Source organism: Phyllobates terribilis, unplaced genomic scaffold, assembly GCF_046119375.1.
Source record: "Phyllobates terribilis strain yellow unplaced genomic scaffold, ASM4611937v1 Scaffold_1__5_contigs__length_1240528914, whole genome shotgun sequence".
Lineage (NCBI taxonomy): Eukaryota > Metazoa > Chordata > Amphibia > Anura > Dendrobatidae > Phyllobates > Phyllobates terribilis.
In genome coordinates, this window is record NW_027362761.1 from 1,044,806,720 (window position 1) to 1,044,950,898 (window position 144,179).

The 144,179-nt window shown below is 43.6% G+C and overlaps 1 protein-coding gene across 3 annotated transcripts; it reads right to left on the minus strand.

Annotated features, from left to right (window-relative positions):
- Positions 1-23,171: 23,171 nt before the first annotated feature.
- PDLIM3 (PDZ and LIM domain 3) lies at positions 23,172-107,131 on the minus strand. Of its 3 annotated transcripts, none has more exons than XM_073645317.1 (8): positions 106,818-107,131; positions 62,537-62,688; positions 60,867-60,939; positions 49,339-49,406; positions 40,544-40,807; positions 27,845-27,975; positions 26,817-26,925; positions 23,172-25,704 (listed from the first exon to the last, which is right to left on the minus strand). In XM_073645317.1, the coding sequence occupies exons 1-8, from the start codon at positions 106,908-106,910 to the stop codon at positions 25,515-25,517; spliced, it is 1,080 nt and encodes a 359-aa protein (XP_073501418.1). In that variant the 5' UTR covers positions 106,911-107,131; the 3' UTR covers positions 23,172-25,514. The 3 variants fall into 3 exon arrangements, with proteins under 3 accessions (XP_073501418.1, XP_073501417.1, XP_073501419.1); XM_073645316.1 differs by lacking the exon at positions 49,339-49,406 and adding an exon at positions 50,787-50,974 and having other exon boundaries at positions 106,818-107,130; XM_073645318.1 differs by lacking the exons at positions 40,544-40,807; positions 49,339-49,406 and adding an exon at positions 50,787-50,974 and having other exon boundaries at positions 106,818-107,124.
- Positions 107,132-144,179: the final 37,048 nt, after the last annotated feature.

Consider the following 144,179-nt stretch of genomic DNA (forward strand, 5'->3'; position numbering starts at 1 on the left):
GAAACGCATAAACGGAAAAACCCATGGTCCTTAAGGTGTTAAAGCTCCACCCTAGCGTTTTTTTTATTGCATCGCTGAAGTGGTGCTTTAAATGTAATTCTCTGCCCCGTCTCATACTCACCTGCCTCCGCCTTCAGCCTTTTCCAGCATCGTTCCCGTCGGTCTCTGGCAAAAAGTGACCTGACGTCAGCTCCAGTGTTCATGGAGCATGCCGGAAGTCACTTATCAATACAAGTCTATGAGAGTCTCGTTCTGGCTCCCATAGATTTCATTGAGGTCTTGTGATGTAACTTCAGACTTCCAGATAGTCAGAATTTACAGGCTCAAGATGGCGCCGTGGGACCGGAGCAGCGTCGGTAAAAGGTGAAGGCGTCAGAAGGTGAGAACACGGGGGCAGAGGGGCTTACATTTAAAGCGCCACTCCAGCGCTGAAAATAAAAAACCCGCTGTAGTGGTGCTTTAATTGTATTGTACCCAAATTATCAGGCTTTCAAGTTCTGCTACAGTACAATGAAAATACGCAATAGGGTGCAGTACAATGTAAGTGAATGCACCTGCTACCTAAAAATCTGCATGTATCTTAATGTACGTTGCAGATTTTCCAAGTAGCAGCAGGCTATATGTGTATTTTTACATTAGATTTAGGTTCAGGTTACATAATAACTTGTCGCAAGACAATAGATTGTAATATTGCCCATAACATCCCAACTAATGACAGTGGATCATGTTACACCCAACAGTCAGCAGAGATCCAGTCCTTCATGGCCACATTCAATATCATTGGTTGCAACTCTGATAGCAACATAGGGCTCGTTCACGCATCAGTTTTTTGCATACAAGTACAATCTGTATTTTCGTGGATAGCACTCATACCTACAATAGTGAATGGGGCAGTTCACATGCCCATGCTTTTTCACGTACCTAGAGGGCCGCACAAAATCACGGGAACATGCCCAATATTGATCCGATTGTCGGATCAAAGTTGTCAATGCAAGTCTATGGGTCCGTGAGAAAATCGGACAGCACTTGGATGTTATTCGAATGCTGCTTGAGTTTAACAGAATGCTAAATAGGAAAAGATGGAAAAACTTTTTTTTGTTTGCTTGTTTCTCATCCGAGAAAAAATTATGAAACTCGGACCAAACTCTGATGAAAACGTGATCAAAAAACTTGGACCAATATTCTCATATGAGAAAATCACTGATGTCTGAATGAGCCCTAAGAGTTGTGCATCCACAGGTCCCCATGTAGCTCTAACTTTAATTGTGTAAAATTTACAACAAAAAACAAAAAACTGCAACATCTAAACTTAACAAGGTTTAACAATTAAACATACCGTAGCTTTATATTTTGGTGTACTTGTCATTTGAAATGGCGTAGAAGCACTCTGTGAACTTTCCATTTCTTTAATACTTTGGTTTAAAGAATCCTTAATTTCTGAATAGACCTGTAAAAAATACAGCTTTGTAATACAGTACATTTTTGTACTTTGAGACTTACACCAGTGCAATTCAACAAATCAACAAAAATGTGCAATTTTTGTTTTTGCATTTACTTATTTTCCTTCCCTACTTCAAACTTTTTTTCCATCAACCTAACCGATGAGGGCTTGTTTTTTGTTGGGTGAATTATAGTTTTGAATGACACCACTCATTTTACCATATAAAATATACTAAAAAGAGGAGAAAAAAATCCATATAAAGTTAAATGCTGAAAAAAAGGCAATTCTGGCTTTGTTTTTAGGATGTTAATTTTGCAGTAAAATGACCTGGCAACAGGATTCACCAGGTAAGCACAATTAGGGTAAAACCAAACATGACATGTACCATTTAGCTTTAATATTTCTTAAAAATATTCTGAACTTTGTAGAGATAATAAAAAAATGAGTTTGTGTAGTTTTCAGAGACCCATAACTTCTCTATTTTTCCATTAATAGAGCTACGTGAGGACTTGTTTTTTGCGGTTTGAGCTGTAGATTTATAGTACAATTTGTACCAACATTTGTAGAATTGGGGCACAGTGTTTTGATCACTTTTTGCATGTTTTTGTGGGTTATACAATTACCAGAAACAGCAATTTTGACTTTTTGATTTTTTTTCTTTTTGGCATTTCCTGGAAAAGTTAAACAATATACTATTTTTATTAAGAAGACTCTTACAGAGACAGTGGTATCAAACATGTATAAACAAGAGGTGGATACTTTGACTTTTTATCTTACTTTTCTCTTTTTTTTGAACCTGCAATCAGCAGATATGTCCATTTCTGATCCATGTCGCAGATCAAACTCGCACATGGATGCCTCCCGTATGTCATCACATTGCTGTCTGTTTTTTATCATTTAACGGGGAGTAGAAGCTTGGAATTTTTTTCAAATAGAAGAAAAAAGGATGCTATGCTGATAGTAAAAATGGACACATAGACTAAAAATAGATAAGAATCAGATACAGATTCAGCATAGTGATGAAAAACAGTACTTTTTTCTCATATGCAAAAAAAACTTGACATCTGAATGAGGACTAAAAGTGGGAAAACAACTTTTTAAATATTTTACTTTTAGATATACAGAATATGGATACTTGATTGTCCATATCCTGTCCTTATTCTTACTATTCTGATAAGACTGTTCCCATCAGCATTGGAGTCTCCATTTGGAAGCTCCACCAGAGATTCTGTCACTGAAACAAATAGCACAACATGCAGCACTATTAAAGGGAATTTGTCAGCAGGTTTTTGCTACCTCATCTGAGAGCAGCATGATGGAGGCAAAGAGAAGCTGAATCCAATGATGTATCACTTAGATTACTGGGTGCAGCCGTCCTGACACAGAGCTTTTAGATTTAGAATGAAGCAGAGCTAAGAAAGCTAACCCCACCCACACCAGAGTCTCCATGTACAAAGTCCATAGACATTGAGGTGCCTATCATAGGAGGGGGCATGTCAGACCTTATGGGACCAGCTAGTCACAGCAATGATAAGCTCCTGGTGCTAAAAGAATCATTGTAAGCAAACAATACCTCAACACTGAAATCTGTGTTTTAAACCCTACCTCATACTGTCTTCAGCTTATACAGCAAAAACCTGCTGACAGATTCCCTTTAATTTCAGTAGTCTGTTGACTATAATGACGGAAACCCAGCAGACCCCGTTATAGTCAGTGGGGCAGGGTGAGTGCAGTTAGTGTCTTGCATCTAAAATGGACAATGGAAATAGCACCTAACTTACACTTTTTTGATATCTATCAGGTGCAGTTGTCCAGATCACTAAATAAAGTCAAGCAGCAAAGAGATATATTTTATTTGTGGCTTTTTTAAAGATTTGCTACTGCAGTGTTCACTTCACTGGGAAATGAAAACTGACCAGTTCCTTAAAGGGATTTTCCACTTTAAGAAAACTAGAATCAATACACTTTTTGTTACGCTCACGCCCGGACTGACTGGCGTGAGCGTGGTTATTGGTTCCACTGGGCCACAAACCGAGGAGTGCCTGGAGGGGCGTGACTAGGGGCCTCGCCAGATCCGACCACGAACACACGGCGGCTTAATCGACTCCGTGGTTCGAGGAGGGACGCGGGAGGTGGCCCAGGTGCTACTCCAGGTCAGACCCCGGTCACAGCTGTTGACACACACCGGGGAATGCAGGAACGGGCAGGCACGGCTGGTATGCAGACAGGTGGGTACTCGCAGGCACGGCTGGTATGCAGACAGGTGGGTACTGGCAGGCACGACTGGTATGCAGACAGGTGGGTACTGGCAGGCACGACTGGTATGCCGACAGGTGGGTACTGGGAGGCACGGCTGGTATGCAGACAGGTGGGTACTGGCAGGCACGGCTGGTATGCAGACAGGTGGGTACTGGCAGGCACAGCTGGTATGCAGACAGGCGGGTACTGGCAGGCACGGCAGGTATGCAGACAGGCGGGTACTGGCAGGTAGGAAAGCAGGCTGGATAGGGACTAGTACAGACTGGGATACAGGAACAGAGCCGCAGGTGCGGTGGACAAGCAGAGCAGAGCCGCAGGCGCGGAGGACAAGCAGAGCAGAACCACAGGCGCGGAGGACAAGCGGAGCAGAGCAGAACCGCAGGCGCAGAGGACAAGCAGAGCAGAGCAGAAGCACAGGCGCGGAGGACAAGCGGAGCAGAACCGCAGGCACAGAGGACAAGCAGAGCAGAGAACCGCAGGCGCGGAGGACAAAAGGAGCAGAGCAGAACCGCAGGTGCGGAGGACAAGCAGAGCAGAACCGCAGGCACGGAGGACAAGCAAAGCAGAACCGCAGGCGCGGAGGACAAGCAGAGCAGAGCAGAACCACAGGCACGGAGGACATGCAAAGCAGAACTGCAGGCATGGAGGACAAGCAGAGCAGAGAACCGCAGGCGTGGAGGACAAGCGGAGCAGAGCAGAACTGCAGGCGCGGAGGACAAGAGGAGCAGAGCAGAGCAGAACCGTAGGCTCGGAGGACAAGCGAAGCAGAGCAGAGCAGAACCGCAGGCGTGGAGGACAAGCGGAGCAGAGCAGAACCACAGGCGCGGAAGACAAGCGGAGCAGAGCGGAACCGCAGGTGCGGAGGACAAGCAGAGCAGAGCAGAACCGCTGGTGCGGAGGACAAGCGGAGCAGAGCAGAGCGGAACCACAGGTGCAGGCAGACAGGACAGGGCTCTGTTCACATGGAACAGACTGGGAAACACAGGAACATAGCTAGAACACAGGAGGCAGATGCAGAGATAGGGAAACGGGACAAGCAGAACCAGATACACACAAGGTACTTGCAATGAAGTAGCGAGTGGACACAAAACTCACAAACAGAAGTACAGAGACAACGAGTTGGAGTTAGGTGCAGGTTCAGACACTGCAGGAAAGGAAAGGATTGGACATAGCGACAAACAGGTAACGGGCAAGGACACAGTTCAGACAGGAACTGAACCTGGAACAAGATACAGGAACGAGCCTGGGTACTCAGCCCCCAGGGTGGCGGAAACAGACTAGAAGTCACAGATACAGGTAACGGGCCTGGGTACTCGGCCCCCAGGGTGGCGGAAACAAACAAGATACAGGACAGGACCTGGCAACTCAGTTGCACAGAATACACTGAAAGAAAGCGTTGCTCAGGCACCTCCTACTGGGTGGAGGGGGTTTAAGTATCCAGTGACTCACAGCAATAGGCTGGGGATGCATTAGGACTGCGCACACTGTAACTTTAAGAATCAGGAAGTAACAGGGCTGCCGCCCTAAGCAATCAGACAAGAGACATGCACACAGCAAGTAATGGAGCAAAGTGTGCAGCCTGGACTGATAGGTAAGTTGGCGGTCTTGCATGGTGGGAGATGGTAAGCCATGCCAGCACGCCGCCAGGGATGTTACACTTTTGATATGCATAACAAATGGAGCAGGTGCTTACCCTCTCTGAGTTTAGCGCAGGCTCTCCACCACTGCTCTGGGTTCAGAGTTTTGGCTGCAACAGTGACATCACATTGATAGCTCCCATCACCGCTGCAGCCAATCACTGAGCTCAGCTTCTCATGCTGTCTACATCAGCAGAGCCGCTGAGCCCAGTAATTGGCTGCAGCGTTTACATGATCTGTTGACATATCACCGCTGCAGCCAAAATACTGTCGCTTCCGCAAAATTAATGGACATGCTGCGGATTTTTGAGCGCAGCATAAACGCTGCGGAAAAATCCGCAGCATGGGCATTGAAAGTGCGGAATTGCATTGGAAACCAAGGGGGAAGGTTTACCAAGCGTTTCCCAAGCGTTTACGCTGTGGAAATTCCGCAGCGTAAACGCTTGAAAAACGCATCGTGGGCACATAGCCTTAGTCTGTTTCAGTAGGCTCCACAATCATGGGAAAGACTGCTGACTTGACAGATGTCCAGAAGGCACTCATTGACACACTCCACAAGGAGGGTAAGCCACAAAAGGTCATTGCTAAAGAAGCTGGATGTTCTGTATCCAAGCATATTAATAGAAAGTTGAGTGAAAGGAAAAAGTGTGGTGGAAAAAGGTGCACAAGCAACCGAGATAACCACAGTCTTAAAAGGATTGTTAAGAAAAGGCCATTCAAAAATTTGGGGGAGATTCAGAAGGAGTGGACTGCTGCTGGAGTCATTGCTTCAAGAGCCACCACACACAGACGTATCCAGGACATGAGCTACAAGTGTCACATTCCTTGTGTCTAGCCACTCATGACCAATAGACAACGCCAGAAGCGTCTCACCTGGGCCAAGGAGAAAAAGACCTGGACTGTTGCTCAGTGGTCCAAGGTGTTGTTTTCAGATAAAAGTACATTTTGCAATTCATTTGAAAATCAAGGTGCCAGAGTCTGGAGGAAGAGTGGAGAGGCCACAATCCAAGCTGCTGGAGGTCTAGTGTGAAGTTTCCACAATCAGTGATGGTTTGGGGAGCCATGTCATCTGCTGGTGTAGGTCCACTGTGTTTTATCAAGACCAAAGTCAGCGCAGCCGTCTACCAGGAAATTATAGAGCACTTCATGCTTCCCTCTGCCGACAAGCTTTTTGGAGATGGAAATTTCATTCTCCAGCAGGACTTGGCACCTGTCCACACTGCCAAAAGTACCAATACCTGGTTTACAAACAACAGTATCACTGTGCTTGATTGGCCAGCAAACTCGCCTGACCTTAACCCCATAGAGAATCTATGGGGTATTGTCAAGAGGAAGATGAGAGACACCAGACCCAACAATGCAGACGAGCTGAAGGCTGCTATCAAAGCAACCTGGGCTTCCATAACACCTCAGCAGTGCCACAGGCTGATCGCCTCCATGCCACGCCGCACTGATGTAGTAATTGATGCAAAAGGAGCCCCGACCAAGTATTGAGTGCATTTACTGAACATACATTTCAGTGGGCCAACATTTCAGATTTTAAAAACATTTTTCAAGCTGTTGTTATAAAGTATTCTAATTTACTGAGATAATGACTTTTGTGTTTTCATCGGTTGTAAGCCACAATCATCAACATTAACAGAAATAAACACTTGAAATAAATCACTCTGTTTGTAATGAGTCTATATAATATATGAGTTTCACTTTTAATATTGAAGAACTGAAATAAATTAACTTTTTGATGATATTCTAATTTTGTGAGATGCACCTGGCGGACGACAAGTTGTAGTTTTGAATGACTATTTCTTTTACCATATAATGCACTGAAAACCGGGAAAATTCCATGTGTTGTGGCTCACTTCTGCAGCGGGAGGTGAGTGGCACTGATGGCATTGTATCCACAGGTGCCCACCAGGAAACATGTACAGCTTGCAGGTATCATGCATCAGTCCTATTTATTAGAAGCTGGCACCTGATGATGCAATATCCTGATGAGCAGCCCCAGAGCTATCCTTGTCTTTCATCTGATTTTGACTAAAAGCTATAGATAAAACTGAAAGTGAAAATTTCTTTAGATATTTTTTATGTCTCAGTCATGTCTTCCTTCATCCTCTTCCTCACTGTCTTGTGTATTGCTGTAAGACAACTCGCTGCAACAGAAGCCCCCTGCTGTACCCTGTCTGCAATAGGACAAAAGATAGCAAAGCCCCATCTATGTGGCTTCAGCCGTCCTCTAGCCAAAAATGGGAGACTTATGAGCAGTTTAACCTCTTTATTCTCTGTAGGGTTTCTACTGGACTGACTGTTTTAGGATCAGACAATAAATGCTGGACACTAACAGTGAGGACAACTGTACTGCTTGATTAACTTAAACATAGATTTGTCAAATTCTCAATAGTTTACGACATTATAGTTAGAAAAGGGAACAAAATAAGGGAAGGGGCCAAATGTGGCTCACAGTGCAGTTCTGTGCGACCTCCAACCATCTAGTGACAAACATGCTTGCTTGTGTCTGGTGGCTGCTCACAAGTAATTCCTATGCCAGGCAGAAAAGGAGTGGCTGAAAAAAATAATTGGTAAGTATTAAAGGTGCATTATGTGGCCATTACTAAGACCCTCATAAAGTTGCAGAATGCGGGTCTCCTGACCCCTGCATTTGCACCACAGAGGAGTAGAGGACACCGCACATGAGTGTGGTTATCTTTGTTTGAGTTTATGGGTGCAGCATTCTCATCAACTCACATAAGCTATGATGGAGCATGAAGCATGCATGGTGTCTTGTGGAAGGCGAATGAGGGAGAGGGTGACCCCCACTCACCCAACATGTGGGAGTCCAAGAGTTACAACGGGCACCTGTCAGACATCTATGGCACATGACCTCACATGGTAATAAACCTTTATGTTTTAGTGAGACACTTGAGACTGGGTTGATCTGACAATTTGACCTTTGGACCAAAAAAGGTTGAGCACTCCGAGTTTACAAGAAATGAAGGATACGTACCTGGAATACTGATTGTGAACTGCTGGTAAGTTCCTTATCTATGTCAAAAGACATCCCTGGAAAAAAAAGACACCTATTTAATCGTATCCATCTTTTGGACATTATTACTGTTTAGAGAACATACAAAGATAAATGGGGGCAGGAGGCCATAATGGCTGCACTGACGTTCTGTAACAAGTAGGCAATGGCAGCTCCCGTTCTACTCATGAACATCCTGGCCACTATGTTATATCAAAGCTACTTAAGAAAACAGACACTAACGGGCCGAATCTTCATGCCAATCTTGATTCCGAGAATTCGCTCCTTAATAAATTTGTTGCATCTTTCCGCTGCCCTGCACCAGAACAAGAGATGTATTCCAGTGACTGGAGTAAGTTTGTGGTGTAAATTATACTGAATTTGTCATCTGTACTTGGCCATGCCCATCCCACTGAATTCCACCTGCATCTCTAAAACTTTCTGGAGTTGGCGTTAAAACATGAAAAGTCTGAGATGCTAAATTTTGCAATATTTCAATCAGTTTTACTCCAGATTTCTGATGCAAACTGTTTGATGATTCGGCCCTTAAATGGCTTGTGTGGACAATGATATGACTGCTTCTATTACGAGGGCATTGATATGGCTGGTTCAGTATTTGGAAACTATAAGACACTGTTCAAGCCCATAGGGTCGTACTACCGTATGTAGTAAGCCTTGTATGGGACTATAATATAAGCTATAAAAAATGGATGGCAGTATCATTTGGACCCAACATTATGGCTATTAATCTAAAAATCTCATTAGTGTGGCTAAGGCTGGAAAAAATGCATAAAGCAAAAAGGGAGATTATGCAATTAATTATTTAATATACAGTACAGACCAAAAGTTTGGACACACCTTCTCATTTAAAGATTTTTCTGTATTTTCATGACTATGAAAATTGTACATTCACACTGAAGGCATCAAAACTATGAATTAACACATGTGGAATTATATACTTAACAAAAAAGTGTGAAACAACTGAAAATATGTCTTATATTCTAGGTTCTTCAAAGTAGCCACCTTTTGCTTTGATGACTGCTTTGCACACTCTTGGCATTCTCTTGATGAGCTTCAAGAGGTAGTCACCGGAAATGGTTTTCACTTCACAGGTGTGCCCTGTCAGGTTTAATAAGTAGGATTTCTTGCCTTATAAATGGGGTTGGGACCATCAGTTGTGTTGTGCAGAAGTCTGGTGGATACACAGCTGATAGTCCTACTGAATAGACTGTTAGAATTTGTATTATGGCAAGAAAAAAGCAGCTAAATAAAGAAAAACGAGTGGCCATCATTACTTTAAGAAATGAAGGTCAGTCAGTGCGAAAAATTGGGAAAACTTTGAAAGTGTCCCCAAGTGCACTTGCAAAAACCATCAAGCGCTACAAAAAAACTGGCTCACATGAGGACCGCCCCAGGAAAGGAAGACCAAGAGTCACCTCTGCTTCTGAGGATAAGTTTATCCGAGTCACCAGCCTCAAAAATTGCAGGTTAACAGCAGCTCAGATTAGAGACCAGATCAATGTCACACAGAGTTCTAGCAGCAGACACATCTGTTCAACAACTGTTAAGAGGAGACTTTGTGCAGCAGGCCTTCATGGTAAAATAGCTGCTAGGAAACCACTGCTAAGGACAGGCAACAAGCAGAAGAGACTTGTTTGGGCTAAAGAACACAAGGAATGGACATTAGACCAGTGGAAATCTGTGCTTTGGTCTGATGAGTCCAAATTTGAGATCTTTGGTTCCAACCACCGTGTCTTTGTGCGACGCAGAAAAGGTGAACGGATGGACTCTACATGCCTGGTTCCCACCATGAAGCATGGAGGAGGTGTGCTGGTGTGGGGGTGCTTTGCTGGTGATACTGTTGGGGATTTATTCAAACTTGAAGGCATACTGAACCAGCATGGCTACCACAGCATCTTGCAGCGGCATGCTATTCCATCCGGTTTGCGTTTAGTTGGACCATCATTTATTTTTCAATAGGACAATGACCCCAAACACACCTCCAGGCTGTGTAAGGGCTATTTGACCAAGAAGGAGAGTGATTGGGTGCTACGCCAGATGACCTGGCCTCCACAGTCACCAGACCTGAACCCAATCGAGATGGTTTGGGGTGAGCTGGACCGCAGAGTGAAGGCAAAAGGGCCAACAAGTGCTAAGCATCTCTGGGAACTCCTTCAAGATTGTTGCAAGACCACTTCCGGTGACTACCTCTTGCAGCTCATCAAGAGAATGCCAAGAGTGTGCAAAGCAGTCATCAAAGCAAAAGGTGGCTATTTTGAAGAACCTAGAATATAAGACATATTTTCAGTTGTTTCACACTTTTTTGTTAAGTATATAATTCCACATGTGTTAATTCATAGTTTTGATGCCTTCAGTGTGAATGTACAATTTTCAAAGTCATGAAAATACAGAAAAATCTTTAAATGAGGTGTGTCCAAACTTTTGGTCTGTACTGTATATGAAAAAAAAACCTTACTATACCACAAGAACAGTGCCAACCACACCAAATTAGCATGGCTGTTTGTAAGATCAACTTTCAAAAATTATTACACAGGACTAAGGATTAAGGTGACACAAGAAGGGAGGGGAAGGTCTCTATCAACAAACAACTAATAGACAAGATGTAGAATGTTTCAATTTACTAGTCAGGATGAAATTTGTCTTTCATCGGACGGACACAAAATTAGTGAATTTTTGGGCGTACCTTAAATCTACCGTTACCCATCTAATGCAATCAGGCAGTGCCCTTGATCTGACATAGCTCAAAGCAAAGCAATTTTTCCAAAATTCTGGGGTAAATTGCTTTGAAAAGTCGCAAGATTTTTGCAAAACTTGGCGTTGAGCAAACGTTTTGCAGCTTTTGCCATTTTTTGCGAGAGTTTCTCCCAGCTCCAACAAAATAGAAAAGGCTGGTCAATTGCATTGCGGGGAAAGATGCCAAAGCTTGTCTAATTCATGATGAGCTCTATCGTTCCATATACCATGACTCATATTCCAGTCTGGGACTGGAATAACATTTCTGGCATGGTGCCTCCTACACATCCATCCCCTCATGAAGACCTGCGAGAACATTTGTAGTCTAAATGAAACGGAGCCACAGGTTTTAATTTATCCTTTAGCCAGCTTCAATCTTAATACAGGCAAACTTAAAGAAGTTGTCCACTACTTTGACATTGATGTCCTATCAATTGAATGGGAGGCGGATGTGCAGTTACAAGCGGCGGCCACTACAACTTGACGGCCAGGCACCGCAGGTAAGGACTTCCGGCCGACGGCCGATAACAGCTGATCGGCGGGGGTGCCATGTGTGGGAACCCCGACCGATCATATATTGATGCCCTATCCTACAGATAGGGCATCAAGGTCAAAGTAGCGGACAACCTCTTTAAGGCATTAAAAGCTCTAAAATGAATCTAGTGGTTAATCAAGCAGATAAAAGTGGAACTATTGCATTAAAGGGATTGACCAGTCTTAGAAAGAAAGTCTGTAAAATGACTAAAGACTGTCAAATCGTGACAGCGTGAAATGTGATTCTCTTGTATTCTCCGTTCTGGAAGGTGGTTACAAGATGTATACAATTTGTATAATTGCAGTCACATGCTAATTACTCACACTTGTCTTTTGTCAATAGAAGAGATTGGGGAGAAGCCTACTTAGTCTTAGGGCTCTTTCACATGTCTGTATTTCCAGTACGGATGGTGACAGTTTCCACACGTACTGGAGACACTGACACACATAGACCCATTCAAATCTATGCCTTAGGGGCGCACTAAACAATACGCTAGGCATTTAAGGGTTATACAGACACAGTGGTCAGAGTTACAAACACGAAAGTATGGGTACAAAAGATATAAAAATAGAATGGACAAATATTAAAAGTAGTGGACAATCCATTTAATTAAAGCTGCTTTGTTTTTGATACTTCATGGTATTTGGCTTTGACAAAAGTTTATTGACATATTTAGATGGGGATTACATGCGTTTTTGTTGTGTTTCCGCTATGCAAAAAACACTAAAAATGCATGTGGGTTTTTTACCTACGGATTTTCCACATCTAATGTAAATCTATGGGGAAAATCCGCACAGAAAACTCAGTGTCCCCACAGGAGAAATTGACATGCTGCGGATCTGAAACATGGACCGCAGATCAGGATACGCAGCGTATAGAAAAAGCACAGCGGGCAGGAGATCTGGACTCACCGTGGGCACACCGCCTCCCACTATCCCATCACCAGAGAACATGAAGGGGAGAGTGCTCCTCAAATAATAGGACTCATGTAAAATAACAAACCTAGGTGGAGCTCACCCTCCCCTTCCCACATCACCGCTACAACCAAACACTGCTCATGTAAATAGTGGAGGCGGCTGAGCTCAGTGATTGGCTGCAGCGGTGATGTGTGCTATCAACGTGAATCCAACACTAAAGCCAAAACATAGTGGAGCGGCGGAAGTGGGAGGCTGGTGCTGGACTGGGGGAGGGGTGGAGTACTAAGTAATCTTACATGAGCGCTATTGATTGGGGGCCACTTTTTTAAAAGTAGAAAACCCCTTTAAGAATTGAGTGCAGCTTTCATGTTAGTCGTGCCCTCCGTCTCTAACCACCCACACATACATAGCTATATACATGGACGACTATCAGACAGTTGTAGTACAGTCCCTGCAATCATCTGTAGCGACAGCTCCCCTCTGTGACCACACGGCTCCTTCACAGACCAATACCTGCAGCATCAGGCAGCTCCGCCATGTTCGGTCCGCGAGCCACTAACGGCTCCGGCCTCTCTCACCTTCCGCCAATCAGCAGCCGCTGCGTATGAGCAGGTGTGCGCATGCGCGTCACTTGCGGCGCTCTGCGCTGCCGGCACTGCGGGTCCTGCTGCGGCTGTACAGCAATAATGTGGCAGTGACGCCTGTGCGCTGCTGTGCGGTGACTTTATAGTGGAGATGACAATGCATGAGGCTTATTGTACATAGAAATGTGCCCAGTGTAAGTAATGGCTGACTTTACTGCTGTTTACCCTGTAGCAGCTATGCAGATTTATATAAATGACAGCATGGAGGGAGTGTTTTATGGTAATGTGTGTCTGGCTTATTCTGCAGCCAAATGTTGTGCTGATATTGGGGGCTCTGCTGTTAGCTGTATACCACGTCCTATGTAGTAAATCTGCCTCCAGGATTAGTAATGCTGTGTTCCTGCACTGACCACCAGGGGGCAGCACTGTATTGAGTGCAGCTGTGGTCTTATTACTGTATGCCCAGCCCCCGATGTACATAGCCATTACTAGAGCTCGAGGAGATGATCTCAGAGTCGGGGCTCGTTCAGACAGGCGCGTTATACAGACGTGTTCTGCACACTGACCGGCGTTATTCACTAGGACTGTTCAGATGACGCATAAACCAAACGTCTCTGTGAGGAGAATCCCAGCACTGATCTCTGCTGTATAGCGGATGAGATTTGCCTATTCATGATTAAGGGCGCACAAAAATAAAATAAGATAACTGATCGCCTTTGATTTTTACAGATACATTGCCGTTATTAACCCAGGAATCTGTATTTGGTCTTGTAAATGTATAAATGCAGATATCACACTGATGTAAAAGACGGACATATGGACAGCACAGAGAACTTCCTTTTTTTTCTGGATGAACTTCAGACAGTTTTTTTATATACTTGTCTGAACCCGGCATAAGGCTGTGTGCCCACTATGCGTTTTTCAGGCGTTTTTGATGCGCAATTCCCGCAGCATAAACGCTTTTAAAACGCTTGGTAATCCGTGCCCCATGATCCCCAATGAAAATCTGCATGTTCTGTGCACATGCTGCGGAATTTTCCGCAGCTGATTTTCTGTGCGGAAAAATCCTCAGCATGTCCATTATTTGTGCGTTTCTGCATGCGGATTTGAGGTCCCAATGCATCTGAAAAACACAAGTCAAATCCGCATGTAAAAACGCTGCAAAAACGCGTGTAAAATCAGCAAGCATTTTTACTGCCAAGGACATGATGAAACGCTGCGGAAATTTTCTGATTCAATTCTGCATCGTGGGCACATAGCCTAAAACATCGCGTTTCAGAGTTAGGCCGGGAACAATTCTCAGACAAGACACACAACCGAAAATATTAGTGCAACATGCTGACGCCTGACCTGACTATTCTAGAGATGTGATTTTCCACACAAATCACAGCCGCATGAGACTTGTGAAAGAAAATCCAACACATTTGGAAACATTTGCTGCTCTTTTTCACAGTTGAGATAGCATTTCCTTCGGTGCTACTTGCAACCTTCGGCCGCAGCCCCACTATCAGTATTTGGTCAGTATTCGGTCAGGAGTGGGAGCCATAACCAGGAGTGGGTGATAAATGCAGAATTGGTGACTTGTTTCTATTATACCTTTTCTCTGATTGTTCCTCACCTGGTTTTGGTTCCCACTCCTGAGAAAAAATACTGACCGAATACTGACCAAATAATGATAGTGGGGTCGTGGCCTTAGATGTGATGTAATGCAACACTGCGATCTCAGTGTTGTGCAATACATGTCACTGTGTAGTCCTAATCTAAAGATACTTTGCTGCAATAATGCAGACAGTGTCCGACTGCCGCTGCCTGTGGGTCCGACTGCCGCTGCCTGTTGGTCCGACTGCCGCTGCCTGTGGGTCCGACTGCCGCTGCCTGTTGGTCCGACTGCCGCTGCCTGTGGGTCTGACTGGTTGCCTTTAATGCTGTGTTTATATTGTTCTTTCTGAATATATATATATATATATATATATGTAAATATATATACTGTATATATATATATATATATTTAAATAAATATATGATATATATATATATATATATATACTGTATATATATAATGCCCATTGAGCCCACTATGCCTCTTGGCTCCTATCAGGCATGAATTGCAGAATCCATTTATCTTTTATTAGGTGTAGACTACACCTCAGAATACAGAAACCTATAAACACTTTTTCTCAAGTAGTATACACTGCTTTAGAAAAAAGTTACAGTGGGACCCTATGGGTGACATACTAAATGTGCTATTAGATGGGTAAGGGGAGGTGCAGGGTTTGAATCTGCACGGCCGACAATACCAGTTGCTTGGATCAAAGGTATTCAGAAATTGAACCCAGGATCGAAGAGTTGTAATAGCGCTTTTTTAGTCAACGCGTTTTGAAGTCTACCTCTTCTTCATCAGGACAAACCACAGAATGGATCGTCAGCAGCGCAGATTCTAACCCCTCAACGCCTCCTACTCATCTAATTGCATTTTATTAAGGGTCTGCTGCAGCTGGTTTTCAAAAATGATTTTCCTGTTGTGGTCACACAACTGAACCAGGTAAGAAATTCCCGTTTTTTTAAATTTTCTCTCTGTCATTGCAAAAGACCCTATTTGCGCTAATTATTTTTCCAGCAATTTTTGCCTGGTACTAAAACCGCTGACATAGTAGCATTTGGTGGAGCCGTTATCAGAGATATCTATCACAGAGCATTTGCCTACAAGAACAGACTCAGACATGATGAGAGCAGAGTGTAACCCATGCTAAACGTGTGTACAATGTGTCATCAGGGAATCTCCCAGTGACTAACCCCCCGCCCCTATAACCAAGTATCTAGGGCTCTGTGCACACTACTATTGTTGCTTCAACGCTTTCCCAGATTGGTCCTCAGAGAGATACCACTAATGCAATATGGTCTTCTTTGACTTACTGTAGCTCTTTCAAGTACAAGTCCAGCAATACCTGTACATGGCCAGTCCGTTCCTCTTTTACTGAGAAATTAATGTTTGGTGATATGCAAATGAGTCTGAAAATCTGAAGCCTCTGTCACTCCAGCTCTATTGCCGCCAAGCTTCACCTCTTCCTGGTTCCTCCTGCTTGATTCGTGGCTTCTTTGTTTGAAGTCCTACAGCATTTTTTTTTCTTTTATAAACAATTGATTGTTGAATTTATTATTACAGCCATGGATACCACCATCCGGTTCAGCCACACACGTGTTTCGGTGACTGCTCACATGTATATTCCATGGCAGAAAGAAGAGGCGCGACGCGCAGGTTCTTCATTATACATTATGGGAGAAGTGAAACACTCAGCTGTTTCCGAGTCTAACACAAGCTACAATGGGCAGAGCACCATACGTGATCTTGGTCTTTTTCTTTCTGGATTGAGAACAGGAAAAAGGGGGGACTACCATATTTGCCACATAGGTGCCAGTTTTGTTTTCAGGACTCCAAGCTATCAGACATTTATGGCATAGATTTTGATATGACAAAAATACATCAGATGGTAATACCCCTTTAGGCCCTTTTAGGGTAGGTTCAATGGTGCCAGCAGCAAAAGTTTCTGTGGGGAATGCAATGGTGCTGCTCACATCTGGGCCGTGGCAAATGAGGTGGCGGGGTGAAAAAAAGGCACAAAAATGTCAATAACATTATAAATTGCACTGAGGCACAGGAGCTTTCAATATGGCCTCTTTGGTTTCAGACTATTTCAAGATTAAAAAAAAAGTGTAAGCTCAATATCTGTATAAAAATATAACGTTTGCCCACCTGACAATAGGCTTTCACTCTAGCCCCGCTGCTCCTCTAGGGGCTGCTGCTCCTCTAGCACCACTGCTCCTTTAGGGGCTGCTGCTCCTCTAGCACCGCTGCTCCTTTAGGGGCTGCTGCTCCTCTAGCCCCTCTGCTCCTTTAGGGGCTGGTGCTCCTCTAGCACTGCTGCTCCTCTAGGGGCTGCTGCTTCTCTAGCGCTGCTGCTCCTCAAGGGGCTGCTGCTCCTCTAGCGCCGCTGCTCCTCTAGCGCCGCTGCTCTTGTGCTTCCCACCAGATTTTGCTTACTTTGCTGCAGTAATGATGCCCTGAACCTTCATGTTATTGGTACAATCACTAACCTCAGCTGTGATGCCTGCATGTCTGACATCATACAGCTGAGGCCAGTGATTGGCTGCAGTGGTCACGTCAATGCGCATGATGTCATTGCTTCTGGGAAATAGACCAGCGGAAATCACAAGAACTATGCTCTGGGGCTGTGGGAGTTCTGACGATGAGAGAATCTATGGTCATGTGACCCCGGCCTCCTACCTAAACCTTCTGCATTACGCTTGAGCATTACAATTGCCAGTCAGAATACTGATACAGTGGGGTGACGCTTTATATAATTGTGTAAGGGCTGAGAATGTGTAAAATAAAAAATGACTACTACCTAACAAATGCCCCGCTATTCTTGCACTGCTGCTTTTGTGGCCATTCTTTGCTGCAGCGATCACATGCCACACATCCACTACGGCCGATAACTGAAAAACTCTGGCTAGAAAACATGGTGCAAGCTATAGCAAAGGATAACGACTACTGTGAAATATCTCTGACTTAACCCTTTTGATTGCGAAAAGTGGAGCAGTTTTCTGCTGATGTGGCAGTGATTTTAAGGGCGCATTCAGAACTCCGTACAAATCGGCCTGAGATCGGACTGCAAGCATGGACTGGTCACTGGTCTCTCGACCCAAGCGTGACAGCTTCATAGATTCCTGTGATATTTCCATGCTTGGGTCGGGAGACCCGCGGCCAGGTCGTGCATTGGGGTCCGATCTCAGACCAATTTCTACGGATGTCTGAATGCGCCCTTAGAGGATAATACTGACTATTTAAGCTGACTGATAGAAAGCAGTGAAATATTTCTGTGCTGTGCCACTTTGTGGCCAGTCTGGTCTTTAAAACTAATCATGCGGTTTTCATTCTGTTTTCATTGTTTTCATTTCATTTTACCAAAAGTTTAGAACAAAGTCCTAATAATGCTGCGGTGAATGATTTCCTGTTAACACTATGGATTGGATGATAAGACTCATCTTAGTAGTACTAATTGGTAGGAAATCTAATGACCTAGTTCTTTTCTGCCAAGTCTTAGTAATAGGATACAAATTTTTGTGCCAAGTGATTCTTAAGTTAGTTTGCTCATGGTGATTCTGTTTTTCTCATGGTGCCAATTCAGACCAAGGCCTTCTCTGCTTTGCTAATCATAATGCAAAATGACATGTACTAGCAGTGCCTAATGTAAAAGTGAAACTTTGGGGAAAGAATTGTTTCACTGATCTAAATTCAGGAGCTCATCGCTCCCTGCCCCCCGCTCTCCTGCTTTGCTGAGGAAGGAGCGCTCCTGCAGATTGATTGTCTGCAGTCTCCCAGTCTGTTAGCAAAGGCTGCTTTGCCTCTGCAGCATGCGAGAAACGCAGGGGTACTAAAATTGAGTAGTTCCCAGGATCCAACCAGCTTCAGATCACCACAAGCAGGCTGTAAATCAGTGATTTGAGGGCCACATTGAGGTGGTGAGTTCTCCTTCAATGGAAGTCTTCAAACAGAAGCTGGACAGACATCTGTCTGAGGTGGTTTAGTGAATCCTCCATTGAGCAGAGGGTTGGACCAGATGACCGTGGAGGTCCCCTCCAACTCTAACATTCTATGATTCTATGTTTCCAAAATCTCAATTTACCGACACTGTGTTTCGGGGTACTGCCACTCGTCAGTGCAAAGTGTCACTCTCCACAAGGAGAATTGTTACCCCTTGGATACCGTTAAGACGCCTCTCACCCAGCCAAACCATATCTCACACTTTGCACTAAAGAGGGGCAGTACCCCAAAACACAGTGTCTGCAAATTGAGATTTTAGTTTTGGCTATTATCCTAAGTCATGTGACAAGGCTCGTTAAAGGGTCGATACTGACTTTTAGGATTGCTATTTCCTATAGGTGGCACTAGGGTTCTAGTTCTCTTCCTCTCTGAAGAGAAAATTTGCATATTTGCCACAGGAGCATTGCAGCTTAAAAGTCTCCTCACCTTGACATGCTTAACATGTCACTCTCCACAAGGAGAAACGTTACCCCTTGGATACCCGTCAGACGCCTCTCACCCAGCCAAACCATATCTCCCACTTTTGATATTGACTTTTAAGATTGCTACTTCCTATAGGTGGCACTAGAGTTCTAGTTCTCTTTCTCTCTGAAGAGACAATTTGCATGATTCTGTGTTGAATCACTTCATGCTAGAATAAAACTTTTAAATTGATTACAATCCAAGCTAATTCTGGCATATCAAAATTATATGCCATAATTAGATAGTAGTCCACAAAGAGGAGCCTGCACCTATGGGAATGTTAGGTGTCTCCTTTATCTCCAATTAACACTTAGGAGAGAAGGCCTTATGGCTCTCCCCATTATTATTTTACATGCCATAAACTGCAGTGTACAGAGCCACAAGCATAGAGGGCCATCTGTAAAACTCATGCAACTTTCTGAAGTAATAATGAGGGGTCAAGCTACCTCATTCTTCTAAAATTTATGGGGGACACAGATAAGACTGAGTGCCACCCTTCTTTTCTTTGTTATGGAAACTACATGCAAAAAGGCACAAAAGCAAGTAATTCTGTGACCAAATGATTGAGGGCTTCACACAATGGCTTAGAGTCTGCTATTAGCATGTGCTCTTTTCCTTGGTAATCGGCTCTGAGATAACAGGGTGGCGGGTAACTTAGGCAACAAGATATTTTCTGTAAAAAAAATAATAATAATTCCTTCGTTCTTGAACCAAGAGGATTTTTAATAGGAGATACAGTGCCTTGTGAAAGTATTTGGCCCCCTTGAACTTTTCTACCTTTTGCCACATTTCTGGCTTCAAACATAAAGTTATAAAATTCCAATTTTTTTGGGAAGAATCAACAACAAGTGGGACACAATCGTGAAGTGGAACGAAATTTATTGGATATTTTAAATTTCTTAAAAAATTAAAAACTGAAAAGTGGGGCGTGCAATATTATTCGGCCCCCTTGAGTTAATACTTTGTAGCGCCACCTTTTGCTGCGATTACAGCTGCAAGTCGTTTGGGGTATGTCTCTATCAGTTTTGCACATCGAGAGGCTGAAATTCTTGCCCATTCTTCCTTGCAAAACAGCTCAAGCTCAGTGAGGTTGGATAGAGGGCGTTTGTGAACAGCAGTTTTCAGCTCTTTCCACAGATTCTCGATTGGATTCAGGTCTGGACTTTGACTTGGCCATTCTAACACCTGGATACGTTTATTTGTGAACCATTCCATTGTAGATTTTGCTTTTTGTTTGGGATCATTGTCTTGTTGGAAGATAAATCTCCGTCCCAGTCTCAGGTCTTTTGCAGACTCCAACAGGTTTTCTTCCAGAATGGTCCTGTATTTGGATCCGTCCATCTTCCCATCAATTTTAACCATCTTCCCTGTCCCTGCTGAAGAAAAGCAGGCCCAAACCATGATGCTGCCACCATCATGTTTGACAGTGGGGATGGTGTTTTGAGGGTCATGAGCTGTGTTGCTTTTACACCAAACATATCGTTTTGCATTGTGGCCAAAAAGTTCGATTTTGGTTTCATTTGATCAGAGCACCTTATTTCACATGTTTGGTGTGTCTCCCAGGTGGCTTGTGGCAAACTTCAAACAAGACTTTTTATGGATATCTTTGAGAAATGGCTTTCTTCTTGCCACTCTTCCATAACGGCCAGATTTGTGGAGTGTACGACTGATTGTTGTCCTATGGACAGACTCTCCCACCTCCGCTGTAGATCTCTGCAGTTCATCCAGAGTGATCATGGGCCTTTTGGCTGCATCTCTGATCAGTCTTCTCCTTGTTCGAGATGAAAGTTTAGACAGATGGCCAAGTCTTGGTAGATTTGCAGTGGTCTGATACCCCTTCCATTTCAATATGATCGCTTGCACAGTGCTCCTTGAGATGTTTAAAACTTGGGAAATCTTTTTGTATCCAAATCTGGCTTTAAACTTCGCCACAACAGTATCTCGGACCTGCCTGGTGTGTTCCTTGGTCTTCATGATGCTCTCTGCACTTGAAACAGAACCCTGAGACTATCACAGAGCAGGTGCATTTATACCGAGACTTGATTACACACAGGTGGATTCTATTGATCATTACCAGTCATTTAGGACAACATTGGATCATTCAGAGATCCTCACTGAACTTCTGGAGTGAGTTTGCTGCACTGAAAGTAAAGGGGGCGAATAATATTTCATGCCCCAATTTTCAGTTTTTAATTTTTTTAAAAAGTTTAAAATATCCAATAAATTTCGTTCCACTTCACGATTGTGTCCCACTTGTTGTTGATTCTTCCCCCCAAAAATTGAATTTTATATCTTTATGTTTGAAGCCAGAAATGTGAACAAAGGTAGAAAAGTTCAAGGGGGCCAAATACTTTCACAATGCACTGTACATTGCAAAGTTGCTTGTCTTTTCAAGCACTTTGCAATTTTACCCATTTAAGAACTTGAGACAACTACTTTAAATGGTCACTGTCTTTTCAATCAATAGTACATAGTACAAACAAAAGAAGGTAATGCATCATCTTAGAAAAATATGCTTCTTTCTCCACTCATGAGCCACTTCTAGTTTATCATGCCACTTGAACTTCTTATTTGTTGTGGCAAAATTGCAAAACTCAGTCTTGGTCAAAGCAAGACAGGCTGCCATCTTGCTGAGATATTTGATTGCAGCTACTTATTGAAGCCTATTGAAATGGAAGGGGGAAGGAGAAGGAATGAACAAGACTGCAGAGCTGGATTCACAGCTACACTGCTCAGTACTGCTGTATAATGCCTCTATGTTGTTGCTCTATCTGCTCATGTTGAATAGAGGCAGAACAGTAATGCCTTCATCATTGTGTGCAGTGTATGGGAGACATCATAGCTGCTAGTCTCCACTCATTAGCTCAGAGACAATTGAAATTACAGATAAAACCTGCAAAGGGAAAAACTGATGAAAAATGAAGGATAATAGTTAAATATTAGCCAGAAATAGTGTTATTCCTCATGTACACACACAATGGTTTATTGTGAATGTTTAAGAACTATGAGCTGGCAAAGATTTTGGCTACAATTTACACCAGTTTTCTGGCCTGCATTTTAGTAAATTGTCAGTGGTTGACCAGTCACCATAGTGCTAAGCCCAAACCTTTATTTAGAATAATGCCAAAACTGACGCAAAGGGTCAAAAAGTTGGAAAATTCCTCTTGTAGTAAGTTTTGACAATGATAATTTTCCTCTATCACCTGTTGCGATATGTAGTTATTAACAAAATAAGCTTTTTGTATTTTTTTTATACAAGAATACGCAACATGTATTTTTGTGGAGATTTATTTAATGCTCATTTGCATCATGTAACAAAAAGTCACACTTTGTTTCAAATGGCATCACATCAAAAAAACAGTGTAGTGACAGGATAATGTTTAGCTATGTTTTTTCTCTATAATTTGACAACATTTAACAAAAGATCTAAACATAATATAATACATTAGAGGTATTTTCATTTTGTACATTTATGGCATATTTACAGCTAGAAAAGCCACAAACATATAGTAGATGTTGATCCCACCTATCTGACCAGCATCTGTCTAGAGAATGGATCATTGATTTGTGTTGCTGTCAGTGTCGCCGTTGTTAGAATTCCCATTCATTCATATGGGAATTTCGACCATCTCGCCACTAACAACAGAAAACAGTGTGAGGTGCGGAGCCGTCCTCAAGGTGGATTCCCACTTCCCTGATGGGATACGCATCCACTATACACTTATGCCGTATCTTGTGAGTATGCCATAAAAGAACAAGATGGGAATACGCTTTTAACTGCTCACTTCTGCACAAGCTGAGACTTATGTAAAGATGCAAATAAAAATGTAGAATCATAGTGAAAAATCTAGGTTGAATAATAGATAAATACAGTTAATGATGTGAAGTTTTTTTCCAGCTGTAACATTTTTAGATGTTTCCTTACTGTATTTTGTGTTATAACAATTGAAATAAATGTATATTATAATAATAATAATCTTTATTTTTTATATAGCGCTAACATATTCCGCAGCGCTTTACATACATTATCATCGCTGTCTGCATTGGGCTCACAATGTAGATTCCCTATCAGTATGTCTTTGGAGTGTGGGAGGAAACTGGAGAACCTGGAGGAAACCCACGCAAACACAGGGAGAACATTCAAACTCCTTGCAGATGTTGTCCTTGGTGGGATTTGAACCCAGGACCCCAGCGCTGCAAGGCTGCAGTGCTAACCACTGCGCCACCATGCCGCCCTAGACACACTGATGTGTCATCATTGTTTTCGACAAACAAATAACCACTTCTATATTAAACAGTATCAGTTTTCCCTACATTGAGAAATCCAACATTTTGATATGTTGTATCTATTGTCCCATTGACTATGTGTAAAGGAACAGTAAACTTAGAAATCTACTATATAATCAGCTTATCCCATCTGTCTGCCCATCCAGGAAATCCCGCGTCGCTGATTGGTCCGGCCGCAGCCAATCAGCGACGCGGGATTTCTGAACAAGATGGAGGCCGTTAGCGGCTCATCTGCCCCACGGAGGTCAGCGGCGATGCAGCCGGGAGTACCCGCATAGGCAGCGCCGCTCCCCGGTCCTCACTAACACGATTCGCTGATTGGTCACAACCGCCGGCCGCGACCAATCAGCGATATTGGCGCGAAATTTAAAACACCGCTGTCCTGATTGGTCGCGGCCAGCCGGCCGCGACCAATCAGCGACTGGCGCAGCCCGGCCGCGAATTGGCGCCGGATTTGAAACACGCAGGCCAACGTCGGGAGATCAGCGGTGACGCAGCCGGGAGATGACCGGTGCTAGCTGGTCATCTCCCGGCTGCTCGCAGCAGAAGTACCTGTGCAACTGAATGGCAGACCATAGTGTGAAAATAAATAGTGTCATACAAACTCAATGCACTGCCAGTGTCTTAGGTAAACTATTCCTGAACAATTCACCTCCCCCCACTGTATTCTGGTTAATATGGTTTCACATATGTCTTGCATTGGTGACCTCTGTTCATGCTTCTGTGGTGGAAGCAAAGCTGAAAATTGGGATCCTGAAAAACGCACCAAAACTTGCGTTTTTGATGTAGCTTCTTTCCTGCCAAGAGATCAGGTTTCCAGACATAAAAAAACACCAAAAAAACGTAATATGTGAACATAGCCTATATTTTTTAATTTTAAATGTAATCAAAGGAAATTAAAATATTAAGGGAAGGGGCGTTCTAGCATTTTTTTTTGTGTACATTTTCTATGTTTTGTGTTTCTTTAAAATGAAAAACAGGTGAAACAATGTATGTGTGCAGGAAACATTTTCTAGCCCATTGTCAGCGACAACAACCTAAACATTTTGGATTACCAGAGAATCCTTGTGAAATAAATGTTGTACATTCTGATTCTCTATTCCAAATGTCTCTAGTCAAAAAATAGCTGAAACACAAGGAAAAAAACTCCAGGATTTGATCAGACCCAAACACAGACATTGTGATCAGCAGCTCTAGTCCTGCGAGTGCAGCATTTGTGGAATATACAATTAGCACGGGCTGTTGTGATCAGCAGTTCTAGTCCTGCATGTGCAGCATTTGTGGGATATACAATTAGCACGGGCTGTTGTGTTCAGCAGTTCTAGTCCTGCATGTGCAGCATTTGTGGGATATACAATTAGCACAGGCTGTTGTAATCAGCAGTTCTAGTCCTGCATGTGCAGCACTTGTGGGATGTACAATTAGCACGGACTGTTGTGAGGGTTCTGTTAAAATTCAATTAAGCAATAAAGAGAAACAGCCTTTCTATATGTATTCAGATGTTTTTATAAATTTCTCTCTTGATGTTTAGTATTGCCTCTGGTTTATCACACGCAGGTTCCTGCTGCATTGATAGAACTCTGTGTTCTGTATTGTTTGGGCTGCTTCACATCTCACAAGACAAGTATATGACCCCTCAGTTATTTTCATGCTGAATCTGACACCTGTAGGATTATTATGAACTAGTATATATTGTAGCCTGTTATTGTGAAAAACACATTGTGCAAGTGCAATATGTCTAGTTCTTATAAAGGTGAAAGTGCAGTGCGTTTGTGTTCATGAAATTATTTCTCTAAGCTATATGCTATCAAAACATTTATTTTCTTTACAAAAGCCTTTTTTTTTGGCAAATTATTAAGCTATAGAAAATCCTATCCATTACTGACTTCCTAGTGCAGTTTTCATTTTTCCCATAGTTGATAAACCTTTGACTTGTATACCACTTGAAAACCTACAATACGCATCATTAAAGCTGTCTGGGCTTCTAGAAACAAGTTGTGGTTGAAGTTGGCTCTATTTAGGCTTTTGGGTAGACCGTGACTGCGTCATATCCTTCTGGTGGTCTCATGCGTGCTCTTGCATGGGCTTCACAGTACAGCTGACCCTCCACAAAGAAGTATCCTTTCTGTTTCAGGTTCAGATTGCAGTCTGCACAGACAAAGCAGTCGGGGTGTCGGAACTTATCCTTAGCTTTTACCACGGTGCCGCTAAATTTTGAAATAAGAAAAAAATAAATGTTTTAATGTTCATCTTATTCATATATTATTATTTTATAAATAGTTTTTTATTTTACATATACTCAGGATCTTGCAAAACCCATTTCATAACCGACGTTGACAAATGATATTGCATACTATGACATCTCTAAATACAAAGTGAAACATACAGTATACATGATGCTAATGTCCCCAAATATCGCACCTAAGCATTTCAAGTAGACTTTTTTTTGTTTTCTTTCTGTTTTTATGTAAAAAAGTTTTATCTTTGCAATCATGAGAAATAAGTTTGTCTACCTTTAAAATCAGAACCCAAAGGAAAAACCGTATTGCTCCCAGAAAATGTTATTGCAGCTTTATGTGGTCACCTATGCGAGACCATAGGTCAACCATCGGTTCAGATAATGTCTTTCCAAATCAGACAATGTGATTTTCAGGATTTGTTTTATCATTTTGTCTCTCACAGTTGAGGTCTACCTATGTCAATTACAGGCCTCTCTCATCTTTTTAAGTGGGAGAACTTGTACATTTGGTGGCTGACTAAATACCTTTTTTTCCCCCAGTATATAAGCTTCTCCTTTCTCTACTGGTCAGACATATTACCCTATGAAATGTACTTGGCTTTTATTTTTCATACACACACTTTACAGCAGTCAAGTGAGTTGAAGGTGTGAGAATGGTGAATAACGTTCACACTCTTTCCCCATGCTAAAGGATTCTTTACAGTTAAAGTATTCTGACGGTGGAGTGCTCTACCATAGACAGTAATGTCAGGCACTATATTATTTAAAAGGAATCTGTCAGCAGGTCTTGCTTTTTAATCTGAGAGCAACATGATGTAGGGGCAGAGACCTTGATTCCAGAGATGTGTCACTCTCAGATCACATAGCAAAAACCTGGTTACAGATTCCCTGTAAAAGGGTTATATTCTTTTTCACAACAAATTTCATTGTGGACTATAAATAATCTAGGGCTAGATAATATATAACTGGTCAAGGAAGGTTGAAATTGATGAACTTATATCTTTCTTCAACCTATGTATCACTGAACCAGCAGAATATATCTGTGTTCAATGCATATTTTTATACCAATTTTATACTTACACAATCCCGTTCCCACATCTGTCACATAGGGGAACTTTTTGCACAGCTGGTACACCCGTGCTGGGCTTAGAGACTGGAGCCCTTACACTTCTTGTTCCTGTAGGGCGATCTAAAACAACAAGAATTTTTACAATGAATTTCAACTTTTTTTTTAATATTACAGATCTAAAATGCAATTACTGAATGATTTTTTATACCAATTATGTAGCTGAATATTAGTTGTTTTATGTAAAGCTACTTGTCACGGAGTGGCTAGGGACTGTGGACGCCTACCCATCCCTCGAACTAGGGGCGCCCTAGTCTATCCCTGTCCCCCTGGATTACTCCTGAAGGTGGAGATGCTCGGTTCCCTGCCTTGCTATGCTCCTATATTAACCCTTATCTGTTCCCTCCCCCACCTAGGGATGTGTGAGGCCGAAGTATATAGGCTAACACTAACCAGACAAGGGAAGACGGACAGGGATAAATGAAAATTACAATCATACAAAATACACTCACCAAATAACAGAGTGGCCCACAGAGGAGGTATAGGAAGGTGAAGCCAAACAGGAGAAGATGAGGATGCACACATAAACTCCAAGCAGCTATCTCCTGAACAACTCTCCAAATGCATACGCCAAACACGAACTTCACCTCCAACTCCTAACCGGGCAGTAAGAACTATCACTGGCAATTCCCAAGTGCCAGTGGCGAGTAGCAGAGGGGAGTGGCCAACACTGAACAGCTGAGACAATCCAGGTAGGAGAGCTCCAGGAGTTCAACTGAACTGATTAACCCTTTCACTGCTAGCAAGGAAAAACCCTGCACTGTTTAATAATATGGTGAAGCAGTTCTAATCAGTGCAGGAGTTCGTGAAAACCAGACGACGCAATCTTCTGATGCCTCTCTGTCGCTGTAGCCCCGTGACACTACTGATGCGGCTTGATAAAAATAATAAAAGTAACCTCAGAGACGAATGGTGAAGGTGGTCAAATGAGGGTGGGGGCACTTGTTCCTTGTTTACAGCTGCATAATATGTGTGTACTAACCAGAATCATCGTCAACCATATCCTGCAGCATTCTGAAGGAACCAGACTGCCGTGGTCTACTTTCAAGTTCTGCATCATCATGGAGGAGCCTGTAAACATCTGACTGTGGCCCTGAGGCTGGTAATGGATCACTAAAAAAAATTAATTAATAATGAACCCTCACATGAGCAGTGCTGTTTTATAGAACATTGATCCCTAAATATAAGTATTATAAACTCTGTGAAGGATACCATAGAACTACAGGTAAAGCGGTTGTTTACTACTTAAACAGCCCCTTCTTATATATAACAGTGCCCCATGTAAAATAAAAACCCTATTTATTCATCTCCCGGATGGGCACCATTTCAGCGATGCTGGAGCTGTATCTGCTGGCGACATTTATAGGCTGCTCACATGACATAATGTCACGTGAACGCCAGAAAATACAGCGCCGTCATCACTAGAATGGCGCCAGTCTGGGAGGTCAATATATGGTATTTTTATTTTCCATGGGGCACTGTTGCATTTATAAAAGGATTGTCCAAATAGTGGACAAGCCCTTTAAAATGTTTGTACCAAGATGTGAACATATGGGTAGGGGATAACTTCCTGAACGTTCAAAGTCCTACCACTATAACTTCCAGCGATCACGAGAACAGCGATCAATGGAGGTCCCAGTGGTCGGATTCCAATCAGTCAGGAAGTTATCGATAGGGGATGACTTTTCTTCTCACCCAAGTGTCGTTATAATCCTATTTATATGATGCTATCAGCAGCTTTAAATGATTAAGATCTACCACCACTTTTTGAGAACTCATCAAGTGAATCTTATAATATATCTTATTGAGTAGGAAAAAATATAAATAGATTGCAACCCTTTGCGGGCAGGGTCCTCTTTCCCTCTGGTCCAGTTTGTCATTTATTTGATTCAGATTTATTGTATTTAAAGGGGCTGGCCACTGTATTTTAAGAAAAGTGGGACCTGATTTTGTGTCAATTACAAATATATAAGTATTTAAGGTTCTTTCTACTCATTGTGAAGCACCACTTGCTTTTTAGTACAGCTTTCTTCACAGATAGCACTGCTCTCCTGTTCTCAGAATCGCAGATGATGGAGAAGCTTGTGACCAGAACTGTCCATCAGCCTCGTCCAATATGAGAAACTCTGGAAAAGCTGTTATTTAAGAGGAGGCTGATGGACTGGTCTGGTCACAAGCAATGTTCCATCTTAGCTGAACCATCTATAAATAAAGGAGATAAAACAGGCTAATATAGAGGTTAGCAAGCACAATTACAGATATACCCCTGCACAGACTGATATTCTGTAACCATCAATTCCAGAGTGCACAGCTTAGAGCAGTGATGGCGAACCTTTTACAGACTGAGTGTCCAAACTGCAACCCAAAACCCACTTATTTATCGTCAAGTGCCAGCACAGCAAATTAACCTGAATACTGAGGTTTTAGTTTTAAAAAAAACAACTCATACAGAGAGCGAGGGGGGCAGGGCAGAGAGCAGGCGAAGGTAGCATAGAGCAGCCACATAAAGGAGCAGGGGTATGTGACTGCAGAAATAAGGAATGTGCTCACCCACATCTTGGTATATGCCCCCAATCCTTCTATATATGCTGCCTCCCCCCCACCAATCCATGTATATATGCTGCCCCCCCACTAATCCATGTATATATGCTGCCTCCCCCCCACCAATCCATGTATATATGCTGCCCTTCCCCAATCCATGTATATATGCTGCCCTCCCCCAATCCATGTATATATGCTCCCCTCCCCAATCCATGTATATATGCTCCCCTCCCCAATCCATGTATATATGCTCCCCTCCCCAATCCATGTATATATGCTCCCCTCCCCAATCCATGTATATATGCTCCCCTCCCCAATCCATGTATATATGCTCCCCTCCCCAATCCATGTATATATGCTCCCCTCCCCAATCCATGTATATATGCTCCCCTCCCCAATCCTTTGTAAGGTAGCGCTATTCATCACTCTGGGGGGTACTCGCTTCACCGGGTCAATTAAAGCACACATGCAACGTATTCCGGTAATATGTAGTCCAGCAGTTTATTACACATCATAAACCGCACATAACATAGTCCATCTCAGTGGCTCGCAGGAATGTTACACATGTATCCTAGAGCCTTTTCAGTGGCAGCTATGCCCGCTTGGCTTCAAATACAGACCTCAGTAAGGTACAGCAACAATATTCACTTATAGCGCCGATTTACCTTTGCCGAGTCTCAGCTGCTTCTATCAGCTCGGTTCTGCCACAGCTGTGGCTTTAAGGCTTCCCAGATGTAGTCTCCAAGCCACGTGCCTTCCAAGGCTACTGGTATCTCAAACACAAGGATCTAGCCTCTGCCTTCCAGGCAAGTGGAGTCCCACACAGGGACCAAGCCTCCTGCCTTCCAAGGCTACTGGCATCTCAAACACAGGGATCCAGGCTCTGCCTTCCAGGCTTCACCAGGCCTCTCTCCCTCTCTGACTCTGTTTCATAACCACCAGGATTTATATATTCTTCTGTGCTCACAGGACCTGTGATGATGTCACAGTCATGTGATCAGTCACCTGAAGGGGAGGTAAATGGTCAGCCAGAACACACCCCCTGGTCATTTTAGCAATGCAGCAAGCCGCTGCATTACATATCCCCCCCCCCCTGTTCAAACTTGTGGGGTTGAACACATAGTATACACAATCAAATTATAACCCACGGTTCACACAGAAACCATGTACTTGACAATTGCGCTGCTCAGCCCCTGGAACATTAGTCATCAACATTATCCCATTCCTTAGGGACCTACCATCTGTCATTGTCACTAACTTCGTCAAGTCACATTTCCGAGTCGTAACCTTGTCAGACCTCCCCCGCTCCCAGCAGTCAATACAGCAGTGTGACTTACTTGCCCTTGTATCTACAGTCAGGTCTGACTTCGTGCTGTCCCGTATTCTATTGGGTCGTTTGTATAGGCTTCTCAGACCTGAGTTACTGGAGGTCTCACTACCTCTAAACCCACACCCACTATCCTCAGGAAATCTTGGAAGGTCTCTAACTTCTACTGTAGCCGTCCTATTATTTTAAGGGCCCTTTCTCTGCCTGGTCCCACAACTTATAGACGGCTCTCTTCTTCTACTGCTCAGACGATGCTGTCTTTCCATTCTCAGTCTGGCGAGATTCAACTGTTCTACCTCTCGCAGGTAGGTCACTCGGTACTCCATCAGCATGCGTATATATGCAAGATTTTCTTCCGTTCCGACAGCGGAGAATGACACCATGCCGTCTTCATCTGGTATCCAGCCCTGATGATCACGTGGACGGCTTACTTTCATCACACCAGACTTCTTTACCATCAATTACATGGTTCAGTCATTTCTCCCAATGAGCTTTCTTACCAAAGCATGAGGCACCCGGATGACTTCTTCCCGCAGACTTTGAGCTTTTCTCATAAGCTCCAGTTGTCTAATGGCTTGTTCCGTTTTCAACCGGACAAACCGCTTCGTGTGAACACATCGCCAGTGCATGTCACTTAGGATAGCCACCCTCTTTACTGTGACTTCGGTTGTGGACAGGACCACCAGCTGTTTAGCTTCTGAGGTCGAGTACACCGTACAGGCTCCCACAGCCTTCTTAAACTCTTCATGCACTGACTCTCTGGTGCATTCTTCTCTCAAATCTTCGGGTACATCTATGAGACACTTGTACCGAGACGTTTCTGTCTCACCAGTGGTCTCCAAATGATCATCTGGCTCAGGTTTCAGGGACAACTGACTTTCAGCTTCTTCCCCCTGTATACTTCCCCTGAGCAGACTCACAGCTATGAATTCAAGAATTCTCATCTTGACCACTTCCATTTCATACTTATCTTCTTTTAACACTCTCTCAGCTCTCCTCAGGTCCACCTTCTCATGGTATAAAGGATTAAGCGCAACTTGTTTGCCCTTTTCCTTCTCCAAGGAGGCCTCATTCACTGACTGGTACTTTGCCGGGCGACCTTTGAGCTCGACAACTTCTTCCTGTAGCTCAGCTATCGCCTCTCAGCAACCCATCTCTGAAGCTCTTCCTGCTTCAACTGCTCCTTTATCAGCAGAATTCTCTCAGACCTCTCTGTCTCCAATGCGCCCACTCGGCTCTCGACAGCCAGTCTCTCAAGCTTCTCTTGCTTCAAATGGGCTTGTAACGTCTCCTTGAGCTCCTTGATCTCGGCTCTTACATCCACCGAATCATCCAAGCTCGCATTATTCGAAGAGGCATTTGCTTCATACCTCCCTTCTACGATAGACTCCTCCATCCTGCAGATTCTATCCTTAAGGCACGTCTCTGCCCTCTGGAGATCACCACAGAACGTCTGCAGCTCCTTCACCTGAGCTTCCAGACCTGGGATCTCTCTGCGGAGATCATCATTCTCATCACGGGTGTCCTGTAGAGTAGTCTCAATCACTTGGCGCATGTGCTGTGCATCAGTTTTATCATCCTCTAGTTTTTCCTTAACCTTGAGGAGATCCTCATAGTCTCTCTTGATTTGTTGCAGTTCCCTATTGAACATTTCATGCCTCTTTTCTGCCTCATGTCGTGACCAGACACTTCATCTTTTATTGCCTCTTTCAGGGCAGATAGCTCCCGGTCTCGCTGGTACAGAGAGTAGACCAGCCGCTCCTTCTCCTACATTAGAGGCTTTACTTGGTCCTGGAATTGCTGCAGCTCCCTCATGAGTTCACCATACTCCTTCTTGGAGTCACACAGCTCTCGGTTGAACTCTTCGCACAGTCGTTCTAGGTTTTGATCACGTCCAGAAACTTCATCCTGAAGCGCCCCTTTTAAGGCAGACAGCTCCCTATCCCTCTGGTGTAGACCCTCATCCAGCTTTTGCTTCACCTGCATCAGCTCTAACTGTACCAGGGAGAAACGATCTTTCACCTCGCACAGCTCATCTTCAAACTCCGCTTTGTCAAGCTCCAACTGAAAAATCTCCTCTTTATTTTCTGGAACTTTTCCTTCCATTTGTTGATTTCCTCGCTGCTTTCCTCCAGTTCGCTCGCTGCAAGTTCTTCACAACCTGGTTTATTTTCTGCCGTTCAGACTCCAGGCTCAGCTGGTCTGAGGATACGTTCTCCAGGTTTTTCCTTAGTTGCTGCACGTCACTCTGATACTGCTGCCTGATAGGCTCCAGCTCTTGGTCATGATTGGTCACCTCCTCTTTCAGCACCACTTTCAGGACTGTTGGTACCTGATCCTTCTGTATACACAGTAGATCATCTTGCTTGTAACAAATCTGCAGAACTGCATCCAACTCTTCCCTCCTAATCTCTTCTGCTTCTATAGGAGGATCCACACTCGGAATAAGGGCACACAACATTGCATTTTCTTTATTTGCCCTTTCAGCAAAGGCTACAGCAGCAACTTTTTTGTGACCCTTGCGCCGTCGACGACAAGAGGGGGACTTTCTCACCTCGTCTAGCTCCTCCTGACTGAACCCTCTTTCTACTTTGGTAGTGTCGCCATCAGCTATGGCGTCTGTGCCACTCCCCATGGTGTTGTGGACCAACAAGTCACCTCCCACTTTGACGTCAACCCCTTCTACTGGAGCTACCCCGTTATCAATGGTCAAATTGTCATTTTTAGGCGGTACCAACCCACAACCAGTAACCAATTTTGGTTTCCTATACTCCACGCCCTTTTGAGACTTCGCCTCCTTTTGGACACCCACACCTGTAGTGGGATTTTTACAACTAAAAACAGAAATAGTCTTAGGACCCAGTTCACAACATCTCTTACCACCTCCCCGGGCACTCTGAGACTATACCGGCGCCCCAGGAGAACTCAAGGAATGGTCCTCTGCCGCCATTCTGTAACGTGCCAACAGCTCCTGCCGTTCCTGTACCACATCCTGCTGCTGCTGCAACAGGCACTTTAATCGCTCAATAGCTTCAGTCTCATTCTCTGCTCCCTTCACAGCCATTTTCATCTGCTCCTGCACCTCTTCAGAAAACTCTTATTTTACTGTTACATAGTTACATAGTTACATAGTTTATAAGGCCGAAAAAAGACAAGCGTCCATCCAGTTCAGCCTATTTCTTGTGCACTGCAGCTATTCCGCAGCGTTGATCCAGGGGAAGGCAACAAAAAAACATGCGGTATAGGCCAATTTACATCACTGAGGAAAAATTCACTTCCCAACTCCAATCTGGCAGTCAGATTAAATCCCTGGATTAATTAACCATCACTAAGCATAAGATGTAATTTTATTGTTCTCAAGAAAGGAGTCCAGGCCTCTCTTGAACTCATTAAGTGAGTTGGACATCACCACTTGCTCTCCCAGAGAGTTCCAGAGTCTCACGGCTCTGACCGTAAAAAATCCCCTTCTATGCTGGTGCAGGAACCTCCTTTCCTCCAGATACATAGTGTGCCCCCTCGTCTTTGTCACCATCCTTGGTATAAACAGGTCATCTGACGAGCGTTTGCAGCCGGTCATCTAACCACTTCCCAATTCCGTCTGGGGATACTGCTCCATTCATAGCCATCGCGGTACACTGTTCACACTAGACACTTCACAGCGCTCTCCCCGGAAAAATTTTTGTGGCCCCACCAAGCCACAGCAAACCAGGTTTGAGTGCGACGACAATTTTCGCAACCCCGCCGAGTTACAGCTAGATGCTTTAATCTTCGTGACCCCGCCGAGCCACAGCAAACCAGGTTTGAGTGCGACGACAATTTTCGTAACCCCGCCGAGTTACAGCCAGATGCTTTAATCTTCATGACCCTGCCGAGCCACAGCAAGATGCTTGCATCCACAATCGTCGTCCTGTGCTGTTACCCCTAGCAACCAGGCTGCAGTTGCCCACATTCTCCAACCACATGTAAGGTAGCACTATTCATCACTCTGGGGGGTACTCGCTTCACCGGATCAATTAAAGCACACATGCAACGTATTCCGGTAATATGTAGTCCAGCAGTTTATTACACATCATAAACCGCACATAACATAGTCTATCTCAGTGGCTCGCAGGAATGTTACACATGTATCCTAGAGCCTTTTCAGTGGCAGCTGTGCCCGCTTGGCTTCAAATACTGACTTCAGCAAGGTACAGCAACAATATTCACTTATAGCGCCGATTTACCTTTGCCGGGTCTCAGCTGCTTCTATCAGCTCGGTTCTGCCACAGCTGTGGCTTTAAGGCTTCCCAGACATAGTCTCCAAGCCACGTGCCTTCCAAGGCTACTGGTATCTCAAACACAAGGATCCAGCCTCTGCCTTCCAGGCTAGTGGAGTCCCACACAGGGACCAGGCCTCTTGCCTTCCAGGCTCTGCCTTCCAGGCTTCACCAGGCCTCTCTCTCTTTCTCTCTCTCTGACTCTGTTTCAGAACCACCAGGATTTATATATCCTTCTGTGCTCACAGGACCTGTGATGATGTCACAGTCATGTGTTCAGTCACCTAAGGGGGAGGTAAATAGTCAGCCAGAACACACCCCCTGGACATTTTAGCAATGCAGCAAGCCGCTGCATTACACCTTGTATATATGCTGCCCCCAATCCTTGCATATAGGCTGCCCTCAATCCTTGTATATATGCTGCCCCTAATCCATGTATATATGCTGCCTCCAAACCCCCCATCCATATATGTATGTTGCCTCCACACCCCCCATCCATGTATGTATGCTGCCTCCACACCCCCATCCATGTATATATGCAGCCGCAACACCCCCATCCATGTATATATGCTGCCTCCACACCCCCCATCCATGTATATATGCTGCCTCTATACCCCCCGTACATGTATGTATGCTGCCTCCACACCCCCATCCATGTATATATGCTGCCTCCACATCCCCATCCATGTATATATGCTGCCTCCACACCCCCCATCCATGTATATATGCTGCCTCCACACCCCCCATCCATGTATATATGCTGCCTCCACACCCCCATCAATGTATATATGCTGTCTCCACACGCCCCATCCATATATGTATGCTGCCTCCACACCCCCATCCATGTATACATGCTGCCTCCACACCCCCATCCATGTGTATATGCTGCCTCCACACACCCCATCCATGTATATATGCTGCCTCCACACACCCCCATCCATGTTTATATGCTGCCTCTAGACCCCCCGTACATGTATGTATGCTGCCTCCACACCCCCATCCATTCATATATGCTGCCTCCACACCCCCATCCATGTATATATGCTGCCTCCACACCCCCCATCCATGTATATATGCTGCCTCCACACACCCCATCCATGTATATATGCTGCCTCCACACACCCCATCCATGTATATATGCAGCCGCAACACCCCCCGTACATGTATGTATGCTGCCTCCACACCCCCATCCATTCATATATGCTGCCTCCACACCCCCATCCATGTATATATGCTGCCTCCACACCCCCCATCCATGTATATATGCTGCCTCCACACCCCCCATCCATGTATATATGCTGCCTCCACACACCCCATCCATGTATATATGCAGCCGCAACACCCCCCGTACATGTATGTATGCTGCCTCCACACCCCCCATCCATGTATGTATGCTGCCTCCACACCCCCCTTCCATGTATGTATGCTGCCTCCACACCCCCCATCCATGTATATATGCTGCCTCCACACCCCCCATCCATGTATATATGCTACCTCTACACCCCCCATCCATGTATGTATGCTGCCTCCACACCTCCCATCCATGTATGTATGCTGCCTCCACACCCCCCATCCATGTATGTATGCTGCCTCCACACCCCCCATCCATGTATATATGCTGCCTCCACACCCCCCATCCATGTATATATGCTGCCTCCACACCCCCCATCCATGTATACATGCTGTCTCCACACACCCCCGACGCTGCTGCTGTTCCTGTTCATCGCATATAAAAAACAAAAAAACATAATAGACTCACCTTCCTACTTCTCCCGTGCCGCGTCCTCTCCTGTAGCTGGCAGCTGATTTCAGCGTCCTAGCGAAGGGGGCGCTTGATGTCACTGCCATGCGCCCAGTCGCGTGTTTGCTGACGCCAGCTGCTGGCCTCTGATCGGCCACTAGCGTGTATTGCGCCGCACGGGTTTGGCAAGTTCGTGCGCTGCAATACACTTCAGCTAGATGTGTGTCAGAGAACGCACATGTAGCTGAAGTAGGGGCTGGCGTCGGCGGGCTCTGAGTACTCACCCACCGGCCTGGTCCAGGTCCAGGACCGCTAGTGCTGCGGCTTTGGCGCACGTGCCCTTAGGGAGGGCTCTGCGTGCCCACTCTGGCACGCGTGCCATAGGTTCGCCAGCACTGGCTTAGAGCATCTGAGAGCAGAAGAGTTGTGCAGTCTGTAAGGACAACTGTACTAACTGGGACAAGAGGGGAACTTCTAATACTTTTAAAACATTTTGCAATGGCGTTTTATTAGATTGTTTGTCCACTACTATAATACTGATGATCTATCATGGGGACCCTACACCCGGGACCGAGCAGCCACTAAACAGTGTGACGGAGAGGTGGTGTTCTGCTGTGTACACTGTTTAAACTGTGCGCATGTGAGAGATAATAACCAATCAGTTGGGGTGCTGGGTGTCAGATCATCACCAATCTGATACTGGTGATTTATCCTAATGATAGGTCATCAATATCATAATAGTGGATAACATTTAAATGAAAAATATTGGGTCTCCCAACAATCTCTCTCCTCTTCCAAATAATCTTGTGAGCTGATTTTTAACCAGATTAATCTGGATTTAGTCATAGACCTACTTCTAAGATAATTTATGAAGGAGAGGAGAGAGGGGATGGAGATTCAGGCCACCAGACAAACTATCAACATTTTTCATAAAACCGTTTTGTAAAAATGCTTTTCAGACATTTCGTAAAATAATATTTAAGTACCATAAAATGCCTCCGAAAGTGGCTATCAAGCATCATTTCAGTAGTGACTACCATATTGACATTTAGCACATCTGAAATTTAAAGGTAATCTGTCCACCCCCCCCCCCCACCCCCCCCCCGCCTGGGCGATATCAGGCCTCTACTATGGCTTTACAGGGTATAGAAAAGTAAATCTATACTTACAGCACAGACCAAAAGTTTGGACACACCTTCTCATTTAAAGATTTTTCTGTATTTTCATGACTATGAAAATTGCACATTCACACTGAAGGCATCAAAACTATGAACTAACACATATGGAATTATATACTTAACAAAAAAGTGTGAAACAACTGAAAATATGTCTTATATTCTAGGTTCTTCAAAGTAGCCACCTTTTGCTTTGATGACTGCTTTGCACACTCTTGGCCTTCTCTTGATGAGCTTCAAGAGGTAGTCACAGGAAATGGTCTTCCAACAATCTTGAAGGAGTTCCCAGAGATGCTTAGCACTTGTTGGCCCTTTTGCCTTCACTCTGCGGTCCAGATCACCCCAAACCATCTCAATTGGGTTCAGGTCTGGTGACTGTGGAGGCCAGGTCATCTGGCGTAGCACCCCATCACTCTCCTTCTTGGTCAAATAGCCCTTACACAGCCTGGAGGTGTGTTTGGGGTCATTGTCCTGTTGAAAAATAACTGATGGTCCAACTAAACGCAAACCGGATGGAATAGCATGCCGCTGCAAGATGCTGTAGTACCCATGCTGGTTCAGTATGCCTTCAATTTTGAATAAATCCCCAACAGTGTCACCAGCAAAGCACCCCCACACCATCACACCTCCTCCTCCATGCTTCACGGTGGGAACCAGGCATGTAGAGTCCATCCGTTCACCTTTTCTGCGTCGCACAAAGACACGGTGGTTAGAACCAAAGATCTCAAATTTGGACTCATCAGACCAAAGCACAGTTTTCCAGTGGTCTAATGTCCATTCCTTGTGTTCTTTAGCCCAAACAAGTCTCTTCTGCTTGTTGCCTGTCCTTAGCAGTGGTTTCCTAGCAGCTATTTTACCATGAAGGCCAACTGCACAAAGTCTCCTCTTAACAGTTGTTGAAGAGATGTGTCTGCTGCTAGAACTCTGTGTGGCATTGACCTGGTCTCTAATGTGAGCTGCTGTTAACCTGCGATTTCTGAGGCTGGTGACTCGGATAAACTTAACCTCAGAAGCAGAGGTGACTCTTGGTCTTCATTTCCTGGGGCGGTCCTCATGTGAGCCAGTTTCTTCGTAGCGCTTGATTGTTTTTGCAAGTGCACTTGGGGACACTTTCAAAGTTTTCCCAATTTTTCGGACTGACTGACCTTCATTTCTTAAAGTAATGATGGCCACTCGTATTTTTTCTTTACTTAGCTGCTTTTTTTCTTGCCATAATACAAATTCTAACAGTCTATTCAGTAGGACTATCAGCTGTGTATCCACCAGACTTCTGCACAACACAACTGATGGTCCCAACCCCATTTATAAGGCAAGAAATCCCACTTATTAAACCTGACAGGGCACACCTGTGAAGTGAAAACCATTTCCGGTGACTATCTCTTGAAGCTCATCAAGAGAATGCCAAGAGTGTGCAAAGCAGTCATCAAAGCAAAAGGTGGCTACTTTGAAGAACCTAGAATATAAGACATATTTTCAGTTATTTCAGACTTTTTTGTGTATATAATTCCACATGTGTTAATTCATAGTTTTGATGCCTTCAGTGTGAATGTACAATTTTCATAGTCATGAAAATACAGAAAAATCTTTAAATGAGAAGGTGTGTCCAAACTTTTGGTCTGTACTATACCTGTATGGCCCATAGTAGAGGTTTGATTGCAGAGAAAAGTATTTTTATACACTTGGTTTTACACAGGCTTGACATCTGGGGGATGGCAAGAAATCCCCGCCTATGTGCTCATTATTCCCTGAAATCCCCTCCTATATGCTTAATTATCATATTCCCCCCCTCCCCTGCACGTCACAGGGTTCTCTGGAACCAGACCTCTACTATGGGCCATACAGGTATGTATAAATTTACTTTTCTATCACCTGTATGCCCATAGTAGAGGTCTGATATCTCCCAGGGGGTGACAGATTCCCTTGAATTAGGGCTCTTTCCCAAGGAACGAAGTTTACAGCAGATATTCCATACCGATATTCCCTTTTCTAATATTTTCACTGAAGTTAATTCGTCCCCAAGAGCAGATCTTTGTGGCTGGAGAAAGTGGGCAATACAGACCTCATTCTGTTTAGAACTACATTATAGTTTCATCCATAAATGCAGAAAGATTGTGTAAAATTGTGATCATTAACAATATGCTGGGTTTTATGATTTTGCTTTCTATTTACTTATTGAAAGGAAACTTGGACTTTACATTTAGGATCTTTATCAAAATTGTCGTAAAGATATATTAAGAACAAAACTTATGTAAACTAGTATATTGAAATAAAATAGTTCCTTTTGGGTGAAAGTTTATGGCTCATTGAAGCTCTAGTTTGTACAGATGTGTAACACCGAAGTATATGAGCCCATACTTTACCTCTTTATGCTTCTGATTTGACATTTAGATATTTTTTCTATGCCATGTTATTTAGGAAGAAGTGCATATGTTAGCACATCTACAGAATATAAAGACTTCATCTTCCACTCTATATGCTCCATACCCATGGCTCTGCTGTTCAGAGAACCTTATTAGGATAGATTTGAACATACTAGCCTCTGTGTTAATTACTTTTTCCTACTGAAGTTCCTCATGAGAATATAAAGGTTCTATCTTTATTATTACATTTATAACACAGTGTTAAATTGAAAACTAGGTACCTCATCTGAGGTTTCTCCCCCAAGATGGTGGAGACTTGCCCATGTAGACTTTCCATAATATTATCATCAGAATATAGTTGCATCGGTGTATTAAACTGTGCATGGACAATCTTCACACCAGGAAGCTCCATTTCCAGAGGAATGTTAGGTGCAATTCTGGAGGCAGCTTTCAGCTCACCGGGATCTATAGTGCTGACTGTGCTCACTGTGGAGGGGGTACTGCGTCCACTGCCGGGGTCAAAGCCTGAAGGTGTGCTGCTTCCACTGTGTTACACAGCCAGTGACATAGCAGGATTGAAAAAGTTAAAGAAGTGCAGTTATTAGCCAGAGTGTAGTTACAGAATACGTGGCATGCATACATGTTCTCATATATGTTAAAGCGCACCTGTCATCAGGATTTTACTAAGTAAACTACAGGTATTGTCAGGTAGGCGCAATTACACTGATTACAATGATGCCTGGATTGATGAAATCCGTCATCTGGTTCTTGTGTAATCTTTATTTGCAGTTTGGAGATAATTTGATTCTCGTGCTCCAGGGCGGCCTGTAGACGGGGCTTTCGTTGGTGCTCTGGCCTCATCGACATCATTGTGGCTGAAATGGCAGGTCACTGATCCTTCAGTACCTGCCTCGTATATTAAATACTGCACTTGCGCAGTTCATATTGTGGTCTTTTTAAAAAAAATGTTTTAACTCCAGTAAAATGGTTCCAAAGCCTGCGCAGTAGCATCTATCGCTTGCCGATAGATGTTACTGTGCATGCGCCATTTATTTGGAGTGGCAACTGATTGATGCTACTGTGCATGCACCATTTTGTTGGAGCAGCAAGCAATAAATGCTACTGCGCATGCTTGGGCACCGGCGCCATTTTGCTGGAGTTAAAATTTTCTTTTAAAAGACCACAACATGAACTGCTCAATCATAGGAGGCTGGTCACTGAAGGTTCAGTGACCTGTCATTTAAGCCCATAAGGATGAATATGAGAACAGAACACCAAGGAAAGCCTCGCCCACAGTCCCGTCCTGGAGCACGAGCATATCATTATCTCCAAACTGCAATCAAAGATTAAACAAGAACCACAAGACGGATTTCATCAACCCAGGTATCATTTTAATCAGTGTAATGGCGCCGACCTGACACTGCCAGTAGTTTACTTACCAAAATCCTAATGACAGGTTCGCTTTAAATCAGTCAGTGAAATGTTTGAAATAAAGCATGCACATAGTAAGAAAACTAATGCCATGGCCTCATGCACACAACTGGATTATGGACCTGTAGTGTTCTATGTGGTGCTGTGCTTATTCTGTGAAGGTTTCCACACCTCCATATCATCATGTGTTTCCTCATTAAAGTTTTCTTTTTATTCAGTCTGCGTGCTGCCATATGTGAACAAATTGTGACATGGTTTATTGGTGGCCATGTGGCAGTCATTTTTATTTTTTTCATGCAGATAAATAAGGAATTAGAAGTTGGATTCATATGCGTGTACACGTGATCACACATACAGTGGATATAAAAATCATTGCAGCAAAAAGAACAAAGACAACCAGCTCATCCCCATGCAGCAGCAATAACCCTTGGTGCACGGACTGCTCCTTGGCAGAACATCCAACTGCTCAATGTTAAGCCATAAAAATTGTTCCAGCTCCAAATGGTTAAAATAATGCTCTTTATTGATATAATTAAAACTTCATAATCCAATTGGAAAAATAGTAGAAAAAGACAACTGTTTTGGGGTCTAAACAAGCATCTTTAACTCATGGCGTTATCTTAATCCTTTGGAGCTGTAAAAAAAAATTATGTATTAACATATAAAAATCATGCAAAGCAAGAGCTTTAAAAAATTAAAGCGTTAATATTTTATTAATGAATAAAATGCAAAATCAATGATCAAAAGAGAAATCTAAATCAAATCAATATTTGGTGTCGTCAAAAGAGCATCAATTCGTCAGGTAGGTTGTTCCAAATCTCTTGTAGAACTAATGACAGATTTTCTGTCTACTGTGCAAATCCTTTCAAATAATGTAATCCCAGACAGACTCAATGATGTTTAGATCAGGGCTCTATGGGGACCAAATCATCACTTCCAGGACTTCGTTGTCCAGCTGCAGAATACATTTGGGGCCAATCAAATATCTCCCTGATGGTATTACATGATGGATAAGTATCTGCCTGTGTTTGTCAGCAGTGAGGACGCCATTATTCTTGACCAAATCCAACTCCATTTGCTGAAATCCAGCCCCAAACTTGCAAGGACCCTCCACCATGCCTCACTGTTTCCTGCAGACACTCAAAATTGTGCTGCTCTCCTGCTTTTCAGTGAACAAACTGCCTTAATTTCACATAACACTCATAAGTCCAGAGCTCCTGCTGCCATTTTTCTGCACCTGAGTTACTATGTTTAAGTCATTTGACCTAGTTTCCATGTGGAAGGTATGGCATTTGACTGTAACTTTTCTATGAAGATTACTTCTGTCCAGACTTCGTTGAACATTAGATAAGTGAAGCTGGGTCCTGCTGGTTCCTGCCAGTTCTGAGCTGATGGCACTGCTATACATCTTCTGGTTTTGAAAGGAAATGAGCATCATGTATCTTTCATCTGCAGCACTAAGTGTCCTTGACTGACCACTGCTTCTACGATCTTTAATGTTGCCCATTTCTTGGTGTCCTCAATGCTGAGAAATACCGGCAGATACCTATCCATTATGCAATACCATCAGGGAGGCACCTGATTTGGTGCAAATTAGTTTGCAGCAGGAATAACCCCCAGCCAATGTCATTCAGAACGATCTTTAGCATAAAGAAGAACAATGAGCCTTGGAAGTGACAATATGGCTCCAACAAAACCCTGATTTCAACATCATTGAGTCTGTCTGGGATTACATTAGAAGACGAAATGATTTGCACAAGCTACCTCCACAGAAGATCTGTGGTTGGTTTTCCAAGATGCTTGGAACAACCTCCCTGCCGAGTTCCCTTTTAAAACTGTGTGTAAGTGTAGCTAGAAGAATTAACATTTTTACGTTGTTTTTAAAACAAAGTGTGGTCACATCAAATAATGGTTTGATTTGTCTTTTGTTCATTCACTTTGCGTTTTCCTAATTGATAATAAACTATTAACACTTATTTTTTAAAGCATTTTTACTTTGCAGGATTTTTTCCACACCTGTCTAAAACTTTTGCATAGTACTGTATAAAATAGATGTATGACAGCCACTGTGACAGTGACTTTTTTATGCCTAGATCAAAGGTGCATCAATAGGAATAAATAAATGCATTTGTGTCATTCTACATTTACTCATACAGAACACATGAATGCCTAAAAATACAGCACCACATGGAACTTCAAAAGCACAGTTCACACTTCTGCAGCATTTGGTAATGTACATAAGGTCTAAGACTTACGTGCAGTTTTTTAGTATTGTTATTAGTAAGTACTAGAAACTACCATTATTTCTGAGTGATCGGGTAGACATGCAGATCAAAAGCATTGTGAGTGAACTTTACCAGTGGATGTTAAAGCAATAGGGACACTTTGTTACTTGCAAATTCCTATCTGACAACTTCTTCAAAGCTTCGTACAAGTTGTCCAGAGCTTTCCTCAGCAATTATTTACGTGTTTTCTGAGTTTACTGTACATGGAAAGATTTGTCTCCAATCCAATCAGCCTTTGCATCATTTGTAAGATTCAGATGCTAGTTGTTAGGAGCCATATACTACAACCCCTGGCAAAAATTATGGAATCACCGGGCTCGGAGGATGTTCATTCAGTTGTTTAATGTTGTTGAAAAAAAGCAGATCATAGACATGGCACAAAACTAAAGTCATTTCAAATGGCAACTTTATGGCTTCAAGAAACACTAAAATAAATCAAGAAAAAAATGTGGTACTCAGTAAGGGTAATTTTTTTCAGACAAAGCAGAGGGAAAAAATTATCGAATCACTCAATTCTGAGGAAAAAATTATGGAATCATCCTGTAAATTTTTATTTCCAAAACTAACACCTACATCAAATTAGATCTGCTCGTTAGTCTGCATCTAAAAAGGAGTGATCACACCTTGGAGAGCAGTTGCACCAAGTGGACTGACATGAATCAAGGCTCCAACACGAGAGATGTCAATTGAAATAAAGGAGAGGATTATCAAACTCTTAAAAGAAGGTAAATCATTATGCAATGTTGCAAAAGATGTTGGTTATTCACAGTCAGCTGTGTCTAAAATCTGGACCAAATACAAACAACATGGGAAGGTTGTTAAAGGCAAAAATATTGGTAGACCAAGGAAGACATCAAAGCGTCAAGACCGGAAACTTAAAGCAATATGTCTCCAAAACAGGAAATGCACAACAAAACAAATGAGGAACGAATGGGAGGAAACTGGAGTCAATGTCTATGACCGAACTGTAAGAAACCGCCTAAAGGAAATGGGATTTACATACAGAAAAGCTAAACAAAAGCCATCATTAACACCTAAACAGAAAAAAACAAGGTTATGGGCTAAGGAAAAGCACTCGTGGACTGTGGATGACTGGATGAAAGTCATATTCAGTGATGAATCGCGAATCTGCATTGAGCAAGGTGATGATGCTGGAACTTTTGTTTGGTGCCGTTCCAATGAGATTTATAAATAAGACTGCATGAAGAGAACATGCAAATTTCCACAGTCATTGATGATATGTGGCTGCATGTCAGGTAAAGGCACTGGGGAGATGGCTGTCATTACATCTTCAATAAATGCCCAAATTTACATTGATATTTTGGACAGTTTTCTTATTCAATCAATTGAAAGGATGTTTGGGGATGATGACATCATTTTTCAAGATGATAATGCATCCTGCCATAGAGTAAAAACTGTGAAAACATTCCTTGAAAGAAGACACATAAGGTCAATGTCATTTCCTGCAAATAGTCCGGATCTCAATCCAATTGAAAATCTTTGGTGGAAGTTGAAGAAAATGGTCCATGGCAAGGCTCCAACCTGCAAAGCTGATCTGGCAACTGCAATCAGAGAAAGTTGGAGCCAGATTGATGAAGAGTACTGTTTGTCACTCATTAAGTCCATGCCTCAGAGACTGCAAGCTGATATTAAAGCCAGAGGAGGTGCAACAAAATACTAGTGATGTATTGGAGTGTTCTTTTGTGTGTTTGTTTTTCATGATTCCATAATTTTTTCCTCAGAATTGAGTGATTACATATTTTTTTCCCTCTGCTTGGTCTGAAAAAAAAAATTACCCTTACTGAGTACCACATTTTTTATCTTGATTTCTTTTAGTGTTTCTTAAAGCCCTAAAGTTGCCATTTGAAATGACTTTAGTTTTGTGCCATGTCTGTGATCTGCTTTTTTTCAACAACATTAAACAGCCGAATGAACATCCTCCGAGCCCAGTGATTCCATAATTTTTGCCAGCGGTTGTACATGATATTTGGAACAATAGGAATGATCCTTAGGTAAACAGCCACATGAAGTTATGATCACAGGGTTAATCAGTAAAATCCTAGATTTTTTTTACCCTTTTTCTCTAATTTGTTTTTAATATTGGAACACATTTTATGCACACAATATTTTTACAGTGCCTCCATGCAGGGAAAACTGACTGGAGGTACTCCAGGTGCCAATAACAAATACAGGAGTAAGCAATAAGAAACTTAAAATATTCTAATTAACTTGTGTCTATAAGGACCCTTGAAGCCACTTTTTACAATTTATTGTTGTTTTTATGTTGATTTTATAATTGTTTTTCTTGCAACTATATTGATGTAGGAATACATTTGTACGCTTCCTCACACTGAGAGGAAGGTAATTCTCAAAGACACACCATTATATGACTCTGTACAGTTACAGTGCCTTTTTTCAGTGACATTAACAATCTCCAGAAATAGCATTGAAAAACACAGAAATATTTTTTTCTCTTTCTGTCTTCTTCCCCGGAATTTTCTTCATTGGAATAAATGGAATAGTTGGCTCAGTGTAGTAGCCATATCCAGTAACCAATCCATTTTTTTATTTTCTACTAGAATGCAACAATTAGTTCTGATTGCTGCTATCAATGAGCAATGTAAACCTTAAAAGAAGGAATGTAGATGTGAACACTGCCTTAGAGAATTATAATGACATGTTTAACCCTTTCCATATGCTTCATGAAAATGAGACAGCACAGACTCTGGAGTAGCTGTAGGCATTCAGTGTGCTGCTGTACGATACATCTATATCATAAATGCCAAACTCTGACCCATGGGCCAAATCTGGCCCACAGGGTGATTTTATTTGGCCCGCGACATCAGAACCACCACCCCTATGTGGGGCCTATTATTCTGTATGGAGGACTATGTGGGGCCCATTATACTGTATGGAGGACTATGTGGGGCCCATTATTCTGTATGGAGGACTATGTGGGGCCCATTATTCTGTATGGAGGACTATGTGGGGCCCATTATTCTGTATGAAGGACTATGTGGGGCCCATTATTCTGTATGGAGGACTATGTGGGGCCGATTATTCTGTATGAAGGACTATGTGGGACCCATTATTCTGTATGGAGGACTATGTGGGGCCCATTATTCTGTATGGAGGACTATGTGGGGCCGATTATTCTGTATGGAGGACTATGTGGGGCCCATTATTCTGTATGAAGGACTATGTGGGGCCCATTATTATGTATGGAGGACTATGTGGGGCCCATTATTCTGTATGCAGGACTATGTGGGGCCATTATTCTGTATGGAGGACTATGTGGGGCCCATTATTCTGTATGGAGGACTATGTGGGGCCCATTATTCTGTATGGAGGACTATGTGGGGCCCATTATTCTGTATGGAGGACTATGTGGGGCCCATTATTCTGAATGGAGGACTATGTGGGGCCCATTATTCTGTATGGAGGACTATGTGGGGCCCATTATTCTGTATGGAGGACTATGTGGGGCCATTATTCTGTATGGAGGACTATGTGGGGCCCATTATGCCGTATGGAGGACTGTGTCAGGCCATTATTCTGTATGGAGGACTATGTGGGCCCATTATTCTGTATGGAGGACTATGTGGGGCCCATTATTCTGTATGGAGGACTATGTGGGGCCCATTATTCTGTATGGAGGACTGTGTGGGGCCCATTATTCTGTATGGAGGACTATGTGGGGCCCATTATGCTGTATGGAGGACTGTGTCAGGCCATTATTCTGTATGGATGACTATGTGGGCCCATTATTCTGTATGGAGGACTATGTGGGGCCATTATTCTGTATGGAGGACTATGTGAGGCCCATTATTCTGTATGGAGGACTATGTGGGGCCATTATACTGTGTGGAGGACTATGTGGGGCCCATTATTCTGTATGGAGGACTATGTGGGGCCCATTATACTGTATGGAGGACTGTGTCAGGCCCTTATTCGGTATGGAGGACTATGTGGGGCCCATTATTCTGTATGGAGGACTATGTGGGCCCATTATTCGGTATGGAGGACTATGTGGGGCCATTATTCTGTATGGAGGACTATGTGAGGCCCATTATTCTGTATGGAAGACTATGTGGGGCCCATTATAGTGTATAGTGGTTGGCTCTCTGTGTGTTTTGAGTTTGACATACCCGCTCTACATGATAACATATCAGGCTGGAGACATATTACCATGCATTTTTAAAGTACCTCTCTGGTGGTTTTGTTTTTAGTCTTCCTGTCAAAGTGGTATCAGTAATGTAAGTTCCCTGCCCATAGTGAAATACTTACCAGCCGTCGTCGTCTTCTGTTCTTGATTCCACTCCGGTCGGTCTCCAGCAGTTTGTGATCTGCCGGATCACCCCTGTGTTTTCTGGGAGGACTGGAAGTCACTTCTCAATGCTAGTCTATTTGAGCCAGAACGAGGCCATGTCATGGCTTTCATAGACTTACATTGAGAGCTTGTGACCATTACCTCTGATGTCCAGCCAGTCACAAAAGGGCGGATCGAGACTGAAGCAGCACCAGAAAGAGTAAAAAACAGCGGCTGGTAAGTACATTACTAGGGACAGGGAACACGCATAGTGATGCCAAACTGGCTGTGAATTAAAAAAACACCAGAATGGTGCTTTATTTATTTTCATTGTTGTTAAAAGTTACCGTGTTGCCACGTATGTTTTTTTTCCAAAGCCTCAAAACTATATCAGTCTGCATTTGTTGTGGTTCTTTTTGTTTTATCTTTTCAGACCTGACTCTATTTTCAGGATCCGAAAAGTCTTGAAATCCCATGTAAAAACCCACATCCTGATTGAGCTAAAATAACTGATACAAACGCTAGGTTGAGTGTGGTCTCACAGGCTTTTTCTCTACTAGGCTCATTGGGGAAGATTTACTAATCCTAATATTTGGACAGTGCAAATTTGTATCACAATGCCGGATAGTAACTTTGATGTGTTTTAGACACTTTTGTCCGGCTCTATAACACTTACTGGTTGAAGCCATGCCTTCATTTGAATGAGAAGGACAAAGTGTTTTAAATAGTGTGTGCGCTGGGGGATTCATAAGTCTGCAGTCACACAGAGTGACAGCAGACTTATCGATTTGGTCCGGACAACCCCTTTAAGTGCAGCATATACTGTATAGGTATGTTATTTAACAGCTTCTAGCTGTTTGTTATTGATTTCTCATTTATACTGTATTTTTTGTGTTAATTTTAATTTAGTAAATTATATTTCTGAATTGAAAACCTGTGCTTCACCTCTTTATTTGCCAATTTAATCTTGAAGCTTACACAAAGACATTACTAGTCATTTAATACTATTTAGTAGCATGCATACCACACAAATAATTCAAATGATCATAACCTGGTCCTGCCTGGAAGAATGAATGGCTTAGGCCTGATATTATGCTTGTGCTCAAAGTATCCCAAATCCTGTAGGATAAAAATGGTTTGTAAAGTCTAAATGTAAACCATAAAGTATATATTTTTTTTAAATCAGGATTGATCAGTGCATATTTTTTCAGACATTCATCATGGGCAAAATTAGATCTCTGTACTTCTGCTGTAAAGAATAACAATAATTTCCTATGACAAAAATTAAACATACAAATAACACAGTGCTTTGCTAATGATCTGTATTGAAAAGTATGGTAGTTTACAATTAACATAACTGGGACACAAAAACTTTCTATTGGTTTTGCTTTAAAGGAAAGCTATCATCAGAAAAAGACCTATAGTTTAAATCAGGTTTCTGTGTTATATGTATTTTAAAAATCTTGATTGATTACATATCTGTTTTTTGTACACATATGTAGAATATATATTTATATTACAAAAAAGTGATCTTACAATTTTCACACTGGGGCTTTTTTAAATTCATAATTCCTGTCCTTTCAGGAAGAGTTTTTAGCAGGCTCCATATTATCAGAGGCAGGATCACAGTGACAGGTAACACCTATGTACACAGGATCCACCATTTACAATAGGCAATATCATAGCTCCCACTTAGCTTTCAATATTTGTGTAATCTAAATGGAAATTTTTCGCTCGCTCAACAATTTGACCAGCAAAAAGGAGTGGAAAGTCAAGTCCTAAATCAGGTTATCTAGTAGTAGAGCACGGCACTCCTGACAGCAGGTGCATAAGTAGGAGCCCAATCCGTAGTATAATATCTATGAAGAACTTGGTACTCAGTTGATCTAGAAAAAAGATGATTTATTTGCTATCCACAGTGAACATATATAACGTTTCGGTCTCAGTTTAGAACTTCGTCAGCTAACTTCTATATGTGCCATATCTTTAGTGGTATTCCCACTTTCCAGATGCACTGTATCCTGTATAGTTTCAGCATTGAGTCCTATATTCTTCCACGGCAATCTGCATAATTGAAGAAGGTCTAAACTGAGACCAAAACGTTATATACCGTATGTTCACTGTGGATTGCAAATAAATCATCTTTTTTCTACTTTAACTGAGTGCCAAGTTCTTCATAGATACTAAATAAGGTTATCTGTCCGTATGAACACAGTGCACGATGTTCGCTGTTTGTCCCGGTAAGACTTGTCTGACCTCATTTTCTAGTCGTAAGTTACGATCGTGATGATCATCGCTTAAATAATTATCTACTCGTGTAAACGAACCATTACAGAACTGCCAATCTTCCAGTTTTACTTGCATGGCATATTTAATTGACATGTAAGATACATACATAAGATACATAGGTAAGAGTTTAGGATTAACAATGAAAACATTTGCCACAATGGCTAGTTTGTTTTTACTTAAGGTCGTCTTTGTCTTTGCATGCATACTCACATTTGATCGGCATTCGGAATAAGACCTCTCATTTGTCCATGGAAGGCATCTTTAATGTTGCCAGATGAATATAGTCCAATTGGGGTGTTATAGGAAGAACTCACTACCTGCTTTTTGTCACCAATATGTGCACCAGCTATAAATGGCTGTGCTTTTCTGTTATGAGCTGTACCAATAGGCTTGAACTCCTGCGTACATTTGGATTAAACACACCAAACCACAATTCATGCGGATTAAAGCAAACATAAGCAAAAGCAACGCTGATTATATTTAACACATAAACATGGCACGCACATATTGGTTCTGGATTAATTAACTAGCTTTTTTGTGAACCGTCCATGTGAACGATGGATCCCTAAGTAGTTTGTAGATAGCTTACATAGTGGGAGAGTAAATAAAATTTACATCTTTAACTGTAAAGGTTGCTTAACAGAATTTTAGGATTTTCATCAATTGTAGGCAACAAACTACAATTGTATCAGCAATCAAGAGATATTATCAGATCACGTTGTAGCAAAGATAGCAATGTTATGTCCAAAGAATGTTCATTTGCTTCATCAAACCACCGAGGGGGACAAAGTTTCATAAAGTTAAGAACCTCTGTCTTTGATCCAATCCAAACATAACAAAACATATTCAAATTGCAAAACGTTATTAGTTCACAAAAAGTACATCAGAGACATTAGTTATTGTGTTTGTTCTCTATTTTTATGGGAAAGGCCTATATGAAATGTATGAATGTTTTATACCATTTAATAAACCATTTTAGTTCATATGCCAAACTTAAAGGGAATCTGTCAGTCTGTCAGGTCATTTTTGCGGACCCTACTAATAGTATCCTGAAATGGGGATTGGGCAGCTCTTTCAGAGTATGTAACTTATTGATGTACAGTACAGACCAAAAGTTTGGACACAGCTGCTCGTTTAAAGATTTTTCTGCATTTTCATGACTTTGAAAATTGTACATTCACACTGAAGGCATCAAAACTATGAATTAACACATGTGGAATTATATACTTAACAAAAAAGTGTGAAACAACTGAAAATATGTCTTATATTCTAGGTTCTTCAAAGTAGCCACCTTTTGTTTTGATGACTGCTTTGCGCACTCTTGGCATTCTCTTGATGAGCTTCAAGAGGTAGAAATACATGCTGTCACGCTAATGTCAAGAGAATAGATGTCCAGTCCGAGGATTGCTAGTAATATGGTAGTCTGACTGCACCTAATCAGTGATGCCGACGCAGAGGGGTGGGCGGGACTATGGGTGTTGGAAGGGGTTAATATTCATTTTCCATTTACATATGCTTGGCTAGTCGACGTGCATGTAAATACGAAATCAATATTCACCTCTTCCCCGCCTATAATCCCACCCACGCCTCTGCACAAGCATCACGGATTCAGTCAGACTGCCATGTTACTCTCCCGAGGATCGCACCCCAATCCTCAGACTAACCGTCTGCTCTCCTGACGTTAGCATGACAGCATGTATTTCTATGTAGCTGTCACACTCAGGTCAGGAAAGCAGACGGCCAATCCGAGCATTGCGATGCGATCCTCGGACGAGTAATACTGCAGTCTGACTGAATCAGTGACACCAGCAAAGGGTTGGGTGGGATTGTGGGCGGAGGAAGGGGTGAATATTCATTTGGCATTAACATACGTTTGACTAGCCGGTGGGCAAAAATACATTTTCAGGGGCTTACAGCAACACAACAGGGTAATGTACAAAGATAAAAGTTATATATCCTGAAAAAGCTGTCCAAGCCCTATTTCAGGATACTATTAGTAGGGTCCGCAAAAATGACCAGACAGATTCCCTTTAAAAATGAAGGAGTATAACATCTTGGCATGAAATACATTAATTTATGAATTTCATTATAAAAATCACATAAAATGTGCAAGATTCTACATTATTGTGTGACATATGACACATTGGTCTACTAATCTTGTACAGCATTGGGAAGTGTGATTTCACCAATATATTTCACTGTGAGACGGCGTTATCAAGGGGAACAAGAGCTAAGGCCCATTAGTCCTTGTGCACATTGGTGTCATCTCATGGTGATACATGGTGGGAGTGCTAATATAATAATAATATTGTTGTTATTTTAACATTAAAAGTTAGCTTTATTATATCTAATAAAAGTCGAGTTTTATATGATAATATAATTAGATGGTAAAAGATCGTTTTTTTTTAATCCTTTGGTTGATAGTATTTGTTTGTCTCTATACCATATCACTATCTACAGCTCCTTCTCATTAAGTTGAAGATGGATAGAAGGATTATTTGTGCCGCGGGAACCCACAAAAAATAGTGTGCAAAAGTAATCAACTCGGCACATGCATAAAATATATGTTTCTTATTGAGCAGAATGACAAGGCAGAAAGCCCCAAGGCCTCAGTCAGACGTCATTTCTTCATGTATGTTTTCTATGTAAGTTTATCAGAGGCCCAAGAGATAAGGGGCCACCACTGCCCCCCAAGAATTGTACATTATCAGGAGCTATTGGACTGCAAAGGACCCATATATTGTTCTTGCTCAGGGGCCTCTTCTGTCTTTTTTCCACCCCTACAGTTATGTATATGTCGTTTTGTGTGTGCTTGCTGATTATGAAATGTGTTTTTATGTAAAGCTGCCATTTGTAGGGACAGTACTGATTTGCTTTCCTTGAATGCGACTTTTATCTTCTCTGATGCTTTACCTCACAAGCACTACAATGTTTATAATATGTCTATAAGGCCTCATTCACATGTCCGTGTTTAAATACATATGTGAAAAAATGCTACCGGTGTCATCAGTGTGGTCGGTGTGTCCATTTTTACCATCAGCGTGTCATCAGTGATTTGGATCAGTGTGTCATCAGTGTTTTGGATCAGCTTGTCATCAGTGTTTTAGATCAGTGTGTCATCAGTGTTTTAGATCAGTGTGTCATCAGTGTTTTAGATCAGTGTGTCATCAGTGTTTTTGATCAGTGTGTCTTCAGTGTTTTTGATCAGTGTGTCTTCAGTGTTTGGGATCAGCGTGTCATCAGTGTTTTGGATCAGCATGTCATCAGTGTTTTGGATCAGCGTGTCATCAGTGTTTTGGATCAGCGTGTCATCAGTGTTTTGGATCAGCATGTCATCAGTGTTTTGGATCAGCATGTCATCAGTGTTTTGGATCAGCGTGTCATCAGTGTTTTGGATCAGCGTGTCATCAGTGTTTTGGATCAGCATGTCATCAGTGTTTTGGATCAGCGTGTCATCAGTGTTTTGGATCAGCGTGTCATCAGTGTTTTGGATCAGCATGTCATCAGTGTTTTGGATCAGCGTGTCATCAGTGTTTTGGATCAGCGTGTCATCAGTGTTTTGGATCAGCATGTCATCAGTGTTTTGGATCAGCGTGTCATCAGTGTTTTGGATCAGCGTGTCATCAGTGTTTTGGATCAGCGTGTCTTCAGTGTTTTGGATCAGTGTGTTATCAGTGATTTGGATCAGCGCGTCATCAGTGATTTGGATCAGTGTGTCATCAGTGTTTTGGATCAGCATGTCATCAATGTTTTGGATCAGTATTTTTTCAGTGTATAGTCCGTGTGTCCATTTTTACCATCAGTGTTTCTTCAGTGTTTTGGATCAGCGTGTCATCAGTGTTTTGGATCAGTGTGTCAACAGTGATTTGGATCAGCGTGTCATCAGTGATTTGGATCAGCATGTCATCAGTGATTTGGATCAGTGTGTTATCAGTGTTTTGCATCAGTGTGTCATCAGTGTTTTGGATCAGTGTTTTTTCAGTGTATAGTCTGTGTGTCTGTTTTTACCATCAGTGTGTCTTCAGTGTTTTGGATCAGCGTGTCATCAGTGTTTTGGATCAGCATGTCATCAGTGTTTTGGATCAGCGTGTCATCAGTGATTTGGATCAGCGTGTCATCAGTGTTTTGGATCAGCGTGTCTTCAGTGTTTTGGATCAGTGTGTTATCAGTGATTTGGATCAGCGCGTCATCAGTGATTTGGATCAGTGTGTCATCAGTGTTTTGGATCAGCATGTCATCAGTGATTTGGATCAGCGTGTCATCAGTGATTTGGATCAGTGTGTCATCAGTGTTTTGGATCAGCATGTCATCAATGTTTTGGATCAGTATTTTTTCAGTGTATAGTCCGTGTGTCCATTTTTACCATCAGTGTTTCTTCAGTGTTTTGGATCAGCGTGTCATCAGTGTTTTGGATCAGTGTGTCAACAGTGATTTGGATCAGCGTGTCATCAGTGATTTGGATCAGCGTGTCATCAGTGATTTGGATCAGCGTGTCATCAGTGTTTTGGATCAGCGTGTCATCAGTGTTTTTGATCAGTGTGTCATCAGTGTTTTGGATCAGTGTGTCATCAGTGTTTTAGATCAGTGTGTCATCAGTGTTTTGGATCAGCGTGTCATCAGTGTTTTTGATCAGTGTGTCATCAGTGTTTTGGATCAGTGTGTCATCAGTGTTTTGGATCAGCGTGTCATCAGTGATTTGGATCAGTGTGTCATCAGTGTTTTGGATCAGCGTGTCATCAGTGATTTGGATCAGCGTGTCATCAGTGTTTTGGATCAGCGTGTCATCAGTGTTTTGGATCAGCGTGTCATCAGTGTTTTTGATCAGTGTGTCATCAGTGTTTTGGATCAGTGTGTCATCAGTGTTTTGGATCAGTGTGTCATCAGTGTTTTAGATCAGTGTGTCATCAGTGTTTTGGATCAGTGTGTCATCAGTGTTTTTGATCAGTGTGTCATCAGTGTTTTGGATCAGTGTGTCATCAGTGTTTTAGATCAGTGTGTCATCAGTGTTTTGGATCAGTGTGTCATCAGTGTTTTGGATCAGCATGTCATCAATGTTTTGGATCAGTGATTTTCAGTGTGTGGTCCGTGTGTCCATTTTTACCATCAGTGTTTCTTCAGTGTTTTGGATCAGCATGTCATCAGTGTTTTGGATCAGCGTGTCATCAGTGATTTGGATCAGCGTGTCATCAGTGTTTTGGATCAGCGTGTCTTCAGTGTTTTGGATCAGTGTGTTATCAGTGATTTGGATCAGCGCGTCATCAGTGATTTGGATCAGCGTGTCATCAGTGATTTGGATCAGTGTGTCATCAGTGTTTTGGATCAGCATGTCATCAATGTTTTGGATCAGTATTTTTTCAGTGTATAGTCCGTGTGTCCATTTTTACCATCAGTGTTTCTTCAGTGTTTTGGATCAGCGTGTCATCAGTGTTTTGGATCAGTGTGTCAACAGTGATTTGGATCAGCGTGTCATCAGTGATTTGGATCAGCGTGTCATCAGTGATTTGGATCAGCGTGTCATCAGTGATTTGGATCAGTGTGTCATCAGTGTTTTGGATCAGTGTTTTTTCAGTGTATAGTCTGTGTGTCTGTTTTTACCATCAGTGTGTCTTCAGTGTTTTGGATCAGCGTGTCATCAGTGTTTTGGATCAGCATGTCATCAGTGTTTTGGATCAGCGTGTCATCAGTGTTTTGGATCAGCGTGTCATCAGTGATTTGGATCAGTGTGTCATCAGTGTTTTGGATCAGTGTTTTTTTCAGTGTATAGTCTGTGTGTCTGTTTTTACCATCAGTGTGTCTTCAGTGTTTTGGATCAGCGTGTCATCAGTGTTTTGGATCAGCATGTCATCAGTGTTTTGGATCAGCGTGTCATCAGTGTTTTGGATCAGCGTGTCATCAGTGTTTTGGATCAGCATGTCATCAGTGTTTTGGATCAGCGTGTCATCAGTGATTTGGATCAGCGTGTCATCAGTGTTTTGGATCAGCGTGTCTTCAGTGTTTTGGATCAGTGTGTTATCAGTGATTTGGATCAGCGCGTCATCAGTGATTTGGATCAGCGTGTCATCAGTGATTTGGATCAGTGTGTCATCAGTGTTTTGGATCAGCATGTCATCAATGTTTTGGATCAGTATTTTTTCAGTGTATAGTCCGTGTGTCCATTTTTACCATCAGTGTTTCTTCAGTGTTTTGGATCAGCGTGTCATCAGTGTTTTGGATCAGTGTGTCAACAGTGATTTGGATCAGCGTGTCATCAGTGATTTGGATCAGCGTGTCATCAGTGATTTGGATCAGCGTGTCATCAGTGATTTGGATCAGTGTGTCATCAGTGTTTTGCATCAGTGTGTCATCAGTGTTTTGGATCAGTGTTTTTTCAGTGTATAGTCTGTGTGTCTGTTTTTACCATCAGTGTGTCTTCAGTGTTTTGGATCAGCGTGTTATCAGTGTTTTGGATCAGCATGTCATCAGTGTTTTGGATCAGCGTGTCATCAGTGTTTTGGATCAGCGTGTCATCAGTGATTTGGATCAGTGTGTCATCAGTGTTTTGGATCAGTGTTTTTTCAGTGTATAGTCTGTGTGTCTGTTTTTACCATCAGTGTGTCTTCAGTGTTTTGGATCAGTGTGTCATCAGTGTTTTGGATCAGCATGTCTTCAGTGTTTTGGATCAGCGTGTCATCAGTGTTTTGGATCAGCATGTCATCAGTGTTTTGGATCAGCGTGTCATCAGTGTTTTGGATCAGCGTGTCATCAGTGTTTTGGATCAACATGTCATCAGTGTTTTGGATCAGCATGTCATCAGTGTTTTGGATCAGCATGTCATCAGTGTTTTGGATCAGCGTGTCATCAGTGTTTTGGATCAGCATGTCATCAGTGTTTTGGATCAGCGTGTCATCAGTGTTTTGGATCAGCATGTCATCAGTGTTTTGGATCAGCGTGTCATCAGTGTTTTGGATCAGCGTGTCATCAGTGTTTTGGATCAGTGTGTCATCAGTGTTTTGGATCAGTGTGTCATCAGTGTTTTGGATCAGTGTGTCATCAGTGTTTTGGATCAGTGTGTCATCAGTGTTTTGGATCAGCATGTCATCAGTGTTTTGGATCAGCATGTCATCAGTGTTTTGGATCAGCATGTCATCGGTGTTTTGGTTCAGCATGTCATCAGTTTTTTGGATCAGCATGTCATCAGTGTTTTGGTTCAGCATGTCATCAGTGTTTTGGTTCAGCGTGTCATCGGTGTTTTGGATCAGTCTTTTTTTCAGTGTATAGTCTGTGTGTCTGTTTTTACCATCAGTGTGTCTTCAGTGTTTTTCACAGATGGATGTCCGTATTTAAACACGTACGTGAAAAAATATTATCGATGTCATCAGTGTTGTGATGATGTGACAAAGTTTCTCCTATACTTTACAATGTTAAATACAGACAGCATGCTGACACCATCCATGTGCTTTATGTGTTTCACACGGACCCATAGACTTGTATTGGCCCTTTTCATCCATTATACCAGAAAAAAAACGGACATGTCTCTGTGAGTTTTGCACGGATACACGGTCTGTAAAATAACACAGACATTATAATGGGTACGTATTGTATCCGTGAAAAAAATAGAACACAGACGTCTGATGAGGTCAAATATGAAGTCTTACAGCTCAAAGATGTCCCCGAACACTGTGTTCAGGGATACATGTGAGTACCTATATGAGTAAAGGATTGCAATGTGTGTGCACTACCTGGCAGTATTTTTTGAGCTTCATATGGTGTAATTATTTTGGATTTGTATGTGCCATTTAAATAATTTATTGGTGATCTTACTTTGCCACTGGGAATGTAGTTATGATAGCTATTGTCTGCATGAGTAGAGTAATGATGGCTATACTCTTCATGACAGTATGAATTGATTTATTTTAGCACTGCTTAGTGGTATTATTTTAGTTGATTGCAGGCAATTTTAGTAACACAATTTTGCTATTACAACGAATGACTCGAACAGTACTGACACGATACAAAGTTTTGCAAGAGTCATAAGGTTATTTATATTCATCTCGAAAGAATTTGCATGGCAGCTTCTTAGCCTCACTTTAGGACTCACTCACAGGAGCATATATTCCCTAATGAGAGAGAATCCGGTCAATTATGTTAATGACACTGTGATCTGAGTGTCAGCTTAGTGTGATCCGATTCTCTCGGATGAGAGATGTGGAGCACACTGTCAGGAGAAGATGGAGAACAAAATTTCTCCATCCTCGCCATTCTTTGAGTCTGCGGAAATCGGACTGCACTCGGATGTCATCAAAGTTCAATCCGATGATTTCCAAGCGTCCGTAGACTTGAATGGGTGCACGCCATCCAATTTGCACAACACGCTGTGATTTTTTTTTCTCATGCCAAATTAGTATGAGAAAAAATAATCGCTGATCTACACTGCACCATAGTATAACATTGGTCCGAGTGCGATCCGACAAAACATCAGATAGCAGTCGGCCAATGTATATTCTTGTGGGAGCGAGCCCTTAGTGTATTATCATGCAATGTGGCCAGGACAGCAGCAATTGTGTATATATACAGGTGCCTCTCACAAAATTAGAATATCATCAAAAAGTTAATTTATTTCAGTTCTTCAATACAAAAAGTGAAACCCATATATTATATAGAGTCATTACAAACAGAGTGATCTATTTCAAGTGTTTGTTTCTGTTAATGTTGATGATTATGGCTTACAGCCAATGAAAACACAAAAGTCATTATCTCAGTAAATTAGAATAATTAACAAAAATCACCTGCAAAGACTTACTACGCATTTAAAAAGGTCCCTTAGTCTGTTTCAGTAGGCTCCACAATCATGGAGAAGACTGCTGACTTGACAGATGTCCAGAAGGCAGTCATTGACACACTCCACAAGGAGGGTAAGCCACAAAAGGTTATTGCTAAAGAAGCTGGCCGTTCAAAGTGCTGTATCCAAGCATATTAATGGAAAGTTGACTAGAAGGAAAAAGTCTGGTAGAAAAGGGTGCACAAGCAACCGGGATAACTACAGCCTTTAAATGATTGTTAAAAAAAGGCCATTCAAAAATTTGAGGGCTATTCACAAGGAGTGGACTGCTGCTGGAGTCATTGCTTCAAGAGCCACCACACACAGACGTATCCAGGACATGGGCTACAAGTGTCACATTCCTTGTGTCAAGCCACTCATGACCAATAGACAACGCCAGAAGCGTCTCACCTGGGTCAAAGAGAAAAAGACCTGGACTGTGCTCAGTGGTCCAAGGTGGTGTTTTCAGATGAAAGTAAATTTTGCATTTCATTTGGAAATCAAGGTCCCAGAGTCTGGAGGAAGAGTGGAGAGGCCACAATCCAAGCTGCTGGAGGTCTAGTGTGAAGTTTCCACAATCAGTGATGGTTTGGGGAGCCATGTCATCTGCTGGTGTACGTCCACTGTGTTTTATCATGACCAAAGTCAGTGCAGTCGTCTACCAGGACATTTTAGATTACTTCATGCTTCCTCTGCCAACAAGCTTTTTGGAGATGGAAATTTCATTCCCCAGCAGGACTTGGCCCCTGCCCACACTGCCAAAAGCACCAATACCTGGTTTACAAACAACAGTATAACTGTGCTTGATTGGCCAGCAAACTCGGCTGACCTTAACCCCATAGAGAATCTATGGGGTATTGTCAAGAGGAAAATGAGAGACCCCAGACCCAACAATGCAGACGAGCTGAAGGCTGCTATCAACGCAACCTGGGCTTCCATAACCCCTCAGCAGTGCCACAGGCTGATCGCCTCCATGCCACGCCACATTGATGCAGTAATTGATGCAAAAGGAGCCTCGACCAAGTATTGAGTGCATTTACTGAACATACATTTCAGTAGGCCAACATATTGGATTTTAAAAACATTTTTCAAGCTGTTGTTATAAAGTATTCTAATTTACTGAGATAATGACTTTTGTGTTTTCATTGGCTGTAAGCCATAATAATCAACATTAACAGAAATAAACACTTGAAATAGATCACTCTGTTTGTAATGACTCTATATAATATATGAGTTTTACTTTTTGTATTGAAGAACTGAAATAAATTAACTTTCTGATGATATTCTAATCTAGTGAGATGCACCTGTATATACAGCTCTGACTATGGCAGTATCTGCATGGAGTCTCTATGATCCCTCTGTGCTTGTTTGGATTTCCTTCCTAGTAGTAAATTAAAAATGTTTGGTTATAACTACAGTAAGTCAGAGACTATGGACCTTTCTTGTGTGACATCAGTATTTCAGGAGAAAGCAGCAGAATAACTTTTTCTTACCTGTGGTTCAGCTTCAAGGTTAATTTTATATGGATCTTCACAAATGTTCGGAGACCACATCCTTGTTTCCGCTCTGAAGACAAATGTACATTTTTAGAAATTCAATAACTTTAATAAAAGTCTGTAACTTCAACCAGACATGTAAGGATGCTGAGCTATTTCGGAATATTAAAATAAATTGCAATTTCATCCAAATAATAAATAAGTATTGCATAATCTGACCCACATGGTGGTTTATATTGTGCAAGGATGATAACCTTGCTGTAGTTTTTTTTTTACAAAATTGCAGCTATAAATGTTTTTTTTTTCTAATGATCCAGTCACATAATTGCATCTTTTCTTTCCTTCGGAGGCCCAGCAAGGGTAGAATATGGTAAGTTTGTATTGCACTCTTCCCCAAAAATGATCATTCATGAATTTATTTTAGCTCCTCAAATGCAGTATTTATCATGGTGATGCTTTTTAATGCAACCTGTAACATTTATATTTTATCAATAGGATAGGGGATAAAGCTTGCTTGGTGGATCTCAACTGACCTAGAGAAATAGGGTCTCTTGTCACTTTATCTGTAGTCAGGTCTGTTGGGTAACATGCATTTAAAAGGAACCTGTCATGTAAAAAAAAATGCTATTAACGTGCAGTGATGGGGTTAATCTGCAGGTTAATAGCGTTCTGAAACTGCCTGGTGCCTGAGAGCCCCACTGCCAGGAGGAAATGACTTTTATTCCTTCTGGCATCCCTGGGTTTCAATGCATAGTGAGCGGTGGCTCTAACTACACCCCGGCACTGAATGACAGCCGGATTAGCTATAGGCTAGGTGCAGATGACGATATGTTCTCTCATCTGAGAGAATCGAGTTGATTATGCAAATTACACTCTGATCAAACTCTGATCAGAGTTTAATCTGAGTGATCATAGCGTAATCCAATTCTCTCTGATGAGGAGAAGATGGAGAGAAAAAATTCTCCATTCTGTCAGTTTGTGGAAATCTGACTGCACTCAAATGTCATCTGAGTGCAGTCCGGTGTTTTCCATGCACTTATTGACTTGCATGACTGACTCCTATCCGAATATCGGATAAAAGTCAAGCATACTGCGATTTTTTTTTTTTTTCCCCGGACAGTCTCTGTCCTAGGAAAAAATCGGACATGTGCACGACCCCTAGAATAACATTGGCCCAAATGCGATCTGATGTTTTGTCACATCTTACTTGGACTGATATACGGTCATCTGCACGAGCCCTAAGAGCATTATTTTACATGACAGATTCCCTTTAATGGAGTGAAAGCCGCTCCATGTGATTTTACCAATTATAGTTCATGTATTTTGGTAGCAATATCATCACTCAGGGATCACCAAAGCATTTTTCATTACTGGAAATAAATATTAAAGGTGGGACACACCGGTGTTCTTAAAGACAACATTCTTTTCATGAACTTTCTCTAAATGTATTTATAACGGCTGTTATTATTAATATCTCGGGTGCAGCCAGAGAGATTATCATAATGTTTCATATATGTGACACTGCTGATGTAGGGTAAATTTAAGCGCTGCTCTCGAGAAAACTTCACACTGTAATCGGCATGAAGAGCTCTAGCTTCACATTAGTAAGCTGACACCTGGGAGTCCTGCAGGGCTGTTATAATCCATAGCAGGCTGGCAATGTATACCTGTCAATCTTTAGACAGAGCTGATCAGTTGCAGCTTTAATCCTATCCTGTGCTTCAGCGTGTGTCATAGTATCAGTGCTGTATCCATCAATGGCGAGTATCACATCTCCAGGGCACAAATTAGCAAGAGAAGATTTACTTCCTGGTGTTATCTGCAAAAACAAACATATTACTTGAGTACATACACGAAAAATCTGACAGCAGAACCTTTTTTTTTTTTCTGCTTAAAGTTTGCAGTTTAAACTTCCATGGAGTACTACGCACTGCAGGTGTATGAACGACAGCTGTTTTTTTCATTAAAACAATAGGGCATGTTTGCTGCGGATTAAGGTGTGGAGAGTACGTGAGGACATACTCTCGTAGTAAAAATACCTACCTAAAATATTATAAATAAGTAATATTGTATTCATTAATGGGAATTGTTTTCTGAGTTTGCCTAAACTATATTCAAATTACATGAGCAGGAATTATCTTAAAGGGGGTGGTCCGGCACCTCAAATGTATTTTCTAAATATCCTTACACCCTAAACACTTTTGTAATTTGCTTTATTACACAATATCCTACACTTATCCCTATCTAGCTAATCCCAAAATATGTTTTTTTTACTCAACTTTCTGTGACATTTTGTTTGAGCAGAGTCTCCCCCAGGAGGCTGGGGCTGCACTCACTCCCCGCAATGTCCATTGCTCCTCCTGGAACAGGACATCACAGGGGCCAGTGCTACAGTTACCCACTAGTCTCTTGCATCTCCGCCCCCTCTGATGGCGTTCTGGATCCTGGGTGATGGACACTGTGAGAGATGTGAGTGCCGGCACTCTGCTTCCATCTCTATTACCGCTGTAGCTTCAAACTGAAAGAAGACATCGTCAGGGGTTGGAGACAGAAGCAGTGAATTACACCATCGCCATCCTCTGATGATTTAATTGAGTGCATTGGTAGAAGCTGTAGGGTAGTATTGGTGTCACTCATTGCTTCTATCTCTGCCCTCTGATGACATCTTTCAGTTAGAAGCTACAGCGGCAGAGATGGAAGCAGACTGCCAGTGCTGCACTCACATCTCATAGAGTGTCCATCACCCAGGATGTCTTCAGAGGGGTTGGCGATACAAGAAACTAGTGAGTAACTGCAGCACTGCCTCATGTGACATCCTGTTCTAGGAGGGGCAATGGTCGCTGCGGGGAGTGAGTGCAACATGTGACATCACATTTGATACTTCTCTCAAACGAAACATTACGGGAAGTAGAGTAAAAAGCACATTTATGGATTAGCTAGATAGAGAAAAGTGTAGGGTGCTCTATAATAAAGGAAATTACAAAAGTCATTAGGGTGTAAGGATATATAATTAGAAAGGACATTTTAGGTGCCATACCACCACTTTAAGGAAATTCCTTATGTCTGCCCTGCTTTATTATCTGTATGCCCTTTTAATACATAATTTTTCCTAAAGTTACAGGAACCCCCACTCCTCCAGCAGTCAAAAATAGACCCTCCTTATATTTTCTCCAGTAGTCATAGCAGGACCTTCTCCTAGTTCCTTAGCACAGCAGTACAGAAGCATCGTATTTTGGAGACATCCATAACAGAGGTTGTTCATGGGCGTGCTGCTAAATATACCTTAGAGACAGCAAAGCTTCAGAGACTGCTCATAGGGGTTTTTTGTTCCAAAGTCCTTGAAAGGATCATCAAAAATGCTGTCACTGCGCAATCAGCTTCCACCACCTCTGGTAAATTTTGATTTTTGCCATGGAAAACCATAGCCATCAGGCTTTTTTCCTACAAGTTATACAAGGACACGTCAATTCCTCCAGAACTGGAGCTCTCCTACAGATATCAGCAATATTTTTCTGCTACTTGACTAACCTTCTAGTTCGGGATCATTTCATGTACGAGTACTGTTTGTTTTTTTCACAGATAGCACTCATAACTATGACAGACTGTTCACATGTACATTTTTCACTAGGAGTAGGTGGAAAACCTTTTTTTTCTCATCAGTGAAAAAAAATGATAAAACTCTGATGACACTCTGATGAATGTCACTGGTGAAACTTAGTCTGTTTTTCTCATACCTCAAAAAAATTGATATCTGAATGAGGCCTTTAGGTCTTCAGCAACATATTTATATGCAAACTCTATTATATCCTTCCCAAATGGCACTGAGGCTGCTTGTTAATTTATGGATCTATTCTCAGTCTCAAATTTCATGCTTTTCCTTTGAAAGGATTGTATCATCCATCACTGCAACCTTGAGGATGAGAGGCACAAGTTTTATTTGATAACTTGATGACAGGCTGATCAGGGCAAGGTCAGAAGGACTACTCCACATTCATCTTAAAGAAACCATTCAGCATCAACGTACATTGCAGACTCTGAAGCTTGCTCTTCAATCAAGATGGAGAATAGATTTCTTTTCATAACCTAATTAATAGTTAAAATATTGAGTTTAATGTGATTGATTCATACTGGCAAGATAGCAAATAAAAGCTATTTTTCAAGACAAAACAGCACATTTGTTATGCATATGTTGAGCTCAGAAGACTGGAGATAATTTCTGTCTAGGTTGAACATCTTATGTAAAAAAATCTCTAAGGCTTAGTGCGGACGAGCTTATTTTTTGTCATCCAAGAAAATCTGATCAATTATGCTAATCACACTCTGATCAAAGTCTGATCAGAGTTTGATCTATTTCTCTTGGATGACGAGAAGATGGAGAGAAAAATGTTTCCATCTTCTGCATGGTGTCAGTCCATGGAAATCGGACTGCACACGGATGCACTTTTGCTAGTTGGGTTGTAGTGAAATAGTGAAAGTAGTGAAGACGGAGGACGAGTAATGAGAGAAGAGAAAGGAAACTGCGAAGTAAATGTTACGCATTATGAATGAAACATTTGAGAATATACAGCTCTGACAAAAATTTTCATTTTCTCTGATTTTTGTCTTTATAGGTATATTTTTGAAAAAATGTACATTGTTGTTTTATTCACACCCTGCTGTATTAGATATTTCTCCATAGTCATACCACTAGTCTGCCCCTCACCATCTGTTATGTATACAGAGCCTCTCCAGCCACAGTTGACATTGAATTTACTCATGAGGGTAGCTCTTTTCTCTTGCCAGAGTCCCAAATACTTTCTATTAGGTTATCTTATATCTGTTTTGGACACGCGTGGGTTTGGGAGGACCTTATGCTCTTTTTCATCCCTCTGCATATTTATTACTGTGGCTAGAATACAACCCATACTTCAGGGGGTGGGTGGTACACGTTGAGTATGGATATATATCTTTATCCGTGCCCCCCCCCTTTTTATCTCTATTTAGGCTACTTTGGATCCAACACCTGATGGTATATTGTTATGTCATTTTAGGATGGGTGGTCATTAAGGGATTTATCTCTTAGGAGGGACTGAGGACTGAAGATTATATATGTATTTAGTTCACCTCTGCCCTGCTTATGTGCGGTCCCCAAGTTATGTGTGACTGCCTCTAACATAGAGCTGCTTCTCTGCGGTCCCTAAGTAGCGTATGACCGCCTAGAACATAGCGCTGCCTCTCATCGCACAAGTGCATTCCACTGCTATATTATGCGTTCCAGTGACCGGCGGCAGCACTACGTCACCGGAAATGACGACCAGGCTGCTGAGGATTTGATTTACGGCTGAAGCTTGCGCTCCAGATGCCGGAAGTAGGTCAGACACGACCGGAAATGACGCAGCCATGAATTCTAAGGGCAGCTGGCATAAATAGCAGCTCCATGGTGGGAGCTATTATGGCGCTCTTGGTCAAATTTGACCACCTAGGAGGATAACGACTGGATGGGCAGTTATGCTGGAGCATTCCCAGTCATGAAAGTCTCCCCTGATGAATCTGGATGAGAGGAAGAAACGCGTAGGGAGCAACGCACCTCTATCTCTCTTCAATGTGACCAGTTAGTGGGACTTATGAGATTGATGCCACAGTGGCACTGAGTGAGCCATACTGATTTGCAGGACTTGGTAAGACTGTTTCAGTTTTTTCTACAGTAGGAGTCCTTTGCAGTCTTTGAGAGGTTTGATCTGACTTATGACAGACAGAGTTTGTCTTATTGCACTATGTGTTTTCTGTGGTGATTTGTGCATTTAGATGTTTGTCCTGTATGTTTGTTATCTAAAGGATAGGATAGGCACAGTAGCACCTTTTATTATACTTATGTCAGACTCTAAATTATCAGTGTTCCTAAGTGCAATTTGCGTACACCTGGTCACCATTTGCCTAGTTTCTTAGGTAGGTGTATAACTCTATTATTTTGAACCTACTTTACTGCAATATCTTCTGGGTATGCATTGAATCTGTATGGGTAAAGACTTTGGCTATCGTTATACTCATTTTAGTGGTTGATATATATACTTAGTAAAATTTTCTGCTGTAGATTTTTATATCAGTACATGCACTTGTCTCTGGATTTGGGGTCATGAGGACCTTGTGTGCTTAATTTGTGATTTGAGTAGATACTCACTTTGATCTATTTTATTGCTTATCAAATAAAAGTTAAATTTTAATATTACCACATCTTACTTTTACATTTCTAATGATAGTGGCTATAATATCCCCCATTGCTTACTTATTCTATAAACTACTGACAATATGTCTCTGAAATTCAAAGCTAGAAATTTTGTATTTATTTGCAGCAACTGAGAAATCATCAAAATAATAAAAAAGAAACAGTGCTTTCAGACCTCAAATAATGCAAAGAAAACAAGTTCTTATTCATTTAGAAACAACAATACTCGTGTTTTAACTCAGGAAGAGTTCAGAAATCAATATTTGGTGGAATAACCATGATTTTTAATCACAGCCTTCATGTGTCTTGGCATGCTTTCCACCAGTCTTTCACACTGCTTTTGGGTGACCTTATGCCACTCCTGGCACACAAGTTTAAGCAGTTCTTCTTTGTTTGATGGCTTGTGACTATCCATCTTCCTCTTGATTACATTCCAGAGGTTTTCAATGGGGTTCAGGTCTGGAGATTGGGCTGGTCATGACAGGGTCTTGATGTGGTGCTCCTTCATCCACATATTGATTGACCTAGCTGTGTGGCATGGGGCATTGCCCTGCTGGAAAAAACAGTCCTCAGAGTTGGGGAACATTGCCTGAGCAGAAGGAAGCAAGTGTTTTTCAAGGATAACCTTGTATGCGGCTTGATTCATACGTCCTTTGCAAAGATTAACCTGCCCAATTCCAGCCTTGCTAAAGCATCCCCAGATCATCAACAATGCTCCACCAAATTACGCAGTGGGTGCAAGACACTGTGACTTGTATGCCTCTCCAGGCCTCCGTCTAACCATTAGACGACCAGGTGTTGGGCAAAGCTGAAAATTAGACTCATCAGAGAAGATTACCTTATTCCAATCCTCTATGGTCCAATCCTTATGGTCTTTGGTAAGCTTCAGCCTGGCTCTCCTTTGCTTCTCATTAATGAAAGGCTTTTTTCTAGCTTTACATGACTTGAGGCCTGCCTCTAGGAGCCTGTTATGAACGGTTCTTGCTGTGCACTTCACCCCAGCTGCCATATGCCATTCCTTTTGTAGGTCACTTGATGTCATTCTGCGGTTGCTGAGTGACATTCGAATAAGATGACGGTCATCCCGGTCAGTGGAGAGTCGCTTTCGCCCTCTATCGGTCTGTAGCTTTGTTGTCCCCAATGTGTGCTGCTTGACCTTGTTGTAATGGACTGCCGTCTTCGAAATTTTAAGGATGGAGGCAATATGATGCTCACTGTATCCCTCTGCTGGTAAAGCCAGAATTGAGCCCTTTTCCTCACTCAAGACATTTCTTTTCAACTCCTTTGGCATGGTTAAAAGTTATTTTTTTAATTCAAGTTACTTTTGGGCTATTCCTAGCACTTGTTTTGCCATCCAGCTTGTCCTATTGCAAGAGGATTGTGAAGACCACAGCAGTGTTTTTTATACTTTCCCTCGTTACATAAGATTTGGTTCAGGTGATCACCTAATCAGAAGCACATTAAGTAAAATGAGGTGGACTGTGGTTGGAATTCAACTGACGCTGGAATGGAATGGCTGTCAGACATGTAGAGATGGGGATTTTTAGAAAACTGTGCAGTGGGCTCTTAATTTTTGCCAGAGCTGTATGTACCCACTATCTACTGTATATAACCATCTCCAAGTTAATGTTCAGTAAAAAAAATATTTTGAATTGGTGGTCTCCCTCTTCGAACTGTGAAACATCTGGTCCTAGCCAACCAGCAACATCAGTTGCATGTTGCCTGCATGGATGTAGCGCCCTCACAGCACAAGTTCACACCCAGGACCCACACTTTCATGTAATGTGCCAGGGAGGGGAGACGAGTACTTCACCCACGGCTACTGCCCCGCGCCATGTTATAATTGTGCAGTCTAAATTTACTCTGTTTAAGAATTAAACCTTATTGATAAATCTACCCCATTGTTAATTTATGAAGTATATGCCTCAAATAATTCATGACATTATTCAGTATAAAGACTGAGGAAAAGCAATAGAGTACTAGGATTTTTTTTGTTCAGATTTTTGTTCCTTTACTAGATCTGGAAACATTTATAGCATTAAAAGCCTTTTTTTTATTGGAAGATGAAAATGAAAAATTGCAGTATCTCCAGTAAAATTTTGTTTTATCCCAAAACATTTGTTAATTTCTCTCGAACACGCTGATACCTCATATGTGGTCAAAAACTACTGTCTAGGCCAGGGCTGTGGAGTCAGAGTCTGTGTCCATTTTGGTGGAATCGGAGTCGGTATAAAATGGACCAACTACATCTCCTAAAATATATAATAAATTGGGTACAGTAATTCAATGCAGTTTGTGGGGAATATTTTTTCATAAGAATTTGGGAAAGTTATGAAATGTCCTATAAATGTCTGTCCTATTCCTGATCTAAGGGTCTAGACTTTTAGTTGAGATGAATCTGTGCTACAGTACATTTATCACTTAAACATGAGCCATGTATGAGGGAGTCGGAGTCGTGGAGTCAGAGTTGGAGTCGGTGTCATGGAAATTGAGGAGTAAGCGTTGGAGTCGGAGGTTTGGCTTACCGACTCCACAGCCCTGGTCTAGGCAACAGCAGGGCTCGGAAAGGAAGGGCTGTTTTTTGGAGTGCAAAATTGGCTGAAATAGAGTGTAGACTCCATGTTGCATTTGCGGAGTTTCTGAGGTTCCAGAAGAACAGAATCCCATCACAAGTGACACGGTTTCTCAAACTGCACCTCTTAGTTAATTCATCTATGGCAGTGGTGAAGAGGCTATTGGCATATTTAAATTTCCAGAGTTGCATGCATGGCGTATGTGCCTCCTTTCTCCTGCTTGGCACTCACCACAAGGAAAAAACTTCCCACTTAAACCTCTTCACAGAATTTTATAACACATGGGCCCTGAAAATGATTTTTTTTCTACTAAAATATTGCTTTAGCCTTAAACAAAACATCAGTGAATTCATCTATGGCACATCTATTATGGCCCCACAGTTGTTTTCCAGAATAAAACATGGAGTGACAATTTGCCTGCTTAGTGCTCAATACCTTATGCTCAGTTTGTTTTTCTGAAGACATCTACCCTGTAACTTAAGTGGGTCCTTCCCTCTACAACATCACCATACATGTGGATGCTAACTGCGGTTTAAGCACACATTGGAGTATAGTGATATCAGATTTATATAATTATTTTTTTATATACTTTGTTACTTTTGCACACTAAATATTTTTTTTTTTTTACAAAAACATGTTTTTTTTCATCACCATATACTGAGAACTACAACTTTTTTCTCTATTTTTCGGCTGACACGGCTGTATGAGGGCTTGTTACTAGTAGGATGAGTTGAAGTTTTTATAGATATTATTTTGGGGTACTTTATATATTTTCTATTTAGATTTTCTTGATCTTTTTTCTTTACTTAGTCCCACTATGGGACTTTTTACACTTTGCCATTACTTGGCTACGGGTTGCCATCACTTTGTCATCACAACCATTATGACCTTGTGATCGTTGGGTGCTGATGGGGTTAAAGAAGGAGCTGCCACATCTCTTAACTATTTAGATGCCGATGTTGCTATTGTCAGTGGCATCTAAAGAGTTAAACATCAGACACCTACATTTTTGCCCATCTGGGGGAGCTATTTACTTATTCCCCAGTACCATAAAATAGCAGAACTGAGGAATAAGGCCCCTTAATGACGCCTGTAAAAAGGCAGTCGTTAAGCGTTTAAGAGCTAACGTTTTTCGTCACGTTCTCAGGCGTTCATCTACATTGTTGTTAGACAACTTTTTAACTGCATTCTCTGAAACACACGTATTTCATCAACAATAATATGCCATTTATTAATTTTAATACCATAATAATTGTTTACCTTCACTCACTTCTACAATTGTATTTGGGAGCCACTCCTTAAAGTGGAAAATATTATTATGATGATGTTTAAGCATATATGATTATTATATGATTTGTGTTAAGTGCTGGGATGATTGAATTTGATCACATTTCAGTACATGTCTGTTTTTTTAGGTACTTAAATAGTAATTGCAGTTTATTTATTTTTTCAGAAATGTGCTGAACAAGCAAAGATGTATATTTTATTAGAGAAAATGACTTTATTTTCCTCCATTTATCAGTCACTCCTTTCCCAGCACTGATTTATTCACTCTCAGAAACTGCTCAAATCTATCTATAGACCTGACTTTAGTGAGGGATCAAATTACACCAGCTGCCTATAGAAGTCAACGGAGAAGTGAGGAAGAAAAGCTGGAGGGAGAACAGATTAGGCCTTATTCAGATGTCAGTGTTTTTTTTATATATTCAAAAAATCGATCGATCATGGATAGTCATAGCAGAAAGAGGGAGCGCCCTCTCTGCTTCGATCGGGACAACGCGAATGCGATCGCATTGTGAAGATAATCTACATGGTAACCCCAGGGTCAACCAGGGACGGTGGCCTGTAAGCTCCTGCTCAGAACAGGAGCTGACACACCTCCTCCCTGTGTGCGTTTCATTGATCTAATAACCTGCAATGCAAAAGCATTGCAGAGTATTAGCTCAGCAATCAGACAATGGAAATTTAATGTTCCATCCAGGGACAGGGTAAAAAAGTAAAAAATAGTTTTAAAAAATTGTAAAAATATAAAAATATATAAAATAAAGAACAAAAAAAATGTAAAAATATACCAATAAATACATATATTAATGTAAAAGCAATGTCTATGAGAATTCTGAAGAGCTGTACACATGATCAGTATATTTCCTACCAGGATATTATGTGCGTTTAAATACGAACCATGTCAATTCTTTGTGTGTTTTTGCCTGTGTTTTTTATATTGAATGCAATACCAAAAACGCATGGATAAAATGCACAAAAAACGCGTGGAATTTCCAGAGCGTTTTTGCTGCCTGTAGGAGCAGAAATGCTGCAGAAATTTCTGCACAAAATACTCACCGTGCGCTCATACCCTCAATGTAACTAAAAATGGTATCACTGAAAAGGCATCTTGTATGACAAAAAACAAGCTGCCGTACAGCTCCATTAGCGGAAAAATAAAAAAAGCTATAGCTCTCAGAATACAGCGATGCAAAAACAATTTTTTTTTATAAAATATAAAATAGTTTTTATTGTGTAAAAGCAGCAAAACCTAAAAAAAATTATATAAATGTGGTATCACTGTAATCGTACTGACCCAAAGAATAAAGCGGTCTTATGACTTTTGCCAACCGGTGAATGGCATAAAAAAAAAAAAATCTTGAATTTCTGTTTTTTGTTCATAATGCCTCTCAAAAATTGGAATAGAAAGCAATTAAAAATATTGTCCCCAAAAATGGTACAATAAAACCTTCAACTCAAAAATCAAGCCCCCACATGACTCTTTGCATTGCCATATCTTGAGAGCTATGATTTTTCTATATTTTTGCGGACAAACTTTTTTTTTTTTTTTTTAAAGCGTCTTTTAGTGTGTGACAGCAGCCAATCATAAAAAACCTATATAAGGCTGAGTTCACACGATGCGTTTTTAATGCGTTTCTGCGGCGTTTTTGCAGCTGTGCGGAAACGCATTAAAAACGCATGGTAGAAGGGCAGCAATGTTCCCCAATTGAAATCCGCATATGCTGTGCCCATGATGCGGATTTTTCCGCAGCGTAAACGATGCGCTCAAAAATCCGCAGCATGTCAATTAATTTTGCGTAAACGCGGCGTTTTCGCCGCCATTGCATTAGAACGCGCCAATTCCGCAAGACTGCATTTGTACTTGCGTTATTGGCGCGTTCTAATGTGCGGATGGTACCCGAGTGTGGAGAAGATGAGACTCTCCTCCACACCCAAGTACCATTTAAAAAGCTGTAAAACAAGAATAAAATAAAGATATATTCACCTTCTGACGGCCCCCGGTCTCCTTCCCTCTGCTCGCGTGCAAGACTGAAATGTAGCGCCCCGAGGGTTCGGCCGCTACAGGGGTATTGCACCTCAGACCAGAGGTGTGATATTCTACTCCCAGGTAAGGATGGAGTATGGACCAGGGCTCAGTTGGCTGCATACAGCACACACACCCCATTTCCGAAGGACAGCTCAACGGTGCTCCCACTGGACAGAAGTGCAGGCACGACCGACCATGTCCCTGCTGGAGTGGGGAGGGAGGGGTGGAACACCCAGTGCTGTAGGGGCATATAGGGGGCGGTTCCTGAGTGTAGGAAGGAGCCCATTGGTTGCTGGTCACCTGGGCTCATGGCTAGAGGGAGGTATAAAAGGTGGGCACCATCTTAGATCTAGGTTCGTTCTGTGGAGAGGAGAAGACAGGGAGCAGCAGCTCAGGCTGAGTGCTGCTCCAGAGGCAGGCCTAGGGAAGAGGCCGGGGCCTGAGAGGAGAAGGAGAAGTGGGACTGGAGAAGAGGCCGAGGAGGAGGTGAAGGGGAGCTGAGATTCTGGCTCATCTCAGCTCCAAGAGAAAGGAACAGAAACAGAAAGGAACTGCAAAGAAGGAGAGACAGAGAAACAGAAGGGCTCAGGAACAAGAAGGTGGAAGGGACCCTAAGAACCCACGAGAATCCAGGGTGCAGGGTCAGGCAGATTAAGGGTACCGGATCCCAAGTTGGTGGAGGAGAAACAACCCTCAGCCAAAGACCGGTCGTCGTGATCATATATTGGTGCGACACCTCATCAAACCTGCTAGGAAGGCACCATATAGGACAGCGGAGGACGGGGCCCACGTTTAACCGCACAGGTCCGCGGCAGCTGGACAAAAGTGGGTCACTGGTGAGGCAGGCCAGAGAAAGGATAAAAGGGGGTCCTGTGCCATGCTCCTGAACTGCCTGGGAGTTGACCGAGCCCCTCACCTGGTGGACGCAGCACGGCTCGGGCGGTCACTGCTGGCCGAAGTGACCTGGAACAAACGAACTGTGAGTAAAGACCCTGGACTGTAACTTGTTGTCTGTGTGCTCCTTCGTGCCTCCAGCACTATCAGCACCGGGACCCGCACTACCATCACTCCCAACATCCACTACACTGCCCTGGGGCTGCACTCTTCCCGTGGGGAGTCACATCACCTCAGCTGCACCCATCATCAGCCCCAGCGGACTGCCTTGCAGCGGCGGTTCCTAATAACCGCAATCCACGGGTGGCGTAGTCGGACATTATTTGGAGCGCATAGCAGACTACCATTGGCCTGACCACCCTGAGCCGCGGGACCGGGCCGCCACTACTACTGCCCCCATCGTTCCCCTGTCGCCCTTATCCGCGTGCCCCACGGCCCAGGGGGCGAGTCAGCTTTGGCGTAGTCGGCAGGATACTTACCAACCCGCCACAAGCGGGTATTGCGTGCCTGAAGAAAATTGCACATGTACCTTAAAAAGAAGTTTCCCGCCATCCGGAGTCGTTTCCCGCCATCCGGAGCCGATTTCCGCCATCAGACGCCATCTTGGACCGTTTCCCGCCATCTTCATCCGTCTTTCCCGCCCTGGCAGAGCGGACGCCATTATGTGCGCACCAAAAGACAGCAGGAAGCCACCTCCCATCGTGGGCCAGGTCCCAGAATGGCGCCAAAGAAGGAGCCCGCCCCCACCAGCCATGAATGCAGCAGTGGAGATGTCCATCAACATGGGGGGGCTGCCCCTGAAAGTGATTGTCAGCAGAATGCCCCAGGACCACCCCCTCTGGGGGCGGAGAGAGAAGAAAACTGTGGGGCAGGGCGCAGTCTGGATCAGTCTGGCCAGGCCGCACCCGGAGATGGAGGGAGAAACCAGTTCCGGTACCCTGGCAAAGGGCCTGCTGCAAGCTACACCACCATGCAGCCTCACCGAGCTGTTAGCCCATCTCCCCAAGGAGGACCCCGAATATACACGGGCGGCGTTGGAAGAGCTGGACCGGAGGATGGTCCGGGCGCAGCAGGACGTGATCGCCGGATGGAAGAAGGAAGTGGCCCGGCGGGCTGTGATCCTGCAGCCGAAGGCGCCATCGACGAGCAGCGCACCAGCCACCGAGGGCAGTGAAGGCCGAGCGGAGGCCGAGGACGACGCGGCGGAGGAGGCCGCGACAGCAGAGGCAGGTAACGGAGACGCCCCCTGCACTGAATCCTGAGGCCGCCGACCTGCCCCTGCACCCCATCACGGAGCCCAACGCATCGGGACCCGCCGTCGACACCGTGCCCCCGCCGCCATCAACCGGCCCCCAGGCCGTCTACGCTGCCGGTGAGCCCCGCCCCACGCCGTGCCCTCTGACCCCGGGCGTGCTCAGCCAACCACCATCGCAGGCCCGGCCGCAAGGCCCTGCGCCCCCGGGCACCGCTGCCCCGACGGAACCCCCTGCACCTGCTGTACCGCCCTTGGGAGCAACTAGGAAACGACCAGCACGGGCCTGGTCGCAAGGTCACGTGCCCCCGGGCGCCGCCAACCCACCTGCGCCCCCTGCTGCTGCAGTACCACCACTGGGCGCAGATCTCTTCGCCCAATACACCACTCCGGATGGGCTGCCTTTCATCTGGCCCCCCGAGTTTGTCAACCCCCGCTTCCGGAGGAGCCCGTATGCGGAGGTCGAAGTACCCTCTGAGCCCCTCATACCTGCTCCGGCGCCTCTGGAAATCCCCCAGCTGCCATTGGAAGATGCCCAGTTTGAATGGGACCCCACAGGGGAGGACCTGATGGGGTTCACGAAAGAAACGCGAGCGGGCGCAGCTGAGCGGCGGGAGGCCTGCCGCCAACAGCTGGAGATGTTTGAGAAGGAGCAGCGAGAGCGGCGGGTGAAGCAAGAGAAGCTGCAGGTCCAGAGTGCGGAGCAGAAAATGAAGGCGCGACGAGATCCCCGAACTGCCCGCAGACCCCGAGTCACCGGGACTGTGGTGAAGTTCCAGATGGAGCGCGGCTGGGGCTTCATCCGAGACCCCGAGACCATCAGTGACGTGTTTGTGACAAGGAGAGATGTGGAGAGTCACCTACCGGAAGGCCATCGTGGGCGGGATCTATTCCCAGGCGACGTGGTGTCTTACACCCGACACCAGGGCGTGAAGGGGTGGTACGCCCTACACGTCCGCCGAGTAGTAGAGGAGGAGGAACAGCACTACTCGGACGCTGAGTACCAGGAGGGCCCGGACGGGCCTGAAGATCCGTATGAGGAGGAAGAAGGAGCGTCACGAAGACACCGTTACCAGTGAACGGTCAAGTGGCATTATAAATAGTTACCCGTAAGGGTGCAAAGGAACTGTGTGGGACTGTTTCAAATTGCGTGTGGTCCCCGTTGGGACTGATATAGGACTGTGTGAACGTTATGCCCTATCCCCTAAGTAACCTGGCTGAGGACTGAGAGCAGCCATCCCTCTTCCCTTTAACAGGCTGAGGACTGTGAGCAGCCATTCCCCTATCCCCACCGGCCGAGGACTGGGAACGGCCAATCCCATGTATATAGTTGCGCTTCTTAAAGCGCCCCCTACTGGTTTTATACAAGAACCGCAACGTCTACCTCAAAGTTAAAATGGACTGTTGCACCTTTAAAAAGAAAGAACACCTGGTCGCAAGTTGCACCGCCGCCAGGATCCAAGAATGTGCTTTACTTAAAAAAAATGTTTTATGTGAAAAGGTTTTATATGCTGCTAAATAGTCATGTGAAAGTTTTCTATAATGTTTTATACAAAAGAGTTCCGGAAGTATTGGAAAAGTTTTCTATAATGTCTAGTGAAAAGAAAAGTGTGTCCCATAAAGGGAGTTGAACCGTAATGTCTGTTTCTAATGTAAAAAGTTATTGAAAAAGTCTTTGCATGTCCTGTAATCAACTGTTTTTGCTCTTTTCCAGCCCGAGGACGTGCTGTGCTTTACCAGGGGGGAATGTAGCGCCCCGAGGGTTCGGCCGCTACAGGGGTATTGCACCTCAGACCAGAGGTGTGATATTCCACTCCCAGGTAAGGATGGAGTATGGACCATGCTCAGTTGGCTGCATACAGCACACACACCCCATTTCCGAGGGACAGCTCAACGGTGCTCCCACTGGACAGAAGTGCAGGCACGACCGACCATGTCCCTGCTGGAGTGGGGAGGGAGGGGTGGAACACCCAGTGCTGTAGGGGCATATAGGGGGCGGTTCCTGAGTGTAGGAAGGAGCCCATTGGTTGCTGGTCACCTGGGCTCATGGCTAGAGGGAGGTATAAAAGGTGGGCACCATCTTAGATCTAGGTTCGTTCTGTGGAGAGGAGAAGACAGGGAGCAGCAGCTCAGGCTGAGTGCTGCTCCAGAGGCAGGCCTAGGGAAGAGGCCGGGGCCTGAGAGGAGAAGAAGTGGGACTGGAGAAGAGGCCAAAGAGGAGGTGAAGGGGAGCTGAGATTCTGGCTCATCTCAGCTCCAAGAGAAAGGAACAGAAACAGAAAGGACCTGCAAAGAAGGAGAGACAGAGAAACAGAAGGGCTCAGGAACAAGAAGGTGGAAGGGACCCTAAGAACCCACGAGAATCCAGGGTGCAGGGTCAGGCAGATTAAGGGTACCGGATCCCAAGTTGGTGGAGGAGAAACAACCCTCAGCCAAAGACCGGTCGTCGTGATCATATATTGGTGCGACACCTCATCAAACCTGCTAGGAAGGCACCATATAGGACAGCGGAGGACGGGGCCCACGTTTAACCGCACAGGTCCGCGGCAGCTGGACAAAAGTGGGTCACTGGTGAGGCAGGCCAGAGAAAGGATAAAAGGGGGTCCTGTGCCATGCTCCTGAACTGCCTGGGAGTTGACCGAGCCCCTCACCTGGTGGACGCAGCACGGCTCGGGCGGTCACTGCTGGCCGAAGTGACCTGGAACAAACGAACTGTGAGTAAAGACCCTGGACTGTAACTTGTTGTCTGTGTGCTCCTTCGCGCCTCCAGCACTATCAGCACCGGGACCCGCACTACCATCACTCCCAACATCCACTACACTGCCCTGGGGCTGCACTCTTCCCGTGGGGAGTCACATCACCTCAGCTGCACCCATCATCAGCCCCAGCGGACTGCCTTGCAGCGGCGGTTCCTAATAACCGCAATCCACGGGTGGCGTAGTCGGACATTATTTGGAACGCATAGCAGACTACCATTGGCCTGACCACCCTGAGCCGCGGGACCGGGCCGCCACTACTACTGCCCCCATCGTTCCCCTGTCGCCCTTATCCGCGTGCCCCACGGCCCAGGGGGCGAGTCAGAAGGACCTTCGGTGACGTCACAGTCATGTGACCGCAGGCCCTTCAGCGCAGTGTCTCGTGATATCCCGGCAGCCAGGAACAAGCCAGGAACGTACGCGGCAGCACACACCGGGGCATCAGAGGGTAAGTATAGCTTTATTTTTTTATTTTTAAACATTCTTATACGGTCACACTATATAAATCCATGCTGTTTGCATGGATTTATATAGTGTGACCTAGTTGTCAAGCACTTTCCAAATGATGCTAAAATCGCCTGGAAAGCGCTTGTCAATCCGCATGCCGAAACGCATGTGAATCCGCATGTATTCCGCAGAAAAAACGCATGTACAATCCGCATGCGTTTTTTCTGCCAGGGAGATGCAGAAATGCTGCAGAAATGTTCTGCTTCATTTCTGCATCGTGTGCACATACCCTAAATCTGGCACCGCTGTAATAGCACCGACCCAACAAATAAAGTCGTCTAAAGACTTATAAACGTCAAAAAGAATAAATAAACCCAATTCTTAACCTGCTGTTGATTTGTTTATTCTGCTTCCCAAAAGATCGCAGTAAGGCTCGGCTCACAATTATCCTGCTCTCTACTCTGAGCTCTTACACCAGGGTTTCTGTGTAAATCTCTGAAATACGCAATTCCGACAGAACTCCAGACTATAGATTCCCTATAATGAGGCAGATGGAGACACTGTGGGCGCCTTCTGGCTTATGATCCGGCGGTGTCTGTCTTTTAAAGCGTTCATAAAAGCGTGGTCAGCCACAGTTTTGTGCACATCTGAAAAGAAGGACACCGCTGAACAGAGTCTCTTATAGTGAATGGATCCCTCTGGGATTTCATCTTAATCACATCACTCAGAGATTTAGATGGAAACCCCAATGTAAGTGCTCAGGGTACAGCACAGAATAATTGTTATCCAAAATGTTATGTAAAATGTTGAGAATAAAAATTTCAACTCAATCCACAAAAAAACAAGTCCCCACTTGTGTTCATCATCCATTAATGGAAATATAGGAGGCTTCCACATTACTGGTAGCACAAATGCTCCTGAAAAACAAAATGGCTTCCCCCAAAATAAATCCAGCAAATTTTGTGCTCCCAAATCCAAATGCACCCCCTCCTTTCTGAGCCCCACAGTGTGCTTATACCACATTTTAGTTTTCACATATTTGGCATTACTTTAGTGAGGAGAGCCCACTTAATTTACAGGTGCCTGTCTCCAGAAACATGAGCTGGGCACAATGTACTGGGCACTACAACGGCAGATTAGCAATTTTCACTCAGCAATATCCACTGCTGCTTGTTTCTGGAAAACACCCATGGAGTCCAAATCGTTACTACAACTGTAGATAAATTCCCAGAGGGGTGCAATTTCCAAAATTGAGTCACTTGAGGGGTGGATTCTGCTCTTCTGGCACTTAGGGTCTCTGTTAATGGAATCTGCAAACTATTCTAGGAAAATCTGTGCTCCAAGAGTCAAATAGCGCTCCATCCTTCCCAAGTCTCTCCTTGTGGCTAAGCAGTATTGTACAGACACATTTGTGGTACTGCTACATTCACGAGAAATTGTGTGACAAATTTTGATGCCATTTTTACCCATCTCCGCATGTAAAAATGTAAAATCTGGGGCTAAAAAAATTTTTTTGAGGTAAAAATAATTAATCAAAGTAATTTTTTTTTCTTCAATACCCAATGGTATAAAGTTCTGTGACACACCTGTGGTGTCCATATGATCACTGCACCCTTGGATTAATTCATTGAGGTGTAGTTTGTAAAATGGGGTCATTTATGGGAAGGTTCCAATGTTCTGTCACCTCAGGAACTCTGCCAATCTGACATGGCACCCTCAAACTATAACAGCAAAATCTGCTCTGTAATATTCTCTTCTGAACCTTGTACTGTGCCTCAAAAGTAGTTTTCGACCACATATGAGTTATTGGCGTACATAGGAGAATTTGCGTAATAAATTGTAAGAGTCGTTTTCTATTAGCCCTTTTGAAAATTAAAAACTTGGGGCCAGAGCAACATTTTAGTGGAAACAGTGGTAATTTTCATTTACTCAGCACAATGTTATACAATTCTGTGAATCGCCTGAGGGTTAAAAATACTCACTACTCCCCTATTTGAATTCCTCGAGAGGTGTAGCTTCCAAAATGAAGTTTCTGCTGTTTTGGCATATCAGGGGCACTTCAAATGTGACATGGCGTCCGCAACCTATTCCAGCCAAATTTACGCTCCAAAAGTCAAATGCTGCTCGTTCCCTTCTGAGCTGTGCTGTGTGCCCAAACAATAGTATCGATGTATCGGTGGAGAAATTGCACTATAAATTGTATGGTACATTTTATCCTGTTACTCTTGTGAAAATGAAAAATTTGGGGCTAAAGGAACATTTTTGTGGGAAAGATGTATTTTTTTTATTTTCATGTCTCAACATTATGAAATTTTGTGAAGCACGTGCAGGTTCAAAGTGCTTAACACACCTCTAGATAAATTTACTGAGAGGTGTAGTTTCCACAATGGGGTCACTTGTGGGGGGTTTCCACTGTTTAGGCACATCAGGGGCTCAGCAAACGCAACATGGCATCCCCTATATTCCAGCCAATTTTGCGCTCCAAAAGTCAAATGGTGCTCCTTCCTTTCCAAGCCCCGACTTGTGTCCAAACAGTAGTTTTCCACCAAAAATGGGGTATCGGCGTACTCATGAGAAATTGCACAACTAATTTTGGAGTCCATTTTCTCCTGTTACCCTTGTGAAAATGAAAAATTTGGGACTATAGAAACATTTTTGTGGTGAAAATTAAAATTTTCATTTTTTCCTTCCAGATTGCTTTAATTCCTGTGGAACACCTAAAGGGTTAAAAAACCTCTTCAATGTGGTTTTGAGCACTTTGAGGGATGTCGTTTTTAAAATTGTGTCATTTTGGGTATTTTCTTTCACATAGGCCCCTCAAAGTCACTTCAAACGTGATGTGGTCTGTAAAAAATGGTTTTGTAAATTTTGTTGAAAAAAATGAGAAATTGCTGATAAACTTTCTAACTTACTAACAAAAAAACAATGTTTTAAAAAAATGATGCTGATGTAAAGTAGACATGTGGTAAATGTTATTTATTAACTATTTTTTTGTGATATAACTCTCTGGTTTAAGGGCATAAAAATTAAAATTTGAAAATTGCAGAATTTTCTACATTTTTGATATTTTCACAAATATACACAAATATCGACTTAAATTTGCCACTAATATAACGTACCATGTGTCATGAAAGAACAATCCCAGAATCACTGGGATATGTTGAAGCGTTCCAGAGTTATCACCTCATAAAGTGACACTGGTCAGAATTGGAAAATTTGGCCTGGTCAGTGAAGTGAAAACAGGCTCGGTGGTGAAGGGGTTAAAACATAATCTTCTGTCTCTAGCACCTCCATAATAGTGTCTCTCTGCTCAGTGTGCAGTGTCCGGTCCTTCAGTGCTGCCCATAAGACCACTGTAAACTACATTTCATACAACATCCTACTTCTCCAGGACCCTTGCTCTCCCTCAGTGCACACTAGAGATGAGCGGTGTTCGACTAGAACTGTTCGCCAATCTCAAATTCGAGCTGTTTTGGGCGGTGTTCGAGTTGTTCGACGAACCCGAACGATTTGCAAAAAATTCGGCTGTTCGAGGTTATGTTCGATAACTGTTCGTGCACCAAAAGCGTGTCCTGCATGTCTGGCGCTATTTAGAGCACCAATCATGCAGGGATTGTCTGCCACTCACTGTAATGCCACAGCCATGGTGGTTGTGGCATTACAGTGATTGCCCAAATCGATGGGAACAGTGCCAACAGTGAAACATGAAAAGCCGGCAATTCAGCAGCGGCATACACCGGTACCCGACAATTTAGAACCGAAAGAATAGAGCTTCACACATAGATTAGATATATATAAACATGTCAGTCACACATATAAGAAGCACAGTGACAGTGTTGCTTACTGTACTTGTCATTTAGCGTAAAGGATTTATCAAAAAAAATAATAGTGTTTTCATGCACTGTCTCTTTAAAAAAGCCGGCCGGCAATTCAGCAGCGGTACCCGACAATTTATAACAGAAAGAATAGAGCTTCACACATAGATTAGATAGATAGAAACATGTCAGCCACATATAAAAGAAGTACAGTGACAGTGTTGCTTACTGTACTTGTCATTTAGTGTAAAGGATTTATTTAAAAAAATATTAGTGTTTTCATGCACCGTCTCTTTAAGAAAGCCGGCCGGCAATTCAGCATCTGTACCCGACAATTTATAACAGACAGAATAGAGCTTCACACATAGATTAGATAGATAGAAACATGTCAGTCACATATATATGAAGTACAGTGATAGTGTTGGTTACTGTACTTGTCATTTAGTATTAAAATAAAGGATTTATTATTAAAAAAATTGGCGTGGGGTTCCCCTTAATTTTAGGCTCTAGCGGAGGTTAAGCAGACAGCTGGGGCAGATGTTTGAAGCCTGGGAAGGGGGTAATACCCACGGAGCTTCCCAGGCTACTAATATCAGCCCCCAGCTGAATACATAGCCTTTACTAGCTATTAAAATGGGGGACCCCCCAAAAAAAATGACGTGGGGTCCCCCCTAATTTAATAGCTAGCAAAGGCTAGGCAGACAGCTGGGGGCTGATATTAATAGCCCAGGAAGGGAGCCATGAATATTGGCCCCCTCCCAGGCTAGAAACACCAGCCGTCAGCCGCCCCAGAAATGGCGCATTCATAGGATGCGCCAATTCTGGCACTTAGCCTCGCTCTTCCACGCTGCCCTGGTGCGGTGGCAGGGGGTAATAGGGTTGGGGTTGATGTCAGCTTATAATGCCAGCTGACATCAAGCCCAGGTTAGTAATGGAGAGGCGTCTATAAGACACCCCCATTACTAACCCCATAGTCAAAGTTAAAAAAAACACAAACACCCAGAATAAAGTCCTTTAATTGAAATAAAGACACAATCCTTTATTGTTCTAAATTAAACCATACTTACCATCACGCCCATTCCAGCTGAAGCCAACGATCTCCTGCAATAAAAGAAAAATAATAAAGCAACCTCATCCTTACCTTTCCATGGTTCCCACGACAGCTTCAGCTCTGCTACATCGAGATGACAGGCTGGACCGCAGCAGAACGCTGCCATCCAGCCTCTCATCCCGCAGACACTGAGAAGCGCAGGCTTGCTTGCGCTGCTCAGCGTCTCTCTGTGACGACATCCAGATGAGCCGAGTTCATGTCCAATGAACTCGGCTCACCTCATGCACGTCACTGACAGCGTGGGAAAATTCTCACGCTGAAGCGGTGAGTGCAGGAGAATTCTCCCACGCTGTCAGTGACGTGCATAAGGTGAGCTCATGTCCAATGAACTCAGCTCACCTCCTGCACGTCACTGACAGCGTGGGAGAATTCTCCTGCACTCAGCGCTTCAGCGTGAGAATTCTCCCACGCTGAAGCGCTGAGTGCAGGAGAATTTTCCCACGCTGTCAGTGACGTGCATAAGGTGAGCTCATGTCCAATGAACTCAGCTCACCTCCTGCACGTCACTGACAGCGTGGGAGAATTCTCCTGCACTCAGCGCTTCAGTGTGAGAATTCTCCCACGCTGAAGCGCTGAGTGCAGGAGAATTTTCCCACGCTGTCAGTGACGTGCATGAGGTGAGCCGAGTTCATTGGACATTAACTCGGCTCATCTGGATGCCCTCACAGAGAGACACTGTGGAGCGCAAGCAAGCCTGCGCTTCTCAGTGTCTGCGGGATGACAGGCTGGATGGCAGCGTTCTGCTGCGGTCCAGCCTGTCATCTCGATGTAGCAGAGCTGAAGCTGTCATGGGAACCATGGAAAGGTAAGGATGATGTTGCTTTATTATTTTTCTTTTATTTCAGGAGATCGTTGGCTTCAACTGGAATGGGCGTGATGGTAAGTATGGTTTAATTTAGAACAATAAAGAATTGTGTGTTTATTTCAATTAAAGGACTTTATTCTGGGTGTTGTGTTTTTTTTAAATACTTTACTAGAAATTCATGGTGGTCATGTCTAATATTGGCGTGACCCCATGAATTTCGGGCTTAGGGCCAGCTGATAATGCCAAGCTGGCCCTAACCCCTTTATTACCCAGTGAGCCACCGCATCAGGGCCCTGGATGAGTTGGGTACAGCGCCAGAAGATGGCGCTTCTATGAACGCGCCATTTTCCGGGGTGGCTGCGGACTGCAATTTGCAGCGGGGGTGGCCCAGAAAGCTTGGGCCTCCCTGCGCTGCGGATTCCAGCCCCCAGCTGCCTAGTTGTACCTGGCTGGACACAAAAACAGGGCGAAGCCCCACGTCAATTTTCTTTAAATTATTTCATGAAATAATTAAGAAAAAAAGGGCTTCCCTATATTGTTGTGTCCGGCCAGGTACAAATAGGCAGCTGGTGGTTGGGGGCAGCCCGTTCCTGCCTGCTGTACCTGGCTGGACACAAATATAGTGCGAAGCCCCACGTCAATTTTTTTTAAATTATTTCAGGAAATTCATGAAATAATTAAAAAAAAATTGATGTGGGGCTTCGCCCTATATTTGTGTCCAGCCAGGTACAGCAGGCAGGAACCGGCTGCCCCCATCCACCAGCTGCCTATTTGTACCTGGCCGGACACAACAATATAGGGAAGCCCTTTTTTTCTTAATTATTTCATGAATTTCATGAAATAATTAAAAAAAATTGAAGTGGGGCTTCGCACTATATTTGTGTCCAGCCAGGTACAGCAGGCAGGAACGGGCTGCCCCCATCCACCAGCTGCCTATTTGTACCTGGCCGGACACAACAATATAGGGAAGCCCTTTTTTTCTTAATTATTTCATGAATTTCATGAAATAATTAAAAAAAATTGAAGTGGGGCTTCGCACTATATTTGTGTCCAGCCAGGTACAGCAGGCAGGAACGGGCTGCCCCCAACCACCAGCTGCCTATTTGTACCTGGTCGGACACAACAATATAGGGAAGGCCTTTTTATCTTAATTATTTCATGAATTTCATGAAATAATTAAAAAAAAAGTACGTGGGGCTTCGCCCTATTTTTGTGTCCAGCCAGGTACAACTAGGCAGCTGGGGGCTGGAATCTGCAGCGCAGGGAGGCCCAAGCTTTCTGGGCCCCCCCCGCTACAAATTGCAGTCCGCAGCCACCCCGGAAAATGGCGCGTTCATAGAAGCGCCATCTTCTGGCGCTGTACCCAACTCATCCAGGGCCCTGGTGCGGTGGCTCACTGGGTAATAAAGGGGTTAGGGCCAGCTTGGTATTATCAGCTGGCCCCAAGCCCAAAATTCATGGGGTCACGCCAGTATTAGACATGACCGGCATGAATTTCTAGTAAAGTATTTAAAAAAAACACAACACCCAGAATAAAGTCCTTTAATTGAAATAAAGACACAATTCTTTATTGTTCTAAATTAAACCATACTTACCATCACACCCATTCCAGCTGAAGCCAACGATCTCCTGCAATAAAAGAAAAATAATAAACCAACCTCATCCTTACCTTTCCATGGTTCCCACGACAGCTTCAGCTCTGCTACATCGAGATGACTGGCTGGACCGCAGCAGAACGCCGCCATCCATCCTGTCATCCCGCAGACACTGAGAAGCGCAGGCATGCTTGCGCTCCTCACTGTCTTGCTGTGACGGCATCCAGATGAGCCGAGGTCATGTCCAATGAACTCGGCTCACCTCATGCACGTCACTGACAGCGTGGGAAAATTCTCACGCTGAAGTGCTGAGTGCAGGAGAATTCTCCCACGCTGTCAGTGATGTGCATGAGGTGAGCTCATGTCCAATGAACTCAGCTCACCTCCTGCACGTCACTGACAGCGTGGGAAAATTCTCCTGCAATCAGCGCTTCAGCGTGAGAATTTTCCCACGCTGTCAGTGACGTGCATGAGGTGAGCCGAGTTCATTGGACATGAACTCGGCTCATCTGGATGTCGTCACAGAGAGACGCTGAGCAGCGCAAGCAAGCCTGCGCTTCTCAGTGTCTGCGGGATGACAGGCTGGATGGCGGCGTTCTGCTGCGGTCCAGCCTGTCATCTCGATGTAGCAGAGCTGAAGCTGTCCTGGGAACCATGGAAAGGTAAGGATGAGGTTGCTTTATTATTTTTCTTTTATTGCAGGAGATCGTTGGCTTCAGCTGGAATGGGCGTGATGGTAAGTATGGTTTAATTTAGAACAATAAAGGATTGTGTCTTTATTTCAATTAAAGGACTTTATTCTGGGTGTTTGTGTTTTTTTTAACTTTGACTATGGGGTTAGTAATGGGGGTGTCTTATAGACGCCTCTCCATTACTAACCTGGGCTTGATGTCAGCTGGCATTATAAGCTGACATCAACCCCAACCCTATTACCCCCTGCCACCGCACCAGGGCAGCGTGGAAGAGCGAGGCTAAGTGCCAGAATTGGCGCATCCTATGAATGCGCCATTTCTGGGGCGGCTGACGGCTGGTGTTTCTAGCCTGGGAGGGGGCCAATATTCATGGCTCCCTTCCTGGGCTATTAATATCAGCCCCCAGCTGTCTGCCTAGCCTTTGCTAGCTATTACATTAGGGGGGACCCCACGTCATTTTTTTTGGGGGGTCCCCCATTTTAATAGCTAGTAAAGGCTATGTATTCAGCTGGGGGCTGATATTAGTAGCCTGGGAAGCTCCGTGGGTATTACCCCCTTCCCAGGCTTCAAACATCTGCCCCAGCCGTCTGCTTAACCTCCGCTAGAGCCTAAAATTAAGGGGAACCCCACGCCAATTTTTTTAATAATAAATCCTTTATTTTAATACTAAATGACAAGTACAGTAACCAACACTATCACTGTACTTCATATATATGTGACTGACATGTTTCTATCTATCTAATCTATGTGTGAAGCTCTATTCTTTCTGTTCTAAATTGTCGGGTACAGATGCTGAATTGCCGGCCGGCTTTTTTAAAGAGACAGTGCATGAAAACACTATTATTTTTTTAAATAAATCCTTTACACTAAATGACAAGTACAGTAAGCAACACTGTCACTGTGCTTCTTATATGTGTGACTGACATGTTTCTATCTATCTAATCTATGTGTGATGCTCTATTCCTTCTTGTCTAAGTTGTCGGGTACCGGTGTATGCCGCTGCTGAATTTGCCGGCCGGCTTTTTTAAAGAGAGTGTCTTCTGAGCAGTTTGTCAGCTTTTGGACACCTTTGCAGGTGTTTTCTATGTGTTTCTATGTGTTTTTGTTTGCCTGCCATTGGTTTTAACGGTGTTCGACGGTGTTCTAAGGTGTTCGACGAACAGTTCGACGAACAGTTCCTCGAACATCCCGGTGTTCGACGAACCGAACCGAACCCGAACACTACGGGGGTGGCTCAACACTAGTGCACACATAACATTAGCCCCTCTTCCAACTTCTCTGAGATCTGCTAATGGCCCCCAAAGTAGAGCTGACAGGAAGATACATGGCCTAGATTCATCATTGCTGTTTCTCTAGTATTATGGAGTAATTTGCTCCTCTTTAGTATTTGCACCTTATTCTCTATAAGTTTTGCCCCACTTTTTAAGAAGGCTTTGTTTTCTTTTTCCTCAATAACTTTGCTTATCCAGATCTATTCGACTAATTCATGAAAAAAAGCAAGATTTCGGAGTTTTCAACATGGCGCATGTTTGCGACTATTTTAAAGGATTTGTAAAAGCAGAGAAAGACACTGTGAATATGGATATTAGTGGCTGAAATGAACTACAGGTGTAGTTAAGACAGAATGAATTGGACAGACAAGTCAGCATTTTCAGCATGGTGTTAAAGGGTTTATCTGGAAGTTTGCTTCTTTTTTTGTATGGGGCTAAGAACTTCCTGGCAGTTAGAGACCAACTGCTTGTTGTCGACAGAGCAGCTTCTTCTCTTCCACTCTGCTCATTCAATAGGTCATTGCTGCTAACATCATACTGATTGACAGCCTGTTCCCCGCTGCCTAAATGTGGGGAGATGGATGTCAATCAGCATGTTGTTGGCAATGAAGCTCTATTGACAGAGAAGAGCGGAAGAGAAAGATCTGCTCTGTTGACAGCGGAAGCAGGAGAGTAGCCGCCTGAGATTGTCACCCGGCAGAACAGGCAGGTAGTTAGTAACTACCTGCTGGTAAATTCTTAGCCCTATACGAAAAAAAAAACAAAGTCCCGGACAATCCATTTAAAGATAGTAGGTGGTATAGTAAAGGTAATGAAGTATATTACTACAAAGATTCATTACTTTACAATCACTGATCAGTGATAAAAAAAAGTTAATTAATTAATGCACAGAAACAGGTAGGGAATTACTTTGGGGACTTACCAATGGACGGAGCTCTTAATAAGCATGACCTAGTGCTACTTGGACAATATGGGAATGAGACAGATAGTCTGATCTTTGTAAGGGGATATATGATTGCGTTATCCCAAATTAACTGAAGACCCTGTCTTGAATTTGTAAGCACATTTTATTATATTTATGTCTCAAATAAGGTGGAATATTTTGTTTTGGTTGTCCTGTCATGAATGTTAGTAAGACTTGTATACGAGTTACATCATAGGGTGCTATGGATATAACATTCTCATTCAGCTGACAAGGGCATCCCGCTTCGGCTGGATCAGTCTACTTGATCTGCTCTGAGGCAAGCCCTGTCTGTGAAATGCTATCTGCAGACGGAAAGGTGTAAACAGATCCAGATTTCTGAGCTTAAAACGAAGCATCATCATGAGCTATTTACAGCGTAACTACTGATTGGAGGAGCCTCCTCTGAGCTTTTTTAGGCCTATTTTACTCTAGAATTGGTGGAAAACAAGCAAAACCTTGTATTCTACTTATTCTTAACATGTTCAAGGTAAAGAGAGATGAGCAGTCAGCCGGTGATCTCCATCTTTCCAATTTTTTATAGCAACATGAAATCAAGGTAGGTTCACACAGCTGTTGAGCATTTTTGTTTCCCAGCATGTATCCAAATATATCCCATTGGAAAACTGATTGTGGATTTCGCTTCTGGTTTTCTATTGCAACAATTGTCGATCAGTGTATGAATAGTGGAGGATTCACCATCTTGACCTTCACTAATTCACAGAACGAAAGGAACCAGCCCCTTCACTGTATTACATGTCATAACAACATCCAATTGATTGTGGCTCTACTGCCCCCTATTCAAGTTAATTGGGCTGTGTATACTTGAGTTGTGGTACTGAGCATTGTTGCCCTTCAATCTACTAACTGATGGAGGTCTTAGCAATGAGACTTCCACTAATCATACATTGACAACCTGTCATAACAATAAGCTATAAGTATAATTTCCTGGATTGACACTTTAAGGGAGTTGTCCACTTCTTGGACAATCCCTTCTTAAATGTTGTAGTCCACGAGTAAAATAAAGATAAAAGAACTTGTATCCGTCTCCCGCATCTGTGCCCTTCTAGCAATGTTGCCTCTGTTCTGCCAGTGCTCGCATGACATTGTTCTGCCACTTGTGCCCTGCAGCCAATCAGCGGCTGCTGAAGGGCTTGAGTGTTCACACTTCTCTCTACCGAGACTTGGGTGTCTAGGGGCTAATCATCTGCTGCAGCCCATTAGCAGCAGATGATTAGCTGCAGTGCTCATAGTTACATAGTTTATAAGGCTGAAAAAAGACAAGCGTCCATCCAGTTCAGCCTATTTCTTGTGCACTGCAGCTATTCCGCAGCGTTGATCCAGGGGAAGGCAAAAAAAACCCATGCGGTATAGGCCAATTTACATCACTGAGGAAAAATTCACTTCCCGACTCCAATCTGGCAGTCAGATTAAATCCCTGGATTAATTAATTATCACTAAGTATAAGATGTAATTTTATTGTTCTCAAGAAAGGCATCCAGGCCTCTCTTGAACTCATTAAGTGAGTTGGACATCACCACTTCCTCTCCCAGAAAGTTCCAGAGTCTCACGGCTCTGACCGTAAAGAATCCCCTTCTATGCTGGTGCAGGAACCTCCTTTCCTCCAGACGCATAGTGTGCCCCCTCGTCTTTGTCACCATCCTTGGTATAAACAGGTCATGGGAGAGATCTCTGTACTGCCCCCTGATGTATTTATACATGTTTATGAGGTCTCCCCTAAGCCTTCTCTTTTCCAACGTAAATAGGCCTAATTTTGACAACCTCTCTGGGTATTCTAGTCCCTCCATTCCCTTTATTACCTTAGTCGCCCTCCTTTGTACCTTCTCTAGCTCCAATATGTCTTTCCTGAGCACCGGAGCCCAGAACTGTGCACAATATTCTAAGTGCGGCCTTACCAGGGCTTTATACAGAGGAAGAACAATGTTCTCATCATATGCCCCTATTCCTCTTCTGATGCATGCCATGACTCTATTTGCCTTCGCAGCTGCTGCCTGACACTGGGCACTCCAATTTAATTTGCTGTTAACCAAGACGCCCAGGTCCTTCTCCATGTCAGATTTCCCCAACGGTTTCCCATTTAATATGTATGGGTGACTAAAGTTTTTCTTTCCCATGTGCATGACCTTACATTTATCGGCATTGAACCCCATTTGCCATTTTTTGGCCCAACTCCCCAATTTATCTAAATCCTCCTGTAGCTGTGCCCTATCCTCATCTGTATTAACTACTTTGCTCACATGAGATAACAATGCCATGCGACTGCTGAGAGATCATCATTTTTGTTCATTTTATTTTGGGCTGTGCAGCATTTAAGAAAGGGTTTTCCAAGTAGTGGACAACCTCTTTCAGGCTGTCCTATAATTTAAAGAAGCACTCCTATCAATGTTTATCCTCTTAAAATATTGCAATCATCATATTATATACTGTATTTAACCCCTTTCCAACCCTTGCCGTATTAGTACGCACATTTGCGTACCCCCCGTTCAGTGAGGGCTGCTGCGCTGAGCCCTCACTGAACCGAGCACATGTCAGCTGATTCTTACAGCTGACATGTGCCCGCAACAGCCGCGGGTGGAATCGCGATCCACCCGCGGCTGTTAACATGTTAAATGCCGCTGTCAATCTACGACAGCGGCATTTAACGCGCGCTTCCGGGTTGCGTGTCATAAGCCCCGCCCATCGGCGACCCCGTCACGTGATCGCGGGTCACCAATGGGTGGGCATGACAACCCAGGATCTGCAGCAGACGCCTGTGGTTGTCATGATCTCGTTGCTATGAGCGCCACCTAGTGGTTGGCGCTCACAGCACAGGACCATTTCTGCTATATGCAGGGGATCTGCTGATCCCCTGTATGTAGCAGAGACAATCAGACAACTGCTGCTTCTAGTCTCCTATGGAGACTATTGAAGCATGCAGTAAGTGAAAAAAAAATGTTTTTAAAAATATAAAAAAAATATAAAAATTTAAATCACCCCCCTTTCGCCCCATTCAAAATAAAATATAAAAAAAAAAAACCCACATACACATATTTGGTATCGCCGCGTTCAGAATCGCCCCATCTATCAATATAAAAAAAGAATTAATCCGATCGGTAAACGGTGTAACGAGAAAAAAATTCTAAACGCCAGAATTACGTTTTTTGGTCGCCGCAAAATTGCAATAAAATGCAATAACGGGCGATCTACCCCAAAATGTTATCAATAAAAATGTCAGCCCGGCGCGCAAAAAATAAGCTCTCACCCAGCCCCAGATCACGAAAAATGGAGACGCTACAGGTCTCGGAAAATGGCGCTATTTTTTTTTAGTTTTTTTTACCACATTATGGAATTTTTTTTCACCACTTAAATATAAAATAACCTATACATGTTTGGTGTCTACAAACTTGTAATGACCTGGAGAATAAGAATGGCAGGTCAGTTTTAGCATTCAGTGAACGTGGTAAAAAAAATAAATAAAAAACAACTGTGGCATTGCACTTTTTTTACAATTTTACCGCACTTGGAATTTTTTTCCCGTTTTCCCATACACGATATGGTAAAACTAGTAATGGCGTTGAAAAGTACAACTTGTCCCGCAAAAAATAAGCCCTCACACGGCCATATTGTCCAAAAAATAAAGACGCTATGGCTCTGGGAACAAGGGGAGCAAAAAATGAAAAAGCAAAAACGACAAAACCCAAGGTTGCGAAGGGGTTAAAAGGTGTAAATCGATGGGGGCAGTATACTGTGCAATGTAGTGGACCACCTCTTTAAGCTATGTGGGATATGTGTAAACAAGTGAGTACAAACTTTTTCATATAACTGTAGCACTGTGTACTTACAATTGCTCATTTTGCCTTTCTACCCAACTAATTCTTCTCTTTTCCATTAGGTCTATGACATCACATGATTAAAAATAACTCAATTCTTGTAAGCTCTATACAGAAACAGGAAGTCTCTTTTCTCTGCATGAATCATCACTGCAAAAGTCACTGGAAGGGGGAGGTGCGGAGCAGCTGGGTCAGGAGTTGAAGAAGGAGATGACTCATGTGGGAAAAAGAGACTTCCTGTGTCAACATGGAGCTTAGAAGGATTCAGCTAGTCTGGAGGAGAAAAGAGAAGAGTTAGCTGGGTAGAAAGACAAAATGATCAATTGTAAGTACACAGTGCTATGTAACATGACTGCAATATATTATAGATAGCATGATACTGCGAGTCGGAGGATATGCTTGAAGCTACTTTTAGGAGGGCGGGAGCAGCATGGCACTATTCTGGGGAAAGGGGAGAGGTCTGGATGTGGTTCGCAAACCTCTCTCAGAGATGATTGTTGCTTTCCAGGTACAAAAGGTTGGGGAACATGGGACTAGAAGATCTGGTTGCCATCCATGTTTCAATTCATCCAAATGATGTTGTTTGTGCTTGAGGTCAGGCTCTGTGCAGGCCACCTCCTCTACACCTGGGGAGCACAGTTCACACCCCGGGGGCCACATGTTGCCAGTGATGGGGTTCTGTGTGGCCCACAACTATCTGGTGACATACATGCTTGTCTTTTAGTGGCTGCACCCATGTATTTTCCATGTTGGAGAGAAGGAGAGTTGCATGTAGTAGGGAAGCAGGGCAAGGTAAATAGTAATAGCGTATGGACCTCTTTGGGTTCCCTATATATTTGCAGACTGGGTGTCTCCTGACTCCTATGTGACACTCTTGTGAAGACCAGATGTAGTGAAAAGTCAGCAATGCGTCTGTGCAGCTATTTTGAATGTAGTTTTACAGAAGTAGTAGAGAAACACAGCTTCTTCAGCAATTCACGTGAACAAAAATAGATGCAAGTTCTCTTCCTTTCTATAGTGTGAATGGAGAAAGGGTTGAGACATCGGTCATACATTTCTGACCTATATTTTCACTATACCATAAATGTCTTATAAATGGTAATATCTTTTTATATTGGGACTGGTTCAATCTGAGATTGTGGCCCTCATTCAGGCTGTGCCTCCCTGCTCTACATGTTGTGAAAGTTGTTTTTATTATTATTCTTTTGTTTATTTCTTTTTTCTTTTTCTGTAAAGGTTTTTTAGGAGTCAGTTTTCCATATAACTTTAAAAATGATGGTATAAAAGTACAATTCAAACACCAATAAAAAATGCATATTAAAAGTTTTTTGTTGTTGGATGCACGCAGGGAATAAATCAACTATATTCGAGTTTCCTAAGAACAGAACTGTGTCCTGTAAATCTTAATAGGAGCACTCCTTTGAGTGTCCATAAAGTTTTCCTTCCTGGCATTTATGAACCATGTAATTACCAAAGATGGCTCGGAGCATCACATTTCTAGGATGTAATAAACTTAAATCTGAACTTTACTATAACTTTTTCTAACACACCTATCTTGGTTTAGATCCTAATGTATCCTGCTAATAAAATGTCATCATTCAACATCGTTATAGGCTTAAAGTAAAGAGTATTTTTTTATACAAACTAAACAGTATTATTGATGTGAAATAAGCCAATTATTTTAGTATTTTGATGAAAATACTGATCTGAATGCCGTGTGCCGTCACACCTTAATTTGAAAGAAAAATTAAATATATTATATGAGAACCTGCCTTCTGGTACGTGCAGTGGAAATGTTATGAAGCAGCTCATACCATTAGTGTATTCATATCTTTTTTGCTTTCTGAGTTATATGTTTGGAGTATTTCCTCCAATGCAACGCTGTGATATATTCTACTCTATACGTTTACATAGCAAACAGGCTTCCATTGTAGAAAACTTTTTCTTACCCAATGACAAATCTTATGCCAAAATAACATTCTTCACAGTCTCTGTTGGGGCTCTTTATGTAGATTCATTTTAGACGTAAACATCTAAACATTATGGAAGCATATAAAAAACCCAAACAACTCGAAGAACAGCACGTATATAATTACGCTGGTAGGTGGAAAAGAAAAAAAGGAGTCACACATCAATTCAGGTACAACATGGGTCTGTGTTACAAATATGTCATTGTTTATGAAAAGTAACATTCATATAATCATTTAGAATTAAAGCAAGATAAAAAGAGTCTTCCCAAATCATAAGTAACATATGGACATAAAATATCAATCCTCAAGTCAATGGAAGAAGACAGCCATGTAGGCAAAATCCTATATGTTTATTTTAAACAGGACCTTTCACCAAATTTTTCATGTTGTATTGGGCCACACAATGTAATAGTCACTGCAGAGCAGAACAAAACATTTTTTTGTTTTGTCTTTTATCTTGTTTCGCTGTAGCAGAGATATTAGCAATCAAAGTATTTGGCAACTAATCTGTTAGCTTTTGTTAAGTCCAAGTGGGTTTTATCAGACAGTTTTAACTGGGGGCGTGTACTTCTTCTCCCTGTATGATGCTAAGCAATCATAAGCAGGCAGCAACACACTAAAGAAGAACACGCCCCTCCAATAGCTTATGGAAGATGTCTCAGTGTGTGAAATGTAATGATATAGACCTGATCTCCTGTCTACCATCCTGCATAATTACAAAGTGCTGAGAGTAGTGCACAGATGACTATCTTCTTTCAGATAAGGCTCTAGCAGTCAGTGTGGGGGCAGGGGCCGCATAGCCTAGTTTATCTATCTCCCATTACAAACTTTTCTAGCATATCTCTTCCTCTCATAGCAATGTCACCTCTGCTGTACCTCCCCTCCCCCTTGTCTGTGCAGAGATAAGGGTTCAAAGGTGCCAGTATCCCACTTATTTCTGTTGTGTTCACAGCAACTTGTAATTGCTTTGCAATGAGCGCAGAGCAGGCTACTCCTGTGTAAGACATATAATGACAGTCTGTTCGGCTCATATAATAACCTTATCTGAAAGGGGCTACTCATTTGTACTCTACTTCCAGCACTATCTAATCATGCAGAAAGTTAGAGCAGGAGATCTATCATTACATCTCACACACTGAGACTCCTGCACTAAAGCCCCCGTCTCACATAGCGAGATCGCTAGCAAGATCGCTGCTGTGTCACGGTTTTGGTGACGCAACAGCGACCTCACCAGCGATGTCGCTATGTGTGACACTTTGCAGCGATCAGGCCCCTGCTGTGAGGTCGCTGATCGCTGCAAAGTGTCCTGGACCATTTTTTGGTCGTTGCCCTCCCACTGGTCAGCACACATCGCTGTGTGTGACCAGCGGGAGCAGCGATCAGGCTGGTAACCATGGTAAATATCGGGTTACTAGGGGCACACGCGCACCTAGTAACCCGTTGTTTACCATGGTTACCACTCTGCTACAGTGAGCGGGAGGTTACCGCTCACTTTAGCAGGCTGGTAACCATGATAAACATCGGGTTACTAGGGGCACACGCGCACCTAGTAACCCGTTGTTTATCAAGGTTACGAGCCTGCTAAAGTGAGCGGTAACCTCCCGCTCACTGTAGCAGAGTGGTAACCATGGTAAACATCGGGTTACTAGGTGCGCGTGTGCCCCTAGTAACCCGATGTTTATCATGGTTACCAGCCTGCTAAAGTGAGCGGTAACCTCCCGCTCACCGTAGCAGAGTGGTAACCATGGTAAACAACAGGTTACTAGGTGCGCGTGTGCCCCTAGTAACCCGATGTTTACCATGGTTACCAGCCTGCTCCTGCTTCAGCAGCAGGCTGGTAACCAGGAGCAGGACATCGTGGAAAGATTCTTTCCACGATGTCGCTGCTCCCCTGATCGTTGGTGAGCCTGCCTATTTGACAGCTCACCAGCGACCACATAGCGACGCAGCAACGATCCCTGACAGGTCATATCGTTGTCGGGATCGTTGCAGCGTCGCTAAGTGTGACGGGGCCTTAAGCTATTGAGGAGGTTCGTTCCTGTTCTCCGGTGTGTTAGTTGTGTTGCTGCCTGCTTATGATTGTTCAGCATTATACAGGGAGAATACACTCCCCCCCCCACTGTGAAAGCTATCTGATAACACCCACTTGGATGTAATGAAAGTTAACTAACTAGGTGCCAAAAACTTTGATTGCTAATATCTCCGCAATGGAGAGGCAAAAATAAAAAAACAAAAATGTTTTATCCCACTCTGCAGTCACTATTACATCATGTGTCTAGATTAACATGAAAAATTTGGCGAAAGGTCCTTTTTAAAGTAAGACTCCAGTGTTTTTTTTTATTTTAGCACTGGAGTGGTATCACTAATGTCTGTTCCCTATGTGTAGTAGAATACTTATTCAGCATCATCTTCTGCTGTTCCCGGCACTACTCCAGTTCACGTGACTGGGGATGTGACTAGCCATATTGTTCCTGTGTTCGCAGGGTAGACCTGAACTCACTTCTCAATGTAAAGCCCCTGTCTCACATAGCGAGATCGCTAGCGAGATCGCTGCTGTGTCACGGTTTTGGTGCCGCAACAGCTACCTCACCAGCGATGTCGCTATGTGTGACACTTTGCAGCGATCAGGCCCCTGCTGTGAGGTCGCTGATCGCTGCAAAGTGTCCTGGACCATTTTTTGGTCGTTGCCCTCCCGCTGGTCAGCACACATCGCTGTGTGTGACCAGCGGGAGCAGCGATCAGGCTGGTAACTATGGTAAACATCGGGTTACTAGGGGCACACGCGCACCTAGTAACCCGTTGTTTATCATGGTTACGAGCCTGCTAAAGTGAGCGGTAACCTCCCGCTCACCGTAGCAGAGTGGTAACCATGATAAACAACGGGTTACTAGGTGCGCGTGTGCCCCTAGTAACCCGATGTTTACCATAGTTACCAGCCTGCTCCTGCTTCAGCAGGCTGGTAACCGGAGCAGGACATCGTGGAAAGATTCTTTCCACGATGTCGCTGCTCCACTGATCGTTGGTGAGCCTGCCTATTTGACAGCTCACCAGCGACCACATAGCGACGCAGCAACGATCCCTGACAGGTAGTATCGTTGTCTGGATCGTTGCAGCGTCGCTTAGTGTGACGGGGCCTTAAGGCTATGAGACTCAGAACAAGGCCAGACCGAGGCTTTCATAGACTTACATTGAAAGCTACTGTTCATTAGCTATGACTTCCAGCCAGTCACAGCTACGGTCACCATATGGCACAGTGACCGCAGCGGTGCCAGCACTAGTAGAAGACAGTGACGGGTAAGTATTTTACTACACATAGAGAACAATTATTAATGATACCACTCTGGTACTGAAATAAAAAAAATACATGGGAGTGGTGCTTTAATGGAAAATGATCATTCGTGTTTAGTCCTTCAATATCCATAACTGTTTCATGACTCTTGGAGCAAGAGTGCGTACAAGCTATATGTTCTATTAGTTGCCATAATACATAGAAGAAAAACGGAGAGAAAAATACTCAGTGTAATTGAATGTGTGAATATTAAAAGTTATTATCAATGAACCAATAAAGTACAACTCCTAAAATGTACTCACTTGTTTACATATATCCCACATATCTTAAAGAGGTGGTCCACTACATTGTATACTGCCCCCATCAATTTACACCTTTTAAATAAGTCTTTGTAAATACCTTCTGCTTCCATATGTCCCTGTGAGAGGTGCTATCGCTAACCGCTCAGTCGTAACTAGTGTTGAGCGATACCTTCCGATATCGGGAAATATTGGATCGGATTGGATTGGACCGATACCCAAAAAATATCGGATATCGCCGATTCCGATACCGGAAACCAATGCAAGTCAATGGGACACAAATATCGGAATGAAATTAAAAAACCCTTTCTTTCCTTGTAGGTTAATTCTACATGAAGGAAAACAACTAAGAATAATGTAGAATGTATTACATGAAAAGCCGGCAATTCAGCAGCAGCATACACCGGTACCGACAATTTAGAACAGAAAGAATAGAGCATCACACATAGATTAGATCAGGGGTGGGCAATTAATTTTCCCGAGGGGCCACATGAGAGACTGTGACTGTTGGGGAGGGCCGAACCAATAGGCTGAAATTAATTCTGCTCAATATTAATATTAACATATTAATTTTAATTATTATTATTAATGATTACATAAATATGAATTGTGTAACTTAATATTGAGCAGAATTAAGTGTGCTGACATCCCCCTATATACAGCTTGAGCCCCCACACAGCCTCTCTATATACAGCATGAGCCCTACACAGCCCCCCATGTCCATTATGAGTCCCACACAGCCCCACAAGGCCAGCATGAGCCCCACACAGCCCCCCCATGTTCAGCATGAGCCCCACACAGCCCCGCCCATGTTCAGCATGAGCCCCACACAGCCAACCCGTGTCCTGCATGATCCCCACACAGCCCCACTGTGTCCAGCATGAGCCCCACACAGCCCCCCCATGTCCAGCATGAGCCCCACACAGCCCCCCCGTGGCCAGCATGAGCCCCACACATCCCTCCCGTGTCCAGCATGAGCCCCACACAGCCCCCTCATGTCCAGCATGAGCCTCACACAGCCCCCTCATGTCCAGTATGAGAGCCCAAGAGCCTCCCCAGTGTCCAGCATGACAGCCCTCCCCAGTGTCCAGCATGACAGCCCTCCCTAGTTTCCAGTATGACAGCCCTCCTTAGTGTCCAGCATTAAAGCCTCCCAGTGCCCAGCATTAAAGCCCCCCAGTTTCCAGTATGAGAGCACCCCTGTGTCCAGCATGACAGCCCTCCTTATTGTCCAGCATGAGAGCCCCCCAGTGTCTCCAGCATGACAGCCCTCCCCAGTGTCCAGCCTGACAGCCCTCCCCAGTGTCCAGCATGACAGCCCCCCCTGTGTCCAGCATGACAGCCCCCCCTGTGTCCAGCATGAGAGCCCCTCTGTGTCCAGCATGAGAGAGCCCCTCTGTGTCCAGCATGAGAGCCCCCCCCTGTGTCCAGCATGAGAGCCTCCCTGTGTCCAGCATGAGAGCCCCCCTGTGTTCAGCCTGAGAGTACCCCCCCTGTGTCCAGCATTAAAGCCCCCCCTTCGTCCAGCATGAGAGTGCCCCCCCTGTGTCCATCATTAAAGCCCCCCCTATGTCCAGCATATACTTACCTCACTCCCTGTTCCCCTGGCGCTCCTGTCTGAGAAGCACCGACTCTCCGCAGTGCACAGGCTGACGCCATCGCGTCAGCTGTTTCTAATGCTGATTGATGGAAGAGCGAGGTAGTGGCCCCTCCTCCACCAATGCATTCACAGCGGATTGAGACCGCGGATTGAGACAGCGGTGACGGCGTGTGGGCGGGCAGTGACGGCGGGCAGTGACGGCATGTGTGTGAGCTGGGAAGGGCATAGTGCGGCCCGTGGGCCACTGTTATCAGCCCCTTGGCAGTCTTGGTCCACGGGCCAGACTGGAACAGCCAGAGGGCCGAATGTGGCCCGCGGGCCGCACTTTGCCCAAGTCTGGATTAGATAGATAGAAACATGTCAGTCACATATATAAGAAGTACAGTGATAGTGTTGATTACTGTACTTGTCATTTAGTGTTAAAATAAAGGATTTATTAAAAAAAAAATTGGCGTGGGGTTCCCCGTAATTTTAGTCTCTAGCGGAGGTTAAGCAGACGGCTGGGGCAGATGTTTGAAGCCTGGGAAGGGGGTAATACCCGCGGAGCTTCCCAGGCTACTAATATCAGCCCCCAGCTGAATACCTAGCCTTTACTAGCTATTAAAATGGGGGACCCCCCAAAAGATGACGTGGGGTCCCCCCTATTTTAATAGCTAGCAAAGGGTAGGCAGACAGCTGGGGGCTGATATTGATAGCCCAGGAAGGGTGCCATGAATATTGGCCCCCTCCCAGGCTAGAAACACCAGCTGTCAGCCGCCCCAGAAATGGCGCATCCATAGGATGCGCCAATTCTGGCACTTAGCCTCGCTCTTCCCACTGCCCTGTAGCGGTGGCAGTGGGGTAATAGGGCTGGGGTTGATGTCAGCGTATAATGCCAGCTGACATCAAGCCCAGGTTAGTAATGGAGAGGCGTCTATAAGACACCTCCATTACTAACCCCATAGTCAAAGTTAAAAAAAAACACAACATCCAGAATAAAGTCCTTTAATTGAAATAAACACACAATTCTTTATTGTTCTAAATTAAACCATACTTACTATCACGTCCATTCCAGCTGAAGCCAATGTCTTCTGCAATAAAAGTAAAATAATAAAGCAACCTCATCTTTACCTTTCCATGGTTCCCAGAATGGCTCCAGCTCTGCTACATTCACATGACAGGCTGGATCGCAGCCAAAAGCTGCCATCCAGCTTGCCATGCCGCAGACACTGAGAAGCGCAGGCATGCTTGCGCTCCTCAGTGTCTGGCTGTGACGGCATCCAGATGAGCCGAGTTCATGTCCAATTAACACAGCTCACCTCATGCACGTCACTGACAGCGTGGGAAAATTCTCCTGCGCTTGCCGTGAGCGCAGGAGAATTCTCTCACAGCAAGCGCAGGAGAATTTTCCCACGCTGTCAGTGACGTGCATGAGGTGAGCTGAGTCCATTGGACATGATCTCGGCTCATCTGGATGCCGTCACAGCCAGACACTGAGGAGCGCAAGCATACCTGCGCTTCTCAGTGTCTGCGGCATGGCCAGCTGGATGGCAGTTTTCGGCTGCGATCCAGCCTGTCATGTGAATGTAGCAGAGCTGGAGCCGTCCTGGGAACTATGGAAAGGTAAGGATGAGGTTGCTTTATTATTTAACTTTTATTGCAGAAGACATTGGCTTCAGCTGGAATGGGCGTGATGGTAAGTATGGTTTAATTTAGAACATTAAAAAATTGTGTGTTTATTTCAATTAAAGGACTTTATTCTGGGTGTTGTGTTTTTTTTAAATGCTTTACTAGAAATTCATGGCGGTCATGTCTAATATTGGCGTAACCCCATGAATTTCTGGCTTAGGGCCAGCTGATAATACCAAGCTGGCCCTAACCCCTTTATTACCCAGTGAGCCACCGCACCAGGGCCCTGGATGAGTTGGGTACAGCGCCAGAAGTACAGCGCCAGAAGATGGCGCTTCTATGAACGCGCCATTTTCTGGGGTGGCTGCGGACTGCAATTTGCAGCGGGGGGGGGCCCAGAAAGCTTGGGCCTCCCTGCGCTGCGGATTCCAGCCCCCAGCTGCCTAGTTGTACCTGGCTGGACACAAAAATAGGGCGAAGCCCCACGTATTTTTTTTTTAATTATTTCATGAAATTCATGAAATAATTTAAAAAAAATTGACGTGGGGCTTCGCCCTATTTTTGTGTCCAGCCAGGTACAGCAGGCAGGAATGGGCTGCCCCCAACCACCAGCTGCCTATTTGTACCTGGCCGGACACAACAATATAGGGAAGCCCTTTTTTTTAAATTATTTCATGAAATAATTTAAAAAAAAAATACGTGGGGCTTCGCCCTATTTTTGTGTCCAGCCAGGTACAACTAGGCAGCTGGGGGCTGGAATCCGCAGCGCAGGGAGGCCCAAGCTTTCTGGCCCCCCCCGCTGCAAATTGCAGTCCACAGTCACCCCAGAAAATGGCACGCTCATAGAAGCGCCATCTTCTGGCGCTGTACCCAATTCATCCAGGGCCCTGGTGCGGTGGCTCACTGGGTAATAAAGGGGTTAGGGCCAGCTTGGTATTATCAGCTGGCCCTAAGCCAGAAATTCATGGGGTCACGCCAATATTAGACATGACCACCATGAATTTCTAGTAAAGTATTTTAAAAAAAACACAACATCCAGAATAAAGTCCTTTAATTGAAATAAACACACAATTTTTTAATGTTCTAAATTAAACCATACTTACCATCATGCCCATTCCAGCTGAAGCCAATGTCTTCTGCAATAAAAGTAAAATAATAAAGCAACCTCATCCTCACCTTTCCATGGTTCCCAGGACGGCTCCAGCTCTGCTACATTCACATGACAGGCTGGATCGCAGCCGAAAGCTACCATCCAGCTTGCCATACCGCAGACACTGAGAAGCGAAGGCATGCTTGCGCTCCTCAGTGTCTGGCTGTGACGGCATCCAGATGAGCCGAGATCATGTCCAATGAACTCAGCTCACCTCATGCACGTCACTGACCGCGTGGGAAAATTCTCCTGCGCTTGCGCTTGCCGTGAGCGCAGGAGAATTCTCTCACGCTCACCGCATGCGCAGGAGAATTCTCCCACGCTGTCAGTGACGTGCATGAGGTGAGCTGAGTTCATTGGACATGATCTCGGCTCATCTGGATGCCGTCACAGCCAGACACTGAGGAGCGCAAGCATGCCTGCGCTTCTCAGTGTCTGCGGCATGGCAAGCTGGATGGCAGCTTTCGGCTGCGATCCTGCCTGTCATGTGAATGTAGCAGAGCTGGAGCTGTCCTGGGAACCATGGAAAGGTAAGGATGAGGTTGCTTTATTATTTTACTTTTATTGCAGAAGACATTGGCTTCAGCTGGAATGGGCATGATGGTAAGTATGGTTTAATTTAGAACATTAAAAAATTGTGTGTTTATTTCAATTAAAGGACTTTATTCTGGGTGTTGTGTTTTTTTTTTTTAACTTTGACTATGGGGTTAGTAATGGGGGTGTCTTATAGACGCCTCTCCATTACTAACCTGGGCTTGATGTCAGCTGGCATTATAAGCTGACATCAACCCCAGCCCTATTACCCCACTGCCACCGCTACAGGGCAGTGGGAAGAGCGAGGCTAAGTGCCAGAATTGGCGCATCCTATTGATGCGCCATTTCCGGGGCGGCTGACGGCTGGTGTTTCTAGCCTGGGAGGGGGCCAATATTCATGGCACCCTTCCTGGGCTATTAATATCAGCCCCAAGCTGTGTGCCTACCCTTTGCTAGCTATTAAAATAGGGGGGACCCCACGTCATTTTTTTGGGGGATCCCCCATTTTAATAGCTAGTAAAGGCTAGGTATTCAGCTGGGGGCTGAAATTAGTAGACTGCGAACCTCTGTGGGTATTACCCCCTTCCCAGGCTTCAAACATCTGCCCCAGCCGTCTGCTTAACCTCCGCTAGAGACTAAAATTACGGGGAACCGCACGCCAATTTTTTTTTTAATAAATCCTTTATTTTAACACTAAATGACAAGTACAGTAATCAACACTATCACTGTGCTTATTATATATGTGACTGACATGTTTCTATGTATCTAATCTATGTGTGATGCTCTATTCTTTCTGTTCTAAATTGTCGGGTACTGATGCTGAATTGCCGCCAGCTTTTTTAAAGAGAGTGTCTTCTGAGCAGTTTGTCAGCTTTTGGACACCTTTGAAGGTGTTTTCTATGTGTTTTTATTTGCCTGCCATTGGTTTTAACTGTGTTCGACGGTGTTCGACAGTGTTCTAAAGTGTTCGACGAACAGTTCCACGAACATCCCGGTGTTCGACGAACCGAACCCGAACACTACGGGGGAGGCTCAACACTAGTCATGTCCAATGAACTCGGCTCACCTCATGCACGTCACTGACAGCGTGGGAAAATTCTCCTGCGCTTGCCGTGAGCGCAGGAGAATTCTCTCACGCTGGGATGGCATTCTGATGACAGGCTGGATCGCAGCTGTGCGCTGCCATCCAGCTTGTCATCCTTCAGAGACACTGCAGAGCGCAGGCATTATGGGAACTTCCGATTCCGGTATTCGATATTCTAAAAGTATCGGAACTCAGTATCGGAACTCCGATACCGCGAATATCGGTCGATACCCGATATTTCAGTATCGGAATGCTCAACACTAGTCGTAACATGTGACCCCGGCTGCAGCCGCCGCTGAGATCCGCTGATGTCACGTCAACTTCCGGACTTTCTTGGTTCACGCAGGTGTGACCCAGTGGCACGCATCCCACATGATTAACTGGGCTGTGGGCGGCGTTTCACCATACGTCACAGCCCAGTATCCAGCGCGTGCTTGTGTCTAATGAAAGAAGAGGAGAGAGGGAAAGCGTGCGCTTTATACTGGGTTAAACGCCGCCCACAGCCCAGTTAATCGGGGGTGCGTGCCATTGGGTCACGCCTGGGTGAATCCAGCAAATCCAGAAGTTGACGTGACATCAGCGGATGTCAGCTGTGGCGGCAGCCGGGTTTTCGTGATGCGGACTGAGCGGTCAGTGATAGCGCCGCTCACAGGCTCATATGGAAGCTGAAGGTATTTACAACCATACTTAGTTAAAAAGGTGTAAATTGATGGGGACATTACACAGTGTAGTGGATCACCTCTTTAAAGGAGTTTTCCAGTTAAAGCAAGTTATCACCTATTCATTGGATAGGTGATAACTTGCTGATCAGTGGGTGTCCCAGTCTGGACCTATACCACACCATTCATCAGATTGGTCATTTTTATCCCTGACAGCAAACTTTTATCCCCATTACAAAATGGCGTGGCAGGTCATATGCCCACCCACTCCATTTTTTCCTCATGGTTCAACCAAGAAAAACAAAGCACAGCACTCTGCAGCCCCATAAGGATTACATGGAGCGGAGGATGAGCATGTACGCTGCTGCTCACTCCAAACAGTGATAAAAGTTCCCACTTCTGCTGATCGGCGTGGGTCCCAGTGATCAGACTCCTATTGATCAAAAGTTATCGCCTTTCCTGTGAATAGGTGACAACCTGTTTTCACCTGAGAACTGCTTTAAAGTAGTGTCTATGCACAAACTCTGCAAGTGCTACATACAACTTCTCTCCACTGTTGTTTTGATGGGGGTGATGGGATCGTGGAATTTAGACCCTCACTAATCTAATATTTATCACCTATTCATTGTTGAGTGAGAAATGTTGATGGTTGGATTAAGACTTGAAAGTATATATAGATTTATCTAAATGATACAATCTGAGAAACAAGTGGATTCAGCAAAAAGACAAACCACCATTGCTCCTAATGTCATCAAGTACGATCAGTCATAACCATTATTGTTAGGAACAGATTTTTCAATGACTATTTTATACTGCATGATTGACAATGTATTGTTCTGATTGGCAATAAGCCCTTTCTAATACATTGTTATGCTGGAATCCCCTTTGTAAAAACTGCATGCATAACAATTGACTCTTCTCCTGTGAACATCAGGCTGCATGTGAACAGAGCTTGACCCCTGCAGTAAGCTGAAGCACAGCCTGCTACTACCTTAGCATAAAGAACGACTTACTGTAGACATGTTGTGTAGAATAAAAATGGGAGGAGAGAATATGCCAAGGAGTGAGGAGAGGAAAACTATTCTTGGGAATGAGAGTGGAGCAAAAATAGGGACTGAGAAGAGAGGTCTGCGAAGATGCATATTTCCTATTCCCATCATATTCTGCAAGTCAATAGGGCAAACGAACCACAGGCAACCACTACTGCGGTGGTTGCCTGTGGTTCATTTCGCCTATTGACTTGCAAAATATGGTGTATAGTGTTTTGATGTAGTTTAGGACTGCACAACAATTTTATGATGCAGTCAAATAATGAAAAATTGATTAATATATTTCTATCTTCTACATGCAAACTGTGCCCTTATAAGCTTGAGTTTTGGGTGTTTGGTAATTTTGTGTGGATATTATGCATTTTTATTGAATGCATTAAAAACTTGGGATATTCCCAAGATAGTAAGTTACCCCTTATCCATAGAATAGGAATAATTTACTAATGAGTGTCGATAAGACCGTTTGGACCACCAGTAAACTTAAGAACGTGGCTCTGAAACCTGGGAAGCCCCACCTTGAATGGAGAGGAGGGGTGCAAGCTCGACATCCACTATATTCATTGTCAATGAGTCTGCTGGAGAAAGCTAAGAACAGCGCTCCACTATTTCTGGCAGTTCCCTAGACAAAGGAGCAGAAGTTGATCATCTGCACCCCTGCGCCATTCAAGACAGTGCTCTGCGTAGCCACTTCTTCCCGAGGTCCAGAGTCTCCATTCTCAGGATCATGGGGTGTCCCTGTAGCATAACGGTTTGATATCTTGGGGATAACCCTTTAAGTTGGCATACTATTCTCTTTGAGTAATTACTATATAATTAGCAGTGTATTATTGATATATTAAACAAGACGTAGCTACTTATTTTCCAACAAAAGTCCTAAACACAATCTAAATTTAAGTTTGATCTTGTCACGATTTGATGTAGATCATTCCCATTTTCTTGTGTTACCTATTCTACACCAAAGACTATTCATTTTGCCCTTACAGACTAAAGCATAACTCTTACACTGATGTAAAATTTATAACAGGGCCTCTCAAATGTCACATGCTATTTTAGGATAGACCTCCTAAGCCATCAGGACCAAGATGTGACTGCAACCCTTTCATTTACCAAAGATCTACATCCTAGTTCTCCGTCCACAAACACTGACAATAGCAAAGAAATAATATACGGTATATTTTGGAATTTTACTTACCCTAGAGATAACTAGAGGCTGATTAAAATCTACGCCCCCAGTCAATCTAAATCCCCAAGGAGCAGGTCCAGGTAGGACCAAATTTTGTGGCATTTTTCTCTCCCTGTTAGAAGATTTACTGATGTAAAGAAAGAAAAAACAATGAAAGAAAAAAGTCTCAGATCCAGAGTCCAAAAGATTATAGCCTCCTTCAAGCTGCAGCTGGAAGAACAGCTCAACTCCCTGATTCCTAATGATCTTCTCTTTATGCTTTTACTCAGACAGACGTCACAGCCTCGAATGGAGACCGAGGGAGAAGAGAGTATGAGTGGAGGAGAATGAACAGAGGGAGGGAAAAGAAAGACAGCGAGGGATGTGTTCGGGAGCTGACATTCCTAAACCTTAAGATACTTCAGCTATTACAGCTGCAGTATATTAACTCTTAAATTAGCCAGACAACATGTATTCATTCAGGTTCAGGGCTGTTGCATAATGTGAACAATCAAATGATATGTAGATAGTTGCCAGAACCTGGATAATTATATATAATTTAATACTTTGGATTATCCAATGTTTCATTTTAAGTACCTACACTTATTAAAGATTTTTTTGCAATATCATTCTTCAGGAGCGCACCGCTCCCCAGCCTCCTGGCTTCCTGCTTGCTGGGTGTGGGGGGGACAGTGTGCTCCTGATTTATTGTCAGTTTGGACCAGAACCATTGTCTGGCTGCTGGCCTGAACTGTATACTTTTCAATAATGCAAGCAGAGACAGCTTTTCCTCTGCAGCATTGGAGGAGAACAGAGGCATTTAAGCTGGGTGGATTCAGTGATCCTGTTAGCCTCAGTGCAGGGATTACAAGCTTTGCAAGAAAGAGCTTGTGAGTGCTGCACTAGGAGACCAACCACCCCTGTAGTGACAAGCAGTAAACAATAAATTTAAAAATCCCTTTGTTCTTGAGGATGGAGAAGATTTTAATGACAAATAAATTGCAAAGTTGCTTTTTTCCAAGCACGTTGTAATTTTAACTATTTAGCGTGTTGAAAATGAACCCTTTTAGGGTATGTGCACACGATGCAGAAATGCTCAGGATTTTTTCCTGAGCGTTTCTGCATCTTCCTGCCAGGGACATGCGGAAATGAAGCGGTCTTCACTTTCATTTCCGCATGCGGGTTGACAAGCGCTTCCCAAGCGATTTTAGCATCACTTGGAAAGTGCTTGTCAACTTCACACTATATAAATCCATGCAACCGGCATGGATTTATATAGTGTGTGAATGTCAAAAATAAAAAAATAAATATATACTACCCTCCGATGGCCCCCGGTGTCCTGCTTCCCTCCGTCCCGGCTGCCGGCAGTGTAAGACTGAAGGACCTGCCGACGTCAGCGTCACGTGACCCGTCACATGACTCTGACGTCAGCGTAGGTCCTGCATTCAGCCGCGAAGTGCCCGGGAAGCCTGGAGGACGCAGCGCGGGACGCCGGAAGGTAAGTATATATATATATTTTTTATTTTATTCTTTTTCTTTTAATGGTACCTGGGTCTGGATGAGAGTCCTCTCATCCAGACCCGGGTACCATCCGCACATTAGAACGCATGGAATGCGCATCTACATATACAGTGATGCGGATTCCATGCGTTCTAATGCAAGTCAATGGCGGCGAAAACGCCGCGTTTCCGCAAAATTAATGGACATTCTGCGTATTTTTGATCGCAGCGTTTACGCTGCGGAAAAATCCGCATCATGGGCACAGCACATGCGGATTTCCATTGGGGAACATTGCTGCCCTTCTACCATGCGTTTTTAATGCATTTCCGCGGCGTTTCCGCAGCTGCAAAAACGCAGCGGAAACGCATTGAAAACGCATCGTGTGCACACAGCCTTAGGCATGTCCATTAATTTTGCGGAAACGCTGCTTTTTCGCCGCCATTGACTTGCATTAGAACGCATGGAATCCGCATCACTGTATATGTAGATGCGCATTCCATGCCTTCTAATGTGCGGATGGTACCCGGGTCTGGATGAGAGGACTCTCATCCAGACCCAGGTACCATTAAAAAAAAAAAGAATAAAATAAAATATATATATATACTTACCTTCCGGCGTCCCGTGCTGCGTCCTCCAGGCTTCCCGGGCACTTCGCGGTTGAATGCAGGACCTACGCTGACGTCAGAGTCATGTGACGGGTCACGTGACGCTGACGTCGGCAGGTCCTTCAGTCTTACACTGCCGGCAGCTGGGACGGAGGGAAGCAGGACACCGGGGGCCATCGGAGGGTAGTATATATTTATTTTTTTATTTTTTGACATTCACACACTATATAAATCCATGCCGGTTGCATGGATTTATATAGTGTGAAGTTGACAAGCACTTTCCAAGTGATGCTAAAATCGCTTGGGAAGCGCTTGTCAACCCGCATGCGGAAATGCATGTGAAGAACGCTTCACATCCGCATGTCCCTGGCAGGAAAACACATGTACAATCCGCATGCGTTTTTTCCTGCCAGGGAGATGCAGAAACGCTCAGGAAAAAATCCTGAGCATTTCTGTATCGTGTGCACATACCCTAAGACCCAGATTAATGTACATTTCCCCAATAAGTCATTTTCAGTCGATATTACTTTTTACTCAGTTTACACAGCTGTATAATTTTGTATCATACTAGGACATGTTGCTCTTTCCGATGCTATTTACAGAAACACTTTTTTATATTTTATATATTACAAGAAGCAGTGGCAGCATAGGTAAATCTGCATGGTTTTGGTGGTCGTACCTGTTTTTAATCACAGAAAATACATTGTACATTTCCATGTTTAATATTTGCAGTCTTGATTAAAATAGTTTCTTTTCACAACCAACCATTAGAGAAGACCTTGTGGCTGTCCTTGTCTGGTGTAATCCTATACAGTCAGAGTTTAGAACCGTTTGTTAAGGTGTCTATACACCTTCAATATCTGTCATCTCGTAGCTATGGTTTGCAAATCTCCCTTAGGCTGTGTGCCCACGATGCATTTTTTAAGCATTTCCACAGCGGCAATTTCGCTGCAGAAATGCTTAAAAAATGCTTGGTAGAAGGCCTGCCATGTTCCCCAATGATAATCCGCATGTGCTGTGCACATGCTGTGGAAATTTCCGCTGCGGAAAAATACGCAGCACTACCAATTATTTTGCGGAAGCGCAGCGTCTTCGCCGCCATTGACTTGCATTGAAACTCATGGAATCCGCATCACTGCATCTGTACATCCGGAATCCATGAGTTTAAAATAAAAAATATACATTATACTTACCTTCTGATGGTCCGCGGTGTCCTTGTCTCGGTTTGCCGGCAGCTCGCGGTGGACTCAAGGACCTGCCATGACGTCATTTAGTCATGTGATGGGTCACGCGACTGCTGACGTCGGCAGGTCCTTTAGTCTACCGCGAGCTGCCGGCAAGCAAGGACGCATCGGATAAAGACACCGGGGGCCATCAGACGGTAAGTATGATATTTATTTTTTACCATTCTTTACGGTCACACTTTATAAATCCATGCCGGTTGCATGGATTTATATACTGTGACCAAGTTGACAAGCACTTTCAAAGTGATGCTAAAATCGCTTGGAAAGCACTTGACAACCCGCATGCGGAAATGCATGTGAAGAACGCTTCACATCCGCATGTCCCTGGCAGGAAAAACGCGTGTACAATCCGCATGTACAATCCGCATGTACAATCCGCATGTACAATCCGCATGTGTTTTTTCTGCCAGGGAGATGCAGAAATGCTCAGGAAAAAAATCCGGAGCATTTCTGCATCGTGGGCACATAGCCTTAGGCCCCCTACACACGTCAGTAACACTTACACAAGTGGACTCATTCAAATCTATGAGTCTGCGCACATGTCAGTGTATATCCATGGACCATGTGGCCGTGGGCAAAACACGTAGACATGTGCGTTTTTTGCCAGCAGCATGGTCCGCAATAACTCCGGCACACGTGAGTTTTAGGTTTGATGTCAGCTGTTTTATCTCAACTGACATGAAGCCCAGGGCTTAGTAATAGAGAGGCGTCTATCAGACACCCTCATTACTAACCCCGAAAGTCAAAATTAATAAAGACACACAGAGAAAAGTCCTTTAATTGTACAAATCACTCCCTGACAATTATCCTCTTTTACCCATTTATTAACCTAAAAATAAAAAATCTAAGTAATCCTCACCTGTCCACCGTTAATGATGAGGTCCCACAACGATCCCCAACTCTGCTATATGCAGATGGTGTGGTGAGCGGTGACATCAGTAATGTGACCGTTCACCACGCCAGCCGGAACACAATGAGCTTAGCGTGAGAACGCGGCTGCAGTGACGAGCGGTGATGTAATTAAGGTTACCGCAGGTCACAGGCAGCGGTTCTCACAGTAACCTCTGTGTGAGCCGACCTGTGAACTGCTTTAACGTTACTAAAGTCACTGCTCGCAGCGTGGGACCTCATCATTATGGATTAACGGCGGATGGGTGAGGATTACTCATAAAATCTGCTATTTTTTCTCTGTGGGTGCAGAGATTTTTAACAGTCACAGAAAGAGTAAATGTGAAGTGTTTGTATACCATACTAATTCTATAAGGAAGCTTTATCCATTGAGAATTCCTCTGGCAATCACATTCTTGGACTACTTTATCTATCTTCATTGGGTTACTAAATACCAAAATTTGACCAGTAATGACTGATAAAAATAAGACATCATTAATAATTTGATCAATTTACTTTCAGTTTCCAAAATGTTCCAATTTGGAAAAATCAAGCCCTATTGTGCCACAGTTTTGAAAAGTATTTTAAATACACTATATATACAGTATGGTAAAATCATAAAAGAATTACTTAAATGGGATTGTCTTGTGACAGACATACGGTTGAGCTTGAAAGTTTATGAAACCTTCAGAAGTTTTCATATTAGTACACACTATTGACCTAAAACTATATCAGATTTTAACTCAAGTTCTAAAAGTAGATATAGAGAACCAAATCAAACAAATGAGTGAACAATATTAGACTTTTCCATTTTTTTATTGAGGAAAATGATCCAACATCACATGTGTTTGAGTAGTAAAAGTATATGTACCTTTCCTTTTAAAATCTGGTGTGACCCCCATTCAATTGTTGATTAGTCATGCCCATCGGCTTAGAGGAATTTTAGCCCATTGCTCTCTACAAAACAGCTTTAAATCTGTAATGGAGGTGGGTTTTCTTCTATGAATGACATCCAGGCCTTCCACAACAATTCTATTGAATTGAGGTCAGGACTTTGACTTGGCCATTTCAAAACTTTTTACTTTATTCTTGTTTAACCATTTTTGTTGAACAACTTGTGGGCTTGGATTCGTAGTTTTGCTGCATGACTCATGTTCTCTTTGGATTAAGCTCATAGACAAATGTCCTGACATTTCCTCTAAGAATTTGCTGGTATAATTCAGAATTCATTTTTCCATCCTGGCCCAATTGCAGCAAAAGAGGCCCAAGCCATAATACTACTACCACCTAGTTTCACAGATGGTATGAGGCTTTTATGCTGTAATGTAGTGTTTTTCTTCCTTAAAACATAGCGCATCTCATTAAAACCAGAAAGCTCTGATTTCGTCTTGTCCAACAAAAAAAACCTGTTCTGATTGTTCTGATAGCCTTTTGGCTAGTCCAAGTGATCTTTAGAAAACTGAGGACAGGCAGTAATTTTATTTTTGGAGAGCAGTGGCTTTCTCCTTGCAATCCAGCCAAGCACACCAATGTTTCAGCATTATCCTGATGGTGAACTCCTGAATATAAATATTAGCTAATGTGAGAGAAGCCTTTAGTTGCTAAAAGATTACCTTGGGTTCTTTTGTAACCCCGTGTACTATTATACGCTGTGCTCTAGGCAGGGCCGTATATGCCATTCATGCTGCCCTAGGCACTTTATGTAGTCACGCCCCCTACTGATCAGTCAGACTAAGGGTATGTGTACACAGCATTTGTACACAAAGATCCGTTTTGTAACCCGCCTGAAAATGTGCTAAATATATGCTAAAAAGAATTAATTTTTTTTAACCACTTCAATTTTGCTAAGACATGAAGTGGCTAAAAAAAGTGACTGGTCAATTTAAACAAATAAATTAGTTAATTAATAAAAACTGATGGCTAAAAGATGTTGGAAAAGACAACCAAAAAGAAGCAAAAAAAAAAAAGTTACTTCTGGACAAAATGACGTCCTGAAGCATCTTCTGTCTTAAAAACTCCACAGATTCGCAGAAGTCTAAAAAGTCGTGTGCACATGCTCTGACAGTGCTCATACCCTTCAGATAGTAAAGACCCCCATACACATTAGACTAAATTTGGCCAAACCCGCTGATACCAACAGGTTCTGTTGACATTCCAATGTGTATGGGTGGCTCTGACTGATGATTGTCACGGGAGAAAAGAATCTAGCATGTCCGATTTCTGACTGCAGATCCTTTTGTTGTCCGATAAGCTGCTGCCACAGAGGTCTAACAATGGCTCTCATAGAGAACACGAGAACGCTCAGCAGAGTGAGCTATCCTGTATATAGGAGAGCCGGGCGAGATAGCTGCCAGCCCGACGATCAGACAACCCAGGACGTACTAATACCTACTTACGCCCTGGGACTTAAGAGCCAGGTACGTATTAGTATGCCCTGTTGATTTCGCTCGCACACAGGCTGTGCGGGCGCGATCGCCGCCGGGTGTCAGCTGATTGTCACAACTGACACCCGGTGCTATGTGCAGGGAGCGGTCCCGCACATTAACCCCCACAATGCTGCAATCGAAGTCAATCACAGCATTGCGGGGGCAAGGGGAGGTGATCGCGATAGTCACCTCTCCTGCCTGCGTCCAACACTGTCTGCCGCGGCTTCCCGGATGTTGCCATGACGACCCGATGTCATCATGACAAAATCCAGGTCACCAGACAGCAGAAAGATACTTTGGTCATGCACAGTGCATGACCAAATATCTTCTGCATCTGCAGCGCTGACAGCCTGTATAGCACAGGGATGGTGTTCCATTCCTATGCTATACAGGCGATCCACTGGGACAAAGTGTAAAAGTAAAAAAAGTGTTAGAAAATGAAAAAAAAACAAAAAACATTTTTTTATAAAAATATTTAAAAAAAAATCCACCAAAAATAAAAATATAATGTACCCATCAATAAATGTTATGAAAAAAAACAAAACAATAAAAGTACACATATTTTGTATCGCCGCATCCGGAACGACCTGACCTATAAAACTGTCCCACTAGTTAACCCCTTTAGTGAACACGGTAAAAAAATAAAAAACTAAGCAAAAAACAATTTTTTATCATCATACTGCCAAACAAAAAATGGAATAACACGTGATCAAAAAGTCAAATATAAATAAAAATGGTACCGCTGAAAACGTCATCTTGTCCCGCAAAAAATAAGCTGCCATACAGCTCCATCAGCCGAAAAATAAAAAAGTTATAGCTCTCAGAATAAAGCGATGCAAAAAAATATTTTTTTCTATAAAATAGCTTTAATTGTGTTAAGCGCCAAATGGTAGAAAAACAATATAAATGTGGTACCACTGTAAACGTACTGACCCGAAGAATGAAGCTGCCTTATCAATTTTACCACACGCGGAACGGCATAAAAAAAAAAAAACAATTCCTGAATTGTTGGTTTTTGTTTATTCTGCCTCCCAAAAATCGGAATAGAAAGTGATCAAAAAATGTCACGTGCCTGAAAATGGTACCAATAAAAACGTCAACTCATCTTGTAAAAAACAAGCTGTCACATGACTCTGTCGGCCAAAATATGGAAAAATTATAGCTCTCAAAATATGGCAATGCAAAAAATAGATTTTGCAAAAAAATGCGTCTTTTAGTGTGAGACAGCTGTCCATCATAAAAACCCGATATGATCTGGTATCGCTGTCATCGCACCGACCCGAAGAATAAAGTCGTCTAATCACTTATACCGCACAAGGAAGGGCGTAAAAAATAAACTCTAGGGTTAGGGTTGTGCTAGGGTTAGGGTTGTGCTAGGGTTAGGGTTGGGCTAGGGTTAGGGTTGGGCTAGGGTTGGGTTTGGGGTTGGGGTTAGGGTTGGGCTTGGGGTTAGAGTTGGGCTACGGTTGGGGTTAGGGTTAGGGTTGGGCTAGGATTAGTGTTGGGGTTGTATTAGGGTTGGGGTTAGGGTTGGGATTTTTTTGAAAAGTAAAAAAAAAAAGATGACGATATGGCGACTAGTATTGAGCACAAGTGCTCGCTACTTGAGTTTGCATCGGGTGCTCGGGTATGCACTGAGAATCGCGGGTGCTCGAGTGAAATGCTCGAGTCTCTGCCCCATATGCTTCGCGGCCAAAAAAACCTTGCGGGGATTGCCTGCCATGCACGAGCGAACCCCGCATGGTCTTTTTGGGTGTCTAATAACCGTGAAACATGTGGGCGGGGACTCGAGCATGTCACTCGAGCACGCGCGATACATGGTGCATACCTGAGTACCTGATGCAAACTCAAGTAGCGAGCACTTGCGCTCAAGACTAATGACAACTTATTCAATATGATGACCTAATATTATCAAATTCTGTCGTACCTCTGTGTTCAAAATGTTCACTATGCCCCTTGATAAAATCCTTGAGGGGTGTAGTTTCCAAAATGGGGTCACTTGTGGGGGGGTTCCACTGTTTAGGCACATCAGGGGCTCTCCAAATGCGACATGGAATCTGCTTTCAATTCCAGCCAATTTTGCGTTCAAAAAGTCACACAATGCTCCTTCCCTTCTGAACTCTGCCGTGCGCCCAAACACTGTATTTTCCCCACATATGGGGTATTGGCGTACTCAGGAGAAATTGCACAAAATTTTTTGCGATCCATTTTCTCCTCTTACCCTTGTGAAAATAAAAAAGTTGGGGCTAAAACATTATTTTTGTGGAAAAAGTTTGATTTTTTTATTTTCACGGCTCCATGTTATAAACTTCTGTAAAGCACTTGGGGGTTCAGGGTGCTCACCACACATCTAAATAAGTTCCCTGAGGGGTCTAGTTTCCAAAATGGTCTCACTTGTGGGGGGTTTCCACTGTTTAGGCACATCAGGGGCTCTCCAAATGCAACATGGCTTCCTCTAATTATTCAAGCAAATTTTACATTCAAAAAGTCAAATGACGCTCCTTCCCTTCCGAGCCCTGCCGTGCGCCCAAACAGTGGTTTTCCCCCACTTATGGGGTATTGGCCTGCTCAGAAGGAATTGCACAATAAATTGCATGGTGCAATTTCTCCTGTTACCCTCATGAAAATGCAAAATTGGAGGCTGAAAAACATTTTTGATGCAAAAATGTGAAAATTTTATTTTTATGGCTCAATGTTCTAAACTTCTGTGAAGCACCTGGGGGTTCAAGGTGCTCACCACACATCTAGATAAATTCCCTGAAGGGTCTAGTTTTCAAAATGGTGTCACTTGTGGGGGATTTCCACTGTTTAGGCACATCAGGGGCTCCCCAAATTCAACACGGCGCCTGCTAATTATTCAAGCTTATTTTACATTCAAAAAGTCAAATGGCGCTCCTTCCCTTCCAAACCCTGCCGTGCGCCTAAACATTGTTTTTTTCCCCACATATGGGGTATCTGCGTGCTTAGGGGAAATTTCACAACAAATTTTGGGGTCCATTTTTTTGCGAAAATTAAAAAAAATTGGCCCTAAAGTAACATTTTTTGTGAAAAAAGTTAAATGTTAATTTTTTTCTTCCACATTCCAAAGATTCCTGTGAAGCACCTGAACGGTTAATAAAGTTCTTGAATATGGTTTTGAGCACCTTGAGGGGTGCAGTTTTTAGAATGGTGTCACTTTTGGGTATTTTCTGTCATAAAGACCCCTCAAAGTGACTTCAAATGTGATGTGGTCCCTAAAAAAATGGTTTTGTAAATTTTGTTGGAAAAATGAGAAATCGCTGGTCAACTTGTAACCCTTATAGCTCCCTAATTAAAAAAATAAATTTGGTTCCAAAATTGTGCTGATGTAAAGTAGACATGTGGGAAATGTTATTTATTAACTATTTTGTGTGACATATCTCTCTGATTTAAGGGCATAAAAGTTAAAATTTTGAAAATTGCAAAATTTTCAAAATTTTCGCCAAATTTCCGTTTTATTCACAAATAGACGCAAGTGATATCGAAGAAATTTTACCACAATCATGAAGTATAATATGTCTCGAAAAAACAGTCTCAGAATCAGTGGGATCCGTTGAAGCGTTCCAGAGTAATTACCTCATAAATTGACAGTGGTAAGAATTGTAAAAATTTGCCTGGTCATTAACGTGCAAACCACCTTGGGGGGTAAAGGGGTTAATTTCTTGTTCAGCTGGCAAACGTTCAGACAGCTGTATTTTTACTTTATTTTTGTTCAGCACACTGATTTTATGTTGTACTATCAAGTCTCATAAAGTAAAGATTACAACATTTACATGACTACATCACCTGAACCACCCTCAGTGCAGTAATACATCACCAGAACCACCATCAGTGCAGTAATACATTACCAGAACCACCGTCAGTGCAGTAATGCATCACCAGAACCACAGTCAGTGCAGTAATACATTACCAGAACCACCGTCAGTACAGTAATACATCACCAGAACCACCATCAGTGCAGTAATACAGCACCAGAATCACCATCCGTGCAGTAATACATCACCAGAACCTCCGTCAGTACAGTAATACATCACCGGAACCTCCATTAGTGCATGAATAGATTGCCAAGTTTAGTACAGCAATCAATTGTAGTTTCAGGTCAGCCCCAACTACAATTTTAAGCAGATCTCTCAAGTTTGAAAGTTATTCCCTATCTGCAGGATAAGGAATTATTTTCCAATCGCTGGTGGTCCAACCGCCATGGTTCCCACCGATCCTGAGAGCCCGGGTTCTGAAGAGCCTCAGTTGAAAGGTGCAGAGGCATCCACGCTACTTCTAATGGGAACACGATAGTGTGGATGATCGACCTCTGCTTAAGTTTTCGGAAACTCTGGGGGTCCAACTACATGCAGATAGGGGATAACTTTCCAGCTTGAAACAATCCCTTTAAGGAGCAATAAAAGGGTTGTCCGGTTTAAAACTACAAATCTGCAAGTCATTGCTTGCTGTGAAGATTTTCCAGTGTCAGCACCGGGAACAGTGGTCATGTGACAGCAAGTATGTGATATGCATACTCCCGGCCACAATCCGATTGTGGCTGGAAGTATGCAAATCTCTTTATGCAGTCACATGACTGCCGTTCCCAACCCTGACACAGGAGAATCCTCACAGCAAGCAGTGCCTGATGTGAGGATTCACAAGTCTGCAGTCACAGAGAGTGACTGCAGATTCGTAGTTTTAGACCAGACAATCCCTATAACACTGTAGCCGATAATGGGAAACTGATTATCGATCTATCTAAACAGGCTGTCAATCACCAGGTGCACAAGCAAAACTTTCATTCGTTGGGCGAAATTAATTTTAAGTTTAATGAAAGGGAGTCTGTCACTCCAAAGGGACAATTAGACTGCATAAAGATTCATGTAGGGGACTTAGTCACTACTAAAATATAATATAATATAATATGCAAATGCACCAACTAAGCCTTGGTGCACTGTTATGACCTAACATGTGAAAAATTCAAGGGAACCTGTTACCAGGTTTTCCCCATATAAAGTACGGCCAGCACCTATAAACCATCAGATACAGCATACTAGAATGCTGTGTATATGTCCTCAATCCCTTATGCAAGGCACATACGGAGTAGTCTGGTCCGATGGGCATCTCTGGTCTTGATCCAACTCCACCACCTCATCGTCCTCCTTCCCTGCTTCATGTGGAGGACGCATCCAACGTCATCATCACTGTGTCCCCCATCGTGCTACTGCACAGGCGCACTTCTTTCTACCCATGCCGAGGGCAGAGCAAAGTACTGTAGTGCACATGAGCCAGGAAAGGCAAAAGACCACTGATGACACGTAGGTAAAGCTGGCGCATGTGTACAGCCGAACTTTGCTCTGCCCTCGGCAGGGCAGAGAAAAGTGCGCCTGTGCAGGAGCGTAATGGGGGTCACCGTGATGATGACATAGGACGCGTCATCCACACGAAGCAAAGAGGGAGGGCAGCGCTCATAAGAAGAGAGGAGGCGTTGGATTAAGACAAGAAACAGCCGTCTGTGGGTATGATAAAATATATTTTTTGTGCCTTGATAGGGGACATACACTCCCTGACAGAAGTTATGTCGCTTATCCATGTTATGTAAATAAAAGCTTATAACCTGATGTTAAATTCATCCATTGGTTTTATAAATTACTCTTTTGAAAGCTGAAACCCTATAAAATTGGGTTTAGTTTAAGAGAATAAATTGGCATCAATGCTGAAATATTGATAATTTAATTAACACAGAATGGTCAGATTTTGGAAAGACAAAAGTTTTGTCGCCTGGTCATATAATGCACCCAATCCTAGTTTACATCCTCACCAGTGCTCAGTAAAGAATCGGTTAATTAGTGGGTGTGTATAAAAAGAAACCCAGCACCCCAGACCTTCACTTGAACTGCAACTTGAGCTCTGACAACATGCCAAAAATCCACCCTGCGACCAAAGCCTTGATTATCAAGAGGCTGAAGACCAGATCCACTGCAGAGGTGGCTGGCACCTTTAATGTGTCTCAGTGTCAAGTACAAAGAATTTAAAAAAGATTTGAAGAGACTGGAGATGTGTTTGACAAGCCCAGGTCCGGCAGACCCTGCAAGACAACTGCTCAGGAGGAACGTTTGTTGGTTAGAAAATCTAAAGCAAGCCCCTCTTTGTAGTATCAGCGTCTCTACCCCCTGACAGGCAGAGACGCCGTCCCACTTACCGCCGCGCTCCCTGCCCGGCGTCCTCTGGAGCTCCTACCTCTGTTGCTGCCGGCACGCACAGCTTCCCGGGCACTGTGCTTAGGGCGCGCACTCCCTCCTTCTTAAAGGGGCCTTCCGTGCCGTCCTAAGGAGTCCCCGGCCAATGGCCTGAGGACCTCCCATATAAAGGGCACCTCCTCCAAAATGGAGGTGCCCGTGCAAGGTTGTAGCTTTGTGTGTTATACTCTGCTTCAGCCCTCAGGTCCCGCTGCTAGCCTGACTACCAGTCCAGCCCGCCAGTCAGACTACAAGTCCAGCCCGCCAGCCTGACTACAAGTCCAGTCCGCCAGCCTGACTACAAGTCAAGTCCGCCAGCTTGTCTACTCTCCAGCCCGACAGTCCGTCTACAGTCCAGTCCACCAGTCTGTCTATGGGCTGTGTCCGCCTGCTTACCTGGAAGCACCTGCCGTGCCTGCCAGCCCACTCACCTGAAAGCACCTGCCTGTTACCTGCCGTGCCTGCCAGCTCGCTTACCTAGAAGCACCTGCCTGTTACCTGCCGTGCCTACCAGCCAGCCTATCTGGAGGCTCCTGTCTGTTACCTGCCGTGTCTACCAGCCCGCCTACCTGGAGGCTCCTGCTTGTTACCTGCCGTGCCTGCCAGTCCGTCTGCCCGGATCACCCGTCAGCCTGCCTGCCGTGCTCATCTGCTGTACCGGTCAGTCCCTGCCTTCTGACCCGTGGGAGTAACCTGCTCTCATACAAGGTCGGTCCCCAGAGTAGCACCTGGTCCCTCTGCTCGGTCCTTCCCTGGTCACGGAGTCGATTGAGTCGCCGTACGACCTTTGTTGGTCCGAGTTGATACCTAGTTACGCCCCTGTGGTCCCTCCTTGCACCGCAGCGCAGAAGTCCCACCACCCTGATCCGTAACACTCTTCCACTGTAGCAAAGCTCCAACAGGCCTGGTCACCTCAAGTCCCTGTGTCAACTAGAACAGTTTGTAGGATTCTGTCTCAAAATGGCCTCCATGGTCGAATCAGTGCCCAGAAACCTGAACTAAACAAAAGGCAAATAAAAAACCGTGTGGCATTTGCAAAGTCCCACAGCCTACTAAACAGATGGACCCTGGAAAAGTGGCAGAAGGTGGATTTCTCAGATGAATCTTCAGTAGAATTACACCACAGCCGCCGCAAATACTGCAGGAGACCTACTGCAGCCTGTATGGATCCAAAATACACCCAGAAAACAGTTAAATTTGGTGGTGGAAAGATCATGATCTGGGGTTACATTCAGTATGGGTGTGTTTGAAACATTTGCAAGGTGGAAGGCAATATCAATAGCCTAAAATATCAAGAAGTATTAGCTACCTCTTACATTCCAAATCATAAAAGGGGTCAAATTCTGCAGCAGGATGGTGCTCCATCTCATACTTACATCTCTACAACAAAGTTCCTCCAGGCAAAAAAGATCAAGGTGCTCAAGGACTGGCCAGTCCAGTCACCAGACATGAACATCATTCAGCATGTTTGGGGTAGGATGAAAGAGGAAGCTTGGAAGACAAAACCAAAGAATCTAGATGAACTCTGGGAGGCATGTAAGACTGCATTCTTTGCTATTCCTGATGACTTCATTAATAAATTGTATGAATCATTGTTGAACCGCATGGATGCAGTCCTTCAAGCTCATGGAAGTCACACAAAATATTAAATATGACTAATAGCACCACAACTTCATTCACCAATGTTATGCAACATATATTTGTATTTAAAGATAATTATTTGTTTGAATATCACATTACTTTCAGTGGGCAACAAAACTTTTGTCTTGCCAAAATCTGACCATTCTGTGTTCATTAAATGATCAATATTTCAGCATTGATGCCAATTTATTTTCTTAGCCTAAACCAAATTTGGGAGGGTTTCAGCTTTCAAAAGAGTAATTTATAAAACCAATGGATGAATTTAACGTCAGGTTATAAGTAGTGTTGAGCGATACCTTCCGATATCAGGAAATATTGTATCGGATTGGATCGGACCGATACTCAAAAAGTATCGGATATCGCCGATTCCGATACCGGAAACCAATGCAAGTCAATGGGACACTAATATCGAAATGAAAATAAACCCTTTCTTTCCTTGTAGGTTAATTCTACATGAAGCAAAACAACTAAGAATAATGTAGAATGTATTATGCGAAAAGCCGGCAATTCATCAGCGCATACACCGGTACCCGACAATTTACAACAGAAAGAATAGAGCTTCACACATAGATTAGATAGATAGAAACATGTCAGTCACATATATAAGAAGTACAGTGACAGTGTTGCTTACTGTACTTGTCATTTAGTGTAAAGGATTTATTAAAAAAAATAATAGTGTTTTCATGCACCGTCTCTTTAAAAAAGCCGGCCGGCAATTCAGCAGCGGTACCCGACAATTTAGAATAGAAGGAATAGAGAATCATACTTAGATTAGATAGATAGAAACATGTCAGTCACATATATATGAAGTACAGTGACAGTGTTGGTTACTGTACTTGTCATTTAGTGTAAAGGATTTATTTAAAAAAATAATAGTGTTTTCATGCACCGTCTCTTTAAAAAAGCCGGCCGGCAATTCAGCATCTGTACCCGACAATTTAGAATAGAAGGAATAGAGAATCATACATAGATTAGATAGATAGAAACATGTCAGTCACATATATATGAAGTACAGTGACAGTATTGATTACTGTACTTGTCATTTAATGTTAAAATAAAGGATTTATTTAAAAAAAAATTGGCGTGGGGTTCCCCTTAATTTTAGTCTCTAGCGGAGGTTAAGCAGACAGCTGGGGCAGATGTTTGAAGCCTGGGAAGGGGGTAATACCCACGGAGCTTCCCAGGCTACTAATATCAGCCCCCAGCTGAATACATAGCCTTTACTAGCTATTAAAATGGGGGACCCCCCAAAAAAAATGACGTGGGGTCCCCCCTAATTTAATAGCTAGCAAAGGCTAGGCAGACAGCTGGGGGCTGATATTAATAGCCCAGGAAGGGTGCCATGAATATTGGCCCCCTCCCAGGCTAGAAACACCAGCCGTCAGCCGCCCCAGAAATGGCGCATCCATAGGATGCGCCAATTCTGGCACTTAGCCTCGCTCTTCCCACTGCCCTGTAGCGGTGGCAGTGGGGTAATAGGGCTGGGGTTGATGTCAGCTTATAATGCCAGCTGACATCAAGCCCAGGTTAGTAATGGAGAGGCGTCTATAAGACACCCCCATTACTAACCCCATAGTCAAAGTTAAAAAAAAAACACAAACACCCAGAATAAAGTCCTTTAATTGAAATAAACACACAATTCTTTATTGTTCTAAATTAAACCATACTTACCATCACGCCCATTCCAGCTGAAGCCAACGATCTCCTGCAATAAAAGAAAAATAATAAAGCAACCTCATCCTTACCTTTCGATGGTTCCCAGGACAGCTCCAGCTCTGCTACATCGAGATGACAGGCTGGACCGCAGCAGAACGCTGCCATCCAGCCTGTCATCCCGCGGACACTGAGAAGCGCAGGCATGCTTGCGCTCCTCAGTGTCTCTCTGTGACGGCATCCAGATGAGCCGACAATGAACTCGGCTCACCTCATGCACGTCACTGACAGCGTGGGAGAATTCTCCTGCACTCAGCGCTTCAGCGTGAGAATTTTCCCACGCTGTCAGTGACGTGCATGAGGTGAGGTCATGTCCAATGAACTCAGCTCACCTCATGCTGAAGCGCTGAGTGCAGGAGAATTCTCCCACGCTGTCAGTGACGTGCATGAGGTGAGCCGAGTTCATTGGACATGACCTCACCTCATGCACGTCACTGACAGCGTGGGAAAATTCTCCTGCACTCAGCGCTTCAGCGTGAGAATTTTCCCACGCTGTCAGTGACGTGCATGAGGTGAGCCGAGTTCATTGGACATGACCTCGGCTCATCTGGATGCCGTCACAGAGAGACACTGAGGAGCGCAAGCATGCCTGCGCTTCTCAGTGTCTGCGGGATGACAGGCTGGATGGCAGCGTTCTGCTGCGGTCCAGCCTATCATCTCGATGTAGCAGAGCTGAAGCTGTCGTGGGAACCATGGAAAGGTAAGGATGATGTTGGTTTATTATTTTTCTTTTATTGCAGGAGATCGTTGGCTTCAGCTGGAATGGGCGTGATGGTAAGTATGGTTTAATTTAGAACAATAAAGAATTGTGTCTTTATTTCAATTAAAGGACTTTATTCTGGGTGTTGTGTTTTTTTAAAATACTTTATTAGAAATTCATGGTGGTCATGTCTAATATTGGCGTGACCCCATGAATTTCGGGCTTAGGGCCAGCTGATAATGCCAAGCTGGCCTTAACCCCTTTATTACCCAGTGAGCCACCGCACCAGGGCCCTGGATGAGTTGGGTACAGCGCCAGAAGATGGCGCTTCTATGAACGCGCCATTTTCCGGGGCGGCTGCGGACTGCAATTTGCAGCGGGTGGGGCCCAGAAAGCTTGGGTCTCCCTGCGCTGCAGATTCCAGCCCCCAGCTGCCTAGTTATACCTGGCTGGACACAAAAATAGGGCGAAGCTCCACGTATTTTTTTTTTTAATTATTTCATGAAATTCATGAAATAATTTTTTAAAAAAAGGGCTTCCCTATATTGTTGTGTCTGGCCAGGTACAAATAGGCAGCTGGTGGTTGGGGGCAGCCCGTTCCTGCCTGCTGTACCTGGCTGGACACAAATATTGGGCGAAGCCCCACATCAATTTTTTTTAAATTATTTCATGAATTTCCTGAAATAATTAAAAAAAAATTGACGTGGGGCTTCGCACTATATTTGGGTCCAGCCAGGTACAGCAGGCAGGAACGGGCTGCCCCCAACCACCAGCTGCCTATTTGTACCTGGCCGGACACAACAATATAGGGAAGCCCTTTTTTTCTTTATTATTTCATGAATTTCATGAAATAATTAAAAAAAAAAGTATGTGGGGCTTCTCCCTATTTTTGTGTCCAGCCAGGTACAACTAGGCAGCTGGGGGATGGAATCTGCAGCACAGGGAGGCCCAAGCTTTCTGCCCCCCCCCCCCCCCCCGCTGCAAATTGCAGTCCGCAGCCACCCCGGAAAATGGCGCGTTCATAGAAGCTGGATGCTGTACCTGGCTGGCATACAAAAATATAGCAAAGCCCACGTCAAAATTTTTGGGAAAAATTAATTAAAAAATAAATAATAATTTAGGGACTGCATCTTTATTAACTCCTCAAATGTCATTTAGTGTTAAAATAAAGGATTTATTTAAAAAAAAAATTGGCGTGGGATCCCCCATAATTTTAGTCTCTAGCGGAGGTTAAGCCGACAGCTGGGGCAGATGTTTGAAGCCTGGGAAGGGGGTAATACCCACGGAGCTTCCCAGACTACTAATATCAGCCCCCAGCTGAATACCTAGCCTTTACTAGCTATTAAAATGGGGGACCCCCCCAAAAAAATGACGTGGGGTCCCCCTTATTTTAATAGCTAGCAAAGGCTAGGCAGACAGCTGGGGGCTGATATTAATAGCCCAGGAAGGGTGCCATGAATATTGGCCCCCTCCCAGGCTAGAAACACCAGCCGTCAGCCGCCCCAGAAATGGCGCATCCATAGGATGCGCCAACTCTGGCACTTAGCCTCGCTCTTCCACGCTGCCCTGGTGCGGTGGCAGGGGGTAATAGGGCTGGGGTTCATGTCAGCGCCAGCTGCCATGAAGCCCAGGTTAGTAATGATGGGCGTCTATAAGACACCCCCATGACTAACCTACAAAGTGTTAAAAAGAAAAAACACACTACACCCAGAAAAAAATAATTTATTTGAAATAAAAGACACCATTTTATTTAATTCTTAGTTTACTAAAAAAAAATAGTTACCTGTCCACGTTCCTGCGCTGATCTCCCATGCACAGCTGTCACATCTGGAGATGGTGACAGCTGTGCATGGCTACTGTAAGCTCACGCTGCCGGGAACACGTCCGCTCCCGGCAGCGGGAGCCACTGACTGAGGTCACCGGAGTGCATTCAAGCAGCGCAGCTCCGGAGACCTCCTTTACGGCACTGCTGTACCGTGGGAATTTCTCACGATACAGCAGGGCCGTAAAGGAGCTGACCGGAGCAGCGCTGCCTGAACTCCGGTGAACCCGCTTATGCAATGACGGGGCTGCTTTACGGCCCCGTCATTCTAGCGGCGGCAGCGGTTCAGAGCGGTCACATTCTATGTGGCTGCTCTGAACTGGAGATCATCGTGGGACACTCGTGGACTACTACGGAGGGGTAAGGATAAGGTTGTGGTTTATTATTTTATATTTTATTACAGGAGATCGATGGCTTCGGGGAATTAGGTGTCTAGGTGAGTATAGGTGTAGTTTTTTATTTTTTACTTTATTTTAGGTGGCGATCGGCGGGGACAGGTAATGTATAAACTAATTTATTGTAGGCAACCACTGTCCACCAATGACATGTATTTAAAATTTATTGGGGACACAGTAGGGCAATTTAAATAGCAGGATCAGGCTGATGGGAACTACTGCCCCATCGAGCTGATCCTGCTGGCACGAGTGGACGGGGGACAGACATAGGCCGATGGGAGTAGTAGTGTCACATCGGCCTATGTCTGCCTGCACGCACACACCCGCACACATCGCACAGACACAGCGCACACCCGCACACACTCGCAGACATCACACAGACACCGCGCACACCCGCACACATCGCACAGACATCGCGCACACCCGCACACATCGCACAGACATCGCGCACACCCGCACACATCGCACAGACACCCACACACACCAATCATGACGGGCTGATGGTCTGGGAGGTGAGGCTGACCTGTGTGGCCGTGGGAAAGTTCATGTGAGTTCATGCAATGCAGTCAAACATGAACTCACATGAACCTTCTGAGGGCACCGCGGCTACTTCAAATGAACAGCTGATCGGCATCACCTGATACCTCAGCTGTTCATTTGAAATAACCGGCGGGAAAGCGCAGCACAGAACGGGAAAGCCGGTGGTGAAGTCTTTTCACTGCCGGCTTCCCCGCCCGGGTCCTTCGCTCCCCGCTCCTTGGTGCTGTGCTCCTCGCCCGGTCCTAACTTACGATCGGGATGGGAGGTGGCGAGGGGAGCGGAGGATCGAGGTGGGAGGCTGCGGGGAAGCAGTATGGGGCTGTGTGATTGTTTAAAAGCCGGCGGCTTTTTACAGCCCGCCGGCTTTTAAACAATCAGGAGAATTCTCCCACGCTGGGATGGCATTCTGATGACAGGCTGGATCTCAGCTGAGCGCTGCCACCCAGCTTGTCATCCTTCAGAGACACTGCAGAGCGCAGGCATTATGGGAACTTCCGATTCCGGTATTCGATATTGTAAAAGTATCGGAATTAAGTATCGGAATTCCGATACCGCGAATATCGGCCGATACCCGATATTTCAGTATCTCAATGCTCAACACTAGTTATAAGCTTTTATTTACATAACATGGATAAGCGACTTCTGTCAGGGAGTGTACAGACAGCATAGCAGTATGCTGTATCAGAGGGCTTATAGGTGGTGGCCATACTTTATATGGGGAAAACCTGGTGAAAGGTTCCCTTTAAAGCCTGTCTCTTGTCGTGATCCATTGGATAAGAACGAGCACAGTCTAACATCGGTTCACCAGTCTGCGCTTGTGCACCCACTGGAGGAGCACAGCAGCACGCTCCTAGTGTCCGTGCTGGTGTGCACACTATGTAGCTGCTTTCTGACGACTGCAACTGCTACTCGGTGCACCTGGAAGTAGTGAGTGAGCGGCTTCAGTGAGGAGGAGGACAAGGCGTTAAAGTGAGTAGGCAACACATCACAACACCCTTCCTCCTCATTGAGTCTGCAGCAACCAAGCATGAGAACGCGCCTGCAGTCTCATTGTGTGCGTGTTCACACTGACACTCGGAGCGCTAGTTATTTTAGACATCACTTACTCTCACCAAAGGACCTCTGTCAATTATAACAAGGGAATGGGTTTAATATGCAAATAGCAGGTTGTAACGGTGCACCAAGGCCACACCAAGGGTGCACAGATGCACCCTCATTTGCATTTAAAAAAATATTAAGCTAAGTTAAAACTGTATATGCCTGGTCTATGTCCCCTATATAAATGTGTATGCAGAAATGGCATTTTGGGGGTGAAAAACTCCATTTATATAACATCGTTTTCAGCAACACATTCTCCTGTGCACACATGTGCTGCTGAGATTATGCTTTCCTATGTGCACAGGACAATCAGGTTAACGATCGTTCTGAGCACATGAAAGTGAGGACACTGTCACGCAAGGTGAGGGAAAGACTAAGTGCACAACAACGGGAAGAGGGGGAGGAAGCCCAAACACTAGGGAAAGGGGGAGTGGAGACCTCTAGGCTAATCTGACAACACCCTGTCTCCCATAATGTCCCTAAATATGTTCCGCACCTGTTGCCGAGCAGGAAACCTAATCCATTACTGCCCCTAGCGATAGGCTCTAGATAGGGAGGGGACGGGGTGATCGCTAGTCAGCCCCCACTGCAACTAAAGACAAACAGGTAAACAGACAAGGGAAACACTTAGCTTGAGAAGACACCAGAGAGATCATGCCAACTATCCTCCAAGGTAACTCAAAGAAGACACTAGCCGAATACTAGTACTTCAAGCCTGGACAGAGGAAAATAGAGCAATCACCGGCAACTCTCTGGAGAGACTGAAGGTATTTAAACATCCAGCAAGGGTGTGTCAATAAGCAGCAGAAGGTGGAGGTCACTGCTAGGTCCTAGAGTGAGAAAGATAGCACTACACTACAGAGATGAAAAGGTCAAGAAGGTACCTGCAGAGCCAAGTGCAATGACCTTCTACAGTTGGATCCAGAATGACTGATAGTCACACCTGACACACCCGTGACAGCCACATCCTGTAAACAGGTTATTAAGCAGCTGTTGATTGGCTTCATATAGCAGCTCAGTGGTCGATTAAAGGCTGCAACTGACCATTGTAAATGCACCTTAAATCTAAGTACCTGACTCTATGATGACTTCTCACAGCCACAGCTCAGCTCTGCTGGCTTCCTTCGTCTCCGGTCTTCTGCAGCCCATCTCGAAATTATGCCCTTGCTTTCCCCCTTCTCATGTTCTCCATACCGTGCTCCCCCCCTTCTCATGTTCTCCATACCATGCTCCCCCCTTCTCATGTTCTCCATACCATGCTCCCCCCTTCTCATGTTCTCCATACCATGCTCCCCCCTTCTCATGTTCTCCATACCATGCTCCCCCCTTCTCATGTTCTCCATACCATGCTCCCTCTTTCTCATGTTCTCCATACCGTGCTTCCGCCTTCTCATGTTCTCCATACCGTGCTTCCCCCTTCTCATGTTCTCCATACCGTGCTTCCCCCTTTTCTCATGTTCTCCATACCATGCTTCCCCATCTTCTCATGTTCTCCATACCATGCTTCCCCCCCTCCTCGTGTTCTCCATACCATGCTCCCCCCTCCTCATATTCTCCATACCGTACTTCCCCCTTCTCATGTTCTCCATACCGTGCTTCCACCTTCTCATGTTCTCCATACCGTGCTTCCACCTTCTCATGTTCTCCATACCATGCTCTCCCCTCCTCATGTTCTCCATACCGTGCTTCCCCCATTATCATGTTCTCCATACCGTGCTCCCCCCTCCTCATGTTCTCCATACCGTGTTTCCTCCATTCTCATGTTATCCATACCATGCCCCCTTCTCGTGTTCTCCATACTGTGCTTCCCCCCTTCTCATGCTCAACATACCGTGCTCCCCCTTCTCATGTTCTCCATACTGTGCTTCACACCCCTTTCATGTTCTCCATACTGTGCTTCACACCCCCTTCATGTTCTCCATACTGTGCTTTACACCCCCCTTCATGTTCTCCATACTGTGCTTCACACCCCCTTCATGTTCTCCATACTGTGCTTCACACCCCTCCTTCATGTTCTCCATACTGTGCTTCACACACCCCCTTCATGTTCTCCATACTGTGCTTCATACCCCCTTCATATTCTTCATACTGTGCTTCACACCCCACCTTCATGTTCTCCATACTGTGCTTCACACCTCCAATCATGTTTTCTATACTGTGCTTTACACCCCCCCATCTTCAGTTCTGAGAGTGCTTGCCTGCTCCAGGCTCCAGCTTGTTCTCCTCCGTGGCACTCTGCACTAATGTCGGCAGTGTGATGAGGCCTCCTCATCGCGCTACTGTGATGTCGTCAGCGTACGCACGCTCCCACAGCACGTTGGGTCAGGGAGCTGATTGGAACTCCCTTGACCCCGGATGTGCTGGCGTGCAGGAGGATAATTGTATTCGCGTCTTAATGACGCAAATACAAATTAATGCGGCGTGCCTCCTCCCTCCTCCAGAAAGATGCCGGTTTCCCTAAAGAGCCTGGAGGAGTGAGGGAGATTTAAATATATATATATATATATACACTGCTCAAAAAAGTAAAGGGAACACTTAAACAACACAATGTAACTCCAAGTCAATAACACTTCTGTGAAATCTACCTGTCCAGTTATGAAGCGACACTGATTGTGAATCAATTTCTCCTGCTGTTGTGCAAATGGAACAGACAACTGGTAGAAATGATAGGCAATTAGCAAGATACCCCCTATAAAGGAGTGGTTCTGCAGGTGGTAATCACAGACAATTTCTCTGTTCTCATCCTTTTTGGCTGTTGTTTTGGTCACTTTTTCATTTTGCCATTGCTCTCACCCCTAGAGGTACAGTAGCATGAGGCGGTGTCTACAGTACAACCCACAGAAGTTGCTCAGGTAGTGCAGTTCATCCAGGATGGCACATCAGTGCGAGCTGTGGCAAGAAGGGTAGCTGTGTCTGTCAGCACAGTGTCCAGAGCATGGAGCAGATACCAGGAGATGTGGAGGGAGCCATAGGAGGGCAAAAACCCAGCAGCAGGATCGTTACCTCCTCCTTTGTGCATGGAAGAACAGGAGGAGCACTGTCAGAGCCCTGCAAATTGACATCCAGCGTACCACAAATGTGCATGTGTCTGCACAAACGGTTAGAAACCGACTCCATGAGGGTGGTACGAGGGCCCGACATCCACAGATGGAGGTTGTGCTCACAGCCCAACACCCTGCAGAACGCTTGGCATTTGCCACAGAACACCAGGATTGGCAAACTCGCCACTGGCGCCCTGTGCTCTTCACAGATGAAAGCAGGTTCACACTGAGCACATATGACAGACGTGACAGAGTCTGGAGACGCCGTGGAGAGCGGTCTGCTGCCTGCAACATCCTTCACCATGACCGGTTTGGTAGTGGGTCAGTAATGGTATGGGGTGGCATTTCTTTCTCCATGTGCTTGCCAGAGGTAGCCTGACTGCCATTAGGTACCGAGATGAGATCCTCAGACCCCTTGTGAGACCATATGCTGGTGCGGTTGGTCCTGGGTTTCTCCTAATGTAGGACATTGCCAGATCTCATGTGGCTGGAGTGTGTCAGCAGTTCCTGCAAGATGAAGGCATTGAAGCTATGGACTGGCCCGTCCGTTCCCCAGACCTGAATCTGATTGAGCACATCTGGGACATCATGTCTCCCTCCATCCACCAACGTCACGGTGCACCACAGACTGTCCAGGAGTTGGCGGATGCTTTAGTACAGGTCTGGGACGAGATCCCACAGGAGACCATCCGCAACCTCATCAGGAGCATGCCCAGGCATTGTAGGGAGGTCAAACAGGCACGTGGAGGCCACACACAATACTGAGCCTCATTTTGACTTGTTTTAAGGACATTACATCAAAGTTGGATCAGCCTGTAGTGTGTTTTTCCACTTTAATGTTGGGGGTGACTCCAAATCCAGGCCTCCATTGGTTAATAAATTTGATTTCCACTGATGATTTTTGTGTGATTTTGTTGTCAGCACATTTAACTTTGTACAGAACAAAGTATTCAATGAGAATATTTCATTCATTCAGATCTAGGATGTGTTATTTGAGTGTTCCCTTTATTTTTTTGAGCAGTGTATATATATACAATACAGAGCAAAAGTTTGGACACACCTTCTCATTTAAAGATTTTTCTGTATTTTCGTGACTATGAAAATTGTACATTCACACTGAAGGCATCAAAACTATGAATTAACACATGTGGAATTATATACTTAACAAAAAAATGTGAAACAACTGAAAATATGTCTTATATTCTAGGTTCTTCAAAGTAGCCACCTTTTGCTTTGATGACTGCTTTGCACACTCTTGGCATTCTCTTGATGAGCTTCAAGAGGTAGTCACCGGAAATGGTTTTCACTTCACAGGTGTGCCCTGTCAGGTTTAATAAGTGGGATTTCTTGCCTTAAAAATGGGGTTGAGACCATCAGTTGTGTTGTGCAGAAGTCTGGTGGATACACAGCTGATAGTCCTACTGAATAGACTGTTAGAATTTGTATTATGGCAAGAAAAAAGCAGCTAAGTAAAGAAAAATGAGTGGCCATCATTACTTTAAGAAATGAAGGTCAGTCAGTCCAAAAAATTGGGAAAACTTTGAAAGTGTCCCCAAGTGCAGTTGCAAAAACCATCAAGCGCTACAAAGAAACTGGCTCACATGAGGACCGCCCCAGTAAAGGAAGACCAAGAGTCACCTCTGCTTCTGAGGATAAGTTTATCCGAGTCACCAGCCTCAGAAATCGCAGGTTAACAGCAGCTCAGATTAGAGACCAGGTCAATGCCACACAGAGTTCTAGCAGCAGACACATCTCTTCAACAACTGTTAAGAGGAGACTTTGTGCAGCAGGCCTTCGTGGTAAAATAGCTGCTAGGAAACCACTGCTAAGGACAGGCAACAAGCAGAAGAGACTTGTTTGGGCTAAAAAACACAAGGAATGGACATTAGACCAGTGGAAATCTGTGCTTTGGTCTGATGAGTCCAAATTTGAGATCTTTGGTTCCAACCACCGTGTCTTTGTGCGACGCAGAAAAGGTGAACGGATGGACTCTACATGCCTGGTTCCCACCGTGAAGCATGGAGGAGGAGGTGTGATGGTGTGGGGGTGCTTTGCTGGTGACACTGTTGGAGATTTATTTAAAATTGAAGGCATACTGAACCAGCATGGCTACCACAGCATCTTGCAGCGGCATGCTATTCCATCCGGTTTGCGTTTAGTTGGACCATCATTTATTTTTCAACAGGACAATGACCCCAAACACAACTCCAGGCTGTGTAAGGGCTATTTGACCGAGGAGAGTGATGGGGTGCTACGCCAGATGAACTGGCCTCCACAGTCACCAGACCTGAAGCCAATCGAGATGGTTTGGGATGAGCTGGACCGCAGAGTGAAGGCAAAAGGGCCAACAAGTGCTAAGCATCTCTGGGAACTCCTTCAAGATTGTTGGAAGACCATTTTCGGTGACTACCTCTTGAAGCTCATCAAGAGAATGCCAAGAGTGTGCAAAGCAGTCATCAAAGCTAAAGGTGGCTACTTTGAAGAACCTAGAATATAAGACATATTTCCAGTTGTTTCACACTTTTTTGTTAAGTATATAATTCCACATGTGTTAATTCATAGTTTTGAAGCCTTCAGTGTGAATGTACAATTTTCATAGTCAAGAAAATACAGAAAAATCTTTAAATGAGAAGGTGTGTCCAAACTTTTGGTCTGTACTGTATATATATATATATATAGATATATATATATATATATATACAGCACAGACCAAAAGTTTGGACACACCTTCTCATTTAAAGATTTTTCTGTATTTTCATGACTATGAAAATTGTATTCACACTGAAGGCATCAAAACTATGAATTAACACATGTGGAATTATATACTTAACAAAAAAGTGTGAAACAACTGAAAATGTCTTGTATTCTAGGTTCTTCAAAGTAGCCACCTTATGCTTTGATGACTGCTTTGCACACTCTTGGCATTCTCTTGATGAGCTTCAAGAGGTAGTCACCGGAAAGGTCTTCCAACAATCTTGAAGGAGTTCCCAGAGATGCTTAGCACTTGTGGCCCTTTTGCCTTCACTCTGCCGTCCAGTTCACCCCAAACCATCTCAATTGGGTTCAGGTCTGGTGACTGTGGAGGCCAGGTCATCTGGCGTAGCACCCCATCACTCTCCCTCTTGGTCAGATAGCCCTTACACAGCCTGGAGGTGTGTTTGGGGTCATTGTCCTGTTGAAAAATAAATGATGGTCCAACTAAACGCAAACCGGATGGAATAGCATGCCGCTGCAAGATGCTGTGGTAGCCATGCTGGTTTAGTATGCCTTCAGTTTTGAATAAATCCCCAGCAAAGCACCATCACACCTCCTCCTCCATGCTTCACGGTGGGAACCAGGCATGTAGAGTCCATCCGTTCACCTTTTCTGCATCGCACAAAGACACGGTGGTTGGAACCAAAGATCTCAAATTTGGACTCATCAGACCAAAGCACAGATTTCCACTGGTCTAATGTCCATTCCTTGTGTTCTTTAGCCCAAACAAGTCTCTTCTGCTTGTTGCCTGTCCTTAGCAGTGGTTTCCTAGCAGCTATTTTACCATGAAGGCCTGCTGCACAAAGTCTCCTCTTAACAGTTGTTGAAGAGATGTGTCTGCTGCTAGAACTCTGTGTGGCATTGACCTGGTCTCTAATCTGAGCTGCTGTTAACCTGCGATTTCTGAGGCTGGTGACTCGGATACACTTATTCTCAGAAGCAGAGGTGACTCTTGGTCTTCCTTTCCTGGGGCGGTCCTCATGTGAGACAGTTTCTTTGTAGTGCTTGATGGTTTTTGCAACTGCACTTGGGGACACTTTCAAAGTTTGCCCAATTTTTCGCACTGACTGACCTTCATTTCTTAAAGTAATGATGGCCACTCGTTTTTCTTTACTTAGCTGCTTTTTTCTTGCCATAATACAAATTCTAACAGTCTATTCAGTAGGACTATCAGCTGTGTATCCACCAGACTTCTGCACAACACAACTGATGGTCCCAACCCCATTTATAAGGCAAGAAATCCCACTTATTAAACCTGACAGGGCACACCTGTGAAGTGAAAACCATTTCCGGTGACTACCTCTTGAAGCTCATCAAGAGAATGCCAAGAGTGTGCAAAGCAGTCATCAAAGCAAAAGGTGGCTACTTTGAAGAACCTAGAATATAAGACATATTTTCAGTTGTTTCACACTTTTTTGTTAAGTATATAATTCCACATGTGGTAATTCATAGTTTTGATGCCTTCAGTGTGAATGTACAATTTTCATAGTCATGAAAATACAGAAAAATCTTTAAATGAGAAGGTGTGTCCAAACTTTTGGTCTGTACTGTATATATATATATATATTTAAAAAAAAATCTCGACCCAAGCACAGTCCCTGCAACCCACCTCCCTAGGCACCAGGCCAACGGTGCCTAGTGGCAAATACGGTCCTGGCTCTAGGGGTGATCTTTGTTAGTCGACCACTCCTGTCTAATAGATGAAACCCACGTCAGTTAGACAATTTTAGTATGCCATAAATGTCTTTGAAATCCTTCAGTAGTGCCGGTGTCCAACATAAACAAAAACCTAAAGAGATGAACTGGGATATAAGTTGGTGTGCATGCAGCGTGTAGGTTCATGTTCTCACTGGCCACAGACAAAACCCAAGATAAAAACATAATAAGCAAATACCCTGCAGTAAATAAATAGCAATAGTGCATGAAAATAATATAGGTTACTTAGTTAACATAATGTTGATCAAAAAAACGTAAAAGCCATCCCACTACGTCACGATGACCCTATTCGGAACGGTAATAACCTCTAGTATTGAAACCTTACCATTTGTCAAGTGACATACATGTGGATAAGGGCTGACACCCGGCTGATGGACACCCACTATATGAACGTAATGTCCAACTCAAAGAAAAAGAAAGCCACATAAATGTCTGTCTTGAGATAAGCATTTATAATTTTCAAATCTTTCAGTACTGCTGGTGTCCAACATATACTTATCTGTGGCAGCCAATCACTTTACACCTTTACTGGATGCAGCCTGGCCCATTAATGGTGACCTTGTAAATTAGGGGCTTGCACCTCTTTGATGCACTGGTAGAGTGCCGGGCAGCCCGCCTAATCGAATAGTAGGGGTGAGTAATAGGCTGTTAGCTGGGCACTATGCTACTTGTGTGTGACTTTTGCCCTATTGCAGGCATCATCTGTGTGCAATTCTAATACTAGGCAATCACCCCCTCCATGGATTGGTAGGCTGAGAGTGTTACTTTTCATCGGTATTTTGCACCTGCGTTACCTATTTTAGTAAGGTGGTCTGCTGCATCATGTTTGTGAATTTTCCCTTGTGACCTTGGCTGGTAAATACCACTGCCTTTTTGCTATATCTATAATATAACTTTTTGGTGAATTTTTAAAGTTCCTTTTATTGCTTTGGCCATACTTTATATTTCACTGTGGTGTTGACCTTACAGTTTGGATTCCATTGCTGCAGCAGTATGAACAAACACCTGTTAGGTTCTTAGGAATTTTCCTCTGCCATGTGGTGTTAGCAGTACCCTCACTTGGCATTAGCAGTACCATCATATGGTATTAGCAGTACCATCACATGGTATTAGCAGTACCCATTACATGGTATTAGCAGTGCCATCACATGTTATTAGCAGTACCATCACATGATATTAGCAGTACCCATCACATGGTATTAGCAGTACCCATCACATGGTATTAGCAGTACCCATCACATGATATTAGCAGTACCCATCACATGGTATTAGCAGTACCCATCACATGGTATTAGCAGTACCCTTCACATGGTATTAGCAGTACCCTCACTTGGTATTAACAGTACCATCATATGGTATTAGCAGTACCATCACATGATATTAGCAGTACCCATCACATGGTATTAGCAGTACCCATCACATGGTATTAGCAGTACCCTTCACATGGTATTAGCAGTACCCTCACTTGGTATTAACAGTACCATCATATGGTATTAGCAGTACCATCATATGGTATTAGCAGTACCATCACATGGTATTAGCAGTACCATCACATGGTATTAGCAGTACCCATTACATGGTATTAGCAGTACCCATCACATGATATTAGCAGCACCCATCACATGATATTAGCAGTACCCATCACATGATATTAGCAGTACCCATCACATGGTATTAGCAGTACCCATAACATGGTATTAGCACTACCCATCACATGGTATTAGCACTACCATCACTTGGTATTAGCAGTACTATCACTTGGTATTAGCAGTACCATCACTTGGTATTAGCAGTACCATCACTTGGTATTAGCAGTACCATCACTTGGTATTAGCAGTACCATCACATGGTATTAGCAGTACCCATCACATGGTATTAGCAGTACCATCACATGGTTTTAACAGCACCATCACAAGATATTAGCTGTACCATCACATGATATTAGCAGTACCATCACATGGTATTAACAGTACCATCACAATGTATTAGCAGTACCATCACATGGTATTAGCAGTACCATCACATGGTATAATCATTTAAATTTACTGGAAACCCTGTAGGCTTGGGGGGTACAAGAAGGTCAATTTTAAATGATTAAATGTGTATTTGCTATATCTATAATATAACTTTTTGGTGAATTTTTAAAGTTCCTTTTATTGCTTTGGCCATACTTTATATTTCACTGTGGTGTTGACCTTACAGTTTGGATTCCATTGCTGCAGCAGTATGAACAAACACCTGTTAGGTTCTTAGGAATTTTCCTCTGCCATGTGGTGTTAGCAGTACCCTCACTTGGCATTAGCAGTACCATCATATGGTATTAGCAGTACCATCACATGGTATTAGCAGTACCCATCACATGATATTAGCAGTACCCATCACATGGTATTAGCAGTACCCATTACATGGTATTAGCAGTGCCATCACATGTTATTAGCAGTACCATCACATGATATTAGCAGTACCCATCACATGGTATTAGCAGTACCCATCACATGGTATTAGCAGTACCCATCACATGATATTAGCAGTACCCATCACATGGTATTAGCAGTACCCATCACATGGTATTAGCAGTACCCTTCACATGGTATTAGCAGTACCCTCACTTGGTATTAACAGTACCATCATATGGTATTAGCAGTACCATCACATGATATTAGCAGTACCCATCACATGGTATTAGCAGTACCCATCACATGGTATTAGCAGTACCCTTCACATGGTATTAGCAGTACCCTCACTTGGTATTAACAGTACCATCATATGGTATTAGCAGTACCATCATATGGTATTAGCAGTACCATCACATGGTATTAGCAGTACCATCACATGGTATTAGCAGTACCCATTACATGGTATTAGCAGTACCCATCACATGATATTAGCAGCACCCATCACATGATATTAGCAGTACCCATCACATGATATTAGCAGTACCCATCACATGGTATTAGCAGTACCCATAACATGGTATTAGCACTACCCATCACATGGTATTAGCACTACCATCACTTGGTATTAGCAGTACTATCACTTGGTATTAGCAGTACCATCACTTGGTATTAGCAGTACCATCACTTGGTATTAGCAGTACCATCACTTGGTATTAGCAGTACCATCACATGGTATTAGCAGTACCCATCACATGGTATTAGCAGTACCATCACATGGTTTTAACAGCACCATCACAAGATATTAGCTGTACCATCACATGATATTAGCAGTACCATCACATGGTATTAACAGTACCATCACAATGTATTAGCAGTACCATCACATGGTATTAGCAGTACCATCACATGGTATAATCATTTAAATTTACTGGAAACCCTGTAGGCTTGGGGGGTACAAGAAGGTCAATTTTAAATGATTAAATGTGTATTATCTTCAATGGCAGACATATCATTGGAGCAGTAAGTAGTAAAGGGTCGGCACGCTAGGAGTTGTGGTGGGCGTGGAGAAATTGTAAAGTCTTGATAGTAGGTTCCGGCACGCGCATGTAGATTAAATTTCCTTTAATGAACATCCACATACAAAATGTTTCAGCCTTCCCAGGCTTTTGGCAATTGTGGACTAAACAATTGATACAATAATCTAATATATAAAGCTGAATGTGTGTATGTATGTATGTATGTGTGTATGTCCGGGATTGGCATCTGCACCGTCGCAGCTACAGCCACAAAATTTTGCACAGTCACACGTCTGGACCCCGAGAGCGTCATAGGCTATGTTGTGAGGCGAAATTTTAACCCCGCGCGTTCCAATTCACCAAACAATTTTGCCCCTATCTACATAATGGGGAAAAAGTAAAAGGAAAAGTGTTGGAGGCAAATTGACAGCTGCCACATGTGAACAAGGGAGAATTAAAGAATGAGAGCGATGGCGCCAAAGAGTATATACCGTACAGTTGCTAAGGTGGGACCCCGACATGGGATACTCATACTCACCACACACGGGGATATGAACACACACACGAAATGCGCCACAACTACCACGTGCTTGAACACATATACCACCCTCAGCACACACAAAACGCATCTCACAAAGATTTATCAGGCTACCAATAGCAACCAATCACAGCTCAGCTTCTATTTTGCTACAGTTAATTAATCTGAGCTGTGATTGGTTAATATAGGCAACAAAGGAGATTCTCAGTATAACAAAGCTTGTGTAAGGTAATAAGATGTCAGTTAGGGTGTGTTGGTGGAAAGGCTGATGTCAGTCACATTACTTCTATGTGAGAGGATATAGAAACTGCCAGTTACAGACTATTTTTACCACAATAATGCCTCATAAGAAAAGGAATTTCATGGCACGAATGTCAGCTGATGCGAAAAGAAAAGCTGCATTACGGGCCAATGAAAAATGTGAAGACCGAGAAACAAGGCTGACACACATGAGAACAGCAGCTGCTTCCTCAAGAGCCAATGAACTTTCTGAGCAGAGGGAAGCGAGGCTTGCAGACAAGAGAACAAGAGCTGCTTCCTCAAGGGCCAATGAACTTTCTGAGGAGAGGGAAGCAAGGCTTGCAGACATGAAAACAAGAGCTGCTTCCTCAAGAGCCAATGAACTTTCTGAGGACAGGGAAGCGAGGCTTGCAGACATGAAAACAAGAGCTGCTTCATCAAGAGCCAATGAACTTTCTGAGGAGAGGGAAGCGAGGCTTGCAGACATGAAAACAATAGCTGCTTCCTCAAGAGTCAATGAACTTTCTGAGGAGAGGGAAGCGAGGCTTGCAGACATGAAAACTAGAGCTGCTTCCTCAAGGGCCAATGAACTTTGAGGAGAGGGAAGCGAGGCTTGCAGACAAGAGAACAAGAACTGCTTCCTCAAGAGCCAATGAACTTTCTATCTATTTGTTTTGTGGTTTTTGTGTGTAGAATAAATTTTTGTTAACACATTCTATTTTGCTAACAGCAGTTATTAACCCGGGCAAAGCCAGGTAGTACAGCTAGTTATATATAAAACAGACTGGAAATGACTTCCAAAATTGCAGACTATACAAATTAATTACAGGCATTATTAACAACATATTATGGAAATACAAAATTGTGAAATGCATACAATCATATTATTTATCTCATAGCTTATTTATTACATAGCCGTAAATATGCATAGCCCATTTTATGTAATATCAATAAATCATGAAAGTTAATCACCCAGTCCAACATATTGAGGGATATTATATTGCTTGTTCTTTTCTAGGTTGTACAGTAGTGTTCAAAATAATAGCAGTGTGTTCAAAAACATGAGGTAAGCACAACATTTTTATACTAGTTTTTATTTCCATGCATGGGGAACATTGCGCACTGTTTTATAATTCAAAACATGAAGAGAAATTCATATAATTTTTAACTACTTTACAGAAAATAACAAAAAATGTATATTGGGCTGTTCAAAAAAATAGCAGTGTCTGCATTTGACTTTACAAACTCACAATATGTACTCTTTTTTTGAGGATTTAGAGCATTCCTGTGACTCACTAACCTAATATTTAGTTAGGCAAAAAACACTGAACTAAGAAGCACAAGACACAGACCATACTATCACCCGTAGATTGGCCTGGTCTAACCTATATCGAGTGCTTTAATATATGGACCAATGGGGAATGGCAGACCATTCGGTAACAAACATAAAGTAAACGAGAACCACCGAATGATAGGTCCAATAAGGCAAAAGACACATAAATAGCTTTTATTATCGTAAAGGCAACACGTGGCACTACATGCAAAAGGAAAAACCGCATTACAGTGTCCAAACACAAACATAAATCATATAGTAGAAGTTACATCATGAGCTGCATTGAAACATACAGATAGTAGTACAACAGGTATACATGTCAGACTGAATGCTGAAGCTCTATTTAACATATGGTGAATATCACCTAAAAGTCCAGGAACGAAAACAGATATCAGGCCAACTCATAAATATAAAGGTACTATGTGCACCATCATTGTGACCATACCCATATCAAATGCATCTGGACAGTCAATGCTAAATAAACAGGTGACAGCGTATAGTCAATCAGAATGTAAATAATATACCTGTGTCTACAGCAGCTTATGTGAATGGCACCATGCGGCAAACCCCGACGCGCGTTTCGGACAACAAGTCCTTCGTCAGGGGGTACCGTCCAACTGAACCACCGCGTATATAAAGATAAATGTGACCAATGGAATCCGGGGCATACATAATTAGTGTGACCTCAAGTCGCAGTCACGTGGGAACACGTGCACCCAGCTGTATGCTGGTAAATGTAAGCAGGAGGCGTTTGTAATGCGCGCATGCGCCGTCCGGAGGAACCCGAAGCCGCGGGCGCCGCGTCATGCATCAGCTGACGTCGGGTCAAAAGACCCGAGTCACCTGACACATAGAGACGCACGCATCACAGCTCCCCGGAACACGGACAGGGCATGCGCGCAACGCCAACCAGGTCCCCATAGTAACCGGATTCACACAGTAACCGACACGCTTCAAATGGAAACTATCGTGTTGTATACTCAGCAATTAAAGAATAAAGGGGGAACATGAGACCATTTAAATCGCAATCATGGGGTATAGAGAATCCACAAAGAAAACGGAAATAAATAAGAATAAGAGAATGGAAAATACATAGGTAAGTCAAACAGCTTAAAAAGAAAAGTGTATGAAGATGGAATAAAGAGGGGAAAATATGAAGGGCATATGAACTAAAAATATCGTAGTGCAAATAAATGCACATAAGTGAACGTGGAGAATATATCAGTGAAATGACATCCCTATATAAACATACGAATGAACGTGAGACTAGAAAACATGAATGAATAGATTAGCAAATATGAGTGTAGCAATGATTAGGGAATGGAAATATATATAAGTGTATTAAAGAGTGGTAAAAAGATAGTAAAAAGAAAAATAGAATAAGAGGTGAAACAAGCATGGGACGAAAGTGACAATGCAATATAAGTGAAAGTGAAACTAAATACCAAAACGTGTGAATGTGTACTAATGCAAAGTAGTGACGATGTGGAAGAAGAGAAAATGGAGGGGGGGAGGGGGGAAAAAGGGGGGGGGGGAGAAAGGGGGAATGTGGATGGACAGAAAAAGAGTGAGAGTGGAGATGGACAAGGAAAGGGTGAGGGGGGAAGGAAACCAAATGTAAAGAGAGAAAGAACAAAATAAAAAGATAAATCACCAAAATGCCTAATCTGATCCTGCAGCGAAGTAACATGCTATTGCAGGATAAAAGCATCTAAAAAACCATCAATACCATCTGTCATAGTATACGATTAGTATAAATGATCAACAGTATACACATCAGTATTAGATGTATCGATATGGAATAGACAAGGAACCACACAGCACAGTAGAATAATACGTGATAAATGCAACATGAAGAAAAAAGATACATCGTAAGAATAAATATATAATAATATCAATATATAAATACAATAGATAAATCCATACCATAAATATAATAAATAAATACATATCATATGCTCAGATCATAAAAATTAAGACATGTTATACACATATACACAATGGTGGTATGTCATATTTTACAAAAATCATGCATATACCGGATGACATAAATGAATTAATGTAATGCAAAATAGAAACAAAAAAGGAAGAAAAAGACCAAGAAACAAAAGGAAGGGGAAGAAAGAAGAAAGAAGGGAAGGGGAAAGGAGGGGAAGGAAAGAAAGGGGGGTAAGAGGGAAGGGGGAAGAAGGGGAAGGGAGAGGAAAACGGGGAAAGAAAAGGGGAGGGGAGGGGACAAAATGACAGAAAGAGGAAAAGACAGGAAACAAAAAATAATAAGAGGAGGGGAAAAAAAGGGGAAAAAATAAATAAATAAAAAATATATATAAAGAAATAAATAAATAAATAGATAAAAATAAAACACTGTGGCAATATCCAGTTTTCAGTCCATAATCCACCATGATATGCGAGGCCCCAGTCTGGCGATGACAGCAGAGATCACATCAGTAGTACGCTAAATAAGGAGAATATAAAAAGAAAGTTAAAACCTCATAAAAACCATACACTAAAAACATAAACACTACATTGGTTCAAGGACTATGTGGATCACAGGAATGGGACATAGCTGATGTTTTCGTTTAACCCGTGTGGACACACTGTTTTGAGTGTCCAGATCCAGCGTGTTTCAAGCTGGGCCAGCAACTTACTAGTTTTTCCCCCTCTAATATTTGATGGAATCAAATCGATGCCAATGACTTTGAGCAATGAAGCATCACATTCATGGAACTGCTTGAAATGTCTTGGTAATGTCTTCAAGAGGGACAGATCATTAATTTCCTTTGCTGCAGCAATGCCAAGAACATGTTCGCGTACCCTTACCTTTAATTGGCGGGTTGTTAGCCCCACATAGATCAGTGAGCATGGGCATGTAGCATAATATATCACAGCCGTGGAAGAACATGTAATATGATGTTTAATGTTATATTCAGTAAGTCCATCTGAGCTGTGAAATCTATCAGATCTCCCCACGTTGGGACAGGCTACACACTTCCCACAGGGACGACAGCCGTTATGTACTTTAGCTCTAGATAGAAATGATGTGGATACATTTATATAATGACTTTTCACTAAGTCATCACGTAAATTGCGTGATCTGCGGAAAGTGATGTTTGGTTTTGGACTTAGGTATTTAGATAAAATTGGATCTGATAGTAGAATGGGCCATGATTTATCCAAAAAATAACGCATCAGATTGATCTGTCCATGATGCTGAGTGATAAATCTGACAGTTTTGTCAGACACCTTTGTTTTCTTTGCATATAAGGCCGAATGCCTAGAGGTGTGTCTGGCCCTGTTGAATGCCCTTTTGATAGAGCGACGACTGTACCCTCTTTCCAGGAATCTTATTTTCAATGTATCAGCCTGTTGTAAAAAGTCCGCATCATTAGAGCATATCCTTCTCAATCTGAGGAATTGGCCCACCGGTATCGACCGGATCATTGGAGGGGGATGTGATGAAGATGCCAGCAGTAAAGAATTCACTGCTGTATCTTTGCGGAACAGGGAAGATTGCAGGCAATTCTGGCAGTCCTTGTAAATTTTGACGTCC

Bases quoted from the DNA above. Each gene is read 5' to 3' on its own strand.
- PDLIM3 (XM_073645316.1), bottom strand. From the start codon at position 106,910: ATGCCACAAAATTTGGTCCTACCTGGACCTGCTCCTTGGGGATTTAGA. The intron at 60,940-62,536 runs GTATACATTGCC...ATTTGTCTTCAG, and splicing joins CTCTGTCTAAAGATTGACAG to AGCGGAAACAAGGATGTGGT. The intron at 25,705-26,816 runs GTAAGTATAAAA...TTCAAAATTTAG, and splicing joins AGATGTGGGAACGGGATTGT to CGGCACCGTGGTAAAAGCTA.